Genomic DNA, 144,179 nt, shown 5'->3' with positions numbered 1-144,179 from the left:
CACCTGACTTCTTCGTTGACCATCCACAAACAGGATGTGAGACACATCTTCAAACAAAAAAAGAGCAACAAAAGCAGCGGCCCCACACCTTGTGTCCCCATCGTGCCTCAAAGTCTGCACGGACCAGCTTGCTCCAGTCTTCACACAGATCTTCAATAGATCTTTGTGAAGTACCATCCTGTTTCAAACGCTCCACCATCATCCCAGTCCCCAAGAAACCTGCAATCTCGGGTATGAATGACTACAGGCCTGTCACCTTGACATCTGTGGTCACGATGTCCTTTGAACGCCTCGTGCTGGACCACCTCAAGAGCATCACAGGTCCTCTGCTGGACCCCCTGCAGTTTGCCTACCGACCAAACAGGTCTGCGGATGAAGCAGTCAACATGGGACTGCACTTCGTCTTAGAAAACCTCGATGGCGTGGGGACCTATGCAAGGAACCTGTTCGTGGACTTCAGCTCTGCGTTCAACACCATCATCTCCGAACTCCTCTCTTCCAAGCTTCTCCAGCTCAGCGTCTCTCATGCCATCTGCCAGTGGATTTACAGCTTCCTGACAGGCAGGACATAGCAGGTGAGGCTGGCGGACACCACCTCATCTACACGCACCAGCAGCACCGGGGCGCCCCAAGGTTGTGTCCTCTCTCCACTGTTCTTCTCTCTCTACACGAACGACTGCACCTCAACGCACCCGGCGTTCAAACTCCTGCAGTTTGCAGACGACACCACAGTCATCAGCGGCTGGAGCTGTGGTGCGGCCGACACAACCTGGAGCTGAACACGCTCAAGACTGTAGAGATGATTGTGGACTTCAGGAGGCATCCTTCGCCACAGCTGCCCCTCAAGCTGTCCAACTGCCCTCCAGACTGCTGCCATCAGACAGCACAACCACAGACGAAGAGGGCCGCCCCACTCACCCCCGCAGCACCGAAGCCGGGACACCCTCACCATTCCAGCCAGCACCCACTTCCCGCACCCGACTGTGGGAGGTGGACCCCTCCTCCCAAACCAGGCAGGGACGAAAACCCCACAGCAGCAGGCCGTGCCCATCACTAATGTCTCAGGAGGCACATGTCTGGAAAGAATGTGTCCCATTCCTGGAACAATGAGTCCCAGCAACTTATCATTACGGAGTACAGATGCAATAATCCTCCGCTATATGACAGTTGTTGCTTCACGGTCTAGCTGTTTTGCAAATTTTTATCTGTTTATTTGTACAGTATTTTTGTGTCATCCATTGGTCTTGGGGTGAAGCTCCACTACCCGTTCCCAAGTTTTCATTGTATGGCTCATCAACTAAATTAAACTGTAATAACTTTTGGACCCATCCACCCACCCACCCACCCCCCACACACACACACACACACACACACTATCCCCCATCTTTAATTAAAAAAAAATGTGACCACCACCCAGTTCTGCCAATCCAAGGGGCACTGTCCACGATGCTCACGTGATGTTACAGAGGCAGACAAGATGGCCCCACAACATCCAGAGCCTTTAGGAATTCCAAGCAGGATTCATCCCACCCCAGGGCCCTGCAACCAAGGAGCTCAACACTGGAGGTAGGACAGTCAACCTCAGGGTCCCCAGACACTGCTTCCTCATTCAAAGGCATGTTGGGGGAACTGAGTTCTTTGTATTTTCTAAGTCAGTGGTTCTCAACTGTTGTCACCCAGGAAGCTGCATTTTCCTACTGTCATTAAGTTGTGACCCACTTTTCTAGAGGTAAAGAACAGTATTGTTGAAAAGCGGCCTTTGAAGACACATTTTTAACCATTACTACACATCCTTACATGTTCAAAGTGCCTTTCAGAGCACCTTATTAGAAACTGAGCGTGAACTTGACAACTGCATTTACAATATACTGTATGTATAGAATATCTTGGCACTGATCTCTTTTTAGGAAATGAATGATACAGATCAAACCGGAACAGTATTAACAGTCCGAATTATGCTTTTGAAAACACCAATGACATTCTGTAAATGTTTAAATATCCAAAGCAATTTCATTTTTAACGCATGTTAAATGTATTATTTTCCAAATAACAGGCATGTCTGAAATGAGATGTATGTTAAATATTTCACTTCCTGCAGAGACCTCACCTGAATTTGTCAAAGCCTAGTCTTTCACTTACCAATGCTAACATTGTACTAACGCCATCATTTCAGTAAATATTTGTATGTTAGGCTAGTGACTCATGTCGAAGCGACGGAAAACAAAAATCACAGAAAAAATCTAATCTATTTTTTTTTTTTTCAAATCTCCTGTTAGCATGTGATCCAAACTGATGTAAGACCCTTTCCAGTCATTGTCATTGCATTATTTACCTGTTTTTACAACACTTTATTTATAGGTCACTCTCACAATACTGCTTTATTGATAAGGGCTCTCCTTGCTCTCCAACTAACAAGATCATGGATAACTCTTTACCCTCTACACTTTACAAAGCTTGCATTTTAAGAAAAAAAAAGTGGCTTCATCAAAATTTTACACATTATACATGCAATATTACGCATTGTAGCAGAAGTTCATTCTATCTGTGAGTGCATCATTATGTCACACACTGAAATTTTCAGCTGCCATGAGGTTCAGCTTTCGAGGAACAAATATGCGCACACAATGCACACACATGGTGAAAACCTGCAGGGCGCCGGTGGAAATTCAGCTACTGTGGTTCGAAGACAAAGGCGAGGTGGAAAGCGTCTCATGAGCTATCTGCCTGCATAAAAGCCTGCCAGATGCTGGAAACGTTCCACGTTATTAACGTCCCACCGTGCTACACCGGCCTTGCACGTTGTCGTAAGCTACGCTTAATTTATATTATTCTGACGCCCATGTTCTTTCTCGTCCTCAGTGCTCCTTCCACCATGCCGCCAAGCCCTCCACCTGCTCACGCCACCGGCTGCCACACGTTCCCCGTCTCGACAACCCGCCATTACGCCTCAGAGATCCCATTCACACTTCCTTTTCAATAAATTATTCGCCACAAACTTCTCAGCTTCCACTTGCTACTGGGTCCAGTAAAAAATGGATACCCTCGTATCGTGACAAAGCGGGTTCTTAGGCAGAAAGAAAAGAGGAAAGCACAGAGCCTAGAATTGAATGTGGGGACTTTGAATGTTGGGACTATGACAGGAAAATCTCGGGAGTTGGTTGACATGATGATGAGGAGAAAGGTTGATATATTGTGTGTCCAGGAGAGCAGGTGGAAAGGCAGTAAGGCTAGAAGTCTAGGGGCAGGGTTTAAATTATTTTACAATGGTGTAAATGGGAAGAGAAATGGAGTAGGGGTTATTTTAAAGGAAGCGTTAGCTAAGCATGTCTTGGAGGTGAAAAGAGTATCAGATCGAGTGATGAGGCTGAAACTTGAAATTGAGGGTGTTATGTGTAATGTGATTAGCGGCTATGCCCCACAGGTAGGATGTGACCTAGAGGTGAAAGAGAAATTCTGGAACGAGGTAGACAAAGTAGTTCTGAGGATCTCAGACAGAGAGAAAGTTGTGCTTGGTGCAGATTGTAATGGACATGTTGGTGAAGGAAACAGGGGTGATGAAGAAGTAATGGATAAGTACGGCATCCAGGAAAGGAACTTGGAGGGACAGATGGTGGGAGACTTTGCAAAAAAGATGTAAATGGCTGTAGTGAACACTTTTTTTTTCAGAAGAGGCAAAAACATAGGGTGACCTACAAGAGCGCAGGTAGATGCACGCAGGTGGATTGCATCTTGTGGAGACGATGTAATCTGAAGGAGGTTACCGACTGTAAGGTAGTGGTAGGGTAGAGTGTGGCTAGACAGCATAGGATGGTGGCTAATTTCTAGGTTTATTCCTTCCTTCAATTCCTCTCAAATGCTGCTCTTGTATGTTTTTTCTACTTTGTTGGTTCTTCCTTTCCTTTCCACTCTGGAGTTGCCCACGGTGAGAGGCGCCGAGCACGTGTGGGTATACTTATTGCTCCCCGGCTTGGCGCCTGTACGTTGAGGTTCACCCAGGTGGAAGACAGGGTAGCCTCCCTCCGCCTTCGGGCGGGGGGATTGGTCCTGACTGTTGTTTGTGCCTATGCACCGAAGAGCGCATGTCTCGTTTTTCCATTTGTCCCTCCTGGCTCATCTGTTGTTCTCTTAGACGTGTGTGTCTATGATTCTCCTCGATCTTTGAGGGGAACACAGTAAAGGTAACAAGTTACTATCCATCTCTGTTCCCCTCTAAAGCCTTGCTAGTAAATGAGCTGTTCAGAGACCATAATCTTGATATAATGGGTCTCTGTACACGCTTAAGAAGTGAAGGGTCGAGGGCTCGCGCTCATCTCTGAATTCTGGTCCTACCCTCAGTTTTAGATGTAACAATGACTTCAAATCATTTGAGGTTCTCGTGATGCAAACAGTAGCACCACTGTTGATTTACATTGCAGTTATCTACCGGTCCCCTGGCCCCTACTCTGTCTTTTTAGATGAATTCTCTGACTTTATTACTGACTAGGTGACCTGCGCAGGTAATATATTAATCATGGGTAACTTTAATATTCATTCATAAGAACTCCCTATCGGAAACTCTTAGCAGGGCGTTATCGACAATAATTATGTCTTCAGGCAGCTAATACATAAACTGACTCATTATAATGGAAATACTTTAGATTTGGTACTAACCCCCCGGCATTGCAACCTTTAATGCTTTCCCCGTATTCCACTTCTATGTCCGTTTACTACTTCGTAAAATTTTAGGTCTTGGCCCGCTGCCGTCATGCTGGCAATGACCAAATCTATAGTATTTTTTTTTTTTGGTCCTGTTCAGCTGGTTGTGTCATGGGTGTGTATTCAGGTTGTTGTCTTCCCCCTGTCTCGTACACACCTGCTCCTGAGAACATCTTCCCCACCTGTGCCTCGTTTACCCTAATTACCCCATGCATTTAACCTTGTGTCTCATTCTTTCTGGTCGCCAGTTTGTTGTACCTTGTTGTCACGTTCCACCATTCCTTGTTTCCAAGTCACCGACTCATAATAAGCCTAGACCCTGTTCTGATTATTGACCTTGCCTATTTGCCTCACGTTTTTTGGATACTGTTGCCTTTGCGGATTGCCTGCCTGTGTACCGACCTCTGCCCGTTTATTAAACCTCTCTTTTTGAAACTGTCCATTTGTAGTGGAGTCATGCATTTTTGGGTCCTATCCTCTGTTCCATTCATGACAGAATGAACTGCCCATTACATAGACCCAGCAAACTCAGACCCGGTGCGCAAAGCCCTTCAAGTGCAGGGTCAACACATCTCGAAGCAGGATGAGCAGCTTCCTGCCCTCCACCTTCATCTAAGGGGACTGTCAGAGCATCAGGACACTATGATGAGACAGGTGGCCTCACAGTTTGAAGTTCTAATGAATATGGTTCAGAAGATGGAACCAGTTGGCACAACACCCGATGCTGCCACTGTACCACCGTTTCCATGTGAAACAGTCACCATGCAGCTACCTGCCACATCCGCTGCTGTCTGCCCACAGCTCTCTCGACTGGAGAGGTTCTCTGGAGATTCTGGGAATATTAAGCCGTTCACCACTCAGTGCAAACTCCACTTTGAGCTGCAGGCAGCTGTCTTCCCCACCGAGCGGGCAAATATCGCTTTTGTCATTTCCCACCTGACTGGTCGTGCGGAGGCGTGGGCTACTGCTGAATGGAGCTGCAATTCTGCCGCGTGTCATTCTTGGGCTTCTTTTGTAAAGACTATGGAAGAAGTTTTTCAGTATTCCACACCAGATTGTGAGGCAGCAAGTTGGGTCATTCCATGAGCAACTGTCACGTCAAAGTTGCTGGTAATAAGAGCACGGGAGCCGTGAGTCTAAATATCTAGGAAGACCCAACCCAGGTTCTTCCTAAAGTAACACTATGCTCTCCAGATCAAGAGATACATCTGTATTTATTGACTCTGATCCTGACATGTCTCAAGTGCCCACCTGTTACCATGACATTTAAAGAGGTTTTTTCCAAGTCCAAAGCCAAATCCCTTCCACCCCACAGATCTTATGACTGTGCAGTTGACTTGCTGCCTGAAACCACACTTCCATGGGGGAGGTTGTTCTCTCTTTCAGGGCCGGAACACAAGGCCGTGTAGGAGTGTGTGGAAGAATCACTGGCAGCCGGGATCATTCGCTCATCTTCATCCCCTGTGGGAGAAGGATTTTTCTTTGTGGACAAGAAGGACAACACCCTGCGACCCTGTATCGATTACCGGGGTCTCAATGAAATAACTGTGAAAAACAGATACCCTCTTCCTCTCATCTCCACCGCCTTTGAGTTCCTTGAGGGAGCCAATGTTTTCACCAAACTAGACTTGAGAAATGAGTATCATCTAGTCAGGATAAGGGAGGGGGATGAATGGAAAACAGCCTTCAACACACCAATGGGACATTATGAGTATTTGGTACTGCCTTTTGGACTAACTAAAGCTTCAGCTGTTTTCCAGAACTTTGTCAATGATGTCTTGCGTGACATGTTGAATGTGTACGTTTGTGAAATGTGAGTTCCACAAGGCTTCGGTTTCTTTTCTGGGTTTTGTGCTGGCTCCAGGTGAAATCAAAATGCACCCTTGCACAGTTGATGGCGTGACTAATTGGCCCACTCCCACGTCATGCAAGGACATACAAAGGTTCTTAGGGTTTGCAAATTTCTCCAGAAAGTTCATTAGAAATTTCAGTTCAATAGCCTCGCCACACAGACCCTTTGTATGGAATCTGCTTTGTCAGTCAACCTTTCAGAAACTAAACTCGAGTTTTACCTCCGCTCCCATCCTCACTTTGCCAGATCCCAAACAGCAGTTTGTTGTGGAAGTTAATGCGTCTGATGCCAGAATAGGAGCAGTGCTCTCCGAGAAATGTCTCAAGGATGGTAATTTACATTCTTGTGCTTATCTCTCGAAAAAACTGACTCCACCCGAGAGAAATTACAACATAGGTGACCGTAAACTGCTGGCTGTCAAGGTGGCTTTGCTGAAGTGGAGGCACTGGCGAGAAGGGGTTCAGACCCCGTTTTTAGTATGGACGGATCACAAGAACCTTGAGTATCTCAAGTCCGCTAAAAGATTTAATTTCACGTTATCCTACCGACCTGGTTCTAAAAATGGTAAGCCAGATGCTTTATTGCGTATTTTCTGTGTAGAGAATTCTTTCTCTGACCCTAAAACCATTTTGCCCAAGTCATGTTTCATTTCTGCTTTTGTTTGGGACATTGAAACTGCGGTAAAAGAGGCTCTGAAGAACACTCTTAGCCCTGAAGATTGCCCTGAAAACAGGCTTTATGTGGTCCCGACCTTAAGAGGAAGAGTTATTCACTGGGCTCACACTAACAGGACTGTATGTCACCCAGGCATTGCCAAAACTCAATCTGTGGTCGAACAGCGCTTTTGGTGGCCTAATGTTAGACGAGATGTTATAAATTACGTCAATGCTTGCCAGGTATGCGCTCCTAACAAGCCCTCTCGTCAACATCCTTCTGGGGAATTGCGACCCCTGCCAATACCACAACGTCCTTGGTCAGATATTTCCATAGACTTTGTGACACGATTACAGGCCTTTCAAGGAAATACCACCATTCTCACAGTTGTTGACAGGTTCTCTAAGATGGCACACTTCATTGCAGTGCCGAAATTCCCCTCAGCTAAAGAAACTGCAGAGTTGATGATAAACCAGGTATTCAAGTTTTATGGTTTTCCCAAGAATGTGGTATTGTATAGAGGGCCCCAATTTGTTTCATGATTTTGGAAGGAGTTTTGCAAATTAATAGGTGGTACCGTCAGTCTGTCTTCTGGGTTTCATCCTGAAACCAACGGACAAACTGAGAGGCTGAACCAGGACCTGGAGACTCTGGGCTCCAATGTCTCGTTTCACAGGAGCCACAATCCTGGACTCAGAAGCTGGTTTGGGTTGAGTTCGCTCACAATTCTCTCCCCTCTGCATCCACTGGTCTATCGCCTTTTCATATTGTGCATAGTTACCAACCATCTCTGTTTCCTGCCATAGCCCCAGAATGCATGGTTCCATCTGCATTGACCTTGGTGAGACGCTGCAGGAGGACCTGGGAGCAAGTCCGCCAAATGCTGCTACGCCAAGGACGGTCCTACAAGACCGCAGCTGACCGTAGGAGGACACCGGCCCCGAACTACAAAGTGGGTCAGCGAGTTTGGCTCTCCACCAAGCATATTCCACACCGGGCGGAATCCCGGAAGCTCGCTCCCAGGTTCGTTGGGCCCTTCCCCACCACGAAGGTCATCAATCCTGTCACCATGAAGTTTAGGCTCACAAGGTCGATGCGGGTTCACCCTGCATTTCACGTCAGCCTGCTCAAGCCCGGCCGGGATTCCCCTCTGGTCCCGCCTTCCAGGCCCCCTCTTCCCCTCCATTTCGTGGACAGGGCCCCTGTCTTCACGGTGAGGCGGCTGTTGTCGTCTCATCGGAGGGGGAGGGGTTTCAATATCTGGTGGAATGGGAGGGCTACGGGCCTGAGGAACGTTCATGGGTGCCGTCTGGGTTTATCGTGGATGACTCACTCATTCGGAACTTCCACATTGCGCATCCTGGGGCTCCGGGGCCGTCTGGGGCCGGCCGTCAAGGGGGTGGGGGGTGGGGGGGGGTACTTTCATGGGTGTGTGTTCTGGTTGTTGTCTTCCCCTTGTCTCGTCCACACCTGCTGCTGAGAGCATCTTCCCCACCTGTGCCTCGTTTGCCCTTATTACCCCGTGCATTTAACCTCGTCTCTCATTCTTTCTGGTCGCAGTTCGTTGCACCTTGTTGTCACGTTCCAGCATTCCTTGTTTCCATGTCACCGACTCATAGTAAGACTCGACCTTGTTCTGATTATTGACCTTGCCTTTTTGCCTCACGTTTTTTGGATACTGTTGCCTTTGCGGATTGCCTGCCTGGGTACCGACCTCTGCCCGTTTATGAAACCTCTCTTTTTGAAACTGTCCATTTGAATTGGAGTCGTGCCTTTTGGGTCCTGTTCTTTGTTCCTTTCATGACAGATAGGTAAACCATAAAGGAGGATCTGTATCCCGTTTATGCCGGAACAGTTTTACAGTACCACATGGGAGTTTTTAAGAGGCCACTGTGGTTCTTTGTATTCTGATGGAATTTATTGAAAATTCATTCGGACAGAACAAAGTTTTAAAGGGGCATGACGGAAACAAAATAAGGTAGCGACAGTGAAAAGATAGCTAAATATAGGAACAGAAGATGACAAAAGACAGGACATTAGCTTTAAGAAAGATGAGGAAAGTAAATTATTATATGCCTCTTATATGACATTGTCCTCACTTTTGGTGAGTTGTATAATCAGAATACACAGATTCGAGTGTTGCATGGGACAGTATTGCTACACCCTGTGAAGGAAGGATGTCTATAGAAATAGTGTAGCAAGTGAGGGGATACTCAGGAAGTTCACATAGTGATAAAGTATTTATCATAATGGGTGAGAGGTCACCCACCAAGCGAATAAGTCCCAGTGGTGAGGATCTGCGGACTCAAAAAAGTGAATTGACACTGTCTCGCGTGCACAATAACCTTGAGAAGGGACCTGTACTTCCTGCGCCTGCACCACACATTGTCAGATGCATTCTACCCAGGCAGAGGAATCAAAGATCTAGGTTCAGCATTTTGAAGAAAGGTGACCAGCTATCTGTATAATTATGTAATACATTTTTTTTCGTTCTGCAGATATTTTTTCTAATGCAATATATTCTATGATGAGATTTTACCAGTGATTCATATTGATCGATTGTTTATTTTTCGAGTTCAGTAAAATTCTTTTCTTAACGATAGCTAACGCTAATTGATTGTAAATATTTATTTGGGAGGTCGCTTATGCTTAAGTCACCAAGTATGCACAGGGTGCCCACAGGGTGGGGGGTATCATTGGGTCCCTGCAGCTTCCTGCAGATGGCCGGTTTTCGGGGCACCTCGGTGAATCCCTCGGTGCGGGAGGTGTCCCATCCACCGGGCCGCTCTTGGGTGGACTCCTGAGCCTGACCCTGCCTCTCGATTGGGTGGGGTGAGGTACTAAGCCCCCGTGGTGCAGGCACAGGAATTACAGCACATTTCTGATGGTTATTGTGTATGCGAAATGGTGTCAATTCATTGTCTGTAGACACACACCCCTGGGACTTATTCCCTGGGTGTGGGGCCAGTCATTCATCACAACAAATAACATAATTATGTGAATTTCTTGGGTATCCCCTCACTTACAATCTGGTCCTCCAGCTATTTATAATTTACACCACACTACAATTGTACAGCCGGGTCCACAACCCCTGTCCTGTATGCTTTCCCTCCTGTCTTGTCCAGTCCTGTCCTATATTGTCCTGTCCTTCCCTCACAGGGTGTAGCACTACTGACCCATACAGCACTCCAATCCAATGAGTCATTGTACTAGTTACTGTATATAATGCTTTACTTGCCTCATCTTGTTTACGGATAGTGCTTTGTCTTTTGTTGTCTTCTTTCCCTATATTATTTTGTTACCTTTTCAATCTCTGTCCTTGTTTTTTTTCTGTCACTCCCCTTTAAAACTTTGTTCTGTTCGACTGAACAACTGTAATTCTCAATAACTAGCCATCGGAATACAAAGAAACCAAAAACCCAAAAGGTCCACTGTAACACAGTAAAACCTCTTCTGGCATAAAAGGGATACAGATCTTCCTTTCTGCTTGACCTCACAGCCGAACAGGACAAAAAAAAAAAAAAAAAAAAGTATTGAGTTGGTGTGCATTCCCATACAGCATGAAAATAGATGTTTGTGGTATTTTTAGTGCATTGCATGCATATATTAGATGAAGAGAAGCCCATTTTATGCATAATGTATTGGGTGGGGCTGCATGGTGAGGGACTGTCTGCCTCACAGTTCTGAAGACCGGGATTGAATCCCCGGCCCCGCCTTGTGTGGAGTTTGCATGTTCTCCCCGTGCCTTCGTGGGTTTTCTCCGGGCACTCCGGTTTCCTTTCACATCCCAAAAACATGCATGGTAGGTTGATTGAGGACTCTAAATTGCCCGTAGGTGTGAATGTTAGTGCGAATGGTTGTTTGTTTCTATGTGCCCTGCGATTGGCTGGCGACCGGTTCAGGGTGTACCCCGCCTCCCGCCCAAAGATAGCTGGAATAGGCTCCAGCAGCCCGCGACCCTAGTGAGGAGAAGCCTTAAAGAAAATAGCTGTTTTTTCTTATTTGAAATTCTTGGAACATTTCATTGTGTTATAAAAAATATTGGAAAATAGGTGTTGCAGGTGAGCAATTCCACACTGTTCCCATAAAGGGATATGTTGTGAATTTAGAAATCTGGTTTATGCCAGATTGGGGAGAGCAAATTGAGATTCTGTAGCTTCTAGACTTTTCCACCAAGCCGTTAAGGTGGATGCGATGATTGCGTTCTTGAAACAGTTATGGCATTTGAGACTTGTAGAAATAAATGGGATGTTGAGAGTGTGATGTTATTGCAGTCCATCTGTTCCAATTCTAGCCAAGAATGATGCTCCTCATTGTGGTGCATCCATTTGATGAGGTATTGTAATCCATCCATCCATCCATTTTCTTCCGCTTAGCAAAGGTCGGGTCGGGGGGGCAGTAGCTTTAGCAGGGACGCCCAGACTTCCCTCTCCCCAGCCACTTCATCCAGCTCTTCCAGGGGGATCCCTGGGCCGCCCCCGGGGTTTCCTCCTGGTGGGACGTGCCCAAAACACCTCACCAGGGAGGCGTCCGGGAGGCATCCGAATCAGATGCCCCAGCCACCTCATCTGCCTCCTCTCAATGTGGAGGAGCAGCGGCTCTACTCAGAGCTCCTCCCGGATGACCGAGCTTCTCACACTCTCTCTAAGCGAGAGCCCGGACACCTTGCGGAGGAAACTCATTTCGGCCGCTTGTATCCGGGATCTTGTTCTTTCGGTCATGTCCCACAGCCAGTGACCATAGGTGACGGTAGGAAGGTAGATCGACCGGTAAATCGAGAGCTTCGCCTTTCATCACTGCAGACGCTGCACCGATCTGCCTGTCGATCTCCTGTACCCATTCTTCCTTCACTCGTGAACAAGACCCTAAGACACTTGAACTCCTCCACTTGGGGCAGAATCTCATCCCCGACCTGGAGAGGGCACGCTACCCTTTTTCGACTGAGGACCATGGTCTCAGATTTAGATTTAGAACTTTGCTCATGTTCCGGGAGAGGCGGGGGACATTGAGTCAGAGTGGACCATGTTCTGCCCCTCCATTGCTGAGGCGGCCGACCAGCGCTGTGGTCGTAAAGTGGTCGGTGCTTGTCGTGGTGTTAATCCCTGAACCCATTGGTGGACACCAACAGTGACGGATGCTGTCAAACTGAAGGAAGAGTCCTATCGGGCATTTTTGGACTGTGGGACTCCTGAGGCAGCTGATGGGTAAGCGGAATGCAGTTTTGGTGGTCGCTTAAGCAAAAACTCGGCCGTGGGAGGAGTTCGGTGAGGCCATGGAGAAAGACTTCTGGATGGCTTCAAGGAAACTCTGGAGTGTGGAGCGGTGCACCATCAACATTGTGTATCGTGGGGATGGGGCGCTGCTGACCTTGACTCAGGACGTTGTGAGTTGGTGGGGAGAATACTTGGAAGACCTCTTCAATTCCACCGACACGCCTTCCCATGAGGAAGCAGAGTCTGGGTTCTCTGAGGCGGGCTCTCCAATCTCTGGGGTTGAGGTCACCGAAGTGGTTAAAAAGCTCCTCGGTGGCAAGGTCCCGGGGGTGGATGAGATTCGCTCGGAGTTCTGAAAGGCTCTGGATGTTGTGGGGCTGTCCTGGTTGACACGCCTCTGCAACATCGCATGGACATCGGGGACAGTGCCTTTGGATTGGCAAACTGGGGTGGTGGTCCTCCTTTTTAAGAATGGGGACCTGAGGTGTGTGTTCCAACTACAGGGGGATCACACTCCTCAGCCTCCCTGGTAAGGTCTATTCAGGGAGGCTGACGAGGAGGGTCCGTCGGGAAGTCGAATCTCAGATTCAAGAGGAGCAGCGTGGTTTTCTTCCTGGCCGTGGAACGGAGGACCAGCTCTACACCCTCGGCAGGCTCCTCGAGGGTGCATGGGAGTTCACCCAACAGGCCGAGGATCATCAGGCCTCACTGGTGTGGAATGCAGCATGCCACCAGTGGCAGAAAACCTGTAATTACATTTTATATTTATTGGCTCCTTTATAAAGGGAGATAAACAGAGGAAATTGACTGATACATTTCTACTGTACCTTTTGCTCAAAATGGCAATTTGTGAGATATAATCATACTCTATCTTTTTCAACCTTTAATGTGAGAAGGGTTTCTATACCTTTAATTAGACAAGACACAATGTGGGAGGAGAGACCTCCTCCCAACATTCCAAATTTTATAGGCTGGGACACACAAACAGTATGGGCTCAAGGACATATCTGAAACAGAAAAAAAAAATGTTGAAAAAGAAAATCACAAAATAACAGAATATTTTTCATGACAAGTTCTGATGCACCCACTAAACTACAGAAGCAGTTCCCCAAGACCTGATATGAATCTCGAATGGTTCAGTGGGTTGGCATGTTCGAATTTTACTGTTCAGAGCACCTCGAGTTCGTTTCTGCCAGGTAATAGGGTTGGGTGGCAGCTGCTGGACGAGCGCCGCCGGAGCGAGGTCGGGTGGTGGCCGCTGGACGAGCGCTGCCGGAGCGAGGTCGGGAGACGGCCGCTGGACGAGCGCCGCCGGAGCGGGTTCAGGTGCCGGCCGCTGGACGAGCGCCACCTGAGCTGGGACGGATGGCGACCGCTGGCCGCTGGACGAGCGCTGTTTTCCTTCGCCACAGCTGCCCCTCATACTGTCCAGGTGCCTCGTGTCAACCGTCGAGACCTTGAAGTTCCTGGAAATTACAGTCTCTCAGGACCTGAAGTGGGCGATCAACATCAACTCTGTCCTCAAAAAGGCCCAGCAGAGGATGTACTTCCTGCGGCTTCTGAGAAAGCACGGCCTGCCACGGGGGCTGCTGAGGCAGTACTACATAGCGGTCATCGAATCAGTCCTGTGTTCTTCCATCACAGTCTGGTTTGGTGCTGCTACAAAAAAGGACAAACTCCGACTGCAACGGACAATCAAAACTGCTGAAAGGATTGTCGGTACCCCCCTACCCACCCTTGAGGACTTGCACGCTGCCAGAACTAAGACAAGAGCGTGCAAAATCTTCTCGGACCCTAACCACATCCCGGTCACCAGCTCTTCCGGCTCCTTCCTTCAGGTAGGCACTAAAGATCAATGCAAACTAGAACTAGCAGACATTCCAACAGCTTCTTCCCTCTTGCGATCAACTTCTTAAACAGCTAACCTCCAATTCCATTGCAACATGCTGGCAATTTCTTGACTTGAGTTCGTTGTCACATTTCTGTGGGGCCAATTATGCATTGCTCGTGCACTCACTGAAGTAGTCTCGCCATGCTGCACTATTTGCATATAGTGGCCACTCATGCCAGAGTAGCATCTGCTCCATTTGCACACTGACTGAGGAGTATCTGCAACATTTGCACAATCGACATTGTCCCAGATTATCGCGCTACTCGTCACTTTCAACCGCATACACTCCTTGAAGTCTCAGCGCCCTTTGCACAATGGTCATTGCACCGGACTATTGCGAGATTAGTCATTCGAACTCCTCTAAGTGCTAGAAGACCCTGCATCTTTTTGCACAATCGTCAATTGTTGTGAAGCGGAGAACAGCGGTGTGTGGCCGAAACAGGCGGAAAAACTGACGCGGAGGGCTTCACCCTGTCGCTGCGATTATGGGTAATGCAACTCTCACATGTGGCTGACTGATTACCCCACAAGGTTAATACCATGTATTTTAATAACTCACAAATGTGTTCATACAGTATCCTACACTCAGCCCTATGAGATAAAGGTTCTTGCGTAAATGTATGTATGCTATTTGTAATAAATCTTTTCAATTCAAACCTCAGCATATCAAAGAGGATATCAAATACTTTGACTGCAGTTTTATTTTAATACACAGGAGAGGACACCCTTCCATCCATCCATTTTCTGTACCGATTTATCCTCACAAGGGTGGCGGTCTTGCCGGAGCCTATCCCAGCAAACTTCGGGCGACAGGCAGGGTACACCCTGAACTGGTCGCCAGCCAATCGCAGAGGAGAGGACACGCGCACTGAAAAAACGAGTCCTTTGAATTTACTTAATTTGAACATGTACATTGGTTGCAGGAGAAGAGGGGTAAATGACATCATTTTAACACATTTTAATCATGCGCACCCAATGTACAACTACGGGAAACAAAGGAAAAAATCCTCTGAAATCCAACCCATCGTCTCTCCCAATGGCTGCTATTTCTATTCCCACTTTACAGTAAAAGCACTCTGTGCACAAAAAAAACTTTCAATATATTTATCATTGAACGCAGTCAAGTCAAAAGACAGAAAGGGGTTTTCCATGTGAAACAATGCTCTATCTCTTGCCGAGGTAATTGCAGCCAAAGTGGGCACGCTTCCTTTGAGTGCAGCGCCTGAGCTCCCCAATAAATGATTTAGAAATACGAAGCCCACTAGCCTCTGTGATTACAGTGCAATGAACAAAAGCAGAGAAGTGAAGATGGAGAAGCACACCTTTCTGGTTCTTCTCTCAGCAATATTTCTCAAACGGAGTAAGATGGACATGTTTAGTGCTTCGTCTTGACAGGGCTGAACATAGGGCTGTAAATGTACAAGGGCAGGCTGCACTGCAGAGATTTTAACGGTGATGGACTAAGTGCGTTCTGTACTTGAAGATAATGCTTTCATCTTTTGACAAACAAAGTTATTTTTCACCTTTTCACTATTAAGTGCTGCTATTTTGATCATGTTCTAACTTGGCCTTTTTCCCAAATACGATGACATTGTGTCAGCAATGAATACTCTATTTGCTCCACATAAATTGTAAAAAACCATAAATCATTCAAAATCCACCGAACCTTTTCTGGATCAGGTATGAAAAGCCTTTAGCAAGCCTATATTAAAAGGAACATGTAATAGAAAATGTACTTTTTCATTGTGTGCACACAAAGAGGCGGGTCTCTGGAGTACCTGCCCACCAAATCAAGTGTGAATTTATACAACCAAGATTTTTTGTAAGCTGCCTATTATGGGCCAGTAGGAAGTGAATTACAATCACTTATACTTGAATTTGAATTGCGAAACTTCCATCCATCTGTTTTCCGTACCGCTTCTCCTCACAAGGGTCACGGGCGTGCTGGAGCCTCTCCCACCTATCTTCAGGCGGGAGGCGGGGTACACCCTGAACTGGTCGCCAGCCAATCACAGGGCAAATCAAAACAAATGACCATTCACACTCATATTCACACCTATGGGCAATTTAGTCTTCAATCAACCTACCATGCCTGTTTTTGGGTTGTGGGAGGAAACCGGAGTGCCCAGAGAAAACCCACGCAGGCACGGGGAGGACATGCAAACTCCACACAGGCGAGGTCGGGATTTGTGCTGTTTAACAAGAAGAAACAATATAGTATATTTCTTGGAGCTTTTACAGAGATTTTATTTAAGGAAGAATTAGTTTATTATATTTTAGATTAGGCGGCATGGTGGATGACTGGTTAGCACATCTGCCCCACAGTTCTGAGGACTTGGGATCAAGTCCAGCCTCGTCTGTGTGGAGTTGCATGTTCTCCCCTTGCCTGGGTGGGTTTTCTCTGGGTACTCCTGATTCCTCCCACATTCCACAAACATGCAGGCCCATGTCCCTAGTGAAGATAAGCGGTCTGGAAAATGGATGGATGGATGGATGTTTTAGATGAAGTGATATTGTTCAGCAATATCTGCATTTACACATTCATATTTTATTTTGTTATTTTTATTTTATTTGACATTCATGCTCTGATTTAAAAAAAAAACAATAAATAAGTTACTCTACTTTCCCCACAGTTACTCTTACTCAAGAAATGATTTTGGGGGCTACATTTTACTTTAACTTGAGTCATATTATTCTAAAGTAACAGTACTTACTTGTACAATATTTGGCTACTCTAACCGCCTGTGATTGCATAACATAATCATGGAAACTGCATTAGCACACCATTCTCAGTGATGGGAAGCACGCATGGTTAGCCTAGCTGAAATGGCCGAACCAAAGAGATGCATCAAGTGACAGATAAAGCTTGTGCTTTCGATTTTTACTCAATCGCATGTGATGAGACACTGAACATTTTTTTTGAGGGGGAGTCGATGACAATTTTTGCATCATGGTGGAACTGTGAATTGAAGATGCAGCGTGGTGATACGCTGAAGAATCATCATTAGCTTCTCTCCCCATTTGACTTCTACTGGAGCTCGGGAAAAGGCCAGGTTTCCTTTGATGAGACACCACGCGAAACGAATGATGAGTCTGTTCGGCGCAACATACAACTGTGAGCAGACATTCTCACTGGTAATGTTGAATAAAAGAGTTTATATTTTTATGTTCCATAAAATAGATCTGTGAGGACAGAAGTTGTGGGAGTAGCACATTTTTTTATTAAATTATGACACCCCTTCAGCTGTGGTTAAGATTACTCTACCCAATATCAAAAGATCCCTTTGAAGGGTCTCCCAAAAACGAACATTAAACTCGACAGAAATTCCAACCATGCCTTGAGCGTTGTTCCTTTTGATTGAGTGGACTACTTCTGAGGTCTCAATTTTTTTAAATGGATTCTTTGCAGCATTGTTTAAAATGTTCTGAGATAGTGGCAGTTAAATCATTAATTGACTTCATAAATGACTTTGAATCACTTTTACTACATTCGAATTGATAACTACTGTAAAACAAAAATACCTTGAGATATATCTAACAAGTCCGAAACTAGAATTTTTTTGTTTTTTTTCGGGAAGTAATATTGTTTCTTTTGTTATTTTGCTTTCGTAGGGGCAAAAAATAACTGGATTTTTTTTGTCTTCTCAACTCTAACCATTTGGCTCTTGACCTTACAAAGGCTCCTTTGGCTAAATCAAAATATAAGTTATCTCTATCCTCGTGTCTTCTTCTTCTTTTCCTTTCGCCTTGTCCTGTTAGGAGTCACCACAGCGTGTCATCCTTTTCCATGTCTCCTGCAGCCTCCTCTCTAACACCAGCTACCTCATGTCTTCCCTCACAACATCCATCAACTTTCTCTTTGGTCTTCCTTTAGGTCTCTTGCCCGGCAGCTCCATCCTCATCACCCTCCGACCAATATACTCACTATCTCTCCTCTGGACGTGTCCAACCATCGAAGTCTGCTCTCTCTAACTTTGTCTCCAAAACATCGAACCTTGGCTGTCCCTCTGATGAGCTCATTTCTAATTTTAGCCAACCTGGTCACTCCTAGAGCGAACCTCAACATCTTCATTTCCGCCACCTGCAGCTCTGCTTCCTGTTGTCTCTTCAGTGCCACCGTCTCTAATCCGTACATCATGGCTGGCCTCACCACTGTTTTATAAACTTTGCCCTTCATCCTAGCAGAGACACTCTGTCACATAACACACCTGGGTCCCTCGGTATGGGACATGTCCCGGCCGCCGGGCTGCTCTCGGGTGGACCCCGGGGCCTGATCCCGCCCCTCGATTGATTGGGTGGGGTCCTCAGCCGCCGCGGTGCGGCCTCAGCAATTACAGGACACTTCTGTCAGTCTTTGTGCGTGTAAAACGGTATCATTTTACTTGCATGTATCCAAAGGGACACACCCCTAGGACTCTTTCACTGGGTGTGGGGTCATGCACTTACTGCAACAAATAACTCATGAATATGCAAATCGCTTGTGTATTAATGCCACCACACTTCCGTTGTACAGCCAGGTTCACGACCCTTGTCTTGCATGCTTCTTCTCCTGTCCTTGTCCTGTTCTATCTTGTCCTGTCCTTCCCTCACAGGGTGTAGCACTACAGCCCCATGCAACACTCATATTTAATATTTCATTGTTGTCGATAATTTACTTCTCTCATCCTGTTTACAATCAGTGCTTTGTCTTTTGTCTTTGTTTCTCTCACTCTTCTAGAAACTTTATTCTGTTTGACTTATCAAGTCTGATTCTCAATAAACCTCAATTATAATACCACAGCGGAAGCTTAAAAACTCCACTGTGACACAGTAAAACTGTTCCGGCATAAAAGGGATACAGATTTTCCATTCTGCTTGACCTAACAGCCGAACAGGACAAAAAAAAAAAAAAAAAAAAACATAACACACCTGACACCTTCCTCCACCCGTTCCAACCTCCTTGGACCCGTTTCTTCACTTCTTTACCACACTCACCATTGCTCTGGACTGTTGACCCCAAGTATTTGTAGTCTCTACCCTTGCTATCTCTTCTCCCTGTAGCCTCACTCTTTCCAGTGGATGCCTCCATGGTTGGACTCAACACGGCTCTACGGGGGAGAAAGAAAAGGTCGCGAGCTCCAACTTGGCATGTACGGGGCACAGCGGTCAGGTGTAGAACCTGACAAATCAATCAAGGAGAGGGAAGGTGCCAACTAGAGGTTCTAATCTTGGGAAGAGCTGAATTCTAGTCTAGATTCAAAAGGGGGTAGAGCGGTCCGGGGGCAATTTAGGTCAAGGAGGACCTCCTCCCCTGTCTGTATGGGGTTAGACTCAGGTTCTGTCATTCTTTTCCTATCGAGCACCAGAGCACTGGTTCAGAAAACCAGTAGAGCAGGTAGGCGATGCCGAAGGTCATGCAGTAACCGAGACTGACCATGGCAATTAAGATGTTATCTGCTGCGGACCAGGAATGCATGAGCGGGAGCTCGGATGTTCTGTCTTCAGTGCTGATAGCACGTAAGGTGTTGTCAATGTGTGTGATGTCAATCACCTGAGTTCCTTCAAAGTGAATCTGTGTAAGCGTCTTCCACTTCCAATTTGTACTGTCTGAAAACGTTAGAAATCTCGATTTCGCTCTCATAATTTTCGGTTGGCAGGTGGTAGAGCGTGATGTCCTTAATATGCAAAATGGCATCTCTGGGGGCGTCGAGCCACATGGTTTGATTTGGCAGGGTGAGTCTCATCATGGTGTCGTGGTGGTCATAACTCAGCGTTGCGCTTTGGGCTGGTTTGTTGACGAGCTACACGGACCCAACAATTTCCGCGTGAGTAGTAGTAACCTGGAAGAGAGGTGTAGCTTCTGCTCTACACCGCGACTCATCCTTCATGGGCTTCAGGCCACAAATCCCATCCGCTACATCTCGGATGAAGGGCTTACTGGGACACAGGTAATGGATGTCATTGGTGAGGATGCACATGTGCAAATTTGGCGCCAGATACAGATCAGGGTTACTATCGTGATAGGCGACTGATAGGCAGTACTGATTCGGACATATGTGTCGCTTTGCCAGGTGCCAACATTAATTACGTCTTTTAGGTGATAGATTTTGCGGGAGTCGATAATTGGAAGAGTAACAAGGAAGGCCACTTCTCAGAGTTGACATCCAGGACAGTGGAACTCCCGAGAGAAAAAGCCAAGTGGGCTTGGACAGGGCTAATGGGGCTTGCCAGAGCTTTAGACAGGATGCTTTCAATCAAGCTCAGGGGAACCAATTACGGAGGGATTCTACCCATTGGTAAGTGGTCTATGGACGAAGAGATTTCACGTATTTCATGTCATTCATCAATGTGGTAACAATCTGTGTGTGAGCATAATCTGTTTGGACCACCGACAGTAGTTTACTTATACTCTGTCTAGTTTGGTTCAGGATGACACTGTAAGTGTTGAGGACAAGGATAGTGCCCTTGAGTGTCTCGCCTAACGATTGGAGGTTAGCGGTTTGTCTCTCCATGTTGCATCGGATGTTAGGAATTTCGGTTTGGAGTTCACCAATTTGTTTCTTAACTGTGTTTAAGCTGATGGCGTTAACCGTGGAGGTTCCTATTCTAAACAATGTGCCGAGGGAGGCGGCAGCCCTGAGTAGGCCCCCTACAAAACGCTTTGAACGTCTGGGGATTCCGGACTGGGCTTCCCGAGGTTGTGTCTTGATGGTACTAAGGCTACACGCGTCACCGGTGGGGGCGCTGTGGATACCTGTTTTTTGTTTCCGGCGGAGCAGCGCGTTCGGCTTCACCAGTGTCTCAGTCGGGCGTCTGCGTTGGCGGACATGGTGCAGTCCTTGTCGTGGCAAGGATGCTGTGACGGAGGTTGGACCAGGTTGACCGGTCAGGTCTCAGTGTGTGGACCAGCCTCCGTTTTGTGCATGGTGTATTGTGGGCGGAGTCTTGTGTGACCCCCGTTTCGCACCGTGAGGCCACGAATGGCGGAGGAAGGAAGAAGAGAAGGCGCGCCGGTTACGGCGAGCCACAGAAAGATCAAAAGAAAGGCAGGCAACTTCGCCATCACAAAAAATGTGGAACAGAAGAGGAAGGCTGGGAACCAGCACAGAAGGAGGCTCACATCACCAGTGGATGCTGCAGGTGAACGAGAAGAGCCGGGGCCCAGACGTGGCCTGAGGGAGAAGTGGGTGGGTAGGGTGGGTAAAACGGCATGGAGGTGCACTTTGCAAGTTCCAGAGAAGAGGTGTACGGGGAGTCTGAGGTCTCTAAGGAGAGACAAAAGCCACATGTCCTGTGCTGTTGAAGTCAAGGAAGAAGCAAGATAACTTAGCGGCCCTCGACGGAGCTGGCCAGCTCTGTAGAGAAGTCGCAATGAAGCTCAGTGTGATGTCTGAAAATGCAGTCCATTGTTTAGGGGCAGAGTCCACAAATTGCTTTTCTAAGGGCGCAATTTTTGTATTTATTAGGGGGTCGAGTGGGCTCAAAAGGTCGAGAGCAATTCCAGTGTCACAGGACCGACCCCTGGGGGGCCTGCTTGGTATCGCAGGTGCAGTCCCCCCTTTTGTAAGATTGTCAACCGGTTGCGGTTGTATTCAATGGGTCAGAGTGCGGCCCAGGTGCAATTCTGTTAGGCTGCAGTCTAGTGAGTCTTTAGCGAATGACACGGCGTGTTTGATTAGCACTGTTTGATTAGTCGTTTGTCCTTAGGGTGTCAGCATTTGCTAGGATCTGCTGCAGGTAAGTTTCAACATCGGCATAAGGGAGTAGGCAACTATCACACGGTGTTACCGGTGCAGGCGAGTTGGTTCGCGATGAGTTTGGGTGAAGTGGGTGAAGTCGCGGGAGACGCCCTTTCGGGTGCAGCTGGAATTGTACTGAGCACATGGATCACCAGGTGTTGGTCTGTAGCCAGGTCCACTCTGATGATGTCATCACCCTCTGTAGGTCCCACTGGAACGAGAGCAATGTGTCACGAATGAACAGTGAGTTGGACTCCACCAGAGCTCGGCGATGGGAAGAGGTCAAGTGGAAGGTGACCAATCAGGGGGACCGCGAGAATGAAGTCGTGGAAGACGGAGCAGATTAAGAGGCCAAGCCTAGTGGATCTGGGGATGTGGATGTCGTTCCGTGTGTGGTTATGAATCAGCAGCATGATTGTTCGGGGAGCGTCTTGGAGGGGTGTGGCATGCAGCGACAAACCCAGGTCATTAAACTCCGGTGAAGGCTGAAAGAACGCATGTGGACCGGTTACGGCTTGGTTAGCGCGCGCGACCAGTCGAATAGGGAAGTTGATAGTTGACGCTTTTACTATAACTTCGTCTTTGCTCAAAACTTCGCAACCGTCGGGGATGGTTTGTCCCGACTTAAGGTTTAACGGTTGGACAACGCGGTTGGGGGAGCCGCCACTAGCGTACGACCACAAAACATTGTTCATAGTGTCAACTTGAACTGGCCAGTCGGACAAGTACATCCGCGCCAACATAAGTTTTATGAGGCAAATTGGGGACTAGTTGGAAGCAGTGAGTTAACGAGCGATGGTTCCATTGGCCAGGTTTAGGGCGCATACGCCCACTGCATTGACGGCAGACGGTGGCAGTGTGTTAACGGGAAAGCGAAGCGTTTCCAGCGTCAATTGAAGGTCAGGATGCTTAAGTCGTAGGATGTCAAACAGTGCCTGAGAGATTGCCCATTTGTCAGCCCACAAGGCCAGGATGTTAGGGAGTCATGCAAATGAATTTCACCAGCAACATTGGGGCCGTATCGCTCTTCGTGCGGTGGTTGGACAAGATGGCACAGGAAAAAAAAAAAAGATCTTGAAAAATAAAAAACCAAAATAAAACAGGCGGGAGAAGATAAACGGCTGGTCATCACGCCTTCTTGGGAGAACCGGACATCTCTCTTCATGCCTCTTTTTGTGGCTCGCTGGCAATTTCAGAGCGATCCCGCTTGGCTGGGAGCGTACTCGGTACCTTCGTAGTAGCGGCTCTGATCGCTTAGCGAAGGACCACGGTTAGGCTGGAAACCCATGTCGGTTCTATCCTGGCTCGCGGTTACCAAGCCGTGTGCCCGCACAAAAGAAGGGGTCAACGGGGGAGGGGTGGCCGATGGCCAGCCAGGCTGGCGAGCTGCCAACAAGGTAAGAGGAGATGGGGGGAAAAAAACACAAGACAAGCGGGAGAAGGTGTGAGTTGAGAGTTGAAAACCCCAGAGGCGGGGCATGGGCGAGAGGGATTGCCGAGCACACCCATCAGCCTGAATCTTGTGTACAAATTTGATCAACTGGGTTTAAAATCTTATTAATCTAAAACACTCCCAACTTTGTACTCTCACGCATAGAATCATTCTTTAAACTTTGGTCATGGCAGATGGGTTGCTTGTTGTTCAAGACAACATTTCGTACTGTTTGATTTCAAATCACGAGGAAGAGCTTTCAAAATCTTGCAGAGGACCTGTAAAACTGACAATAGTGACACAGACACCAAGGCATACATTTGGAATATTTCGACAGAGTTTGTAAGATATCAAGACGGACATTTTATCTTCCGTTAACAAACATTAAAGGAGAGTCCACGGGTTGGAGCTTCCAGTTCCTCTCAACGCCTGTGGGTGGCGCCTCACAGCAAGGCAGTGTGGAGTGGGGTTATCAAGGTGTTTTTCTTAATAAATCAGCAAAAATTTCAACAATTATGTTTGGTTTTTTTTTCCTGTCAATATGGGGTGCGCGGAATGGTGGACGACTGGTTAGAGCGTCTGCCTCACAGTTCTGAGGACCCGGGTTCAATCCCCGGCCCCGCCTGTGTGGAGTTTGCATGTTATCCCCGTGCCTGCGTGGCTTTTCTCCGGGCAAAATACCTGTTTGGCCTCTCTGGCACTAATTCTTAGCCTGCCTCACCAACAGAACTTTTATGGTAAGTCTGTACATACCCTTGCTGGAGTACCTCAGGGCCACAAAGAAAATTCACGTTTTTAAGAACAGGTTCAAGACCCACCTCTTTAACATAGCTTTCAACTCATATTTAATTGACCTTTTAAAGTACATTACAACTGTTTTGAATTTCCTTTTACCTTTGATTTTATTTTAAAAGTTTGTAATGTCGTATTTTTTTGATTTGATCTATTTATAGGCTTTATTGAACATTAGGTTTATATATGTTTTTTTAAGTATGTTCATGATTATTTTCTTATCTTTCACCGTTTCCACAGAGGGAGCCCTCTGGACTGAGAGCTGTGGTTGACCGTGGCCATGGTCCTAATGGGGTCCTCTGTCGCCATATGGGGCTCCCCCTGCAGCTCTGTACTCCATACAGTTTGACTGATTGATTGATAGTTTTATTACTACTTTAGTTGAGCTGCAAGGTCGAGTGTGGCGCTCAAAACATTTGTTACACACAATGGGATTGTGCGACGTACCTTGGCACCGACGTTTATACCCTTCGTTCTCGTCCTTGCTGTTTGTTTTATTGTTGCTGTGGTCATGGGCAGGCGATAGAATTGGCAATCGGCATATCAAGCCTGTGCAGAATGAGTTGGTAGTTTGCAGGATAGCTGACTGGAAAGTCTGCCGCTAGCACTGTCTGCTATTCAGCTACTTTGGGCTGTTCTGCGTGTTTTCAGGCTAAATTATGTTTGTTTTGTTCCAAACTAAGCGTGTGCCCACACTGTTGCATTTAGTGACGACATAGTGCTGCTGTGCTGCTCCTTGCCCCACCAACATCGGAGCACCTCAGAGGTGTGTGCTGTCACCATTTCTCCACTCACTACACACCAATGACTGCACTTCCACCAATAAGTCCGGCAAGATGGCTGTGTGGTGCGCCGAAAATAATCTGGAACTCGACTCCAAAAAGACAGTGGAAATGCTGATGGACTTCAGCCGAGCCTCCTCCTCTCTACTACCCCGAACCATTAATAGCTCTGTTGTCCAGGTTGTGGAGTCAATCAAATTCCTAGGCACCCCAATAGCATGCAACCTCAAATAGGAGGTAAATACCTCCTCCATGATCAAGAGGGCACACAGTGGAATGTTTTTCCTGAGGCAGCTAAGGACAGTGTCGCCACAGTTACGGTGAACAAATAACTTAGTTACTTTGCTGATTACTTGATTTCAAAAGTAACTCAGTTAGGAAAAAAGTCAGAATCAGAATCATCTTTATTTGCCAAGTATGTCCAAAAAAACACACAAGGAATTTGTCTCGGGTAGTCGGAGCGGCTCTAGTACGACAACAGACAGTCAATTGACAGAGAACACGTTGGAGACAGAAAGACATTGAGAAAAACAGTCACTGAGCAATAAAGGTTTGCTAGTTATCTGGTAATGCCGGTACATTTTTTTTTTTGGACAATTGTGCAAAAAGATGCAGACTTCTCTAGCACTTAGAGCAGTTGGAATGACGAATATTGCAATAGTCCAGGTGCAGTGAGCATTGTGCAAACGGCGCCGAGACTTCAAGGAGTGTATGCGGTTTAAAGTGACGAGTAGCGCGATCATCTGGGACAATGTCGATTGTGCAAATGTTGCAGATACTCCTCAGTCAGTGTGCAAATGGAGCAGATGCTACTCAGGCACATGAGTGGCCAGTATTGGTCAACAACAGATCTGCAAATAGTGCAGCGTGGCGTGACGGCTACAGTGAGTGACAACGAACTCAAGTCAAAAAATTGCCAGCATGTTGTAATGTAACTTTATAGTTACTTTCAGCATGTGCCAAGTGGCAGGAATATCACGTATCCAAAGTACCAAAAAAAGTACACACACACACACACACACCCCATTGCTCCCACCACAGTCATTTTAATGCGAAAAGAGAGAAAACTTTTTTTTCTTACCGCGCGACGTCAGCCGCGCAACGCGTTCCACCAGCTCACAGTCCAGTCTCCAGACCAAGTTGAAAGTTTTCACTTTTCATGGGTAAATATTATTTAAGATAAGTATTGTAAGTCCTTTAGTGAGTCAGTCCTTACCCTCCGTGACCGATTTATGACCGCGCACATCGGTATGAATAAATAACCCACAATGCCTTGCGTGTTTAACACGCCAGTAAAACTGTCAATCAATGGCCTGTATGGGGGCCAAGGTCAGAAAGAGGGCGGGTAAGATCGCTGCTGATGAATCTCAGCAGCTTTCAGCTGCTCCCTTCTGGTAGCCGGTACCGTGCTCTCTCTCTCTCTGTGTGTCCTGAACATTTGAATGATCTTCAATGAATCATGAAAAATGAAATTAGAGGCGGCGGCACGGTGGACGACCGGTTAGCACATCCGCCTCGCAGTTGTGACGCTCTAACCGGTCGGCCACCGTGCCGCCGCCTCTAATTTCATTTTTCATGATTCATTGAAGATCATTCAAATGTTCAGGACACACAGAGAGTTAGAACCTATATGATAAAATGTGTTTTCCCCCTTTTAAAATGTGCTGCCGTATCCAATGTCTTAGTAGGATTACAATGCGTTTGTTTTATACATCCAATTTACAAAATTTGATGTGGCTTAACATTTAAATAAGCGTTTTCAGATTGGATGCTTTAGTCGCACTTTTCTCTCTTTCACGAATCAAACGGCTTTGAAATGTACAAATGTCTCGTCAAACTATCCGCACTCCTCAACCTCCGATCCTAGAATCACCCGTCCGAAATTCATTCATTCATATGTTTTGCAAACGTATGAGACTATCATGGTTATTCTACGTTTGTGTTTACGTCTCTGCCTGCCCCGCCCACCCGCGCCCACGCACACGCACGTGTTTCTGACGCACAACGTGTGACAACTCGTCTGCGGCAATCAGGCGATGTTTTCAACCTTGTGTGGCAACGCTTGGCATGCGCCATTTGACTTGATGTGTGCCAACCCTCTCCTTCCCTCAAGGGGAGGGACGTTTTGACCATCTGAGACCCTGGTGCTATCTACGCACGCCGCTGCGACGCTAGACGGCGTTGTTACTCGGTACAATCTGCATGTGGCGACCTCACCATGCAGTGCGGGTTTAGTGTCATCACGACGTACGTGAAAATGTAAGCGTCACGTCCTCGATGGCGCCCTCACGTTGTTCGCCGCCGCCGATGCCGATGCTGATGCTGATGCTGATGCAGTAGGTGTGCGCCGTAGTGAAGAAGACGAAGAGGAGCCTGCCAGTCACCGCAGCAGCAGCAGCAGCAGCAGACTCTCGCGCGTCGACGATGGGTTATTATTCGGTTAAAGGCAACGCAGAAGACCGCAAGGGCTCCGAGACATTCAAGAAATATCCATTTTACCGATAGAAGCGTCGTCAGCCTGGACAACCAAGATGAAATTTCCGAGTGAGAATCCAAGAAAACCCGGGAGCAGCCCGTCACCAGGTTCGACTGTCAATTCATCGTTCTGTTTATCCGTGCGCTGACACAAAGTCCCCCAAAGTGATTTTGCTGGTTTTGCTTCAAGTTGATCTTAACTTACTTCCACTGAATGCTGCATTGTGAAGTTCTGCCTCATTGCCTTATTGCATGCAATCTTGATAGCCTCCCTCCTATCAGCATTTGTATTTATGGATTTATTTTTTGTATTTTTCTTGAACCGGGAATCCAGGAGGTTTGCTCATGAAAAATGCAGCATTTCATTTGTGGGGAAGCGGTTGCTCTTGGAAAACCTGTAGCTTAAGCGTGGCGCAGTGGCGGGATTTCCACTGTTGTTGTGTTTTTCGCATTACCTCATTCGCTCTGGGCAGATCCTCCTCAAATCTTGCATGCGTGTCACGTCCCATCACAGCATCGACCACATGTGTACTCAGTGGCAGGCTCTGATAATATAGCTATACTATAACATGACTAATATCTGTCCGGGAAAGGTGAAACTGGTTTGATTCATTTCTACCTGTTTTCTCTCAATATGATTCGAAACCGGCAGTCTGTTTGGGAAAGATGTGAACGTTGCGGCTCACGCGCGCCGTACTCGGTCGGTGCATTGTAACGGACTGCTTACGTAACTTGGAGTCATCGAACAACAGCGGTCGGTGTCGCTGATGTGGCAGAGTGGTCAGAATTCTCCATATCATTAGCGCAATAGGAAAGACGGAAAGTAGATAGACCGCTATCGTTTCGGGATCACGGGCGCAATCAACACTTTACGCTGCAGTTCTGACACAGTCAACAGGCCGGTGTGGTCTCGGTGTGATATTCAGCAACATGCTGCCTATACTACTGCATTTTAATGAGGTTACCAAATGAAGGAAACCCAATTAGTAGGAGAACTGATGATTCATTGAATTTCTTTTTAAGGGATAGATTGTTAGCTGGGCAGGTATCTCCGGATTCGTATTATGATCCTGTAGAGGTGGTAGTGAGTCACTCTCGCTTAAAAAAAAAAAAAGGTCCAACCATGAAAAAGCCTGGCCCTATCCATTTTTTCGGGAGCTCTTCGCCTGGTGTGTGTAACGCTCGGCGACCAAAAGGCAGGATAAGCTCAGGACGGTCAAGTGATCTGAAAGGGAACGCATTTTGTGTCAGTGATCCTAGGGTTAGGGTTAGGATCCAAAGCGACAGCGATTCGGGTGGTCTGTCTGCGGGAGTATTTTTTCTTTTGCATTTTGATTTGATTAGATTTTTTTTTTTTAGGTAAAATGCTACCCCCCTATTGAGTTGAAGTGTGAAATATAAAGCACTTGCTTGCATGTTTTTAGACAATTTCCTTGGTGTGAGAACAAATATATTGTATCATAGGACAGTTACTGTATGGATTTGTTTTAAGGCAGGTAAAGGGTGGTATTGTTTTGTGGAAGTTCTTATAAATAAGACATAAAGAGTTGACTTTTCATAGTCTTGATGCAGCAGTCAGGTTTACAGCAGCTAGCAAAACATCTGCAGTCCGCTTGACATCCTTGCAGTGCCACCGGCAAACTAGCAAATTTAACAAACTTGGTGGAGTTTGCATGTTCTCCCCGTGCCTACTTGGGTTTTCTCCGGGTACTCCGCTTTCCTCCCACATCCCAAAAGCACGCACGGTCGGTTAATTGAAGACTCTAAATTTCCCGTGAGTGTAAATGATTGTTTGTTTATATGTGCCCTGCGATTGGCTGGTGACCAGTTCAGGGTGTATCCCGCCTCTCGCCCAGAGTCAGCTGGGATCTCTGAAAATGTTTGACTTGTGATTTGTTTTGATTCATCAGTTGGGTTGCCACATTCATAGCTGAATCAGGGTCACATCGATAGAGGCCAAAGCAATTCTTGTTCCAGGGACTGGTGCAACCATATCATATATCGAGTTGTTTGGCACATCTTCTGTCCATCCATTGACATACATGAAATGTAAAATTAAGCCCACGTGGATCATGTCGGAAAGTTTAAAATATTTGTTTTCTTTTTTTCTTTCAGTGGCTGTTCAGACTAACCTGGTCCCACCCAAAATGATGCAGCCAGGTATGCTTCAATCCAGCCTTGTGCACGCCAGCGTGGCTACCATGCAAAACCCGATGGGCTGCTCTTTGCCCCGACTGTCAATCTCCCGGCCCACGAGCATGGTGGCCAGCATGGAGGCAGTAGTTGATGGCTCAGCTCCTTTTACCATGATGAAACTGAAGACGGTGCTGGCAGTTTTCGTGGTGGTAGTGGCCTACTTGGTGGCAGGAGGACTAGTGTTCCAAGCACTAGAGCAGCCATTTGAAAACAACCAGAAGATCACTATCACAGCAGAGAAGGCAGCGTTCCTGCAAAAACACCCCTGTGTGTCCCCAGAGGAGCTGGAGGCTCTCATCAAAGTAAGACCAGACGCTGATCGGTACTCCAGTTTTACCTCAGCACTGGATGGGGTCCCAAGAGTAAATTAAAGCAACTGAAAGCAGAGCTTCCTATCGATCTGATATCCCATTCTCTGTAACGCATCATGGTGTCACCCTGTAATTAGATAAAACCACAATTGACTTTCTAGTAAATAAAAAAAAAAGTCTATTTTTTCAGGGATGAAACTACAACCCCAATTTCAATGAAGTTGGGACGTTGTGTTAAACATAAATCAAAACAGAATACAATGATTTGCAAATCATGTTCAACCTATATTTCATTGAAGACACGACAAAGACAAGATATTTAATGTTCAAACTGATAAACTCGATTGTTTTTAGCAAATAATCATTAACTTAGAATTTGATGGCTGCAACACATTCCCAAAAAGCTGGGACAGGTGGCAAAAAAGACGGAGAAAGTGGAGGAATGCTCATCCAACACCTGTTTGGAACATCCCACAGGTGAACAGGCTCATTGGGAACAGGTGGGTGACACGATTGCTTCCCTGAATTGCTCAGTCATTCACAAGCAAAGATGGGGCGAGGTTCACCTCTTTGTCAACAAGTGTGTGAGAAAATAGTCCAACAGTTTAAGGACAATGTTCCTCAACGTACAATTGCAAGGAATTTAGGGATTTCATCATCCATCCATTTTCTGAGCCGCTTCTCCTCACTAGGGTCGCGGGCGTGCTGGAGCCTAGGAGGCGGGGTACACCCTGAACTGGTTGCCAGCCAATCGCAGGGCACATAGAAACAAACAACCATTCGCACTCACAGTCATGCCTACGGGCAATTTAGAGCTTCCAATTAATGCATGTTTTTGGGATGTGGGAGGAAACCGGAGACGGCACGGGGAGAACATGCAAATACCACACAGGCGGGGCCGGGGATTGAACCGGGGTCCTCAGAACTGTGAGGCCGACGCTCTAACCAGTCGCCCACCGGATTTCATCATCTACGGTCCTTAATATCATCAAAAGGTTCAGATAATCTCAAGAAATCACTGCATGTAAGCAGCAAGGCCGAAAACCATCATTGAATGCTCGTGACATCAATGTGTAATGGATATCACCACATGGGCTCAGGAACACTTCAGAAATGTTCGGCGCTACATCCGTAAGTGTAAATTGAAACTCTACTATGCAAAGCAAAAGCCATTTATCAACAACACCCAGAAACGCCGCCGGCTTCTCTGGGCCCGAGCTCATCTAAGATGGACCGATGCGAAGTGGAAAAGTGGTCTGTGGTCTGACGACTCCACATTTCAAATTGTTTTTGGAAATTGTGGACGTCGTGTCCTCCGGGCCAAAGAGGAAAAGAACCATCCGGACTGTTATGGATGCAAAGTTCAAAAGTCCTAACCCTACCATCTGTGATGGTATGGGGCCAATGGCATGGGTAACTTACACATCTGTGAAGGCACCATTAATGCTGAACGGTACATACAGGTTTTGGAGAAACAAATGCTGCCATCCAAGCAATGTCTTTTTCATGGACGCCCCTGCTTATTTCAGCAAGACAATGCCAAACCACATACTGCACCTGTTACAACAGCATGCCTTCGGAGTAAGAGAGTGTGGGTACTAGACTGGCCTGCTTGCAGTCCAGACCTGTCTCCCATTGAAAATGTGTGGCGCATTATGAAGCGTAAAATACGACAACGGAGACCCCAGACTGTTGAACAGCCGAAGCTGTACATGAAGCAAGAATGGGAAAGAATTCCACCGACAAAGCTTCAACAATTAGTGTCCTCAGTTCCCAAACGTTTATTGAATGTTGTTAAAAGAAAAGGTGATGTAACGCAGTGGAAAACATGACCCTGTCCCAGTTTTTTGGCACGTGTTGCAGCCATAAAATTCCAAGTTAATGATTATTTGCTAAAAACAATAAAGTTGATCAGTTTGAACATTAAATAGCTTGTCTCTGTAGAGTATTCAATTAAATATAGGTCGAACATGATTTGCAAATGATTGTATTCTGTTATTATTTATGTTTAACACAACGTCCCAACTTCATTGGAATTGGGCTTGTACCTGAAGTCAATATTAAGCTTTATTTTATGCCCCTATATGCACTCTACTTCAGAATTCAGCAAAACAGGTCTAAACACTTCCTCCAGGTTCGCGTGAATAGTTAAGGGCTGTGGGAAAGCAACTGTAAGAACGTCATACATCTACAATGTCTTTATTTTTTATTTTAACACAAGATGTCACCACAGACTCACCAAAGATTACAGTATCTGATGTTTAGGCTTCATTCATGTTTACATATATCCTCCATCCATCCATCCATTTTCTACCGCTTATCCGAGGTCGGGTCGCGGGGGCAGTAGCTCCAGCAGGGATGCCCAGACTTCCCTCTCCCCAGCCACCTCATCCAGCCCTTCCGGGGGGATCCCGAGGCGCTCCCAGGCCAGCCGAAAGACGCAGTCCCTCCAACCTGTCCTGGGTCGTCCCCGGGGTCTCCTCCCGATGGGATGTGCCGGGAACACCTCACCTGGGAGGCGTCCGGGAGGCATCCGAATCAGATGCCCCAGCCACCTCATCTGGCTCCTCTCGATGTGGAGGAGCAGCGGCTCTACTCTGAGTTCCTCCCGGATGAGATCACCAGAGAGGTGACATTCCACGTCCCTAGAGCCAGCTTCTGTCGCCGGGGATTGGATCGCCAAGGTCCCTGCCTTCGGCCACCGCCCAGCTTGCACTTCTCCCGACCCCTATGGCCCCTCCCACAGGTGGTGAGCCCATGGGAAGGGGGACCCACGTCACCCTTTCGGGCTGTGCCCGGCCACCAGGCGCTCGGCTTCGAGCCCCACCTCCAGGCCTGGCCCCAGAGGGGGACCCCGGTGACCCGCGTCCGGGCAAGGGAAACCTGAGTCCATTGTTTGTCGTCATCATAAGGGGTCTTTGAGCCGTGCTTTGTCTGGTCCCTCACCTAGGACCTGTTTGCCATGGGTGACCCTGTCAGGGCCATAAAGCCCCAGACAACTTAGTTCCTCGGATCATTGGGACACACAAACCCCTCCACCACGATAAGGTGACGACTCAAGGAGGAGTTATATGACAACAAACTTAAATTTTGCTTAAACACTGAATCTGCAATAAACAAAATGTAATATTACACGAGAAATCTAATTTGCAACAGAAGACATCAGTGGTATTTGTTTGTTGTTTTGTATTGAAATAGATAACATTAATTCTTCTGTCTCTCCATTCTGTCACATGTGGAGAGTAGCTGAACCCAAGAGCAGCTGGAGGCAGATGTGAAATGATGAACAGTTTATTGAGGAAAGGTTAGGGAGGTGGTCCTGGATGCGTTGGCAGGCCGCGGCGTGGACAGGGTGGCAGGCAGTGGACAGAACAGGCGGCTGGCTTGGTGGCATGTATGACGTGGGTCAGGAACACAGGGGAGCACTGGGAACGAGGAGACACAAGAGTTAACAAGGGAAGCGAGGAACAGTATAGCTTACTTGACATAAGGTGGGCTGTGGTGCCGCTAGTAGAGGCTGCAATACTTTGGCGAAGATTTCCGGGAACAGGCCGGCTTATAAACACCGGTGGTGGTGAGGCTGATTGAAGACAGGTGCTGAAAACAGAGAGGGGAGGGGGGAGAGAGACGACACAAAGCGCCCTCCTGGCTCCAATAATGGAACTGCAGGGCAGTATATGACATCTTCTATTTATCTATCTCCAACTACCTTTCTTTTTGATGTAAATCTTTTTCAAAGGCCAACAACAAAACAACCCCAAAAAATAAGAATCCAAACCCCAAACTATTAACAGTCCCTGCCTAGGAGTTAATAAAGGGCATTAACAAAAACATGAATTTAATTATGTTGTATTCTTTGTCTTTTACTTTAGTGAACAGACAATCTGCCTCCCACCTGTCTTGGAAGTGAACTGTTTTCCATCTTTCGTTTGGCCATTTTTGGGAAGGGGAAGTGTCAATTTGCTCGAGGAGACCGGTAGCATAGTTGCTAACGACTGCAACAGAAAGGGAAGGGGAACTCGCCGGTCTAGACTGATGGGCCAACACACTAGCAAAGCATTCTGGCATTTGTAATATTAGTGGCACATGTGTTAGATACTGGCGGGCCAGCGCTAATATCTCACATTTGATATGGTCTTGCGGGCCAAATATAATTATATCGTGGGCCAAATTTGTCCCCCGGGCCTGAGTTTGACATATATGCACTAGACTGTTCTTTGTACGAATCACCAGCCATAAATTAGAACTTGGCGAGAAATGTAGATGACTAAAAAGGAACTATTGTTGTTACAAGGAAGTAACTGGAGTCTGACTACTTTCCCGGTAACGCGTCACTTTGCTCGTTACTCAAAATGGCAGCATTTTGGAGTAACGCGTTATCTGCATCACTGCTAGTGAAGTAGATAGGCTCGAGAAATTCGAGTAACCTGATTTTAGGCCTCTCGGCAGAAAAATGCATGGATTATTTTCATTAATATTTCATATGTTTACTGAGGCACCAGAGAGACAATATCCATCTATCCATTTTCTCACTAGGGTCGCGGGCATGCTGGAGCCTATCCCAGCTAACTGCGGGCAGGAGGCGGGGTACACCCTCAACTGGTCGCCAGCCAATCGCAGGACACATAGAAAAAAACAACCATTCGCACTCACACCTACGGGGAATTTAGAGTCTTCAATTCACCTACTATGCATGTTTTTGGGATGTGGGAGGAAACCAGAGTACCCGGAGAAAACCCACGCAGGCACAGGGAGAACATGCAAACTCCACACAGGCGAGGCTGGGATTTGAACCCCGGTCCTCAGAACTGTGAGGCAGATGTGCTAAGCAGTCGGTCACCGTGCCACCCAGAGAGACAATATTACATCCCAAATTGAAAAAAGTTGGTTTGGCAAAATATGCCCCCTTTAAAAGTAAAACGTCTTAGTTTCTCTTTTGTATGTATAATTACTGTACTAATTACTTTAACCAAGCAAAAATATACTTGACCCAAATATTCAATTTTTGGATGGAATTTTCAGTAGGATACTCAAGTGCTAAAATATTCAATAGCTGGAGCCCTACATTCAACCCGCCCATTTTATTGTCCTATTTTTTTGGTTTTTGTTTAAGAAAACCCTTCCGTCAGGTCCCAAGTGCAATACGATATACATAGCCAAGCCTGCCAACTGAGTTCAGTGAACCAGCTAGAATCAAGAACATCTTCGCAGAGCACAGTGAGATTTCTAATGCCACTGGCTTTAACACCGGAATCGCCAGCATTGTCAGGAATGTATGTGCAACAGATTTGGTTCAAGAGGGTGTAAACAGAAGCCAAAAACAGATCAAGTGTCATGCGGTTTTGGAGGGCCACATTACGAACACCGGTAATTCTTTTTTGCTTTAACCACTTCACACTTCCAGTACTTGTTAGAAGCACTTCTCTTTTTTACAATAGTCGAACCTCTTCGAAATTGTCGGGGAATCAAGCTCCTAATTGTCAGGGACTCGAACCGGGGAGCTTTAATCTAGGACTTTAACCTAGACTTTATAAACTGGACTTTCTGGACTCGAACCTTACCAATGGAGAGCAAGTACCAATACCACTTAATACAAAGACAAAATTGTTTCAACCAAAATACACTACCATGTAAAATCAGAAATGATCAAATTTTTACCGTAATTCTTTGTTCTGGTCCATTTGGAATCCAGAGGTGATGGCGAATCCAGGAGGGCGGCCGGGCAGTTCCCTGTCCTAATGTTTGGGTAGAGGCAGGACTGGCGCGTTCGTCCCGGATGTTCAGTCACTGGTCCGGAGAGCCCCTGGATCGGCGATCAAGCCTGGAATCCCACTTCTGACGTCAAGTTTGTTTTGGAATTAAATCAGGAAACAATCTTGTTTCCCCTTTTGTCATTTGAATGAAATCTTTGCAACGAGAGAGACAGTCAAGAGTTTACACTTGCTTCGCGCTTCTCCCCATCTCTAAAGAACACGGAAGAGCAACGCACAGTTAAACTAAAATGGGAGGGAGACGAGGAAAGAAGAAAGAAAGACCGATTCACACAGTTATCTTGCCCTTGAGAGAAAACGGAGGCTGGTAGAGCCGCTGAGAAGGGAGGAAAAAACAATTAAGCTACTAGTGACATTAGAAAAAGTCACAGAAGAACTAAGAACTATTGAAGTAATAAAAGTCACACAGAAACTTTGGAATAATATAAGTATATCGATATAGACTATAGTTTGTGACTTCAATCCCGCAAATTACCTTTTGGATAAACGAAAAACTCCTAAAAAGACTTCTGTATGAATGGAAGCAATTCACAGACCACAGACCCAAGATTATAGAGCGGCTGAAATAGCCACTTATTTCACCCGCTGTTTACTCAAATTCACTGCCCCAATACTTTTTGCCCCAACGGTTCATAGAGTCCAAAATTATTCGACAATAGTTCTTCAGTTTTGAGTTTGTATAGGCCATAATTCCCATGAAAAGGCTGTTTTGTTGAAAATTCGAGTATCCTTGAAAATAGGTCTGTGAGTCACTATAGTAATAAATGTTGCACCATATTACACCATTTCCCACAAGACAAATTAATGAAGTCCATGAGTATTAATCAAGGTTTTATTCTCCTGGGACATACCTCAAAGACAAGCCTTTTATAACTATGAGCAAGCATTTTTATTAAATTTGCTGATGTATTGCAACCTCATGATCCTCCTGCTGACTATCCAGCCATCGATTTTCTATAACACATCCTGTTTCGGGTTGCAGCAAGCTGGGACATAGTTCCAGCTGACTTTGGGCGAAAGGCAAACTACACCCTGGACTTGTCGCCAGTCAATCACAGGGCACATATAGAGACAGACAACAATTAAATACTCACATTCACACTGTCACTGAGCTCACTGAACTCACAATATCGACACAGAAGCCAGGCGAGTGAACTACTACACCATCAATAACCTCATGCTAACTACTTCCAGTTAATTTGATACGATTGCAAAGCATTTAGTACACAGCAACAAAGTGCTTGTAAACAAAAACAAACAACACAATTCCAAATACAGGGGGCTCATACTTCTCCCTAGTAAGGTCTATTTAGGGGTTCTGGAGAGGAGGGTCCTTTGGGAAGTCGAATCACAGATTCAGGAGTAGCAGTGTAGTTTTTCTTGCGGCAGCAGAACAGTGGACCAGCTCAACACTCTCAGCAGGGTCCCAGAGGGTGCATGGGAGTTCGCCCATCTAGTCTACATGTACTTTGTAGACATGGAGAAGGGCTTCGACCGTGTCCCTCAGGGGGCCCTGCGGGAGTTGCTTAGGGAGTATGGGGTACCGGATCCCTGTTTGTTCCCCATAGGACTGCTGTCAGAGTTTGGTCCGTATTTCCAGCAGAAAATCAATAAATTTTTGATGAGGGTTGGAGTCTGCCAGGGCTGCCCTTTGTCACAGATTCTGTTCTTAACTTTTATGGACAGAATTTCTAAGCACTCTGAGGCATTAAGGGGTTTTGGTTTGAGGTGAGAGTTGTGGCAGGACAACTGCTGGCTGCTTCACCATGACAACGAGCCTGCTCACAATGCTCTGAGCTTCTGACATCACAAAAAAAAGACATCAGCCTATCCTGCATCCCGTTGCTTGATTGATATACATATATAATCGATGATATCTGAATTTTTCTGACACTTATGTCAGGCACATGCGCAAACAACGCTGCTAAAAGGTAACTGCAGATGCGCAAACAACGGCGCCAAGTGTGTCACAACTAACAAGCTAGTCAGTGAGTTACCTCCAATTTTATCTCTCGGTCTTTTCTCTTAAACTTAAGAAATGGTATACAAATGAGTGGGGGAGCTGGACCAAGTAAGAAGACAGGAAGTTACCACTTTCATACGGAATGGGACGAGGAGTATTTTTTCACGAAGACATTTCCGAAATGCGTATGCCTCATCTGCCAGTCTGCCATCGCATTACCAAAGAACGGAAATGTGGCGCGGCATTTTAGGACTGTGCATGGAAAATACGACACTGACTACGCATCCCTGGCTGATTCACTTCAGTTCACTTAGGTCATCGGAGTAAATGACAAAAAAAATGTCATTGTTAATTATGTTGTGTTGTGTAAGATCTGCTCATGCGGTGATGCAAGGTACATCAACATACATTGGTGCTGAGCTGTGTCGGCGGCCCAGAATTTTAGCTCACTGGTAGCGCTCTGCGCTCTCAAAGCGGAGACATGGTCGCGGCCCCCACCCCCTCAAAAAAAGGTAGATCGCGTGAGGTTGGCTGCTTGAAAAGTAGATCTTGGGGCAAAAAAAGTTTGGGCACCCCTGATCTAGAGAGACCACCAGGAGAGGGTGAGGTGTTTCGATTTTTTAATGAGAGAGAAACAATGAACAAAATTGACCACCTTGCGGTGATAAAAGCCAATGAGGATTATTGATTTTTCTGCTGTGTGCTGAAGATTAAGAACATACTCATGGAAGCAAAAGAAAAGGTATGAAGAAAATCAAATGACAGAACTGTTGAATGTCAGAATACCAAAGTTTGTCTGACGGCTTCCATTTTCCAGTTATCAGTGGAGACTTGAAACAGCAAAAACATGGTGGTCATAAACATTTAAAACTCCCATAGGCTTAAACACCCATCCATCCATTTTCCTTTCCGCTTATACTCACTCGGGTCACGGGCGAGCCTATCCCAGCTATCTTCAGGCAAGAGGCGGGGTACACCCTGAACTGGTTGCTAGCCAATCGCAGGGCACATGTACTGTAAACAAACAATCCTTCGCACTCACATTCACAGCTACGGGCAATTCAGAGTCGTCAATTAACCTATCATGCATGTTTTTGGAGGGGGAGGAAACCGGAGTACCTGGAGAAAACCCACGGGGGCACAGGGAAAACATGCAAACTCCACAGGGCGAGGCCGGATTGGAACCCCGGTCCCCAGAACTGTGAGGCAGATGTGCTAACCGGTTGGCACCGTGCTGCCTAGGCTTAACAACCTAATTTCTGAGGCATTTTATAGGGAGTGAGTCTGTGTCATTGCCATGGCAAACCTGGATGCTATTCTCAGAGGGTGGCATTCAGACAGGGTGACGTGAGACGCCAGACGCGAGAGGATGCTGTGACAATGGGAGATATGCGAGCATGGCGGCGCCTCCTACATAGACCTGGAAAAAGCAGCTACTATGAGACAAATTGTCTCTTTTCACAGTCTTTTCCCTTTTTCAGTGGCAGTTTTTTGCTTCGTTCTTTTCTCTTCTCCTGCACCAGCTTCGCTAACAGCGGTAACTTGCAGAGAGCCATTTGAGATTCTCATAGCTACGTCAACGCCAACTCATCTGTCACGGAGAATCCCAGCTTCCGCACTGAGCAGCCCCTGAAGAGGAAAAAGGCAGATTCGTCGTTCATAAAAGACTACTTTTTACAATAAATAGTACAGTAGTGGATCCAGAAAGGCTATACATAATTATCCAGGCTGCAAAATTGAACAAACTATACACAATTGTCAATGTATACGCTCCTAATAAAGATGATCCGGCCTTTTTTCACACGCTATTTTCACACTTATCATGGGAGGCGACTTTCCATGTTGCTAAAACCCCTTATAGATCGCTCAAATCTCAAAAATAGCAATCAGCCAGAATGGGCCAATATATTAGAGCAGGATATGGATGACTTTGGACTTGTTGACATAGGGAGGCTAAAAAAAAATAAAAAAAATACAAAAAGAGAATGCACATTTTTCTCGGCGGTTCACCGCTCTTTCTCAAGAATAGATTTTTTTTCTCTCAAAGAATTCGGCAGCTCAAAGAATTACCTCCAAAATGCATCCAGTCGTCATCAGTGACCACGCACCAATTTCTCTCAGCCTAAAAATATGACGCTTTAACATGTAACATGCTTTAGCAGGGACGCCCAGACTTCCCTCTCCCCAGCCACTTCATCCAGCTCTTCCGGGGGGGATCTCGAGGCGTTCCTATGCCAGCCGAAGGACGTAGTCTCTCCAGCGTGTCCTGGGTCGTCCTCGGGGTCTCCTTCCGGTGGGACGTGCCCGGAACACCTCACCGGAGAGGCGTCTGGGAGGCATCCGAATCAGATGCCCCAGCCACCTCCTCTGGCTCCTCTCAATGTGGAGGGGCAGCGGCTCTACTCTGAGCCCCTCCCGCATGACCGAGCTTCAACCCTATCTCTATGAGAGACCCCGGATACCCTGCGGAGGAAACTCATTTCGTCCGCTTGTATCCGGGATCTTGTTCTTTCGGTCACGACCCACAGCTTGTGACCATAGGTGGGGGTAGGAACGTAGATCGACCGGTAAAATGAGAGCTTCGCTACTCCCGAAGCAACCCCCACAGGACTCCACAGTGACAACGCCTTCTCCAAGTCCACAAAACACATGAAGACTGGTTCGGCGAACTCCCATGGCCCCTCGAGGACCCTGCTGAGGGTGTAGAGCTGGTCCACTGTTCCACGGCCAGGACGAAAACCACACTGCTCCTCCTGAATCTGAGATTCGACTTCCAGATGAACCCTCCTCTCCAGCACCCCCGAATAGCTCATACCAGGGAAGCTGAGGAGTGTGAACCCCCTGTACTTGGAACACACCCTCTGTTCCCCTAAAAAGGGGGACCACCACCCCAGTCTGCCAATCCAGGCACAGAGGCACTGTCCTCGATGTCCACGCGATGTTGCAGAGGCGTGTCGACCAGGACAGCCCCACAACATCCAGAGCCTTTAGGAACTCAGGGCGAATCTCATCCACCCCCGGGTAGTTGTCCTTTTGCAAAGACGTAGCCGTGGAAATGTACTGAGGATAGGTGGAATTCACATTTTTCTGGAGGAGTTGTGCCATAATGAATTGGACCATTTTGCTGCTTTGCTGCAGAGGAGGTTAGTGACATATGCTACTTTGGAACGTTCGGTGGGATAATTGTACGGTTGGAGATTAAATACGAGTGAGCAATGAAGAATAAACTGGCTACATACACCTAGGTTCCCGGAGTAGGGCTCGGGCGAAGGGACATAAGGTTCTTTGTACGGGAAGCGGGGTGGCTCGGAGGCTGCGGGCTCGGGAGGAGTACTGACAGGGGGTTGAATGGATTGCATCTGTTGGGAAAGGAGGGAGACCTGTTGCGAAAGGGAGTGCAGCATTTCGGTGATTTCTTTCAGGTTTTTGTCCTGTCGTCCAATGTGGGCGACTCGGAGGGTTAGTGGGTTCTTCCGAGCGTCCGGAGTTGCTGGGTCCATAGTGGCCAAAGTATTCTGTCACGTGTGGGGAGTAGCTGGACCCAAGAGCAGGCGGAGGCAGATGTAAAATGATGAACAGTTTATTGAGGAAAGGTTATGGAGGTGGTCCTGGATGTGATGGCAGGCGGTGGCGTGGACAGGTGGCAGGCAGTGGACAGAACAGGCGGCTGGCAGGAATGACGTGGGTCAGGAACACTGAGAACGAGGAGACACACGAGTTAACAAGGGAACGAAGAGTTGAGTGGCTTACTTGAGTACGGTGGGGCGTGGTACTGCTAGGAGAGGCTGCAATACTTTGGCGAGGATTTCCTGGAACAGGCGGGCTTAAATACCGGTGGTGATGAGGCTGATTGGAGACAGGTGCTGAAAACAGAGATGGGTTGGGGGAGAGAGAGAGGACGCAAAGAGCCCTAAAGGCTACTATAATGGAACTGCAGGGCAGTATATGACAGCGACTTGATTACCACTGTTAGGTCTAAAGACTCCTTAGGGTCTGCGAAATGATTTGTAATGTATTAATAAAAGGGACACATCAAGACAACTTAATGAAAAACTCCATTTGGAGAAAACTGCATCGACATAAGCCATCTGCAGTGCATAGCTCTCATTTACAGAATATTAACTTTGGCCGTTTTAGGTAAATACTCCATAGCAGCATTTCCGGGGAAGTGGTCCACCTCTGATCTTTTCCCAGCCAGTCGGGTAGGAATCCATACAACAACCACCTCAGATTTTGTCATCATCACCTAGCCCCCCTCTCCAAGCCGGAGAGGAGGGGGGTTCAGCGGCAGTAGAACCGGCTTACATGTAGTTTAACTACAAGTTGTAAATGCCAATTGATATACGTATGAATCCCTCAACAGCAAAAACCAAACCAGCGAAACTCGAAAATATGATATTTATTGCGACTTTGATCTGTCTGTGGCTGTGGCACTCAGGGAGGTGACCAACTGAAACGTTAGTGACATCATATCCCCGAAGTAAATGTGTTATCATGGAAATATTTGATCATTACACCATTTCGTAGTCTCACATCAAGACCAGATGTGAACGATAGGCATCGAGTCAAGATGCATGGATAATCTGATAACCCGTTGAGTAAAATCGTAGCCCTCTGAATCGAATTACCTAGTTGACACTATACACACACAGCCACTCAAAGCTGTGCAGCTGTGATATACACACAGTGACAAGAGCAACAGACTGCACATTCTCAACATGAATGAGATATTTGATCTGATGTGCCTTTCTCTTGGCTTCTCTTCCCAGCACTCTGTTGATGCTGTGAACGCTGGTGTGAATCCTGTTGGCGATACCTCTTATAACTCTAGCCACTGGGATCTGGGTAGTGCCTTCTTCTTTGCCGGAACAGTTATCACGACCATAGGTACACTGACATTTTCCAAAGTGTCTTTACTTGACATGTATAACAACGAATATAGTACAAAAATGTATCTTGACCTTATCTTCCCTATTTTTGTAGGGTATGGTAACATTGCTCCAAGCACTGAGGGAGGGAAGGTTTTCTGCATTCTATATGCAATATTTGGCATCCCACTTTTTGGATTCCTCTTAGCAGGGGTTGGTGACCAGCTAGGGACCATATTTGTCAAAAGTATTGCCAAAGTAGAGAAGATGTTCCGGGTGAGTCACATGTATACAGTACATGGGATATAGAAAATCTACACACCCCTGTTCAAATAATGCCAAGTTTTCATGATATAAAAAAAAAAAAAAAAAAAAAGGAGACCCTTATCTCAGTTGTGTAATTTTACTTACCCTCTTGAAAAAGATATTTTTTTTTTTTCCAATTGAGTCGTACCGGTTATACCTCACATTAATGATGGAAAAAGTTTTGAAATTATTGTCATTTTAGGATTAACTTACGCAAAGTATTCACATTACGTGCTTTCTGGAATACACCCCCGTCCTTTATTGCATAAAGTGACTGGGGGGGTTATCAGTGTGACAATGACGAGGCAGATGATGGCAAAGAAGCGGAAATTACTTCCTTTGTACAAACGTGAAGACAGTCATGTAGTGCTGGCTGTATTTGTGTTTGTGTGTCTTTCTGTATGCGAGTTAGAAGGCTACTTTTGACCGGAGGTCAGCAAGAATTCTGTAAACCGATGTAGGATTACAATGTAGAATTAAGCAAACTAATGTCTGGATTCTTGGGCAGAGGGGGAAATTTCATTGCAATGCTCATGGCCCAAAAAATAATAGCATATCTTTTTCTTCATTTTTAGATATTCACACACGTTATGGTATATAAGAATAGCATGCTTACTAGTAGCTATTGTCAAGTGAGTGTTCAGTAACCAAAGTGAAGGTAAAGCCAGAGAATAGTAGCACCCCAGTGACAGGTTCAAAAGTCTTCTGTCAAAAATGATTGGTGAACTGATAAAATCCATACTTTGTTGAATATAAATCACTTACTACGTACTGTATGTGTATGTATTTAACTTTCTCCTTTGTGTGCCTGTGTGCTTGTGTGTGAACGTGCCTAAATGTGCCTGAATCACTTCTCTGGAACAGAATAAACACAACCAGATCAGTCAGACAAAAATCAGAATAGCGTCCACCCTCCTCTTCATCCTGGCTGGCTGCATCCTGTTTGTGACCATGCCAGCTGTGATCTTCAAACACATCGAAGGTTGGACAGCTCTGGAGTCAACATATTTTGTCGTCATCACATTGACAACTGTTGGAATAGGAGACTATGTGGCAGGTGAAACATTTTCTTCTGTTGTCACTAAAAGCAACCTAAATGAATGGCTATACTTATGTGTCTTAAATATTGTTGTGGCGTGGGCAGCACAGTGGCCTAGAGGTTAGCACACCTGCCTCAAAATTCTAAAATTCTAGGTTCGAATATTGGCTCCCACCTTCTGAAGTAGAGTTCTACAGGTACAGTATGTTCTCCCCATCATAGTGTCGGTTATACTCCTACATCCCGAAAACATGAGTGGTTTTTTTTTAATTGAATACTCGAAATCTTGTAGCACTGTGATTTCATTGAAATATGAAGTGCATGACAAATAAAATGTATCATTATTATTTAATCAGGGACCACATTCACTCCAATTTGATCTCAAGGGGGCTAGACCAGTATATTTTTGGCCTCATAAAGCTGTAACTAAAACAACAATTCCAAACTTTTCCCATGTTTTGGATGTAAATAATTACAAATACATTTGGAAAATATTCACAGTTATTGATTGTTGTCTTGTTGCAAATATTTTCAAATCATATGAGTAATCAGAAACAAAAACTAGTGCAATTTCAACAATATTATGAATCAGTGTTTTCATACACACTTGTACAATTTACAGATCACAGTGGATCTATAAACTGTGTGTACCTTTTCTAAAACAATTTGTTATGGTCTAGAAATCATAAATTTTGCACAAATGGATGACTAGTTAGCACATTCACGTCACAGCTCAGAGGTCTTTGGTTCAAACTTGGCCTCCGGCCTTCCTGTGTGGAGTTTGCATTGTCTCCCTGTGCCTGCGTGGGCTTTCTCCAGGTACTCCAGTTTCCTCCGACATTCCAAAAATATGCACGGTAGGTTAATTGAAGACTCTAAATTGTCTGTAGGTGTGAATAGTTGTTTGTCTATACGTGCCCTGTGATTGGCTGGTGACCACTTCAGGGTATACGCCGCCTCTCGCCCAAAGTCAGATAGGATAGGCTCCAGCACACCCGCGCCCTTAGTGATGATAAGCAGTAGAGAGAATGGATGGATGGATGGATATTAAATCAATCAATTCATTTTTAAGAAGGTCATGATTATTACATGTGCTCATGGACATAAGCACTTGTCAGTCTAGGTCTTACCCCGCCTCTCACACAAAGTCAGTCTGGGATGGGCTCCAGTTACAAGCGAACCCAATGAGGACAGGTAGTTTTGGAAATGGGTGGATGAGACTTTAATTTATTTATTGCATTTTTCCTCTCAGGCGGAAATCGGAGGATTGAGTACCGCAAGTGGTACAGACCATTGGTTTGGTTCTGGATCCTTGGTGGGCTGGCCTATTTTGCTGCAGTGCTAAACATGATTGGCGACTGGTTGAGGGTGCTATCCAAAAAGACCAAAGAAGAGGTATTCACTCACATCTTTTACATCATTCAATACCATTTTGAATTGGTTAAGAACAAATGATTTTGCAAATATGGAATGTATAGGGATATGCCTCAGCTACATTTGACTGCTTTATTGTCCTCTGTAACAGTCGGAGAGTGGTTATGCTAATATTAAAGAGCTCACCACCTGTGGGAGGGGGGCAAAGGGTGCAGTGTGAAACGGTTGGTGGCCGAAGGCAGGACCCTCGTGGTCCAATCTTCTGTTGCAGAAACTTGCACTAGGGACCTTGCTGGTAGGGGAGGAGCCCTAGCCAGCGTGCGAAGCTGAGAAGTTCTAACTAGATATAGTTGGGTTTGCTTCAACGTACAGCTTGGGCTCCAGAAGAACTCCTTTTGAGAGGGGTTGGAGGGTGTGGTCACCCCCAGTGAGAGGTAAGTAGGCATGTGCATACTAAGTGCCTCCCGACTTGATAACTGTATGTTGGCGTTCACCCAAGAACAAGAAGGTAGCCTTCCTCCACCTTCCTGTGGAAGGATGGGTTATTTTGTGCTGATTCTGGACTACTTGGAGGGGGTGGTGGAGAGCACTCCCACTGGGGATTACTTTGTTCTTCAAAGCTCGTGCGCAATGACAGTGGGACCTGTTTGGGAGAATGCCCCCCTAAACTGGCCTCCACACCCGTGACTCACGTCCCCCCTTCCAGCGCACCACACCCGCTCCCCACCTCACCCCACACCACTCCCTCGATCTAACGTTTTGCTTGGTTACATAACAAACAACATCTTCAAGCATAAGGGTGTCCATATAGGCACTTGGCGCCGCAGGTCAATGAACGACTTTGTGGTCATGTCAACAGCCAACTTCAGCAGAGCCTTGACCATCTCACGGTGGAGGCCATATGGCACATGATCTGCATCCATTGATGAGGCAGCTGACCAGAGCTGTAGCTGTAACGTGGTTCGTGCATGTTGTAGCTGTAATCCCCGAACCCATTGGTAGACACTGGTGGTGAAGGATGCAGTCAAGCTGTAGAAATAGGCCTAGCTGGCCTTTTTGGCCTGTGAGCCTCCAGAGGCAGCTGTTGTGTACGGCAAGCCAGGAGGAATGTATATTTAGGAAAAACTCAGGCGTTCAGGCGGGAAGAGTTTGATGCGGTCATGGAGTGTGACTTCTGGACTGACTCGAAGTAATTCTGATCCCGTTGGGCGACTCAAGTGGGGGAAGCAGTGCACCAACAACACTTTGTATAGCGGGCATGCAAGCTGCTGACCTCAACTAAGGAAGAAGAAGAGGAAGAAGAAGAAGAAGAAGACTTTTTTTTTTACTTTTTCAAGAAACTTTATTTAGCACACCTTTTGACAAAAAAAGATCCCAACATGCATTTACTTTAAAAACATGAAAAAGATATTACCAGAAACATAATTAAACAAAAACAGATGAAAATTTACACAAAATAAATAAAAGAAAAATAAAAAATTCAACACCAGTGATCCATATTCATCTACTGAACACAAAACATTCCCAATAGCCCACCGATCCACAAAATCCTCCAGATTATTGGTAACCTTATAAAAGGTGTGCTCCACCCTTAAACGGGCTGCCACCAACCCTCTCAAACAGTAAAGCGGATCAGTCCAACTAGCTCCAACAATCTTGTTTTTCCTACTTTTCCATATAGCCAATTTAGCACTTGCAAACATAAAATTCATTAACACCACAGTTTTCTTTCTTTTTCTGGAATAAGTTGGTCCAAAAATAAAAAGATGGAAAGAGAAAACCTCTCCCAACCCCTCCACCCACTCCTTTAACATTTTAAAGAAAACATCCAACCGGGGACATAGAAGCACTAAGTGGTCCAATGTCTCTGGGTGTAAACAAAATGGACAACCTTCCCCAGTGCTAGGGTCAAAGTGAGCTCTGTATCTGTTCGTAGCTATTATTCCATGTATAATCCTCCATTGGACGTCACCCATCCGTTTTTCAACAGGTTTATAGAGGACCCACCAGCTTCCTTTTGGGGAAAATTCGGAACCAAACACCTCTGTCCACCTCGACTCTCTGACTCCATTGAGCGATCCATTGTTCAGCACCTTTGCACAACTCTCATACAGCCGCTTTCCACTACAAGAGCTGAAGTTCCCAAGTTTTGGAGTTTTTAGGGACAGTACGATTCCACATTTCTCCCTCCATTCCCCACCAGCAGGAATCACGCCAAGAGGAGGAAAAACGTACTCAGACCCCTCACTCCACTGGTGAGCTAAATCACTGTTCCGTATAAAGTCCTGGTGTTTTTCTGACCAGCAGATTGAGTCTTTGTACAACAGCCTCTGTGCCGTCTATAAACGAAAACAGGCCATCCTGGAGGCAATGTCAATAAGGCCCTGCCCCCCTTCCGTCACAGGGAGATACAGGACTGACGCTCTCATCCAGTGATGACCAGACCAGAAAAAGTCCACCAGCATCTTCTGTAACTGTTTAATCAGTCCTGGTGGGGGTGCTAACACCTGAAGTCTGTGCCACAAAAGAGAGGCGACGAGATTGTTTACAATCAGAGTTCTTCCCCTGCAGGACAGCTGAGGTAGCAACCATTTCCATCTAGACAACTTAGCTTGCACTTTTCCCAGCACTCCCTCCCAATTTTTAGCAACCATCTTGTCGTCACCCAAATAAATCCCCAGAATTCTCAACCCACTATTTCCCCATGTAAGGCCACCAGGGAGACCATACGCAGTCGCCTGTGTTGGATTACCAACCCAGCATGCCTCACTCTTTTCCCAATTTACCTTAGCTGAGGAAGCCTTTTCATACAGCGTTAGACTTTCTCTCAGTGCCTCTATGTCCCCATGTCCCTGGACCATTACAGTAATGTCATCAGCATAGGCTGACACGACTATGGGAAGGCTATAAGTCATCTCTGGCAGACATAGACCTTTCAAAGTTTTTCTAAGTCTCAATAGGAGAGGCTCGATAGCAAAACTATACAATAGTCCCGAAATAGGACAGCCTTGTCTAATCCCTCTCCCGACCACGACTGGTCTGCTCAGTCCTCCCCCAACCTTAACTACACAACATGCACTCTCATACAGGAGTCTCACCCATGATACAAAATGCTCCCCAACTCCAAATGCGCGCAATGTGGAAAATAAGAAAGAAAGATCCACCCGATCAAATGCTTTTTCCTGATCAATAGAAATAATGCCTACATCAATACCGTATGCCTTGCACACATCAAAAATATCTCTCATTAAAAATAAATTGTCCAACAAAGATCTGCCAGGGATGCAGTACGACTGGTCTTCACCAATTACAATGTCCATATAAACCTTTAGTCTATTTGCCAAAACGCCATGCCTCAGAGACATATTAGAAACATCATGAAACACAACAAAAGCTACATTTACATGCCAAAAACTAATACCAACCTTGTTCCCTCGTCAACCAGGTGCTAAGAGACCAGAATAATCGAAGAATTACATCTTAAAATTAACTTACCGTATTTTCACAACCACAAGGCGCACTTAAAAGTCTTAAATTGTCTCCAAAATGGACGGGGCGCCTTATAATGCGGCCCGCCTTATGTGTGCACCGAGTTCCAAAATCTGTAAATGTTGTTGTGCCACTTTGTTGAGCGCTCCGGTTGAGTGACTGGGAGCATTTCCTGCCCACACGCTGCTTATATAGAGGAAAGGCGGACGTGACTGAGGACAGCATGCGGACGTGAAAGAGGACGCTAAAGGCAAATGTACATGTGGGAAATGACGAAAGCGATCTTTGCCCGCTCAGTGGGGAAGGCAGCTGCCTGCAGCTCAAAGTGGAGTTTGCACTGAGTGATGAATGGATTAATATTCCCTAGAATCTCCAGAGAACCTCTCCGGTCGAGAGAGCTGTGGGCAGACAGCAGTGGAGGTGGCAGGTGGCTGCATGGTAACTGCTTCACATTGAAACTTTGGTACCCTGGCGGTATCGGGTGTTGTGGCAACTAGTTCCTTCTTCTGAATTTTCATAAGAACTTCAAACTGTGAGGCCACCTGTCTCATCATTTTGTCCTGATGCTCTGACAGTCCCTCTAGATGAAGGTGGAGGGCAGCAAGCTGCTCATCCTGCTTCGAGAGGCGTTGACCCTGCGCTTGAAGGGCTTTGCGCACCGGGTCTGAGTCTGCTGGGTCCATGTTATGGCCAGTTCGTTCTGTCATGAACGGAACAGAGGATAGGACCCAAAAATGCACAACTCCAAAACAAATGGACAGTTTCAAAAAGAGCTTTAATATACGGGCAGAGGTCGGTACACAGGCAGGCAATCCAAAAAAGGCAACAGTATCCAAAAACATAAGGCAAAAAGGCGAGGATTTTCACCAAACTAGACTTAAGAAATGCTTATCATCTAGTCAGGATAAGGGAGGCGGATGAATGGAAAACAGCATTCAACACACCAATGGGACATTATGAGTACTTGGTGATGCCTTTTGGACTAACTAACGCTCCAGCTGTGTTCCATAACTTTGTCAATGATGTCCTGCGTGACATGTTGAATGTGTATGTTTTTGTATATTTAGACGATATTTTGATATTCTCCCCGGATGAGGAGACTCACATCATTCATGTCCGCTCTGTGTTGCAGCAGTTACTGCCGAATGAACTATATGTCAAGGCTGAGAAATGTGAGTTCCACAAGGCGTCCGTTTCTTTACTGGGGTTCGTGTTGACTCCCGGTGAAATCAAGATGGACCCTTGCTAAGTTGATGCTGTGACTAATTGGCCCACTCCCACGTCATGCAAAGATGTACAAAGGTTCTTGGGGTTTGCTAATTTCTACAGAAAGTTCATTAGAAATTTCAGTTCTATAGCCTCGCCTTTGCATGATCTTACCTCGCCACAAAGACCCGCTTTGTCAGACAGCTTTTCAGAAACTTAAATCGAGCTTTACCTCTGCTCCCATCCTTACTTTGCCAGATCTCAAACAGCAGTTTGTGGTATAAGTCGATGCGTCTGACGCCGGTATAGGAGCAGTCCTTTTCACGTTGTGCATTACCAACCATCTCTATTTCCTGCCATAGCCCCAGAGTCCACAGTTCCAGCGGCATTGACCTTGGTGAGACGCTGCAGGAGAACCTGGGAGCGAGCCCGCCAGATGCTGCTGCGCCAGGGACGGTCCTACAAAACCGCTGCTGACCGTCAGAGTACACCGGCCCCGAACTACAAAGTGGGTCAGCGAGTTTGGCTCTCTACCAAACATATTCCACTCCGGGTGGAGTCCAAGAAGCTCGCTCCCGGGTTCGTTGGGCCCTTACCCATCACAAAGATCATCAACCCTGTCACCGTGAAGCTTAGGCTCCCAAGGTCGATGCGGGTCCACCCTGCTTTTCACGTCAGCCTACTCAAGCCAGCCCGGGAGTCCCCTCTGGTCCCGCCTTCCAGGCCCCCACCTCCCATTTGGTTTGTGGCTGGGGGCCCTGTCTTCTCTGTGAAGCGGCTGTTGTCGTCTTGTCGGAGGGGGAGGGGGTTTCAATATCTGGTGGACTGGGAGTGCTACGGGCCTAAGGAACGTTCATGGGTGCCGTCTGCGTTTATCGTGGATGACTCGCTCATTCGGGACTTCCACGTTGCGCATCCAGGGGCTCCGGGTCCGTCTGGGGCCGGCTGTTAATGGGGGGTACTGTCATGGGTGTGTGTTCTGGTTGTTGTCTTCCCCCTGTTTCATACACACCTGCTCCTGAGAGCATCTTCACCACCTGTGCCTCGTTCACCCTAATTACTAATTAGCAATGTCATTCTTCGTCATCTGAAAACCTTATACCTATGGAAAGCTAGGTTCAGTCATCAGTGAAAAGGGAATCTCTGAGCAAATTCCATGAAGGGGCCCCAGGTCTGCATAAATGTCCTGTTTTTTGCTCAGCTTGTATCAAAGCTTTTCTCGAGGCAGGAAGAAAAGCACCTCCTTCAACCATTGCAAGAAAGACGGGGCTTCGTTTGACTTCCAATTAAATCGGACAAGTCTGTGGACCACCAATGAGCCAAACGCCATACCCTTTGCCTACAAATTAGTAAGGTTGTCATGGGTGTGTGTTCCGGTTTTTGTCTTCCCCCTGTCTCGTACACACCTGCTCCTGAGAGCATCTTCCCCACCTGTGCCTCGTTCACCCTAATTACCCCTTGCAATTAACCTCGTGTCTCATTCTTTCTCGTCGCCAGTTCGCTGTACCTTGTCGTCGCGTTCCAGCATTCCTCGTTTCCACGTCACAGAGTCACAGTAAGACTAGACCCTGTTCCGATGATCGACCTCGCCTTTTTGCCTTATGTTTTTGGATACTGTTGCCTTTTTTGGATTGCCTGCCTGTATATTAAACCTCTCTTTTTTTAAACTGTCCATTTGTTTTGGAGTCGTGCATTTTTGGGTCCTATCCTCTGCCTTGCCTGTGTGGAATTTGCATGTTCTCCCCGTCCGTGCCTGCGTGCGTTTTCTCTGGGCACTCCGGTTTCCTTCCCACATTCCAAAAACATGCACGGTAGGTTAATTGACAACTCTAAATTGCCCTTAGGTGTGAATGTGAGCGCGAATGGTTGCTTGGGTGCCCTGCGAGCGGCTGGCGACCAGTTCAGGGTGTACCCCGCCTCTCGCCCGAAGATAGCTGGGATGGGCTCCAGCACTCTCACGACCCTAGTGAGGAAAAGTGGGACAGAGAATGGAAGGATGGATGGAGGAATTTGTATTGAATGAATTGCTATCTTTAAACAGGGATTGACACATCAAAGTCTCATAAGTCTTCAAATAAACGAAGATTGTTCCCTGTTTGTTTTGACCACAACCTGTGAGTCTCAGTCCACTCATTCCTGCAGCGGATATAAAACGGAGAATTATTTCTGAAGTCTAGGTATTGCTGACTTCAGCCCTCAAGTAAGAGACATGGAAGGGTCTGGAAACTTGAAGGGATTGAGTTGACAAAAAGTCCTTTAAAGGCTTCAATAAAGTGTAGTCAATTTCAATTTAGGGGTTCAAGCATTGTGAATATTGCTAGCTCAAAATGCAGCTTGGCTTAATATGATTAGTCACTTATTATATACTATACTATACTATACTATTATATACGCATTAATAACAGAGCCTCTAATTAAATAGATTATTGAGCAATTAATATAATCTCACCACTTTTGAATACACAGTGTCATCTTAAACCCTTTTTAAGTACATTTGGGGGTGTCAGAAGTCAAAGAAATACATAGATTTGCTGATTTTATATCTTTTGAATTGAAAATAATGTGTGGCAATGTTTTCAGTGCATGCATCCGGGATTTTTGTTTGTTTGTTTGTTTACTTTATTTCTTTTCGCAATATTGTGATATACAGGTACTATCGTGATCATTTTGGACATGATAAGCGTTTCATCTCTAGTCAGAACACATGGGCTGATCTTTAATGTTCAATGTGTAATACTTTGTGTATTTTGCTAAGGTTGGGGAATCAAGGCCCATGCAGCAGAGTGGAAAGCAAACGTGCGAGCGGAGCTGAGAGAGACAAGGCGGCGTATGAGTGTCGAGGTCAGTGACAAACTTCAGCGAGCTGCCACCATCCGCAGCATGGAAAGACGACAGCTCGGCCTGGATCAGCGTGCGGTGTCCATGGATATGCTTTCTCCAGAGCGCCGAGCCATCTTCAACAGCCTGGACACCAGCAGCTACAAAACCTCCTCTCAGGAGAGTATTGACACGAAGTTGAACAATCTTCGACTAAGGGGCGGTGAGCAGTGCGACCGTGAGTCCAACCATCAAACCACATCTGAGGACAACATTTTTAACCGCCTTGGTTCGGTCACCAAGCTGGCAAAACGCAACAGGAATCGGGACTTGAAGACGAACATCACAGAAGAAGCTCGCCGTCCTCGTAGTGAAGCCTATGGTTGGATCACGGCCACATTTGATTGTAGCACACCTGTTGTGGATGAAGTGACAAGGAAGGATGAGGAACACGAAGAGACGGAAGACAAAGAGTGCAATACCAGCTTGTCTGAATTCCCGTTGTTTGTGGAAGCTTACAAATCACATAATGGGGTTAATATTGAGCAAACCAAAGAGAACAAGAATGATGAAACACTTGAAATGAAAGAGCTGCATATTGACATGGGCACATAGCAGTATGTATGTCAAAGCAATGTTTTACAATGCCACCATTTGTGCCTTAGGTTTTCTCTTTTGCAGGAATAATGCCTGCCTCTTTGTGCTACAGTGTATAAGGGTTCCTCTATGTTTACTGACCCCAAGGTGTCCCAGGTTCTTACCGCTTCTTAAAAATACCTTTGTTAATGTAGCATTAAATTATGGTCATACTTTATACAGTCCACACCACACCCAAAAAAAAAGCAGGCTGCAACACAGCTTTGAAATGTTTTCTTCATAAAATATCATTCAGTGATGTGTCCCACCACAATATTTTTGAGAATTAGGGTCTTGGATAAACCTTTCAGTAACTGAATAGGCAGAATTTTACCAGGAAATTGGGTTCTTCAAACAACCACTAATCAACAGGTGCGATATAATGCTGCCACATTGAATAGTGTCCAAGATATACTTCAGGAGCAGTCTGTCCCTGATAAACCTTCCACTCGATGACACTGACATGACATTTGCTGTCCATACTGTACTCATCATTAGAAAACATCTTTTGAACATACAACCCCAATTCCAATGAAGTTGGGACGTTGTGTTAAACAGAAATAAAAACAGAATACAATCATTTGCAAATCATGTTCGACCTATATTTCATTGAATACTCTACAGAGACAAGCTATTTAATGTTCAAACTGATCAACTTTATTGTTTCATTAACTTAGAATTTGATGGCTGCAACACGTTCCCAAAAAGCTGGGACAGGGTCATGTTTTCCACTGTGTTACATCACCTTTTCTTTGAACAACATTCAATAAACGTTTGGGAACTGAGGACACGAATTGTTGAAGCTTCGTACGTGGAATTCTTTCCCATTCTTGCTTGATGTACAGCTTCAGCTGTTCAACAGTCCGGGGTCTCCATTGTTGTATTTTACGCTTCATAATGCGCCACACATTCTCAATGGGAGACAGGTCTGGACTGCAGGCAGGCCAGTCTAGTGCCCGCACTCTTTTAGTACGAAGCCACACTTTTGTAACACGTGCAGAATGTGGTTTGGCATTGTCTTGCTGAAATAAGCAGCGCCGTCCATGAATAAAGACGTTGCTTGGATGGCAGCATATGTTTCTCCAAAACCTGTATGTACCTTTCAGCATGAATGGTTCCTTCACAAATGTGTAAGTTACCCATGCCATTGGCATTAACACAGCGCCGTACCATCAAAGATGCTGGCTTTTGAACTTTGCGTCCATAACAGTCCGGATGGTTCTTTTCCTCTTTGGCCCGGAGGACACGACGTCCACAATTTCCAAAAACAATTTGAAATGTGGACTCGTCGGACCACAGAACACTTTTCCACTTTGCATCAGTCCATCTTAGATGAGCTCGGGCCCAGAGAAGCCGGCGGCGTTTCTTGGTGTTGTTGATTAATGGCTTTTGCTTTACATAGTAGAGTTTCAAGTTGCACTTACAGATGTTGCGCCAAACTGTATTTACTGACATTGGTTTTCTGAAGTGTTCCTGAGCCCATGTGGTGATATCCTTTACACATTGATGTCGGTTTTTGATGCAGTGCCGCCTGAGGGATCGAAGGTCACGGGCATTCAATGTTGGTTTTCGGCCTTGCCGCTTACATGCAGTGATTTCTCCAGATTATCTGAACCTTTTGATGATATTATGAACCGTAGATGATGAAGTCCCTAAATTCCTTGCAATTGTACTTTGAGGAACATTGTACTTAAACTGTTCAACTATTGTCTCACGCACTTGTTCATAAAGAGCTGAACCTCGCCCCATCTTTGCTTGTGAATGACTGAGCAATTCAGGGAAGCTCCTTTTCTACCCAATCATGGCACCCACCTGTTCCCAATTAGCCTGTTCACCTGTGGGATATTTTAAACAGGTGTTTGATGAGCATTCCTCAACTTTCTCCGTCTTTTTTGCCACCTGTCCCAGCTTTTTTGGAACGTGTTGCAGCCATAAAATTTCAAGTTAATGATCATTTGCTAAAAACAATAAAGTTGATCAGTTTGAACATTAACTATCTTGTCTTTGTCGTAATATAGGTTGAACATCATTTGCAAATCATCGTATTCTGTTTTTATTTATGTTTAAAACAACATCCCAACTTCATTGGAATTGGGGTTGTAGATTAAATGATCTGGGTCATTTAAAGAACTATTTATATTGCATCAGCTGTACTGCAAATAGAGAATTTCAGTCCCAGTTAAATGGTACTTAAAACATCAATATTTTTTATGTTATCATATTACATTTTTAAAAGCTACCTTTTTATCTGTCATGATATTGAGTGATAATCTCAGATTTTCAGAATTCTGTGCCATTTTATTAGTTTTTATTTTAATGGTTCTAAAAATGTATGGTCGAAGAAATCAGATCTGCTTGCAATTGTATTGTAATGCAGAGGGTCCAAATAACTTTAAAAATCAAACTTTGCAATTGTATTGCACTTATTATTTTTTTCTCAATCGGCCACTAAAAATATAGAAACCCTCATATACTGTTCTGTTAACATGCAGTATTCAGCGTGCCCTATGAATATGAGATACACATTATATTGGCTTCATTATGATCCAGTGTAATAATGCAAAATACCTTCATAGATTGTGCAATTCTATGCCAATTGATGGGCAACAGGAAAAAAATGTGTTCCTCCAACAAGTGCTAAACTAGAACAACTTTGGTCATATTTTTGTAGCTACATCGTGTTCTTGATAAGATAATATAAAAAAATGATTTTGTGTAGGTGTGTGATATATGTAAACATAATGTATGTTTGTAAATGTACGGCTAATTACATTTTGCTTCCTCCCACCTCCTCAAGTCTCTGTCAAGATTGACATTGAAGATCCTCTACGATGTTGCGAGAAAGTATGGCAAGTAAAAGGACTCCAGGCTTGTTCGACAAGAATTTACTATTCCTCAGAAATGGAAAGATGCTTTTTCCAATTGACATTCCAAATATATTCGATTAATCAAGGACTATAGATCACAGCATACTGAACAATCTCCACACAATGCAAATATGCCATCTTGCGGATTGGAAGCATGACATCAGAGAAATGTGACTGAACACTCTGTTTGTCCTTTGAGGCAATAGCATGACATTTTGTTGACAGCTTTGACATTCAAGGGGAAACTCTAATCAGAGTCTGAAATTATCAGAAATTTCCTGATTCATATTGATACTGAGGAAAGAACCGTCTATCCACCCCTGAACAACCCACACATTTTTGTTCAATGATTAGGAATCTTTAAGTCAGGTTCTACTGGCACTCAGCATTCCCAAAATGATGGCCAGGTTTACAAATTACCTGTACAATTCTCACTGGCAGATGAAACAAATAGCTTGTTTTTTTTTTTTACGATGAAGAGTTTATTGATGTCATCGCTTAGAAAAAAAAGAAAAGAAATAGAGAATTCATGGAGAAAGACTTCCTGACGGCTTCAAGGATATTCTGGTCTACCATCCGCCGTCTTAGGAGCGGTAAGCAGTGCACCATCAACACTGTGTGTAGTGGGGATGGGGCGCTGCTCACCTCGACTCGAGACGTTCTGAGTAGGTGAGGGGAATACTTTGAAGACTTCCTCAATTCCACCGACACGCTTCCTATGAGGAAGCAGAATCTGGGATCTCTGAGGCCAGCTCTCCTATCTTTGGGGTTGAGGTCACCGAGGTGGTTAAAAAGCTCCTCGGTGGCAAGGCCCCGGGGGTGGATGTGCACACTCCGCAGCCTGATTCTGATTCATCAAGCCGTGATCTCCAACTCTCACTGGAGTGTGAAGCAGCTGGGATGAGAATCAGCACCTCCAAATCAGCACCTCCAAATCTGAGACCATGGTCCTCAGTCGGATAAGGGTGGAGTGCCCTCTCCAGGTCGGGGATGAGATCCTGCCCCAAGTGGAGGAGTTCAAGTTTCTTGGGGTCTTGTTCACGAGTGAGGGAAGAATGGAACGGGAGATTGACAGGCGGATCGGTGCAGCATCTGCAGTGATGGGGACTTTGTATCAGTCCATTGTGTTGAAGAAAGAGCGAAGCCGAAAGGCGAAGCTCTCAATTTACCGGTCGATCTACGTTCCTACCCTCACCTATGGTCACAAGCTGAGGGTCAAGATCCTGGATACAAGCGGCCGAAATGAGTTTCCTCCGCAGGGTGTCCGGGCTCTCCCTTAGAGAACGGATGAGAAGCTCGTCATCTGGGAGGGGCTCAGAGTAGAGAGGAGCCAGATGAGGTGGCTCGGGCATCTGAGTAGGATGCCTCCTGGTGAGGTGTTCCGGGCACGTCCCACTGGGAGGAGACCCCGGGGACAACCCAGGACACACTGGAGGGACTACGTCTTTCGGTAGACCTGGGAACGCCACGGGATCCCCCCGGAAGAGCTGGATGTATTGGCTGGGGAGAGGGGAGTCTGGGCGTCCCTGCTAAAGCTACTGCCCCCGCGACCCGACCTCGGATAAGCGGAAGAAAATGGATGGATGGATGGCAACAAATCTTATGTCTTTTCCAAGCGAATAGCAGGGGAGACTTTTCTAACACACATTGATGCTACAAGGCCTTTCTTTGTTTTTAACACAAATGCATTTTGCGCATACTGCATTTGTAAATTGCAGTAACACTGACATTTATGCGCACACCCCTTTATGTGTGGGTATAAATATATATATATATATCCATCCATCCATTTTCTGAGCCGCTTCTCCTCACTAGGGTCGCGGGCGTGCTGGAGCCTATCCCAGCAATCATCGGGCAGGAGGCTGGGACCCAAGGGTCGTCAAGCCGGCTCTACAACTGAAGTTTAGTGGGATTGACTATGTAAATTATAAAAGTCTATAGTACGAGAGTGTAAGTGAGGGGACACCCAAGCAATTTGCATATTCATGAGTTATTTGTCGCAATAAGTGAGTGGCCCCAGACCCAGTGAAAGAGTCCAAGGGGTGTGTGCCTGCGGACACATGCAAGTGAATTGACACAGTTTCGCATGCACAAAGTGTCCTGTACTTGGGGCGCAGGGGCCCACCCAAGAGCAGCATGGTGGACGGGACACGTCCCACACCGAGGGACCCAGTGCGGTCCGCCGGCCCCACCGAGGCACCCCGACAACTGGCCACCCGGAGGAGGCCATAGGGACCCAATGCAACCCCCCCCCCCCAGCCAACCATATATATATACATACAGTGCCGTGGAAAAGTATTTTTAACCAAAGTGAACTTAAAATGCAGTTTTTAAATGGTGATTTCATATCCTGAGGGGGAAAAAAATCATCAAAAAAAAACATCATCGTTTTTTTTCTGCAATGCTGTGCTACATTTACGCCAGATGCAACGAGAGACATACCTTCCAAAAAGTTCAACTTTAATCTCGTCAGTACATATATTTATTTAGATGTTTATGTAAACATATACTATTCTATTTTAAACACTGTTGAATAGTGGTGAAAACTAATGGAAAATATTAGAGTCGAGATTTGAACCCCGGTCCTCAGAACTGTGAGGCGGATGTGCTAACCAGTCGCCCGCCGTGCCGCCTCAGGAGAGTGTTGGCTAACAAATTATATTGTAAGAGATGGTGGAATGTACTCACTAAAATGGGGACGCCTAAAGTGAAGATGAAAAGAGGAAGTGAAACTCGGAGGGAAAGGCCTTAAAATAGCTTGGATGACATTCCTATACAAGTTGCCTCCAATTGAGGGGAGGGGGACTGCGCGTCCCTCCGCTCCTCACACCGCCTGCTTCCGCCGTGCAAGCGCCGACAGCAGAGATGAGTTGCGGGACAGGAATGGTCGAAATCAATGGTGATCCAACTGTAGGTGGCGGGCCGTACTGGTTGTTTCAGACACCCTTTGTGTGTGGCAGTGTGATTGTTTGCATGACTGGTCCGGGATCAGTTATCGAGGTGGCAGATGGTGAGGAGGAAGCGGATGAGTGTCCTGAGGGGACTCTCCAGTTGGAGGAGAAGAGGTCTGGTAAGAGATAAACAGGAAATTCTTGGGGCCCTTCCTGCCTTGTTATGTTCATACACAGCAACGTATGTATATTCCTTTCAATATGTCTTACCGCACATGCTTAAGTGAAAAGCTTCCTCCCCCTATAGGGGGCGGTGCAGTTTTTGAAGTGCCACAGAGGGGGAGGTGTTTATTTATCGGCGATTTCAGGGCCCCACCCAGGTCTCTCGCTCTCTCCAACTGTGTTTTTTGGATGGTGGAGAGGACACAGGCCTTGCTTATTTGTCACGCACGCGCCGAGATTGGACCGAAGCCTCAGGTGGTGATCCGTTGGATAGTCCAGTGATGACTCAGCTTTATAGAGATGTGGTGCTCAGAGGAGCACGCCACCCAGTGGTCGATGCTATGAGAAACAATCCGGCTATGACAACAGCGACACCGGCTGATTGGAGAAAACACTTTTTGCATTACTTAACGAGACAAAAGAAAAGGCTAATACAGAAAGATGCTGTACTGAAAAAAAACCAACTAGATTTATAGGTGCTGGAGGCTTAAAGAGAGTAAATTCTCAGTCCATTAGAAAGACTGGTGCAGCAAGAGTTCATGCCTGCCGCTCCACCTGCTCTGGGTCGGAGTCCCCCTGAGGCACAGCTTTACCAATCGGAACCACCACGCCAGACCAGCCAGCGGGGTCGTTGAGCGAGAGGCAGCGGGGGTGGAGTGAGACCGGGGGTGCCAGGTGGGTCGTGTTTTAACTGTGGGGATTGGGGGCACTGGGCAAAGAGCTGTCCTACTCCAGGGTGGGCCCAGCCTGGGTACAACTATTACTATGTGACACCACTACAGCAGTGTCAGGGGGCAGCGCAACCTCCTGAGGCCCCCATTCATGTGGGACAGTTACAGCCGCAGTGGTCGGGGCCACCACAAGGTCCACCTTTCCGACCGCAACAACCACCACCGCCGCACATGCGAATGCCGACCTGGCGCCGCCACCTCCGGGGCAGTACCCTACTCGTCAATACGGGTGACCAGGAAGCCTCGACGTGCAGGGTTTGGCAGACCACTGCATTTCGGTGACTGCGGATGGACATCATCTTTCCACGATGGTTGTCATCACACGTCATGCTTTTTACGACCCCCGCGGCAGATCAAGATCAATATGCTGACATCGATTGAGCGGCTCCGACCACTGAGTCTCCCTCCTCCCGCGGTTTGCTCACCCCCTATCAACTCTGGTCTCCATGGCTTACTAGCCTGCCCCCTTACACTCCGCCAATTGTACATTTTATTATAAGTAACATGATTTAGTTTATTAGGACCATTTCTCAGCTCAAAATTGAAGGTCATCGGTGTCCGCTTTTTTCGGACTATTTGTATGTCACATCAACTGGCATTGCCTCACATGCGCGTCTCACGCAGGAGGAGAGTGAGTGGTATGAGATGGGCGCGACAGCTGTGCCATACATCACATTGGTTGTCGAGGAGGGCATCCGGGACACCATCGTAGGTTTGAAGGGGTCGGGGGACTTTGGATTTGCAAGGTACGCCCTACTCTGATGTTGCGATGGATTGATACACATATGGTTGTTGTTTCGGGGATTTGGAGAGGGGCCTTCATGCAACAGATGCAGCGGTGCAGCACGAGGACAGTGGTCGAGTCGAGGTGAAGGACACAGAGAAGGCGGAAGGGAAGCAATCGGCGGAACTGGCAGAATTGAGAGCGGTGCTAAGGGTTTTGGAGTTGGCAGAGGGAAAAAGTGTGAACATTTATACAGACTCAACATATTCTTGTGGTGTAGTGTACGTAGAATTGTCACAGTGGTTGAGAGCAGGTTTAATGATTACGGGAACGCTGATAACGGATCAGGATGAGGTAATCCGGCTTCAGGAGGCTTTAACGAAGCCCCCAAAGGTAGCTATCGTAGAATGCAAGGGACATAGCAAGGACGATGACTTGGTAGAACAGGGAAATGAGGCGGCGCTCCAGCTATCCATCAGTTTGGGGGTCCTCAGCCTGGAAATTGTTGAAGGCCATTGATATAATAAACCATTCAAAAAAATGTATCGGTCATCGGTATCGACTTGGAGAAGCAGCAAGTTATCGGTGGGAAAAAAGTTATCGTGCATCCCTCAAAAAAGGTTTGTAAAAGAATCTAAAAAGCTGGACAGTGAAGACACACGCTATGAAATGAAGACAATAGACTGTTGGAAATGAATTCATATATACTATTATATGTAATATATTTAGGATTAAATATTATCATTCATTTTGTATTATATATATAATACAAATAATTATTATGAATCACAATAATTGAATGAGCTTGTATATGTAGGTCAGTGCCGATAGTGTGAAGGCTGAAGAGGGCCTTCACTGCACACCGCTGCACCTTCTACTCATCCAGTCACTATGACTGACATACATAGCTATATACTTTATTGGAACATCCTAATTTGTTCTAATTTCATTGGATTATCATTTGATATACGTCCTTTGATAAACTTGGAGTAATCCTTATACACAGTGCGTCTCCCTTTTTGATCTGCCTTTGAGCCAAGTTGATAACAAAGGGCAACAAAGATGATGAAAGTATGGTATATTAGAGATGCCAAGCATTTCTAATGTACCAAACGTACACCAAGGCCCAATAGATGATATAGCGTTGAGTATTTGTTTTGGTTTTTATTATTATTGCCCGTTATTTCCACGTTTGTTGTTTTCTTGAATTTTGGTTTGCTGATTTTCAATAAATGTGCACTGATATCGGAAATGAATCACTTCAAAATAAGACCCTATAATACAGTACAATGTAAGAATCCGATACTGAAACCTGCAATGGAATATTTGTATTATTTGTTTTAATCACATTTAAGAAAAACTAACTGGTTTTGCCATTTATATAATACAGGAGACATACACATACATTTGATTATCAACAAATGGACCATTATTAGTATGACAAATGTATACTTTCAGTATTTCAGTTTGAATAATGGCATTAGTTTTTAGTTTTAACAAAATGCATACACCATACAAAGAGTAAATAAAAGAGTGATTGACTTGAATGGTTATAATTTTCTCGTTATTAATGAGGCATTGGGAGAAGTTGGCATTTTGACTTTGTTATTACACAGTTGGACAGGATCCTACGCTGACAGCTCCACTGACCATAGCTGCGTCACTGAAGCTCACGCCGCCGTTGTTGATCATCAAGTTCCTCATGCAACCTACGTAAGGTTCGTTGGTTACATGACTGCCTGTAAGCGAGAGATCTGAGAGGGCAACAAATGTTTAGAAACTAATGACTTGAAAAGGGAAAACAAATACCAACTCTCGGGGGAGAACTAACCTGGATCTCCACCTATGAAAATCTTCCTGGTCCTTGTAGAGTGAAGATTCAGAGATCCATCCACACTGTGCACCTCATGGTCTACTTGCAACTTGAGAACGTCCATCTCTCTCATTACTAGGATGAGGCAGGACAGAACAGATCAATGTAGTTCTTAGGTTCTTCAGAGCACGAAAGAGTGAATGAAAGGTTCCCGTCCCAAAATACATTTTGTCGACCGATTTTCTATTTGAATGTGCAGTTTCACGTAAAATGTATTGCACTATATATGATTCAACTATCGTTTGTTGAAAAAAGAAGAAACAAATTATATATGCAGCCTCTGCCCTAATACAGTAAATACCTAGTTCTCTTTAGAGTTGATTGAATGCCCATGGCCACTATATGAGTAACTAAGGTATTTAGAATGAAATTGAATGAAACTATGCTGTATTGCCAAATTCTTTGATGGATCCCCTTACAAAATACCTATTCTTTGGGAGTTCTTCATTGCTCCTAAGATATTTGTACATTTTGACCACAATAACATGATACTCACCTGCAATTCTATGCCAGTGGCCAGCACACAGAGCCTGTCTTGGAGAAACTGTTGCCAATAATACATGTGTCCCATCAGTCAAAACAACCAGCACCTGGAAAAAAAACATATTATTTTCAATTCAACAACATACCTAAGCTTTTGAACAGTCATATATTTGAGGTTTTCTTTCTCTAAAAATGTAATATGTATTGTCAGAGGTGGGACCAAGTCATTGCTTTGCAAGTCACAAGTAAGTCTCAAGTCTTTGCCCTTAAGTCCCAAGTCAACTCCCAGGTTGAGACAGGCAAGTCCCGAGTCAAGTCCCAAGTCGAGACAGGCAAGTCCAGAGTCAAGTCCCAAGTCCTAGACTTTGAAACTGAAAGTCAAGTCGCAAGACCTAGACTTTGAAAGAGGACTTGCGACTTGACTCGGGACTTGCCTGTCTCGACTTGGGACTTGACTGAAATTGAGAGCAAAGTCTTGAGACTGACATGTGACTTGCAAAGCAATGACTTGGTCCCACCTGTGTGTATTGGACAGTCATGGTGTGATCTGTGACAAATACGTACCGCTCCTTTATGGATGTAAATAGAGAAATAGCCCTCTGCTATGGGCGCATGCAGAAGTACACCAGATGTCACACGGGGCCGCACCTCCATCTCTACTTCAAATCTAGGTCCCAACTCAAGTGTGTCTAAAAGAGGGAAAGTAGGTAAGGTTCACATAAAGATAATCTGCCTGAGTCCCCAAGTTTTACAGAGCGTATTTCAGCGTTTTACCGTTATGTAATTTGCATCTTTGCGTATTAAATGAAAATAAATGTACAGTGGGTACAGAAAGTCTTCAGACCCCCTTAAATTTTTCACTCTTTGTTATATTGCAGCCATTTGTTAAAATCATTTTTTCCTCATTAATGTACACACAGCACCCCATATTGACAGAAAAAAAAACGTAATTGTTGAAATGTCTGCTGATTTATTAAAAAAAGAAACACTGAAATATCACACAGTATTCAGACCCTTTGCTGTGACACTCATATATTTAACTCGGGTGCTGTCCATTTCTTCTGATCATCCTTGAGATGGTTCTACATGGTTCATTGGAGTCCAGCTGTGTTGGATTATACTGATTGGACTTGATTAGGAAAGCCACACACCTGTCTATAGAAGACCTTACAGCTCACAGTGCACGTCAGAGCAAATGAGAATCATAAGGTCAAAGGAACTGCCTGAAGAGCTCGGAGACAAAATTGTGGCAAGGCACAGATCTGGCCAAGGCCCCAACCAATTGGGGCAGGAGAGCCTTGGTGAGAGAGGTAAAGAAGAACCCAAAGATCACTATGGCTGAGCTCCAGAGATGCAGTCAGGAGATGGGAGAAAGTTCTAGAAAGTCAACCATCACTGCAGCCCTTTACGGCAGAGTGGCCCGACGGAAGCCTCTCCTCAGTGCGAGACACATGAAAGCCCGCATGGAGTTTGCTAAAAAACACCTGAAGGACTCCAAGATGGTGAGAAATACGATTCTCTGGTCTGATGAGACCAAGATAGAAATTGTTGGCCTTAATTCTAAGTGGCATGTGTGGAGAAAACCAGGCACTCCTCATCACCTGTCCAATACAGTCCCAACAGTGAAGCATGGTGGTGGCAGCATCATGCTGTGGGAGTGTTTTTCAGCTGCAGGGACAGGGAGACTGGTTGCAATCGAAGAAAAGATGAATGTGGCCAAGTACCTCGATATCCTGGACGAAAACCTTCTCCAGAGTGCTCAGATATCTCAATAGGATTCAGGTCAGGACTTTCACTCGGCCACTTCAAAGTGTTCATTTTGTATTTCTTCAGCCATTTCGATTTGGACTTACTGGTGTGTTTCGGATCATTGTCCTGCTGTAGAACCCAAGTTCGTTTTAGCTTGAGGTCACGAACAGATGGCCGGACATTCTCCTTCAGGATTTTTAGTAGGACCATCACACTAGCGCCACCATATTTTACTATTGATATGATGTTCTTTTTCTGAAATGCAGTGTTACTTTTATGCCAGATGTAATGGGACACACACGTTTCAAACTGCAACTTTTGTCTCATCAGTATTTTCCCAAAAATATTGGGGATCATCAAGATGTCTTCTAGCAAAATTAAGATGAGCCTTAATACATTTTTTGCGCAGCATTAGTTTTTGTCTTGAAACTCTGCCATGGAAGGCCATTTTTACCCAGTCTCATTCTTATGGTGGAGTCATGAACACTGACCCGAACTGAGGCAAGTGAAGCCTGCAGTTCTTTGAATGTTGTTGTGGGGTCTTTTGTGACTTCTTGGATGAGTCTTTGCTGCGCTCTTGGGGTAATTTTGGTCGGGCGGCCACTCCTGGGAAGGTTCACCACTGTTCTATGTTTTCACCATTTGTGGATAATGGCTCTCACTGTGGTTTGCTGGAGCCCCAAAGCTTTTGAACTGGCTTTATAATCTTTTCCACACTGATAGATTTCACTTACTTCTCATTTGTTCCTGAATTTCTTAAACTCTCTGCATGATGTCTAGCTTTTGAGGATCTTTCGGGTCTACTTCCCTTTGTCAGGCAGGTCCTATTTAAGTGGTTTATTGATTGAGAACAGGTGTGGCAGTATCAGACCTGGATGTGGCTAGAGAAATTGAAATCAGGTATGATAAACCACAGTTATGTTTGAACATGGGGGCAATCACTTTTTCACACAGGACCATGTACAGTAGGTTTGGATTTCTTTTCTCCCTTAACTCATTGAGTGCCAAAGACGTATTACTATGCTTTCACAAATCCATCTATTTAGTGCCAAAGACGTAAGAGTAGATTTTTTTTTTTTTTTTTTTTTTTAATTATAATTGAGGGTTTGGCACAGCTACACAATATGAATCAAAGGCTTGGAAAGGATTTTAGTATGATAAATCGACAGTAGATGGCAGCAGTGGCTTTGATCAGAGCTCTGTCAGCACGATCAGAGGAAGACGACCTCCGTTGAGGGACCATGTGGGCGTGGTGGGGAGTTATAGGAGCGTGGTTGAGAGGGAGAGAGAGATGGTGATCGACAAGTTAAGAGTTACTCTAAAACAGTGTTTTGCTAACGACAAAAGTCATCCTTTTCCCAAAAAAGAAAGGGATGACGCGCTAACAATGCTGTCGTAACGCTGGTCACATTGAGCGTTCAAAGTCCCGTGGTGAGATCGCAACCATATCATGGTCCACTTCCCCCCAAAAGTGGACTGCCAACGGACATTCGGACTCAGATTGCAATGAGACTGATCCCGATGCATCCTTATCTGGGAGCAGCAGGGCGTTCTCCCCTGAGCCTCCAGAAAGTCACGGAAGAGCTACGAACTTGCTAACTTCAAAGCTAACGTTCATAGCCTCAGCGATTACTCCGTTTTACCATTTTTATCATGCTACGTGTACAAAAAAACACAACAGTTTGTCCTACGATACTACACTTTTACAAATCATGCATCCTGTAGACACAAACGTGGATCATCGATAGCTAGATGAATTGGATAGATTTTGGATAGTCTTTCTTTCATTTATAGACAGTTGGGCACAAAAATATAATTTTTAGACAATGTGGTGTGAAGAAATTTTCTTTTTTACCTTTCCTCATCGCACTGTAGCAACAATAAATATTTTGTGGTAATTATACAGGCGGCACGGTGATCGACTGGTTAGAGCGTCTGCCACACAGTTCTGAGGACCGGGGTTCAATCCCCGGCCCCGCCTGTGTGGAGTTTGCATGTTCTCCCCGTGCCTGCGTGGGTTTTCTCCGGGCACTCCGGTTTCCTCCCACATCCCAAAAACATGCGTGGTTAATTGACGACTCTAAATTGCCCGTAGGTGTGAATGTGAGTGTGAATGGTTGTTTGTTTGTATGTGCCCTGCGATTGGCTGGCAACCATTTCAGGGTGTACCCCGCCTCCTGCCCGATGTTAGCTAGAATAGGCTCCAGCACGCCCGCGACCCTCGTGAGGAGAAGCGGCTCAGAAAATGGATGGATAGATGGATGGTAATTGTACATATTTCTATAAATATAATAATAATATAATATAAAACCAGCAGCAGATGCACTCCCACACCTATTGGCAAGAAAGGTGCAAAAAATATTTTTCTCCACGTCACACTGCAGCAATAATGTTGGATTTTTATGCTAATTGTTTATTTATTTTTATCATTTACAGGAGGTGCATCAAGCAGTGGTGGGGCTGTTCCTGGCTGGTCGTCTGCTGATTGAGAACCCACAAAAGTCCCACACCCACACACCTGCACACACACGCGCGCTCTCACGCACGCACGCACACACACACACACACACACACACAGACACAGCTATACACATTTCAAAGTGACAGGTCGGTGCCTGTCGTGGCGGTAATCCCCGAACCTATTGGTGGACACCAGGGGTGAGGGATGCCGTCAAGCTGGAGATGGCGTGTTATCGGGCCTTTTTGGCCGGTGGGATACCTGAGGCATCTGATGGGTACGGGCTGGCCAAGCGGAATCCAGCTTTGGTGGTCATTGAGGCAAAAACTCGGGCATGGGAGGAGTTCGGTGAGGCCATGGAGAACTACTTCCGGACGGAGGAAATTCTGGTTCACCACCGGCATCTCAGGAGGGGGAAGCAGTGCACCATCAACACTGTGTATTGCGAGGATGGGGCACTGCTGACCTTGACTCGGGACGTTGTGAGCCGGTGGGGAGAATACTGCGAAGACCTCCTCAATTCCACCGACACGCCTTCCCATGAGGAAGCAGAGTCTGGGGTCTCTGAACCGGGGTCTCCTATCTCTGGGGTTGAGGTCACCGAGGTGGTTAAAAAGCTCCTCGGTGGCAAGGGGAAGATGAGATTCGCCCGGAGTTCCTAAAGGCTTTGGATGTTGTGGGGCTGTCCTGGTTGACAAGCCTCTGCAACATCACGTGGACATCGGGCACAGTGCCTCTGGATTGGCAGACTGGGGTGGTGGTCCCCCTTTTTAAGAAGGGGGACCGGAGGCTGTGTTCCAACTACAAGGGGATCACACTCCTCAGCCTCCCTGGTAAGGTCTATTCGGGGGTGCTGGAGACGAGGTTCCGTCGGGAAGTCGAATCTCAGATTCAGGAGGAGGTTTTCGTCCTGGCCGTGCAACAGTGGACCAGCTCTACACCCTCGACAGGGTCCTCGAAAGTGCATGGGAGGTCGCCCAACTAGTCTACATGTGTTTTGTGGCCTTGGAGAAGGCATTCGACCGTGTCCCTCGAGGAGTCCTGTGGGAGGTGCTTTGGGAGTATGGAGGACGGAACCCCCTGATACAGGCTGTTCGGTCCCTATTCAACCAGTGTAAAAGTTTGGTCCACATTGCTGGCAGTAAGTCAGATTCATTTCCGGTGAGGGTTGGACTGCCCTTTGTCATCGATTATATTCATAACTTTTATGGACAGAATTTCTAGGCACAGCCGATGCATAGAGGGGTCTGGTTTGGTGGCCTCAGTATTGCATCTCTGCTTTTTGCAGATGATGTGGTTCTGCTGGCTTCATCAAGCCGTGATCCCCAACTCTCACTGGAGTTCAAAGATCTTGGGCTCTTGTTCACGAGTGAGGGAAGAATGGAACAGGAGAGCGATAGGCTTATTGGTGCAGCGTCTGCAGTGATGCCGACTTTGTATACCGATACCGTTGTGGTGAAGAAGGAACTAAGCCGAAAGGCAAAGCGTTCTATTTACTGGTCGATCTACGTTCCTACCCTCACCGAGAGCTGTGGCTGGTGACCAAAGGAACAAGATCCCGGATAGTATCGGCTGAAATGAGTTTCCTCCGCAGTGTTGTCCTGGCTCCCCCTTAAGAGATAGGGTGAGAAGCTCGGTCATCCGGGAGGGGCTCAAAGTAGAGGAGCCAGCTGAGGTGGCTCAGACATCTGATTAGGGTGCATCCTGGATGCTTCCTTGGTAAGGTGTTCCGGGCATATCCCACCAGGAGGAGACCCCGGGGACGACCCAGGACACGCTGGAGAGACGACGTCTCTCGCCTGGCCTGGGAACGCCTCGGGATCCCCCCAGAAGAGCTGGATGAAGTGACTGGGGAGAGGGAAGTCTGGACTTCCAGCAGGTTTACCCCGCTGTTTACTGGACAATACTTCCTCTGGTAAACAAAATAGGATTGCCATTGTAACATCAAAGATACGTCGATCACCATTTGGTACGGGGGAGTCTTAAACCTAGTCTTTCTGGCACCACATGAACCCGCAGGGATACGGTTAATTTATGGACAAGAGAGCTACCTTGTGGACAGAAGTGATCTCAGCCATAGGTAAAGGAGGAGCCTCATCATTCAAACCAACCCAGTTAACCAATCAAGCCTAAGGGCGGTCTTTGAGAGCACGCCCACAGACCCGAGACTTTATAAGATTGTGACTGAATTTCTGGCGGGCTCTTTTCTAATCTGACTCTGAAAACAGCTGTTATGACACATAGGCATCCCCGGAACCGTCGTTAATCCGGAAGAACGAGGCAACACAGACACCTGGAAATCCACCACAATACTGTACATGCAATTTAACTGTTGCACGCTCAAGTAACACAATAACAATAGTCCATGAATGATGCCTTCACTTCCAAGTCAGAAACTTCAATATTAGACAATAGAATGTGGTGTGTCTGTGAACAAGTAGCAATTTAGTAAGAACTCATTTTATGAACAGTACAACTACAATAATTCCTGAACAGACATGTCTCTCATACAACTCCCAAGTCCACTCCACAATTAATATGACGACTATACAGTATCCCACTTTACTTCATACAGCCATGTAGGATTTAATGGGGCCCATAAATTCACAAGTTAATGCCTTAATAAAAACATTTTTAACTAATTTATTGAGTTGTAATTTGAATTACTATAATTTCTCGTGTATAATGCGCATTTCACCCCCCCCCCCCCCCAAAAAAACAAACTGTCAAGTCAATAGTGCTATTATACACACATATAGGGGAAAATGAAAAAAAACTTTCACATTTTATAAATGTATGCTGCCATCTACAGGTTATGAAAAACCTGTACACTTCCATTCCAATAGGCCACCGCCACCTAGAGGTTATGAGAAAGGTGTACACTTTGATTCTAATATGCCATCGCCACCTAGAGGTTATGAAAAAGGTGTAGCCTACCCTGTCAGAATTTTTAAAATATTGTTGTTTTTTTTTAAATACAACTGAAGAACAACCATCATTAATTTCTTTTCGGTTATTTTCTGTTTAATAATAATGATTTTTTGAAATACTTGATAGTTTAATTTGAATACCATTAAAATAAAATAAAATTAAATGTGATTCTCCTGGGCCGTCATGTTTTCTTTAAAGAATTGTACCCATCTTACAAATTCTGCCTGGGTAATCATATATATGACCACAACTGTGTGTTTTCTCATTTACTAAATAATAGTAGGGCAGTGAATTTCAAAATAAGACCATGTAAATGAAAAGAAAGTATTACATGCTCAAATAAAGTGCTTATCTTCAGACTTATTTGAAGAAACTAGCAAAATACAGATGATACTTCATGTTTTGATCAAATGGGTAGAAGCAAAATCATGCATTGTATAAATGCATTATACTTAGTTAGAAGGGTTTTCCAGAATTTTGAGGTCAACTTTGGGGGTGCGTATTATACATGGGTGCGCATTATACATGAGAAATTACGCTATTGCATATTTTGAAAGCTCCTACATTCATTCACTCATCTTCCGTTCCGCTTATTCTTACATAAAATCTTGTTTAGTCCCTTGTATTAAGTCAAATAACCTGGTGCATGTTTGGATTATTTGAAGAAAAAAAAATAGTAAACTTTTCACTTTTTAATGTTTGCTTCAGTATTTAATTGTGAGCGGTTTGCAAATGGAACCAAATGGAACTTTTCAATAACTAGTAAGGAAGACTATTTTTTTTCATCCTGTTTAAATCATCCATCCATCTATCCATCCTCTTTACTGCTTATCCTCACTAGGGTCGGTCGGGGGTGTGCACCCTGAACTGGTCGCCAGCCAATCACACTACACATATAAAAATAAACAACCATTCAAACCTACAGGCAGTATAGAGTCTTCAATGAATCTACCCTGCATATTTTTGGAATGTGGGAGGAAACCGGAGTACCTTTAATCATATTAAACATACTTATCCAACAACAAAATTGCAGCTTGTAAAAGTGGCTAGTGACTCTGGGAAACCACTCGACTCAGTAGCTGATGAGCAAAAATGTTAATACTGAGCCCTGCATGGGGGTGAGAACAGTGGGATAGATTAATAAGTGAAGTAAGTGAAAGATTGCCTTGTCATCACCTAGGGAAAATATTTTCTTTTAGATTAAAACAAACGTACATACTCAAGAAAAACATGTCAGAGGTTTAAATACGGGAAAATAAGAAAGTTAAATTACCCAAAAGTACATAGCCTCCGTCCTCTGCAAAGAATGTTCCTGCCTCAGTGAGTCCCTCAAAACATGGAGTGACCCCGAATGTTTCGTCCGCAGATGACAACCAGTGTCCATTGAGCTGAATATTCTTCAAACAGCCAGAAAAGCTGTCTGTTGAATTTGTCTGAAGAAAATAAGTAAGATCTAAATTATACATCCGCCACAACTCCTAGTTAAGGCAAATACAAACCTTAGGACCCAGGTGTCAAACTGGCCCGGGGGCCAGATCCGGCCCGCCGCCTCATTTCATGTGGCAAATCATATGCGTCGATTCACGTCTCTTGCTAAAATACCAAAACTGCAGATTGAGATATTGCAAGCATTTATTTATTTTTTTTAAAAAATTTTTACTAATCTCCTTTAAAATAAATTGAAAAAAAGTATTACTGAAAATGTATAAAATATTTTTTACTGACTTCTGATTTCAAAATTAGTTCTGTTAATTTGTTGTAACTATACAATAATATTTGGGGATCATACATTTATATGGGTTCATAGTAAGGATGTTCAATACCACTTGTTTTCACTCCTCAAGTATTCACTCCTAAGTACTCACCGATACATCATACATTATATGACTCGTACTTTTGATATATAAAATTTGAATTCACACAATGACAGATAATTGTGAACAATGATCTTTCTTTCTGACCCACATAATGATTCACCGATGTGTCAAAGGTCACAGTGTAGTGCCAACTACTGCCGAGTAGGACTTTATGTCAGATTTAGTTTTTATTTTTTTGTCTTAAATATCTGTGGCTGGTATCGGCAGCCTTCGCAAGTACCCTCTACCTTGAAATGAGGCCGGTATCGGCCCGATGCCGACACGTGGTATCGGTACTCGCCCATCCCTACAATTAGATTTCATGCAAGTCTATTATTTTTAGGAAGTGGGGAAACAAATATTATTTTTCTAGTGTCCAAGGTAGTTTAAATTATTCTTTCAATCTTAAAATTGTATTTATAAAATATGCCATCAGATCAATATATACGGGAGACTTTGACAAATTAAAAATATATATTTTACTGTTAATTTTATCATGCATGTATACATTTTATTTCCTGGGGACACAAATGGCACAGTTTCGGTGGAAATATATCACTGTTAGAAATACAATGATACAGATATCAGCGTAATGGGTCTGTGGAGTTAATAATAACAAAAACAAATTTCAATACATACCTGAATATTTCTTTGCGCTCGCTTTGGAGGCACACCTCCAAAATAGAGGGGACTGCTGACATGCAAGGACACAACTTTGCCATTAACTTTGTCCTCCAGCACTGTGAGCCCATCGATGATCAATTTCCCCATATTTCCATCACGGATAAAAATTACCTTTAGAGAGAGAGAGAGAGAGAGAGAGAGAGAGAGAGAGACCACCAGTTCTTGTCACTATACAGCTTATCGACGCATAAATAATTTTAAAAAATGTGCAATGTATTCTCACAAGCATTTCATAGCATTTACAGTAATAATCAAATTAGATTTGTTTAATTTTTTGTTTTGCCGAATGCGGAAGTAGGTGGATTACCCTGTTGGGCTACAATAAATATCTGCTATATCCAAAATGTGAAACTTGCTCAAATGTAGTTTTCTTTATGGGTGTTGTTTTCAGACAAAAGTTAAATCCATGTATATCATTTATTTATAGAAATATGATATAATAGACGTAAACACGAATGAAAACTAAACACCGGCTATCGTCATCTTTGGCACAGTAGCTCTGTGGTGACATATTGTGTTAAACAAAAGACGTAGATGTTTGAAGTTCCAACATGTGCTTTGTCATTCAGTCGAGCCGGGAGGAAGTGCTTTGACCTGTTTTGCCGAATGCGGAAATAGGTTGTGCATGTACCCCATTAAACCTGTTCAAATGCACAACATGCTTATAAAAATTGTCCTAAAAAATAATCAAGTAATATTTTTTGTTTTTTCTGGATTATCAAAATGATGAAGCTGCAAAACCTGAAGACACTAAATTACAAAACAAAGGCATATTTTTACTACTAAGCATGTACAGTGGAATCTCAATAAAACGGACCCTGATATAACAGATATCGGATAAAACGGACCGTCGCGACTGAACAATGTGTCGAAAAATATTTTCCGTTTGTCACTTAAAATGCCGTTGACAAAGTCTGTTAGTAGCAGAATTTTAAAATTTACTCTAAAGCTGACTGGGAGCCTGTGTAAAGACTTTAGAATTGGAGTAATATGCTCTGAACTCTTTGTTCTGGCCAAAACCCAGCTGCAGCATTCTGAATGAGCTGCAACTGTTTAATGCTCTTTTTGGGGAGTCAAGTCAGAAGACCATTACAATAGTCAAGTCTACTTGAGATAAAAGTATGGATGAGCTTCTCCTGGTCTGCTTGGCATATGCAAGCCTTCACTCTGGATATGTTCTTCAGATGGTAGAAGGCAGTTTTAGTAATTGATTTGATATGACTTTTGAAAGAACACCAAGGTTTCGGACTTGGTCTTTGGTTTTAAAAGAGAGTGACTCCAGGTATTTACTAACAGCAATCCTCTTTTCTTTATTGCCCAAAGCAATTATCTGTTTTGTTGTGGTTTAATTGAAGAACATTTTGGCTCATCCAGTTATTTATCTGTTTTAAACAGTGACACAACACCTCAATTGAACTGTCGTCATCTGGAGACACTGCTAGATATAACTGTGTCATCTGCATAGCTATCCATCCATCATTCCATCTTCTACCACTTATCCGAGGTCGGGTCGCGGGGGCAGTAGCTTTAGCAGGGACGCCCAGACTTCCCTCTCCCCAGCCACTTTCTCCTGCTCTTCCGAGGGGATCCCGAGGCGTTCCCAGGCCAGCTGAGAGATGTAGTCTCTCCAGCGTGTCCTGGGTCATCCCCGGGGTCTCCTCCCGGTGGGACGTGCCCGGAACACCTCACTAGGGAGGTGTCCGGGAGGCATCCGAATCAGATGCCCCAGCCACCTCATCTGTCTCCTCTCGATGTGGAGGAGCAGCGGCTCTACTCTGAGATCCTCCCGGATGACCGAGCTTCTCACCCTATCTCTAAGGGAGAGCCCAGAAACCGCTTCACACTCTGCTGCAAACCGCTCCAGTGAGAGTTTGAGATTACGGCTTGATGAAGCCAACAGAACCACATCATCTGCAAAAAGCAGACATGCAATTCTGAGGCCACCAAACCGGACCCCCTCTACGCCTCGGCTGCACCTAGAAATTCTGTCCATAAAAGTTATGAACAGAATCGGTGACAAAGGGCAGCCTTAGCGGAGTTCAACCTTCACCGGAAACGAGTCCGACTTACTGCTGGCAATGCGGACCAAGCTCTAACACCGGTCGTACAGGGACCGAACAGCCCGTATCAGGGGGTTCGGTACCCCATACTCCCGAAGCACCACCCACAGGACTCCCCGAGGGACACGGTCGAACGCCTTCTCCAAGTCCACAAAACACATGTAGACTGGTTGGGTGAACTCCCATGCACCCTCGAGGACTCTGCCGAGGGTGTAGAGCTGGTCCACTGTTCCACGGCCAGGACAAAAACCACACTGCTCCTCCTGAATCTGAGATTCGACTTCCTGACGGACCCTCCTCTCCAGCACCCCTGAATAGACCTTACCAGGGAGGTTGAGGAGTGTGACCCCCCTGTAGTTGGAACACACCCTTCTGAAAAATGGGAACCACCACCCCAGTCTGCCAATCCAGAGGCACTGTCCCTGATGTCCACGCGATGTTGCAGAGGCGTGCCAACCAGGACAGCCCCACAACATCCAGAAACTTTAGGAACTCCGGGCGAATCTCATCCACGCCCGGTGCCTTGCCACCGAGGAGCTTTTTAACCACCTCGGTGACCTCAACCCCAGAGATAGGAGAGTCCGCCTCCCCCGATACGTGGGTGAAGTTCTGCCGGAGGTGGGAGTTGAAACTCCTTCTCACAGGGGATTCTGCCGGACGTGCCCAGCAGACCCTCACAATACATTTGGGCCTGCCAGGTCGGACCGGCATCTTCCCCCACCATCTGAGCCAACTCACCACCAGGTGGTGATCAGTTGACAGCGCCGCCCCTCTCTTCACCCGTGTGTCCAAGACATTCGGCCGCAAGTCCTATGACACGACCACAAACTCGATCATCGAACTGCGATCTAGGGTGTCCTGGTGCCAAGTGTACGTGTGGACACTCGCCTGACTGAAGTAAGCAATTCATTATTTGCTGCAAATCAGCTCGGACAGACTTCGCAGTAGCTTTGAAAAAGTCAGATGTTATTGAGTCAAGACAGTTCATTGGTGGTTTCAGCTTCGGAACCATTCTCTCTACAATTTTTTTGGGGTCAACTGCATCAAATTGTGACATAGAGTAATAGTAATAGAGTAATAGAGTTTTTCCTGGGTGGCTTCAGATGTAGTATCATTTTATCATTTTGCTGATTTGTGCTGATATTTAACCTGATGGATTGTATTTTTTCACTAAAATAACAAGCAAATTCATTGCATTGATTTGCTTTTAGGTTGCGGCACGGTGACCAACTGGTTAGAGCGTCTGCCTCACAGTTCTGAGGACTGGGGCTCAATCCCCGGCCCCGCCTGTGTGGAGTTTGCATGTTCGCCCCGTGTCTGCATGGGTTTTCTCCGGGCCCTCCGGTTTCCTCCCGCATCCCAAAAACATGCATTAATTGGAGACTCTAAATTGCCCGTAGGTGTGACTGTGAGTGCGACTGGGTGTTTGTTTGTATGTGCCCTGCAATTGGCTGGCAACCAGTTCAGGGTATACCCCGCCTCCTGCCCAATGACAGCTGGGATAGGCTCCAGCACGCCCGCGACCCTAGTGAGGAGAAGCGTCTCAGAAAATGGATGGATGGATGGATGTCTATAGAGGTCATAGTCAATTTGGAGTTTAGTTTTTCTCCACTTACGTTTTGCTTTCCTACACTTTTGATTTAGAGGTCTTTACCCTCATTGTGCTCCTCCACGGTGTTCTAGGTCGCCTCAACATTGTCTTAGTTTTAATAGGAGCGACAGCATTCATGATATTTGAGATTTTATCCAAAAGTTCATCAACTGTCCCAGCTTTCACAGTTTGTGGCACAGCTATGGTCACCATAAACGTAGTGGTGGTACTCTCATTTATGTACCTTTTAATAATAGACAGAGGTTTTCTGAACTTTTGGAAGAATCTTTAATTTGAAGAATACACAAAAATGGTCAGAAATAGCCATATCCTTAATGTCAACTGATAACATTTCAACATCCTTAGAGATGACCAGGTCTAAGAGGTGACCTTGTGTGTGGGTTGGACTCTTAATATGTTGAGAGAGGTCAAATATGTCTAGTATAGCGGAGATTTTTTCCCCCATCTTATTGTCAACATGAATGTTTAAAAGTCTCCCATTATGACAAAATAGTACAAATGACTGACAGCAGTTCTGAAAAATCCTTCATAAATTTTCTATTGTATCTTGGAGGTCTATAAATTATTAAAACAATAACCTTTGGGTCACCTATGACTAAAAACAGAGCTATTCAAAAGAGCTAAAATCTCCAAGTCTGAAATAATGACCTAAAAATAATAGCAAATACCACTGCCTTTTCCCCCTATTCGACACTTGTTCATAAAATTGAAATTTGCTGTTGTTGCCTCATTTAAAATGGTATTACAGCTACTTTCTGTTAGCCACGTTTTAGTAGCATTTAGTAGCAAAAAAGTCCAGATCATAGTTTGTAATGATGTCATTAATCAACACTGATTTGTGACCTGATATTGAAAAAAGCTAGTTTCGCAGTGATAACTGGAGACAATGGTTTGATAGATTTATATTTTATCCTCACTAAGTTTGTAGTTCTGGTATTTTTGTGCCATACTTCTCTGACCAACTTTCTGTCACTTGTAATTGTAGGGATGAAAAATGCCTGATCTCCATAGGGGTCTGACCTATTCTGGGAAAGACCCCGGAGATATCAGTCAGACTTGCAGATAAGATTCTTCATGGGTGGAGGAGGGGCCCTTCGCATCTTAGTGGACGGTGGTTTCAGGCGAGGGGGGATGGGAGGAAGATCTTGGTGTGGTGTGCGCTGGATTCCAATATTGAAATAGCCTTCATTCTATCCGTCACACCTAACAGGGCATTTAGGCTAGTCGAGAGTGAGTTTTGCATTGGGCTTTGCTCCAATGGTGCAGGGAGGGGTGTGGGAGAGTCAAAGTGCTGGCTCTTCTCATTCCTCATTCGTTCATCCGATTGTTTGGATGACGCTGAAGAATCCATCTGCGCCTCATGTCGCCTTATCTCTTGTTCCTCCGATTGTTTGGGAAAAACTGCATCTTTTTGTCCTTCAGCCGTGTCAACAAGGCCAATGTTTTCCTTTGGGCAGCTGAATGACGTACACAGTCAAAATGTTGGCAGCCAACCCTTGTCTTAACCCCTTGTCTATTTAGACAGGAACCGTCTGCCTTGTAAAGATGTCTGTGCTCCCAAAAAACAGCAATTGTCAATGAAACTCACGGGTAGTCCAGTACACACCCTTGTCACAGTAAATGTACACATCGCTGCGGCGATGTTATCAAGCTCATTATCTTCAGTGAGACAACACAACACACAACAACTGCTATTCATTAATGCATGTGACATGCACATGGAAGAGTTTTGTGTATCCTAACCTCAGCCTTTGTAATGACAGGTGGAACATCATGATAAACTTACATTATGCCATACTCCATCATTGTAACTTTCCTTGCTCCAGATTTCGACTCGCTGTTCACCTACATTGAAGGTGTAAACAAGCCTACCATTGGTCAGGAAGAGAGTCATAAAGTTTTTCTCTTTGAAGTCAGAGACATAAAAGATTAGGCCAAATGATGTCTTGGTCTTTAGGGATAATGAAAAGTTGGACCTGGAAGGGAAAACATTGATAGACTATTTATTTAGCTTTTAAAAATACTTTGTAAAGAATTCTCCACGAAGACTTACCTCTGAGAAAGGGATTCTGGGAGCTCTCTATAGTGCTGCCTACTGTTTGCAAAGTTGCTGTATTGGTAGGCATGTTGTGTTGCTTGATGACTTGAGGAGAGATGGCAGGGAGCAACGTTCACTTCACTGTCACTTCTTAACTCCATTACATTCTGGATGGGTTCATCCCTGCTAACCTGTGACAGCATACATTAAATGCTGTGGCTAAATTTTAAATTAACAATGCAAATATACTTTTTTTTTACCTGACGTGATTGCCTCTGTTTGGCTTGATATTTGTCATCCCTGGGCCTTGATGAAAGAGCAGCAGGAGGCTTTTGCACTGGACAGTCCTGCAGGAAAGTCCGGACATTCTCACTGTAGTGCTGAAAGTCCTCAGGCTCAATGTCTCGATCATGTCTCCATAAATAAATGAGGGGAGTGACAAGGAAAATTAATATAATGAAAGTCTGGTGTTTGGAACCAAGTCAAAGCAGCAATTTGAGTATTTTAGGCAATATATATTCTAGCACCCCAATGTATACAGTCCATTTTATCTGGATGTATTCATGTGTCTATTGTGCCATGTTTGGAGTACATAAACATGCCACTTTTCCTGCATTTACGCTGTTTCCAGCAGCACCAACGACAAAACGGGATGATGGTGAGACAATGCGGCGGGACGCGATGGGCAAACATGAGAGGCCATGATCGGCGTGGATGCCTGACGAGATACTTAAATTATCAAAACATTTGGTATGGCAGTACAATTGAGTTGCCTAAACAAACAAACATACAAAAAAAACTGATGCATGAAAATTAACCGGACAGTATGTAATAGGGCGTATCATTCGTAGTAAAACCCAACCAATAAATCGGCGGGCCGATTATAGTGTTATATAGGATGTAACGATAAATCGACATTGGTCAATATGTAACCAATGTATGTAAATGCAATGTAAAGAAAAACAATAGAGAAACAAGAAAGGAAATTGCAATAATAACAATAACAATACTGATTTAAAAGCAACAAAAAAAATAAAATAATCATAATAATAATAATGGCGGCACGGTGAATGACTGGTAAGCACATCTGCCTCACAGTTCTAAGGACCCGGGTTCAAATCCGGCCTCATCTGTGTGGAGTTTGCATGCTCTCCCCGTGCCTGCATGGGTTTTCTCCGGGTACTGCGGTTTCCTCCCACATCCCAAAAAACATGGTAGGTTAATTGACAACTCAAACTTGCCTGTAGGTGTGAATGCGCGTGTGAATGATTGGTTGTTTATATGTGACCTGCGATTGGCTGGCTGGGCTCCAGCACGTCCGCGATCCTAGTGAGGATAATCGGTACGGAAAATGGATGGATGGATTAAAAAAAATAATGACGGGCCTTATTTATCATGACTTTTAATGCGTTTTGTTTTTTTCCTCCGGGCACTCCGGTTTCCTCCCACATCCCAAAAACATGCATCAATTGGAGACTCTTAATTGCCCGTAGGTGTGACTGTGTGTGCGAATGGTTGTTTGTTTGTATGTGCCCTGCGATTGGCTGGCAACCAGTACCCCGCCTCCTGCCCGATGACAGCCGGGATAGGCTCCAGCATGCGCGCGACCCTAGTGAGTAGAAGCGGCACAGAAAATGGGTGGATGGATGGATGAGGTTAGCGTGTTGGCGTGGCCCCATTCTCACATGGACCCTTTAAAAAATGAATCGTTCATCATCGTTCATGAATCGAAAGTGTACTTTCGATGGTGACTGTGATCTCTGTGCATTTGTGCATTGAGTCGGCCTCCACTGTTTTCATCGATCGCCATGAATGATAAAACTGGAGAATGTGCTTTTCAGTCTTTTTCCAAGAATGGTTAAAAATAGAAAGCACTTCATCCTTCTGCAACCTGGATGACTAAGCGCTCTCTCCTATGAACCACCATCACAAATGTTCATCGCTGAGAATCTACCTGTTTATGTAGGCATAGGTAATGCAGCCTGTAAAGTTCCTGAAGCTGCTGCTTGGTGATCCCCCAAAGTAGAAGTTCTTTACTGTAGAAACGGAGGAGGGTCTTGTGATTAATTGTGGACGTTTCTTCTCCTGCTTGTCTTTATCGTCCAACAATAACAAATACCTTGGTTGAAAAGAGAAACACAGTAAATGAATGACACTCATGGACCTTTTCTAATGCACTAGAGTGACATAAAGAAAGTACAAGAAGTTAAAAGTGGGAAACAGTATTGGCGAATATCACTGAAATAAATAATCTGTCATTGTCTGTGTTTTGGTTTGGGTTGTGTTTTGTTTCATGTTTTCCTGTGTCCCATGTTTTTCATGCCTTGTGTTATCATTTAGTTATTGTGTCCACCTGTTCTCGTCTACCTTGTGTCGACCAATCAGCTCCCTCCAGCCACTCGTGTATTGTCCAGGTTTGGCTTGTTGTCTCGTCAATTTGTGTGTATTTAGTTCCCTGGTTTCTTTTAGTCCTTGTCGGTTCATTGTCATCGTCACTGTCAGTGTCACATCGAAGTCGTCAACTATATCACTAGTCTTGTCGTTTCCTGTTTTCTTTGTTCCCGAGTGTTTCTTTGTTTCTTTTTATTTAGATGTTTGGACTTTTGTTGATTTAGCGTAACCTCCTTGATTTTTCTTTGAGTTTTTGGGAACTTAAAACATTTTGATATTACTGCACTCCTGCCTTGTCTCCCTGCTTCCCTGCACTTAGGTCCTCCATGTTTTGCCTTGCCTTCCTTGCCCTCAAAAAAAACTGACGATACAAGGACCCAGCGGGAAGCACACGGTGTCACCCTGCACACCACCAGTCTGCCTCCCAGCGCCCTCAGTCTGCCCACCATACCTACCCTCCTCCAGTAAGCCCTATCGTTCCTTCTTCTTCGTCCCCAACTAGTCCTAGTTATTCGCCATGCCCTACCATTTTACCTCCACATTGTTTTTTAGATTCAGATTTTTCCGATTGTGAAGATGGCCCTGATTTAGTTAATCTTTCTGATTCTGACTCTAACACCGATTTAGATTTTTCCAGGTCCTTCACTAGTTTTCCTCATCCTAGTAAATTTATGTCACGTTTTCCCTTTTCCGACCCCTGCAAGTCCAAGCGCAAGTCATTTCCCTCTGACCTGTACTTGGGCACCCGTTTGGCCATCTATCCGGGACCTCCGTGTGGTGGCCAATGGAGGCCCCCAAGTAAAGGTCAGATTTCATCCTCCTGTTTTTTTGCATCTGTTCCACATTCACTTAAGTTTTCACCAGTTTCCACTTCTTGTTCCACGCCTAAGTCACGTCCATCCAAACCTGCCCCCAAGTCACCTCTTTCCGTGCCTTTTCTTCAACCACCCGTTTTTCCTAGTTCACCTTGCTCACGTGGGCAATGACAGTGAGACCTGGAAGGGCGTGATTGGGAGGAAATGCCCCCCCGATCAGAACCCGAGCGGTGTTCTGTTATTGGACTTCTGTGCTCGTCACGGATTGTCCATAACGAACACTATGTTCAAGCTTAAGGGTGTCCACATGTCCACTTGGACACCCTAGGTTGGGCACCAGGACACCCTAGGTCGCAGTTCGATGATCAACTTTGTGGTCGTGTCATCTGACTTGCGGCCGCATGTCTTGGACACTCGGGTAAAGAGAGGGGCGGAGCTGTCAACTGATCACCACCTAGTGGTGAGTTGGCTCCGATGGAGGGGGAAGATGCCGGTCCGACGTGGCAGGCCCAAACGTATTGTGAGGGTCTGCTGGGAATGTCTGGCGGAATCCCGTCAGAAGGAGTTTCAACTTTGCTCATGTTACGGGGGAGGCGGGGGACATCGAGTCCGAGTGGACCATGTTTCGCGCCTCCATTGGTCGGTGCCTGTCGTGCCATCAAGCTGAAGAAGGAGTCCTATCGGGCCTTTTTGGCCTGTGGGCAGCTGATGGGTACCGGCTGGCCAAGCGGAATGCAGCTTTGGTGGTCGCTGAAGCAAAAACTCGGGCATGGGGAGGAGTTCGGTGAGGCCATGGAGAAAGACTTCCGGATGGCTTCGAGGAAATTCTGGTCCACCATCCGACGTCACAGGAGGGGAAAGCAGTGCACCATCAACACTGTGTATAGTGGGGATGGGGCGCTGCTGACCTCGACTCGGGACGTTGGGAGTCGGTGGGGAGAATACCTTCGAAGACCTCCTCAATTCCACCGACACGCCTTCGCATGAGGGAGCAGAGTCTGGGTTCTCTGAGGCGGGCTCTCCTATCTCTGGGGTTGAGGTCACTGAGGTGGTTAAAAAGCTCCTCGGTGGAAAGGCCCCAGGGGTGGATGAGATTCGCCCGGAGTTCCTCAAGGCTCTGGATGTTGTAGGCCTGTCCTGGTTGACACGCCTCTGCAACATCGCGTGGACATTGGGGACAGTGCCTCTGGATTGGCAAACTGTGGTGGTGGTCCCCCTTTTTAAGAAGGGGGACCGGAGGGTGTGTTCCAACTACAGGGGGATCACACTGCTCAGCCTCCCTCGTAAGGTCTATTCAGGGGTGTTGGAGAGGAGGGTCCGTCGGGAAGTTGAATCCCAGATTCAGCAGCAGTGTGGTTTCGTCCTGGCTGTGGAACAGTGGACCAGCTCTACACCCTTGGCAGGGTCCTCGAGGGTGCATGGGAGTTCGCCCAACCAGTCTACATGTGTTTTGTGGACTTGGAGAAGGCGTTCGACCGTGTCCCTCGGGTGGTCCTGTGGGGGGTGCTTCGGGAGTATGGGGTACCAAACCCCCTGATACGGGCTGTTCGGTCCCTGTACGAGTTTGGTCCGCATATCCGGCAGTAAGTCGGACTCGTTTCCGGTGAGGATTGGACTCCGCCAAGGCTGCCCTTTGTCACCGATTCTGTTCATAACCTTTATGGACAGAATTTCTAGGCGCAGCCGAGGCATAGAGGGGGTCCGGTTTGGTGGCCTCAGAATTGCATCTCTGCTTTTTGCAGATGATGTGGTTCTGTTGGCTTCATCAAGCCATGACCTCCAACTCTCATTAGAGCAGTTCGCAGCCGAGTGTGAAGCGGCTGGGATGAGAATCAGCACCTCCAAATCCGAGACCATGGTCCACAGTCGGAAAAGTGTGGTGTGCCCTCTCCAGGTCGGGGATAAGATCCTGCCCCAAGTGGAGGAGTTCAAGTATCTTGGGGTCTTGCTCACAAGTGAGGGAAGAATGGAACCGGAGATCGACAGGCGGATCGGTGCAGCGTCTGCAGTGATGCGGACTTTGTATCGATCCGTTGTGGTAAAGAAGGCGCTCAGCCGAAAGGCGAAGCTCTCGATTTACCGGTCGATCGACGTTCCTACCCTCACCTACGGTCACGAGCTGTGGGTCGTGACCAAAAGAACGAGATCCCGGATACAAGCGGCCGAAATGAGTTTCCTCCGCAGGGTGTCCGGGCTCTCCCTTAGAGATAGGGTGAGAAGCTCAGAGTAGAGTCGCTGCTCCTCCACATTGAGAGGAGCCAGATGAGGTGGCTGGGGCATCTGATTCGGATGACTCCCGGACGCCTCCCTGGTGAGGTGTTGCGGGCACGTCCCACCGGGAGGACACGCTGGAGAGACTACATCCTTCGGCTGGCCTGGGAACGCCTCGGGATCCCCCCGGAAGAGATGGATGAAGTGGCTGGGGAAAGGGAAGTCTGGGCGTCCCTGCTAAAGCTACTGCCCCCGCGACCCGACCTCGGATACATGTAAAACGTATGAACAGAATTTTTTTGTGAATGCTTCAAACGCTAAAATATCAAATCCTTTCTTTTCTTCCTTTCTGTGTCCTAGTAGGAGTTATAATGTTCAATGGCATCCATCCATTCAGTTAGCTTGGCAGTAGAACACTGGCTTTAACATTAACACATGCAACTGACACACCAGCTAGCTTCTCTCATTCCAATTCAAACAGAGGACAGTAGCCGGCTTTCCATTGAAGATCTCTGGTCAGCTGTTTACATGTGACGTGATATATTTTGATTGGAACAGCCGTGTGGCATACGCACATCATCGTGAACGTCACATCATTTATAAAGATAGAGGTCCATCGTCTATTCAGCACAGTCGTAAAGATTGTTTTTATACATTTAAAAAAGCGCTTGATAAAAACAAGATCTCATGCTCACGCATAGACCTCCAAGCTGTGTCAACTGACATTAATGACAGCAAGATAGTGCTAGTTGACCACACCCATTAAAATAATGGGTAAAATAATAATTTTACATTCTTAGAAAGAAAGCTTGATAGTAATGTAAATGACAAAAGGAGAATTTGCATCAAATCCAAAAAGGTTTCATCAAAGTAAAAGTAAATGCTTACTTCTGATTATTCACTGAGGCCAATAAGAAGTGTGTCCTTCCATCATTATAGTGTTTCTTATGTGTTTTAACTCTCGTTCCTTGTGTGTTCATCACCACCGCTCCGTTCTCAAGGGAGATGCTGAATTCGTCAGGCTGAAGTGGTAAAAATGCAGGTTCGATTTAGTGCATTGGTTACCCTTAAACATGAAGAATATGCTGATTGAACTTTTTCAAAAGCCAATTATTACTGAACTGGTTGAAAGGCACCAAGAACCAAACTAAGACATGCTAATTAAATGCATTTGACATCGTGTTTGAATGATTTCCTCAAATGGTCAGTTTCACGAGTGTTTTCATACCCCTTCATTATGGTAGAATAGTAGTCCACTGGCTTGTGATGTTCTAAAGTTGAGGCCTCCTTCAAACTTGTCAAATGGTGAAATCTTTGCTGAGGATCCCAAGTAGCTCTCACCCATGAAATAGGCTTTATGTGATGCCTGTAATATAAATGAACAATGTTATACAGTATGTCACACAATCTGTTACTGAAAGGGGACAAAGTGGGGCACTTACAAAAGACTCCTCAGGGCAGCCACTACTGATGCCGATGGTGCCAGGCTCTTCTAAGAGGTTAAAGTCTTTTTTTTGGAACAGAAAGCCTTTGACACAACCCTTGAGACCAACCACGGCAGACAGCTCAGACCTGTGGTCAAAGATAGGTTGTCCTGTGACATTCAACCTCAATCTTGAAGTTTCATCGTCAAATATACAATTAACCAAACACCAAAAGCATGTCATGGACATTATAACACTCAACAAAATCCACAACAGCAAAAATATAAGGCAAGGCAAGGCAATGCAGCTTTATTCATATAGCACATTTCATACAAAAGGTAACTCACTCTGCTTTATTAAAAATCTATTCCAAGTTACCTGGCCCTGTCTGAAAAAGCAATGGCCCCCTAAACCTAATAACTGTTTGGGCCATCCTCAGCAGCAACAACGGAAATCAAGCGTTTTCTATAACTGGCACTGAGTCTTTCACATCTCTGTGGAGATATTTTGGCCCCCTTTTGGCAAAAGTGGAGTCGGGGGAAAGGGGGACTAGACCCTGAACTGCCCGCCAGTCAGTCGCAGGGCACATATAGACACGGACAACCATTCGCACTCACATTCACACCGTCACTGAGTGGGAACTGAACCCACGCTGCCCGTACCAAAGTCAGGCGAGTGTACCACAACACCATCAGTGACGTTCTCAAAGTCAAAAATGCGATTGCACAGCAAGTGTTCTTGGCGGCAGGAATGTTACCTCGATTGGAGAATGTGTGAGGGAGCCCCGCCTATGTAGATATCTGAGAATGGCAGAGTAGTTTTCGGATTCTCCATAGATTTAACATGGCTCTTGTCCACCAGAAGGATAACCTTCTTTGACTGATGGTAGATTACTGATATCTGTTTCATGACCCAAACACACACAGGATATTGTTTAGAACAAAAGATATATACATTAGGACATGTTATTAAACTTGGAGAAATAAAAGAAAAACCTACCTCGTGATATCTTGCATCATTTATTTTTAGCTTTGGTATGTTATCATCCAAACGTTTTGGCCCATCAGTGAAGCCAAAGTCATACTTTAGATGCAAGAATCCATTTTTTATCTCTAAAAGAAAGAATTTATCCTGGGGAAAATGGAAGAATGAAAACCAAAATTAGACAAGCATTTATCCAGTGTGTGTAGGTACTACTGTCGATGTGACAGCACAGGCAGGTAACATTTCCATGAGCGTGAGTTAATATAATATAATAAATATTATAAAATAAATAACAACAAACAGTAACAACAGTAAACATTCATTTTTTTTCACTGTTAACTATTTGGCCTGACCTAGTCTTAGTTATTGGAGTTTGACTTACGGCATTGACCATGATGAAAAGCACACCATCACTTGCAACTGTTCGCACTGAAATATCAAATCTTGTGACATAACCAAATTTTCCCCTCCTCTCTATTTTATTGATCAGTGCATAGCCCTTTCCATCAAACAAATAGCTTGCAATACGACTCTGTGAAAAAGCCAATTTGTACCTGCAATTACAAGGGGAAACTCCATTAGGTCAGTATCGGATACATTCAGGTCCCACAGTATACAATATGAACAAAAGACTGACTAACTACCAGCCCGGAAAGCCTGATGTTTACCCTTAAATTTGTTACAGCATTTATGAAAATTAGCAGGCCACCTACTAATTTGATTACACTTTCTATGATGACCTGCAGTTGTCTAGTCGGTACAGTAATTCTGGTGATTTAATAACAAGTTGACATTTCTAATGATCAGTAATTGTTTATAATGTATAACCACATTTGATACTCAATTCATTCTTCAAAAAGCACAAGTTGCTGGTGCGTTCACAATAACAAGGATACTTACTGTACTTCATAGTGGTGCTCCCAACAATCACTAAGAATGTTTATAATGGAAAAATACCTGGAACATGGTGTTGATGCAACCACATCCATTTTGTGAGTGTTTTTGAAATTATATAGACTGATCACATCATTGTTCAGCGAGGCCAACTCGATGCAGCCCACAAATGGAGCAAGAGCCAAAGGTGGTGGGAGCTGCATTGGAACAATTCAATATAGTAAAATTCAGGTAAAAATGGAAATTATTCAATAGAGATTAATTTGTTCATAATTACGAATAAAATACACTGGCATCTGGTGGGACACCCCCAACAAAGAACACCATGTCTTTCGGATCAACGTCAAAAAGTGAATCAGTTCCTGGAGATTCGCCTTTCTGAATGAACTTCTGTTCGTCTGTGGATCTCTGGCTTGGTATGATTAGATAGATTTTTCCATGTCTACCCAACCTAACGAGAAAGAAAACATGAAATAATTTTACGACGGTGTTCTTTGAATGAAATATGTATGACAGTATTGAAGCACTCATGATAGTACCTCTCTACTTTTATGTAGTTGAAGACAGCAGGCCATTGACTGACAGGTTTTGAACTCAGCGGGATTTCAACATATTCACCACCAAGATTATACACGTACACTAAGTTGTCGTTCTTGATGGCAAGTCCCATGTAGTCTTTCCTACCCTAAAGGCATAATAGGGAGCAAGGACAAATATTTTAACATGACAGAAATATTACGAGTCATAGTAAGAAATCCTTGTATCTCATTTAGTGGGATACAATTCCATGTGGCCCGGTCAGGCACACCCTGAAGAGACAACGTGGGTCCATCATCCCATGGGCTCTCTACCTGTGGGAGGGGCCAAGGGCAGTGTTATATCTGAATGAGTTCAGTGAACAAAAGTTCATGAAGTGGTTCATATTTTGTGCCGTGAACTGAACTTTGTTCATTTCTGCCTGATGAACGTAATCAAAAATGCGCTCCTTCTGGTGTCAAAGAACGGTTTTCGAACTTAAGTTCATTTTCATTTAATGGTGCCAGGTTTTGTTAAGAGACGTCCAGGACAAAACCGTCTGAACACACTACATAAGAGCCTTCATATGTCGGCGGATAAAAGCTGTATTTGGCAACTGATTCAGTGCGACCACGGCCGCCATTCATGCAGGCACGTCGCAGCTGCTTGAGAACGTGAGGTGCGTTCAGGGACACTGCGTAAATGGGAGGGAATGTGCTCGTCGGTGGTTCTTTTGTACTGCAGTACATGCAGTAATTGCAAAAATGGATTTATATTTTGCCTGATGGCACCTTGACCCCCAAACTCCAGACCAAGCGGCATCGCTGTCGTCGTTCCTCCGCCAAGGGAGACAACCACGGGGATGCCAGATTTCACTTCGCACACAGACGCTAAATGAATTACAAGCCAGTAGCATCAAAGCCGAGACACAGACAGCTGTTTTCGCACCCGGATATTAAATTAATTAACTTCCAGCCTGAAGAGCCTCAACAACAAATACTCCTCTTTCCCGCTGTCTTTAGAGACATTTGCCCATCCGGGCTGGGACAATGGACAGCGCACTAGACACACCCACAGGTAGTGGAAAGCCACTGCAACGCCGGATTAATTAATTACAATCGTCACTGACCTTGAATGTGATATAATATTTTAAGAACTTCGCATGAACGCCACTTGTGATTGTATTTCTTTCATTCATTATTATTAACTCACAATAGTATAATAATATCCTTACGTTTCTGTCTCCCAAATATAAAATGAAACGGTCCTCTATCGGATCCTTGTCTGGGTCAACTCTCATAAATAAGCTGATGGATGTCACTGCCTTCAGGTCTTCTAGGTTTGTGTCAGCATGAATCTCCACTGAAGACTGACCGTTGAACTTCATGGACACTTGAACCTAGGGCAGAAAATATGTCATTGCTAAATTTGAACTTCTGGTTTAGTAGCCTTTTTGTGCTGTTTAGCATTAGGGTGATGTTTGGAAGATGATTTATTTCTGTATAAAATTTTAATATATTGCATTAGCTTGTGTAAGGTCAACAATAGACTATATCTGGATACTATAAATCCAGGTAGTCTTTTAAAACTAGCTTAAGTTAGTGTTATTATTACTAATAATTTCGAGTGTGAACACAGTACAAAACCATGACTACAATACAGTCAATGTTACTGATGTCACTAAATTCACATTCACAATTCAATTCAATCAGAACAATTTGAAAATGTATCATGGGCTACTTTGTCTGGAATGACATTTGTGATATTTGGGTTGTAGCTGAAGCTTATGTGAATACATTGCGTGGGAACTAACCTTCTTTGCCACACTTCTTGCCTGGGCTATGAGTTCTCTGATTCTCATGACATTGGCGGTTATGTTATTGACAGGCTTCTTCTGCTCAACCACCTTAAGCTTACCCAAGAGCTCAGGAACAAGAAAATGGAGGTGATCCACTGCAAAGAACATTGAGCAAAAAACTGAGTAGGAAAGAAGTGTTTTACAAAAGAATGCACATTTGTTTATTATAAATTGAATATAGTTTTGGAAAGTAGATCAATTATCAGGGACTGGAAGGTACTTGGACAATCCTTTATTAGGTCACGGTCGACAGATGACTACTGACACAAAACATTCTACAAAAGAATTTCTGAAGGACAGTGAATGTTTTTACAAGACAAAGTACAAGACTTCATCACAATCCAATAGTACTGGACATATTTTTTCCTACCGCTACTTATATTTGCTTCGGTTTTTGAAGACTCACCAACAAGCAACAACAGAATGTGTCTGCACTGAAAAATGTGGTCGCATTTTAGAGATGTTTCCTTTAACAGTTCATGAGATAGCTTACCTGATTCCTTTGCAGAGACTATAGCTTGCTCATAGGCAGCTGTCGAGTATTTGTTCTTGCTCAGATTATTGGCCCATTCCTCTACTTTGTTACTGATAGGCGTAATGGTGTCAAGCACTACCGCTGACCGGTTAAGAGTTCCCTCAGCCACCTTGAGTGTGTACTCCAGTCGCTGATTAGTTCTGGCTAGAAAAGGTTAGACAAAATCTGGTGAACTAATGTGTAGCAGGTTTAGATCATAAAGTTAGAAACAGATTAAAAATAATAATAATTTTTTTTAAAAAGATACATTTGAAAAATTAAAGTAAGAGTCTGGATATTACTCGTAATAATACATTTAAAAGCTGCTAATATAGTGTGTGGGCTTCTGTATTTTTCATTTTATGAGCATATGTACTGGGGGGGAAAAACACAACAATAACACTAGAAATTAATTTCAAAAAAATGGTCATTTAGTACCTCATCTTACAGGTGTGTGACATCTGCTAATTGGTGGAATGTGGGTCATGTTTAAATTAAATGTTCACAAAAAAAAGTCTAACAGCTGATGTATACTCTGATAGCAATATCAAATGAAGACCATTTCAACATAGCGAGGCAAACATTGGACTGTCTTATACCTGTCTGAATTTCATTAATATTCTGAACCATTTCTTCAAGTTTTTGGGTGTTTTTATCCAAGGTCTCTTTTGTCTCTTCAATGTATTTGAGCTTGTCAACCACCTCAGCTTCTACCTCTGGAATCAGAATGATGTCAACGTGTGAAAATCATTTTACACAGAAATGTAGGGATGACCAACGTTTGAGGGTGACCTACCTATTTGTTCAGAATGCAATGAAACAGACTCCTTAAAAACACTCTCACATTTTATCACAAGATCATTAAGCTGCATGTTGATCCCAGTGACAGACTGAAGCATGGAACACAAAAGGACAAAGCAACTTAACGTAACGAGAATACAGAATATATTTACCGTGTATTCTGTGAACTTACATCATCTGCTGTGTGGGATAAGTTCACATTGGTAAGTGATGTGATATTGGCGTCATTGATGTATTTCACTATGTTGGTGTAGACATTGGCAGCGCTTATGGCCTTCTGCACGAAGCCATTGGCATCACTCTCTCGCAGGTCCCTGCAGCAAATAATATATGTTATTACCCACTCAAGACGACACCCCACACCCAGGGATACAGGTTGTTCTGCCAACCCCACCGAAGCACACAGACAGTCCCCCAGGAAGAGGAAGGGAGCCCACCACAGCTATCTGACCAGAAGAGGCCAGACCCCAGGAGTCACGCCCCCCCCCCCCCCCCCTCTCATATTTTCTTTTAAATATAAAAAAGTTCATAACACTGAATTATAAACCAATTACATTCAGGCAACAACATACAATAATTAGAATCAAGGTAACAGAGAACAAAATAACAAAAATCGTGCATTGCACCAATCAATAAAATCTCAAGAGAACGTCATTGGTCATTGGTCATGTGTTTGGATGGTTGGTGGTGGTCGGAGAGTCCGTAAGTGCAGAACGGCAGCCACGCTTCCATCAGACTGCACCAGGGCAGCTGTGGTGACACTAGTAGCTTACCACCACCAGGGTGTGACTGTGGAGTGAATGAATATTGTCTGCAATTCTAAAGAATTTTTAACTATCATGAAAAACGCTATATACTGTAAGTGTAAGGCATTATTATTATTATTATTATTATTATTATTATTATTATTATCCCCTCCCTAAGCCGTAACCTGATCGTGGTGGAGGGGTTTGGGAGTCCCAATGATCCTAGGAGCGAAGTTCTCTGGGGCTTTACGCCCCTGGTAGGGTCACCCATGGCAAACAGGTCCGAGGCGAGGGACCAGAAAAAGCATGGTTCAAATGACCCCTTATGATGATTCACATAAATGGACCTCAGTTTCCCTTGCACGGATGCAGATCACCAGGACCCCCCCTCTGGAGCCCGGCCTAGAGGTGGGACGCGAAGGCAAGCGCCCGGTGGCCAGGCCTACACCCATGGGCTGGGCACAGAGAGGCAACGTGGGTCCTCCTTCCCATGCGCTCACCACCTGTGAGAGGGGCCAAGGGGGTTGGGTGCGTAGTGAGCTGGGTGGCAGCCGAAGGCGGGGATTTTGGTGGTCTGATCCCTGGCTTCAGAAGCTAGACGTGGATTGTTACCCCTCTGGCAGGACAGTGCCCGAGCTGATCTGCGAGGTTGAGAAGTTCCGTCAAGATCTAGTCAAGCTCACCTCCACAGAGCTTGGGCTCCGGTACCAGTCCTCTCAAGAGGTGTTAGACTCTTTTCCACTCTGGGGTTGCCCACGGTGAGAGGCGCCGAGCAGGTGTGGGCATACTTATTGCCCCCCGACTCGGTGCCTGTTTGTTGGGGTTTACCACGGTGGACGAGAGGGTAAACTCCCTCCGCCTTTGGGTGGGGGAACTGGTCCTGACTGTTGTTTGTGCCTAGGCACCAATCAGTAGTTCAGACTTCCCACCCTTTTTGGAGTGGAGAGCGCTCCCACTGGGGACTCCCTCATTCCGCTGGGGGAATTCAATGCTCACGTGGGCAATGAAAAGTGAGACCTGGAAGGGTGTGATTGGGAGGGACGCCAAGCCCCACCTCCCCCCCCCTCACCCACCCTCCCGACCAGAACCTGAGTGGTGTTCTGTTATTAGACTTCTGCGCTCATCACGGATTGTCCATAACGAGCACCATGTTCAGACATAACAGTGTAGACATATGCACTTGGCACCAAGCCCGCAGTTGGATGATTGACTTTGTGGTCGTGTCATCGTACTTGCGGCCGTATGTCTTGGACACTCAGCTGAAGAGAGGGGTGGAGCTGTCAACCGATCACCACCTGGTGGTGAGCTGGCTCCGATGATGGGGAAAGAGGCCGGTCAGACATGGCAGACGCAAACGTATTGTGAGGGTCTGTTGGTAACATCTGGCAGAGTACCCTGTCAGAAGGAGTTTCAACTCCCACCTCCGACAGAACTTTGTTGTTCCAGGGGATGTGGGGTACATTGATTCGGAGTGGACCATGTTCCATGCCACCATTGTTGAGGCGGCCGACCGGAGCTGTAGCCATAAGGTTGTCGGTGTCTGTCGTGGCAGCAATCCGAGAAGCCGTTGGTGGACACCAGCGGTAAGGGATGCCGTCAAGTTAATAAGGAGTCCTATCGGGCCTTATTGTCTTGTGGGACTCCGGAGGCAGTTGATGGGTACCGGCTGGCCAAGCAGAACTCAGCTTTGGTGGTCGCAAAAACTCGGGCGTGGGAGGAGTTCGGTGAGGCCATGGAGAATGACTCCCCGTTGACACGCCTCTACAACATCGCATGGACATCGGAGACAGTGACTCTGGATTGGCAGACCGGGGTGGTGGTCCCCCTTTTTAAGTAGGGGGACCGGAGGGTGTGTTCTAACTACAGGGGGTCACACTCCTTAGCCTCTCCGGTAAGGTCCATTCAGGGTTTCTGGAAAAGAGGTTCGGTCATGAAGTCGAATCTCAGATTCAGGAGGAGCAGTGTGGTTTTCGTCCTGGCCGTGGAACAGTGGACAACTCTACACCCTCAGCAGGGTCCTCGATGGTGCATGGAAGTTTGCCCAACCAGTCTACATTTGTTTTGTGGCCTTAGAGGCCACAAAACAAGTGTCTAGCCACCTGCTAGACACTAAAAAAGAATCCCACCACACCACTCGTCAGTAGCACTGCCTTGCTCATTTCCCCACATCCTGTCCTGCCCTCTTCTGTCTTCTCTTATCTTGTTCTCTTGGTTAGTTATTGCATGTCCTCACCGGGTGTCCCCCCCCACCCCCCACCCCTCCACCCCATCTCCAAATGACTGTTGTAATGTTACTTGTGTTCAAATATCTAGAATGTCTCACTATTGTTCTGCTGTGGTTCTCACCCCTATTCCCCTTGTCCACTCTATCCCTCTGTCTGTCCCCTAAAACCCTTTTCTGTCTGGCGGCATTTTCAATAAACATCATAATAATAATAAATAATAAATAAGCAGAGGGAGTATTTCAAACTCCCATGCTGCACAGCAAAACTGTTTCAGCACAAAGGCCTCCAGAGCCAGTATTCGGCAAGGCCATGCAGCTGAACAGGACAGGACGCCTGAGGTGCTCCTGGCACGTCCCACTGGGAGGACGCCCCGGGGACAACTCAGGACACGCTGGAGAGACTATGTCTCTAGGCTGGCCTGGGAACGCCTCGGGATCCCCCCAGAAGAGTTTCACAAAGTGGCTGGGAAGAGGGAAGTCTGGGCTTCCCTGCTTAAGCAGCTTGCCCCTACGACCCAAACTTGGATAAGCGGAGGAAAATGGATGGATGTATGGTGATAGTTTCAGAGGTGCCAAATGTTACGGAACGTCTGTATTTTGTTATGGAAATCACTGAACACTAACTCGTTATGGCCGTAACACCGATTGTTCAAGATGTTGGGGGAAAAAAAATCCAGAGTCCTTCATTAGTGGCCGGTACAGCGCTGTGATAAAACTTTCATAAATGAATTTGAGGAAAGACTCTAAATTGCCCATAAGTGTGAATGCGAGTACGAATGATTGTTTGTTTACAAGTGCCCTACGATTGGCTGGCGACCAGTTCAGGGTGTACCACGCCTCTCGCCCAAAGATAGCTGGAATAGGCTCCAGCACACCCGCGACACTAGTGAGGATAAGTGGTATGGAAAATGAATGAATGAATGAATGAATTTGATAAAATAAACACTATTCAACTAAGGTTGAAAACAGAATTGGTAAAGGCCAATTAAGCCATAGACAGATATTTTTGACGGTGGCACGTCAAAATCTCATATACTTTGATTCAGGCTGCAACTGCGTCCGCCATTACAAGGTTGATGCAATAAAAACATTAACATAAGTATTGAAACCATAATTTATTCACAATTACGATTATAGAGTAATGATTATGTTGTGCTTAAACCAAATGCAGAATTATTTTTATCCTCTTACATAATATAGTCCAATAATTGTTTTGTGGTAGTGTTATTGACAAAATTTTGAAAATCTGGAAACTCAAGACAAATTTGGACAAATTGTTCCGGAAGTGAATTTCTATAGGCTGGCAGCTCTGTAGTTTTTGGGATAATATAACCATCCATCCATTCATTTTCTGTACCGCTTCTCTTCACTAGGTCATCAAAAATAAATTAAAAGTTATTATTGTGACAGGCCTCAGTAGTTGAATGTGTTTTAAGTACTTGCTGCTGTCATTTTGTTTGTACCTTGAGTAAGGTTAGTATTCTGTTTAGTGACCACCTTGTTTGTTTGCGATAAGTGATGGCGATAGGAATAATAGCATGTGTGATTACCTGGAATGTCTGGAAACAGGATGTGAAAACTATCCCCTGATATATTTGATTCTGGATCTGCTTCAGTCCTACTATTCACATCCCTTTTGTCACACCGTGGTGAGGTTTGTCCTGTCTGGGTTTTTTTTGTCTGGTCATTTCCTGTTTTAATTTGAAAGACTAACTGTGTTCTTGTTTCAGAGCACTTGCCCTTCCTCGTGTGTCGGCCCTGATTCCTGATCCACATGTGTCCCGTTACCCTCGTGTGCGTAAATAGTCTTTGTCTGGTGCCAGAGTATCTTTGTTCGCTGCTCGATTCATCCGAGCCTGTCTTTAGCCCATGATCCTTGTCTCACAGCCATTATTTAATTTACACAGCTTAGTTGGTTCCTTTTACTAACACAACCTTTGGTTTTTCCTCCTTCGGGAGTGATTTTTTTTTGTTGTTCTATTATTTTTCATGCGATGACAGATCCCTTTCCTTGGTGATCCCGGTCCTCCTTCTGGACCTCTAGATTACTTTCATAGCCGATTGTTTCGTCAGCTTGTTAAGAGGTCATCGGTGTGTATCATAAAACCTGCGCTCTCTAAGTGATCTCTGCGTCTGAGTCCTGTGTGTAGTCCCGGCTTGACCCCTTTTATACGTGCTGAAACAAAAGTCACCTTGCATCTCTTCTAACACTTTTACAGACTAGAGAGTGCAGCCTCCACAACGGGTCGAACATTCCACATTCAAAGGACAATGTTAAACAGGTCAATCCTTTAACCAGTACAAAGTCATATGAGGTAGCCAATTTTTTTCAGCACCAAAGCCTGACTGACCTCATATAAGGTCGACCCCGTAAGATGAATGTGTGTTAGCGATATCAGAGGCTGCATTTTGCTTTATTCCAAATATTTTCTTACTCCTCCAGTTTCGTCGCCTGTCGTTCAAGCTCTTGAGCATGCTCATCTGCCCTTTGCATCAAGTCTGTGTCAGCGGATGAGAGCTTTTCCATCTTCTCCATCAGCTTTTGGCTGGCACCATCAATTGCAGCATGGTATTGTGTTATATTCTGTTCACAAAAGCAAAAAAGACACACAGTACATAAACATACAAGCACTCATTATTATGGCGGTACATACAGATGCAGCCCTACCGTAACTATTCATGAACCTAGAGTAAATCATGCAGAGTTAAGGCTTTCAATATACTGTATATTTGTGTTTGAAATTGCCTCACTAGAAATGTTTGTCGACAAGAAAATGCAGTTTCCTGCTATATTACACAATGTGAATTTAAGAAAAATAATGTTGACTCTCTAAAACAGGAAACCAATTGGGCATTCATTATTAAGTGAAATGTTTTCATTTACTCTTTCTCTCTATTCATAACTACTCATAACAAGCAAAAATATATTTTATCCTTATAGTTGGTTATTCCGATAGAATTGTCAATAGAATACTCAATTACAAATTGCAGCGCTACTGGATGTAATTTCTTATTTGTGACAGGTTTAATGTCACTTCAGAAATCCATCCATCCATCCATCCATTTTCTGTCGCGCTTCTCCTCACTAGAGCCTATCCCAGCTGTCATCGGGCAGGAGGCGGGGTACACCCTCAACTGGTTGCCAGCCAATCGCAGGGCACATAGAAACAAACAACCATTCGCACTCACAGTCATGCCTACGGGTAATTTAGAGACTTTGGACAATTCCAATTTAGCAATAGCCTATTAATAAGGACTGACGTAGTTTTTGCACACAAAAAAAAAATAATAATAATAATAAATTGAAAAAAATAAAAAAAGTAAAAAATGAAAAAAAGTGATCATACCTCAACCAACGAATCCACTTCAGCCACGTTCTCTTCTGATACGTTAATTATGTCTTTGGCTTTTTCCGTACTGTTATGAATAGCTGCAAACTCTGTTGCCATCCTCTGCTTTGTTGCCTGACAGAGAAACACAAACAAAATACATGGAAATATTTAAACGTCAAGAAATAGAAATTGCTTTCTCGGTCGATGATGAAAAAGACAGACCTCAAAAGCTTCCCTTTGCTTCATGTCTGTTGCATTACAATACTTTTTGAAACAAACCTTTGTCATGTGACGGGACAAATAAGGAAAATGTCATCTCGATTCAGACTGGTAAAACAGGCTAAAGAGTTTAAAGTGAAGTGAATTCCCACTCACCTCAAACAGGTTTGGAGAAGATCAAGTTCAGTATATGCAGAACGTCAGTAACCAAACCCAGACAACAGGTCAGCAGACTTCCTGTGCATGCTGTGCTAATGAGCATGACTACGGTTTGCTGACATGATAGTTTGAAGTCGAGCTTGCTATAATTTTGTTTTGTTTAAAAGTTAAATACTGTACATGTATATCATTTATGTATTCAAATATTATATGATATACGTAAACACGAATTGAAGCCTAAACTACTTTGGCCCTGAAGCGCAAAACACAACAGCAAATAATTCAACACAACGGCAAATTCAAATATACAACACCAAATAACTAATAACAGAACTTGATTAAAGGGGAAGATATAACCATGTAAAAGACCAGTTCAAAGATAACATCTCTTTTGCAATGGTGACATGGCTGTCATGAGCCATCCTGCAGTACTACGGTTGGAGCCTGGGTGGTGCCCTCTCTCCCCCCTCCCCTCTCTCTTTTTCCAGTACCTTCCTCGGCCACGCACCTGTCACCAATCAGCCCTCGTTACCACCTGCATTTAAGCCTGCCTTTTTCTGCTTCTTCTTTTCCTTTCGGGCTTGTCCCGTTAGGGGTCGCCACAGCGCGTCATCCTTTTCCATGAGAGCCTATCTCCTGCATCCTCCTCTCTCACACCAACTGCCCTCATGTCTTCCCTCACGACATCCATCAACCTTCTCTTTGGTCTTCCTCTTGCTCTCTTGCCTGGGAGCTCCACCCTCATCATCCTTCTACCAATATACTCACTCTCTCTCCTCTGGATGTGTCCAAACCATTGAAGTCTGCTCTCTCTAACTTTGTCTCCAAAACATCGAACCTTGGCCGTTCCCCTGATGAGCTCATTTCTAATTTTATCCGACTTGGTCACTCCTAGAGCGAACCTCAACATCTTCATTTCCGCCACCTCCAACTCTGCTTCCTGTTGTCTCTTCAGTGCCACTGTCTCTAATCCGTACATCATGGCTGGCCTCACCACTGTTTTATAAACTTTGCCCTTCATCCTAGCAGAGACTCTTCTGTCACATAACACACCTGACACCTTCCTCCACCCGTTCCAACCTACTTGGACCCATTTCTTCACTTCCTTACCACACTCATCACTGCTCTGGACGGTTGACCCCAAGTATTTCACGTCCTCCACCCTTGCTATCTCTTCTCCCTGAAGCCTCACTCTCCCCCCACCCCCCTCTCATTCATGCACATATATTCTGTTTTACTTCGACTGTTCCTCCAGCTGCTCCCTGCTTTCACTGCAGATCACAATGTCATCTGCAAACATCACGGTCCACGGCGATTCCAGTCTAACCTCATCTGTCAGCCTATCCATCACCACTGCAAACAGGAAAGGGCTCAGCATTGTTCCCTGATGCAGTCCCACCTCCACCTTAAACTCCTCTGTCACACCTACAGCACACCTAACCGCTGTTCTGCTGCCCTTGTACATGTCCTGTATTATTCCAACATACTTCTTTGTCATACCAGACCTCCGCATGCAGTACCACAGTTCCTCTCTGGGTACTCTGTCATAAGCTTTCTCTAGATCCACAAAGACACAATGTAGCTCCTTCTGACCTTCTCTGTACTTCTCCATCAACACCCTCAAGGCAAATAATGCCTCTGTGGTACTCTTTCTAGGAATGAAACCATACTGTTGCTCGCAAATACTCACTTTGCCCTACGTCACATCTCAATGTATTCCTTTCTTCACTCGTCGGTCCCCTGTGTCCCACTTCTTATGAGGTTTCCTTGTATGATTTCCTGTACTTTGAGGTTCCACCACCAAGTATCCTTCTCTCCTTTCCTGCCAGAAGATACACCAAGTAGTTTCCTGCCTGTCTCTCTGATCACCTTGGCTGTAGTGGTCCAGTCTTCTGGAAGCTCCTCCTGTCCACCGAGAGCCTGTTTCAGCTCTTCCCGAAAGGCCGCACAACACTCTTCCTTTCTCAGGTTCCACCACATGGTTCTCTGCTCTGCCTTTATCTTCCTCCCCACCATTACGTTCACTCAGGGCGCTTGTTCTGTAGCTGCATACGCCATCAAATTTAGGATACTTGTGGGTGAATGCGGGTGGGATGACGCTTCACTGAAAGGAATTTTTCTTAACGGTCTTTCCGAGCAACTCAAAGATGAGCTCGCTGCACGGGACGAGCCCTCCTCACTCGAAGATCTCGTCACACTCACCATCCATCTTGATAACAGACTCCGAGGGAGAGCACGAGAGCGGGGGTTCCGAGTGCGTAAGAACACTCCCACGTTGTTCACACTGATCAACAATATTCTTTCCAACAATTGGGAAGTAAAACAAATTACCACTCTTATGGATATCAAACCAGTTACTATCCTTGGTAAGCATGTGAATGTTCTCCTTCTAAAAAGATGATTGTCACTACTCTGTTTGTTGCTCTTGCCACTGAAAAGATACTGTGTGGGTATGAAGGCATGTACAGTGCCTCTCTCAGCTGTGCTGTGTGCTGTCGCCCAGCACTGTCTTGCAGATAGAACACCGCCGTTCCTCTGCATTGTGCTATTGCGTTGCATTTGGTCCAATCAGCCAACTCCACTGACTGGGATTCAGGCCTGAATGAGTCATCGAAGCTTTTGAACTTCTCTGTCATTCACGATGTGGGATGTCGCACCCCCGTCCACCACAATGCCTTTTTGTTTATGTTGTCAGTTGATCTCTCCATCTTTGTGTGCCTGGCCTTGAGGAACAGGTCTTGGTCACTTGTCTCTTCCTCTGGGACTCGTCTCGCTCCATCTCGAGTCCCCTTTTTCCCTGCATATGGACTCATGGTGTGTATTGCTCTTGCAGTGACCACACCACACCTTTCTGGAGCATCCTTTTGACTTGTGTCCTTTTGTTCCGCATCTATAGCAAGTTAGGTCAGCAGCATATTCATCTTTCCTCTTTATTCGTGGGCTTCTTGTTGAAACCTCGGCCTGCCTTCACACAGGTTTTCATTACGTTATCTGAATGCTCTGCGAGCTTCATCTTCTCCGCTTCTTCATAAATCCTTAGCCTTCTCTTGAAGTCTGTGAACAGAATATCATCTTCGTTCTGTGTTACATGTACACCTAGTGGTTTGAAGGAATCTGGTAAGCCATTTAACATCATGGCTATGGTCAGTCCATCATTCATGGCCTCACCCACATCTCTCCAATCAGTAATGAGGTTATCATATAGTCAGTCACAGTTTCATTAGCTGTCATGCTTAGTTTGATCAATGATGTGTACAGGCTTATTATTCTTGGCTTGCTTTTTCCTGAATAATGTTCTCTCAGAATTTCCAGGGCTTTCCTGCCATCATTAGCGATAGGCTCTTATCATCCAACAGTCTTATTAACTCCGCATAAAAATCACCATTTTTAGCGCCATCTTGAACAAGCTGATCTGCGTTGGCGCCGCTTTCGGGCTCATTCAGAATTGTCCCTTTTAGCTTACGAATGTGCAAGTGACCTAGAAATCTTGTTTACCAATATATAAATATTATAAGTTCATACTTAACTTCAGAACCGTCAAATAAAAGCTGTGCTGTGATGATACCTGCTATTGCACTTGCCATTGTTGCTTACACGCGCTGGTTTCACTCGAGGCCTATACAACACTTTCATTTGCTAAGCTAAACCATTAGCTTCTTTAGCTTTCGTGTTATACCTCACGACACCCGTTTTCACTTCTTCCGACAAGCTAAATGCGTCCACTTATCCCCAAGCTAGTACACTTAGCTTTTCTGTTAGCCTAGTACGAGTCCCACGTCTATTCTTCACGGTAACCTTTTCCGGTAATGTCGTCCAATGCCGGTCAACCTACTTTTAGCTTGTGTCTAAACTTCTCTCTAGGCCCATAACCTGTTAATTTCAAGTTCATTCACTACCGTAACACATGGAGTAAGGCCGCACCCATATATTAGTACTTAACACGTTCTCCTCATTGTCATTTCATGAAGACAGCAAAGACAAAGATGACTTCACGTCATTGACATGTGTCACAAATCAATCGTCCCCGTGTCTGAATTATTACTATCAAAACACGTCCACTTTATGTTTCAAGTGGAATTTAAAAACAAAAAAAGTTAATTATGCTCTTCATAGCTTCAATCGTGAGTGGGCTTTTCCACCCTCTCACCACCCACACATCCCTCGCTCGCAGGATATATTTGCAGTGACTTTTAAATAGCTATAGTGTTGATATGTTGCCTACTGAATGTACAACATGAATTGCATAAACTTTGTGAAACCATTCAAACTTTTTAAAACATTTTCTGATGTGCCTAAATGCATTTGACAGAATTACATCCTAATTACTAGACTTTTATTGCGTAAGTAGTAAGCATGTGTCATTTAGTAATTTCAGTACTGCCCAAAATAAAACAGACTCAACAAAATATGTACCGTAATTTCTCATGTATAATGCGCATTTCCCTCCCAAAATAAATTGTCAAAAGTCACGAGTGCGCATTATACATAGGTATAGGGGCAAATGGATTTTTTTTTTATAAATGTATGCCACCATCTAGTGGTTATGAAAAAGCTGTACACTTCATTCCAAAATGCCACCGCCACCTAGAGGTTATGAGAAAGGTGTACACTTTCATTCTAATATTTAAATGTACCGGCATTAAGCAACCCTTTATTGCCCAGTGACTGTTTTTCTCAATGTCTTTATGTCCCAAAAGTGTTCTCTCTCAAAGTGTTCTCTCTCAAAGTGTCTGTTGTCGTACTCGAGCGGCTCCAATTACCGGAGACAAATTCCTTGTGTGTTTTTTGGACATACTTGGCAAATAAAGATGATTCTGATTCTGATATGCCACCGCCATCTAGTGTAGCCTAGACTTTCATTCCAATATGACAGGGGTACGTATCATTGCATATATGTACAGTTGTGCTCATAAGTTTACATACCCTGGCAGAATTTGTAAAATATCAAATATATAAATATATATCATAATATAAAAGTTACTCACCAGTACTTGAGTTGTTTTTTTTTCATGTTGTATTTATTTACTCTTACTTGAGAAATTATTTGGAGGTCTACGTTTTACTTTTTCTTAGGTCATATTTTTCTAAAGTAACAATACTCTTTCTTGAGTACAATTTTTGGCTACTCTACCCACCTCTGGTCCCACAACTTTTGTAGTGTGGCTCCAGCTATAGATAATTTGACAGTCAGATTGTTCTCATAAGACGTTTCATAAATAATAATGTGGAAGATAAAGAATGCCATTCTGAAAACTTCAACATCTGCTTTATCATATTAGTCAAAGAGGTATCTATTGGAAATTGTACCTGACAGAATTAAAACAAAACATGAGAAAAATGCAGAAAACAATCCTATTTTTATTTTTTCATTTTTTTACCTCAGCGACTCCTTATAATTCCCCCCAAAAGTTCTAATTTAAGTACAGGGCCAGAATCCCTGAAAGTTTTGTTTTTTCTTCTTCAGAATCGTGATCCTTGAGAACTGAGACACCTTGGTTCACTCCCCAAAAATGTTTCGGACTGTTCGGTGAATTGATAGTGAGGATATAAAATATGTCTTCTTGTAATATATTACGGTCTCAAAAACAGATGTTTTTTTTTTTTTTTCTTTTGCATTCCAGCAAATAAATGTAAAGCATACTCGCAATACAATCCACAACTGGATCTCTCTCCATGTCCGTTGGGAGGTACAGAATCTCTGCAATGTGGACTAAGGGACATGCTCATCTCCAGTTGAAACCAGATGTTTGTATCCACTATATATATATATATATATATATATATATAAAGACACTTTTCTGTCACTGTTTCACATGAAATCAGATGAAACCTTTCCTGTTTAATTAGATTACCAAAATTATTTCCATTTCCTAAATAGCGGAATAATGAGAGGATTTTTGAAAAATATTTTTTCATGACTTTCTTAAAAGTCAGAAGTTTACATATATTCAATTAGTATTTGCTACCATTGCTTTTAAACTGTATGACTCGGTCAAACGTTTTGGATATCCTTCCACAAGCTTCTCACAAAAGTTAGCAGGAATTTTGGCCCATTCCTCCTCACAGAATTGGTGCAACTGAGTCAAGTTGGTAGGCCACTTTGCTTGCAGATGCCTTTTAGGGTCTGCCCATAAATTCTTAATAGAATTGAGATCAGGGCTTTGCGATGGCCAATCCAAAACACTGACTTTGTTAACCTTAAGCCACTTTGTAACCAGTCTGGCAGTATGCTTCTGGTCTGGACCCATTTGCGCTCTTTAACTTCCTGGCTGATGTCTCGAGATGTTGCTTCAGTATTTCCACATAAAAGTTCTTTCCTCATGATGCAATCTATTTTGTGAAGAGCACCACCAGTCCCTCCTGAAGCAAAAAACCCCACAACTTGATGCTGCCACCCCCGTATCTTAAAGTTGGGCTTGTGTTCTCAGGCTTGCAAGCTTCCCCCTTTTTCCTCCAATGGCTTCTTCCTGGCAGAAGTGGCCTTTCAGCCCATGTCGGTATAGTACATGTTTCACTGTGGATGATGACACACAACTTACCAGCCAGCATGTTCACAAGGTCTTTTGCTTTTGTTCTTTGGTTGATGTGAACATTTCGGACCAAAGCACGTTCATCCCTGGGTTACAGAACCTGTCTCCTTTCTAAGCGGGACGATGGCTGGACATTTTCATGTTGTTTATACTTGTGTATAATTGCTGGAACAGATGAACGTGGCACCTTCAGCCATCTGGAAATTGCACCCAAGGATGAACCGGACTTGTGCAAGTCCACAATTCTCTTCCTGATATCGTGGCTGAATTCTGTTGACTTTCCCATGATGTTACACAAAGAAGCAGTGTGTTTCAGGTGTGCCTTCAAATATACATCCACAGGTGTGTCTGAAACCTTTCCTAACAAATCCCTATGTAATTATTCTGGCATTTAACAAGTAGAAATAAGTTTGGTAATCCTAACTAGCGTAAAACATTAAAGTTTAGACTGATTTCTTGTCAGACAATGAGAAAAAATATATACTTTTTACATAAACATCTGGTTTCAACTGTATCTTGTTTTTTGGTATACATGAAAATTGTTCATAACTTTCTGATCTTAAGAGGGTATGCTGGCACAAGGTAGGGCCAAAGTGTGGACTACTTGCATGTACCAAGTGTATAAGTAAGATTATGAAATGAAATACTCAGTGAGCAGAAAATGCTGGAAGAGATGAAGGGAAAATCACCTCATTCCTCTGGAATTTGAGGACATTGCCTCGATTCCGATCCTGTGTCTCCTCAATTGTACTGGTTGCATTCTGGAGGAAGGATTGGGAGTCAGACAGCTTGGTAGTGAAGCGGGACAAAGCCAACTTGAGTGGGGTGAGATGCCCGTGTGTAATCAATGACTTCTTCTCCAACTGACGAATGCGCCTTAGCACTGTAAATACAGCCAGGGTGAGGAACTTACTGTATTACACTGTTCATATTCCGTTGGTGCAATGTAAATCCATGTACAAATTATACTTTCGGTGTAATTTATTGATAGCTCTATAATTGTTAATTGCACAGTGTGAGTTTATGGATTTCTTGCGGCTGTACAATATATGCAATCTCATATTTGTCTCTTTACTATAATGATTAGGAACACCTTTGGATTTACCTGAATACAATATTGAGTGTGTACATTTCTGCTTAGTTTTGTTTGTTTCTTAACTAAATCTCCTTACGGTCATGCGCTTCTGTTGATTCTTCAATGGTGATAGGCCCTTGTGTGGACAAATCGAGATTCCTCATGTTGCTCACAATACTTAAGGCTTCCTCCGTGTTTCTCCTGAGCACCTCGGGGTCCGCTTCATCGTCAGCACTATACAACTCCCATTCATGGATAATTTCTGCAGACAATAACAAAAATATCTGAGGTTTACAGTGTGAAGCGTCACAGAGTTAGCCTAAGCCTTAGCGAAGAAAAACAAGATGTTTCGGGTTCAGCGATGTAGCATACAGATTACAAAACATTTTAAAATCGCAAAGACTGAATCAAGGCAACTGGACTGTACTTGTTTGTTGAGGACATTCGACCTTTAATCCAAAAGGCTTCTTCAGTTCTAAAGTTCCGGTGTGGAGTCGCTCTATTTATGCCTCGGTGGCTTTTGTTCCCTAGGGGTGCTCAACAATAGGGTGATGTTGTTGTTGCCAAGTGTGGTTACTTTAAGGCCCTTCCTGCATACCAATCAGCCGTTCGCTCGTCTTATGGAAAAACTGCTTGTTAGGGCCACACTCTTCGGACCACAAAGTCAAGTGAATGACTGATTGGCGTGTAGGAAGGTCGTTTCACTAACCACACTGGGCAACAACCAGGGTCGAGTCGAGGTCGAGAACTTTGAGTGGGTTTAGCCCATGACCTAATTTTGGAAAGGACCCTTCTGATTTTTTTTTAGACCTTTGAAAAAGACCCAAAATAGGCCTCGCCACTAATAGATAATAATAATAATGTATTATTTGTTTTTAGTTCTTATGATAATTATTATTCTTGTTGTTATTAATAATATTATTATTATTATTATAATTATCTATTTATACAATACATTATAAAAGTGGTTTATTGTCAGAAAAGTAACAGTATAAATACAATATGAGTATTTTAGGAAAAGAATATTAATATTCAAATTGATTTTCAATGTAAACTGTACATTGAGATGTGTCGGAATTGAATTAGTTTTGACGAGAAATAAAATAAAACACCATGTATGAGCACGACCTATCTTGGCATAAGATACATGACGGAGACGTTTCATATCGTATCAGATACACTGTGCAAAAAGTCTTTGCTTTTCCATGAGCTAGCGATAGCGCCACGTGCTTAATTAGCATACTAGCTAATAGCTACGCAGTACACACCATTGCAAGCCCCTGCCGAGTCAGTGCCGGCACATAATTCAAGAGGAGGCGTTGAAGCTTTGTTGTGTGGTCATTTAAATAGATTGTGTCAGGGTTGTAAGTCCAGCATTACCTGGAAATGTGTCTAGCGGTTCTGAGCATAGATATGAAGACTATACACCTACGGGCGGCTGTGGATCAATAGGTAGAGCAGGTCGTCCATTGACCGAAGGGTAACTGGTTCGAATCCCGGCTACGACCATACGCACGTCACGCACGTTTCCTGAACCCTAATTTGCTCCCAGTGGGCCTGCCAGCGTCTTGCATGGCAGCTGTCGCCCATTGGTGTGTGAGTGGGTGAATGTGAGGCTTTGTAAAGCGCTTTGGGCACTGTGATGGTGTAGCTAAAGCACTATACTATACTATAAGTGCAGTCCGTTTACCATTTACCCCCTATGTGGCGGCCATGTTGAGAAAGTCGATTTTCCCTTAAAAGGTAGCGCATGGACATTGACATTTTTTCTCAACAGATTTTCACAAAGTTTACATTTTTGTCAATGCAATTTTCTAAAAACAAAAATGAAGAAAATGAAAATGTATATTTTTTTCAAATCCATTTGAGGACAAATGCATAAGACAAGTTCTGGGTGGATTTGAGCCCATCCAAAATAGGGCTGGCCTCACCACTGGCAACAACAAAAACACCCTATTGTTGACCACCCCAGGGGCCGCAGCCACTGAGGCATTCATAGACGGACGGACTCCACACCGGAAATTTACAGAAGCCTTTTGGATCAGAGGAGAAATCTCTTCGACAAACACAAACGCTCGAGTTCCCATGATTCAACCTTTGCGGGTTGCCATGACCTGGATGAACGAGAACCTACACAGAAAAGTCAATCAAAAAACTATCATCACCAATAAGTGTTCACTTGTTATAACACATTACATTACACAATATCATTTTACAATACTTGGGTTGTTCCCAACATCGGAAATCTTCACCTTTTGAAAATATATTTTGTGAGAAAAATGGTGACGTACAGGACTAATACATAGGCCTATGTACTATGTATTTGTTGCACTTTGGTCAAGAGGTGTGGTACCTTCAATCCGCATGTTGAGGTCAGTGAGGTTTTTGCTGAAGTTTTCAGCTAGCATGAAAGTTTGTAGTGTCTCCTCATCAACCTGGCTCCCCAGACGCTTCACTGTGCTTTCCTATGAATTTAAACACATTTTTGAATGTGGAATCAATTCGATGTCAAACACCTCACAGTCCATGCAGTCCTCCAACCTTCAAGACTTAGTTTATAGCGTGAATTTAGATGAAGCATAATGCACAAATAATCCAATTAGGCAATGTGCACAACTAAACTTTAACTTGAAAATTTGAGGATTATATTGAAATCTAACTTTTCTGACCGATTCGCTAAGGTTTCTGATCAAGGATACCACATCCTGTGTGGAGTCTTCTATCCCCCCAGTCTCTGTTTTTACCAGAGACAGTTTGTTTCTCCAGCCTTGAAATTGATTCTGAAACCAAAATGTAAAAAAAAAACTCAGTCCCAGTGTAATATTTCTTACTTGAACTATTTTTGTCCGTTGTATGTACCTGCAGGTGGTGAACAGTGTAATTATAGTATTTGACTCTGTCATTAACAGCAGCCCCAGTAGAGATGTTCAACACTCCAACCTTCAAATGGTCCAGTGTTTTGTTGGACAGTCGTAGGTCGCCGATAACATGCCAGATACATTCATCACAACCTGCAAAGAATTTAGATATGTTTGATCACGATCCGAACTGCTTGTGGCGTGATTTGTCTGACCTTTGCTAACTCATCTTACTGATATTGCACAGATTAACTGTTGCAGGCTCTGGGAGACACTCTCCTGTTTGCATATCACAGTGATTGCTCTCACAGTCACATCCTGTAAAACAATGTAAACACACATTCCATATATATATATATATATATATATATATCTAAAACTTCACATCTTTGGAAATTGTATACAGTATATTCAATGTGTCTGGGTCTACTTGGGATTTGAGAATATTCCGAGGAAACACATTTCATGTGATGGACTGGAAGCAGATGTTTAGAGACCATTTCGTCAAGAGAACTTGAGAACAATTGCTTGCTATATGATCCATGGACTACTTACTCTTGCAGCCAGCGGGGCTATAGTCCCAATAGCCTGGGAGGCACCTCTCACAGTAACGACCTCCGGCACCCGGGCGGCACAGACAGCTGTGAGTGAGAGAATGGCAGGTGGGACGAAGAGAAGCTGGCCTACATTCACATCTCTGACAGCCTTGGCAGCTGGAGAAACCCGAGTAACCATCCTAGATTACAAGTACAAAAAAAAAAACAATGTTAGGGCCCAGTGACTTACTAGGGGTTCTGAACCTTTTTCACCCTGGGATCCAACATTTCCTCCACAAAGTGGCGCAGGGCCCATTCAAATATTTCCACGGAATTGGTTTGATTGATATAACTCTGGTTTGTTGAGTATTCTATAACTAAATTAAATCAATTTTCAGTTTAACAAGCTAAAACCTATTGGTCGATCGATCCCCATGTGGGTCTATTATTTTACAAATGATTGACTAATCTGTAGTGTTCAAAATAAAAATAAAAAACTGCAGCTGTTTCTTTTTTTACATTCAACGTTTGGCATGCAGCAAACGCAAGTGAGGTTGTGCACGCTGTGTTCACGAGACTCCCTCAGTGGAGACTCCCATCATGTTCCTCTCTCTCGTCGAAGAACAACTTCACACAACATGTAGACTGCGCAACGAGAGGGAATAAAACACTGGACCTCCTGTATGCCAAATTCCAATGTAAAAGTTGCCTCCAGGTGGCTGTGGATAAGGAGAGGAGAACTGTGGGTGGGGTAGCACTATCTGGGCACAAGATGGGGCCTGATCAATCCCAGCTGGGTTGGCTGAAGACCAGAAACGCCCTATGTAATATCACTAATGAAGTGTACAGGTCGCATGGTCAATGCATGTTATAAATACATTTGGGTTTCTTCCGTGGTCAAATGACTTTCAAGTTTTGGATTGAACTTGATGCACAAAATAACTGCTTGTTCTGGTTTGTCTTACCTCACAGCGGTCACAGAGTCGCCCGGTGACGCCTGGTTTACAGTGACACACTCCTGTCCTGTCATCACATGACGATGTCCCACATTTACTGCATTCACACTCTGTGACAGACACATGACACAGAGCATTTTGTTCGAGGGGAAATGATATTATCACCTGCATTGTTGAAAAGTCTCAAAGAGAAACTCCACTTCGTTAAAACCTTCTGTTGGTGGCATATTTATGTCACTGATATGAAACTCTCGACAACAAAAGGAGAAATGATCTGACAAGTCCTTAATCTACTCATAGGTCAGCTCCAATATAATGTAACAATACTTCTTATCATCGTGTGCTAAAAGAATACTGAACAGCTTTTAACCGGGAGCAACTGTGTCAATCCATTAAAACTCCCAAACAGTTCTACCTTCACAGCTTCTACCTTCGTCCTTCTAAATCACTGTGTTAACATTCACATCTGCCCCCGCACCTCTGCAGTCCTTGGCACCGATGGCATCGCCGTAGAAACCCTGCGCACACCTTTCACAATTTGGACCGCCAGTGTTGCCCCAGCAGTGCTGGCAGTGTCCTGTCACATTGTGGCACCAATTAAAGATCAGGTTTGGGTCAGAGTTGTCATTACAGTCACATCGCTTGCAGGAACCACCAATTGTCATTGGCATGCCGTAGTAACCAGGGGCGCACCTGGACAGAGAAAAATGAAGCAAAAAGTAACTTTTTGGTTTAGATTCAGTTGTCTGTTGTTGTTGTTGTTGTTGTTGTTTGGCTCTGTTATTGTTTTAAATAATAATTTTGTTCCCCATTGGATTTATACATCTTTAATAATGAACAAATACATGAAAAAAAACACTTATGCTACTTGTAACAAACTGTGTGTATGACATGTACAGTGCCATGAAAATGCATTTTCTTCTCCAATTTTTGTGTTTCCAGACTTTGTTTAAGATCATCCAACAAATGTAAATATCAAACAATGATAACTCATGTAAACAAAAAATGCAGTTTTGAAATGGTGGTTTGATTTAGTAAGGGGAAAAAACATATTCAACGCTACCTGGCCCTGTGTGAAAAAGTATAGTAGTTGTAAACCTACTAAGTGGTCGACAACAACCGCAATCAAGTGTTTTCTGGAACTGGCAATGAGTCTTTCGCATCTCTATGGAGATAGTTTGGCCCTCTCTTCCTTGCAGAATCCCTTTAATTCAGCAACACGAGGGTTTTCGAGCATGATCGGCCTTTTTAAGGTCATGCATCTGCATCGGATTCAAGTCCAGACGTTGACTGGACCACCCAAAACTTTCATTTTGGGTTTTTTTTTTTAAGCCATTCTGAGGTTGACTCTGTTTTGTATCGTTGTCCTGCTGCAGAACCCAAGTGAGCTTCAGATTGAGGTCTCAACCTGATTGCCAAACATTGTCCCTCAGGATTTTCTGGTAAAGAGCAGAGTTTATGGTTCCATTAATCACAGCAAGTCGTCCAGGTCCTGAAAACGCAAGCAGCCCCAGACCATCACACTACCACCACCAAGTTTTGAATGCTGGTATTATTGTCATGGTCTGTGCCCTGCAATTACTTTTTGGAACTTGGGTGGCGCTATGTGCCTCGCTTTTCCCGCTCTCTCTCTCTCTCTCTCTCTCTCTCTCTCTCTCTCTCTCTCTCTCTCTCTCTAGCAATTATCACTTCCTCGCCCGGGCACCTGTTCTCAATAAGCACTCATCACCGCATGCATATGAGCCTGCTAAATCCAGGAATCCAGCGCCAGACTATTAACGCTCCCCCGTGGTACGAAGGCCGACTCTCGTGAGTCCTCTTGTGTTCGATTGATTATTTGAATACCTGCATGTGTACCGATCCTCTTATGTTCTCTTTCACCTCCAGTGTTCCTTCCGGATTGCCCACTTCGCTGCCCGCTCCAGTAACGCCGTCCAGCCATTCCACCTGCCCACGCTCCCGTTGCCTGCACGTTCCTTGTTCCGATGGACCACCGTCACGCTCCGGATAGACTACCCCTGAGCTACCCTCAAATAAACCATTCTCATCTACTCCGTCTGCTTTTGGGTCCAGTCCAATATCATACAATTACTCATCGTGACAGAATACTCTGGCCAACATGGAACCAGCAACTCAGAAGGGTTGAGGGAAGCACTCACCCACCAAGGCGCCCACATAGACAGACAGGACAAAGCTCCCCGTGAGATCATAGACTCATTAAACACCCTCACACAACAAGTATCTCTCCTGTCCTCCCAGATGCACTCCGGCAACCCCCACCTCAGCAACCCTCCCGTGAGTATTTCTTCTGAGCCCGCAGCCTCCGACCAACCCCTCCTCCTGTACAGAGAGCCTCACGTTCCTCCTCCCGAACCTTACGCTGGGGACGTAGTTTCATGTGGTCAATTCATCTTAAACTGTTCACTTGAATTCGATCTGCAACCGCTGAGTTATCCCACTGACAAACCCTGAATCGGCTTCATCATTAACCACCTGTGCGGAAGAGCTGCTAAATGGGCAACCGCGGTGTGGCATTAGTCTTCACCTGTACTTGCGTCATTCGACTCATTTTGGGCGGAACCTAAGGTCTTAAGGTCAGTAACCTTAGCCTTCCAGCCAGCTTAACTGAGGCAAGGGAGGCCTGCAGTTCTTTAGATGTTGTCCTAGGTTGCTTTGTGATCTTCTGGATGAGTCGTTACTCTTGGGATAATTTCTGTAGGCCGGCCACTCCTGGGAAGGTTCACTGTTGTTCCAAGTTTTCTCCATTTGTGGATAATGGCTCTTACCATGGTTTGCTGGAGTCCTAAAGCTTTAAGAATGGCTTTGTAACCCTTTCCAGACTGATACTTATTAATAATTACTTCGGTTTTCATCTGTTCTTGAATGTCTTTGGATCGTGACATTTTGTTGCAGCTTTTTGTGATATTTTGGCCAACTTTGTCAGACAGGTTCTATTTAAGTGATTTCTTGATCGAACAGGTCTGGAGGTAATCGGGCCTGGGTGTGGTCAGTGAAAATAAACTCAGTTTTCCCCACAATGTAATTCTTACAATTAAAGCACATCCATGCGCATAGCAGCACAATTGTGCCCATACAGCAGCCTTTCTCTCTCTTGGCATCCTCCCATCTTACCATTTTTCCAGATATTAAGAGGAATTCAGCTCAATTTCAGGAGCATGAGGTTCATACCAATGTCATGCATCATCAGAAAATCAAACAATGTAAAAGCAGCTACTGTATAAGTCATGTGGCAAAAATATATGCAGTACATTGTCACTGTCAATCTCTTTTATGCATAGCTGCCTGTTGACCTCACTCAGTGACTTACTTGCTTGCTTTGGCAATGTAAGCCTACCCAGCACTCACCTCTCACAGATATGCCCAGCATAACCCTCTTTGCACTTGCACCGTTGAATGTCACCTTGCCTGTCACAGTGGACTGCAAAACTGGCCGGAGAAACACAGAGCAAATTATTTCAAATTGTACACACCGCTTGACAACACTGAACTTTCTGGCTGAGGGATAAGAACAGACAGGCTTACTTATTTGAAGGGACAGAGAGAGGGCAAGCGCAGGGTCGGCAGCTATGGCGTCCAACCTTGCTTGGTGCCAGCATGTAGCCATCTTCACACATTTCACAGAAATCCCCCATACTGTGATCGCTGCAATTCTGAAAGAGGCCAAGTGCAACAGATTAGCCTTACTTACTAACGTGTGATCTCATCACAAGTAAGAAGTATCCAAAGATCTTGCAATTCTCTGGACGTGGCTTAATTTCATAGACATAAATAAATCAACTTTGTGTAAACTTACAATGCAAATGCCTGTGATGTCCTCACAGTGATCTGCATGGCCTTTGCAGTTACAGGGCAAACATTTGTTTTGCTCACTAAGGAAAAATCCCTGAGCGCAAACCTGAGGAGTGGACAAGAATATCCGTTTTTTAAAAAACAATATCATTTAATTTCCTTTGTTTAACCAAGTAAGACCATTGAGAACAGTTTTTCATTTACAATGTCAACCTGGAGAAAATGTAGGGTTGAGTGCTTTTGCCCAAAGACACTTTGACGGGATTTCAACCACCTACCCTTCGGTCAGTAGATAGCCTGCTCTAAAAACAAATGATATTTTGTAATGGAATAAAAAAAAAGACAACACCTTTGGGCTTTTTTATTTTTCTATTTACCCTCAAACAAAAATATGTGGACAACCATGATGTGGTGCAAATCCAGCCTAACTGTATGCATTGAATTAACAGTGTCAATTTGCTACTTTCCTACTTAAATGAATGACATACTCAAATACTTTTGTCATGTCTTTGGGGGCTTAATAACGGTATTCCTAGCCCACAACGACGGTGTGAGCGGCTTCCCTGTTTGACATCACTCCCATGACATTCGAAGGCCTCGTGACGGTAGCCATGTACGGAGTTGACACAGGACACAAGCACATTGGCAAGCTAGTTAATGGCAAGATTAACAGGGAGTTACTTAATGGCTCATATTTTCAGCCTTTTTCCATGTTCATTTTTCTCTTACGATGTCCTCCTGCTGCTTTTTATTATGATTTGGTCAGAATGATTTGTTTGTGTAACAATTTCCACAGAGGAGCAAGACCAGATCACTCGCAAAATGAATGCGAGTTGATGTAATTAGTATGTTCCCGCTTGTGTCAATGGATGCGCAGTAAACAGGCAGAATCACGGACAAATACAGTTCTATCGGGAGCTGTAAGGGTGTCGTGGTGGTGTCATGCCGTCTCCGGAGTTATTAAGTGACAAGTAGTTCTTTCTAAGAAGACAGAGCTTTTTTTTTTTTCAATAAATGGAATGATTATGTGGATCGGATATTTGCAGGTAAATGATTTCAGTTGGAGGAAGCTTTCGTCTTGGCATTTCTTTGCAATTGCCAGCTGTAGGTGGGAAAAAAAGCTGCATTGAATGTCTGAGATGATAACGCGTAAGAACTGTTTATAATATAAAGGGTCATTCAAGTGAATACATTGTTAATTAAGTGTCACCATTGCACCTGTCTTCTTACAAATTAGTCATGAATGCATTTGCTTAGTTATAGCTACAAATGGTTTCATTGTTGAGATTGCGGAGGTTTGAATGTAAATTGCAAACATGCCCGATCTTTGCCCCGTCTAAACATGCGATTGATTGAATAGTTCTTTTCCAAAATTGGACTTGAAATAATCCCGTTTGAGAATGAGTATCTGTGATTTACATTTTGTAACGTCACCTAAAGTGTTTGGCGCCGGCTCAGACCTCGGCTCTTTGACCACAGCGTGACGTGTCAAGACAGCTGCAGTGCTTACACAGTAGAGAATGCATGGGAACGGGCTTGAAGTCCTTATAAGAAATGCAGCAGATGGTCAAGGAGGGGAGCTCTCCTCCAACCTGATCTCATTTCAGGGTTTGAGTTACGTGGGAGCAAAAGTGTTCAATGGAAATATTAGAGAATTTTCCACATAGAAAAAAAAGGGCTATTCATGTTAATGAGTCATGAAGTCACTTCGTCACCACGCCACAAATTACAAACTGTTTGCAAACTGCGCTCGTAGTGTGTATACTAGTTAACAAATACAGTATCCACAACCCTGACAGAGAATGAGTTTGTTTTTAAGAAAGAAAGAGAAAAAAAGTCTCCGCTCTGCTTTAGCTTTAGGTAGATTTTTCAAGATTGACAATTGAGTAAAGAGTAAATCAATTCCACATCATTTTTCAAGGTAAGAATCCCTGAATGTTCTGATGCCACTGTTGCATCGAGCACAACACATCATGCTGCCTGTCCGAGTCGACATAGCGGAGGTCTTTGTGGATGCAGTTCGACATCCTGCTGTGTTTGGCATGCGGTTAGCGGATTTTGGCCAACTTGCGTCACATTGTTTCCCTTAATTGTCTGTTTTTCGTTCAAGCTGCGTCTGTCTTCATTTCGGAGTAACGATTCGATTCTGACTTGGAAGTCATTCACAGTCAGCACTGTCAACATAACGATCAGGATTTAGCGAGCGGTTCCGAGCCTAAGGAACAGTAGTTGAAAATGTTCATGCAGTTTTATATACATAGGCTACATAAAACATTCACCATCATTCTTCATGTGACATCACTGGAAAGGAAACATTTGGCATCAAAAGTGATCATAGCCAGTAACTATTTAACATCTGAGTGTCCCTCCCACTATTGGATAACAAAGATGACATTCAGCAAGTCACAGTAATTCAATTGTTCAAACTCCTTTTACAGCCTGTGTGTCGCCACGATTCGGCTTTGGTATTTCCTGAAGCTGTGCGCGTGTGTGTGAGGCAGAGCCGAAAGCGTATCGAACACAAAAACGTGTCTTGTCCGCTCCTCCGAGTCAACACCCTCGCCGGTCTTTTCAGCCCATGCTCTCTCTTTCGAAATGATTTAGGCATTGCTTAGGTTGAGTGCATGTATGTCAATCGACCAAATGTCTCTGTCTCCATCTCGCTAGAGATTTTTCTTTAGAGTTAAATCATTGTGTTGATTTAATGATAAGAGCTTGATTATTAAATCGCATTTCGCATTGACTCCTTTGACCTTCGGAGGGGGGGCTTAAATGTCGGACTTATTCATGCTAACTCCCCTGGAAGGTCCTTAAAATGGAAAGAAATGTGGGGTCATGAGAATGTCATCCCAGCGTCTGTGGGAGTAAGTGAGCGGTCTACTCAGAAGACATATGGACAGTGAAGACTTTTTCATCGGCCGCGCTGTGAGGATTTTTTTTTCCCTGTTTGGAAACAAAACGTCTCTAAAAATCCCATTGAACTAACGCCCAATCCTGACATTAAAAGTTAGACCGACAAAATGGAGCATTATGCGGGGGGGGGGGGGGGGGGGGGCATGGACACATACTGCAAGTAAACGTACTGTAAATTAAGAACTTGGACATTAAATTCACGGTTAGACATTGTTCGATTAGGCAGACGATGAGGATTTCGCAAACTGAAACAGCCGAATGCTCCCAATCTGCTAGTCGAGAGGGTTTAGATCAGGGGATGTCGCCGATCTTTGGCAACGCCTTTGAGACTCCTTTGTGATTATGGGCTATGCAAATAAACCATTGTCACGTGAAGTTGGATTCACATTCGTTGACGACAAAATCTAAAAGAACTACAATGACTACAAATTACAAAGCGCATTGGTCCAAATGCGTATAATGCGAAACAACGGTCAATAATCAGTAGAGCATGTAAATAATCTGAAATGCTTTTTGGATTTTCAATTTTCAATACTGTTGAACAAAATAGAATAATTCTCTCGTACAATATTTAAATACAGTGTTCCTTTGAAGTCTCTGTCAGTACAAAGGAATTTCCTATCAAATGGGTGCGAACAGAAATATAGGAATGCAATACAGGGTAACATTTTATGACAACATAGAGGAAAAAATGTAAATACTGTATTTTGCTTTCCTTAGTCAGGGTGGGGCCAAAGGGACATGGCAATAGTGAAAGCACAAACTAGTAAGTATTGAGGCTCCCCTAATGACATGCTCACAGTTGAACCCTAAGAGAATCTCCAAGCACACACAGCAACCCGATTCAAAATAGAACCGTTCTTGCATTTACCGACATCCATCCTGCATAAGCTGCATACATAGTGAATACTATTGCACTGGTTTCCAAAGTCAGAAAGCCAGTGCTGGCAAGCACGGTTTCGAAAACACATCATGTCAAATGTCTTACTTTCAACGATGTCTCTGGCTCTGTTCCGAGCCTGACAACAGAAGATGAAAAGGCAATCCCAAAGAGAATACCGAAAAGGCAGAGGCAGCGCATTGATTTAGGAGCCATATTCTGTTTTTGCTTGGTGGACTTCTTCCTATCTGCCTCTGTCAGTACAGTCAAGACAGTGGGAGAGTCTCCGTGCTCCGCTTTGCCGCTGCTCCAATGTCTTGATTTGTCGCCGCGCCGAGTTCTCTCCCAGACTGAGGAGAATAAACAAAGTTGTGTGAACTTCCTCCCTTTCGCCCCCTTATTTCCAGCGCTGAATCTTCTCACTTGGTGAAACTGCCCTCCCCCACTGCCTGAGCCAGTGTGTCTAAATCACATACAGATGGAAAGGGAGGAAAAGAAGATAAATACATAGTTTATGAAAGCAATGTTATCTAAAACCAGCCTTTTTTCTCCATATACTGTGTATATCTATATCTATATATATATATATGTGTGATATATATATCACATATATATATATCTATATATATGTGTGTGTGTGTGTGTGTACAGCGACTGAAATAAGCGTGACCATTTTTCTGACTAAATATATTTCCAAAGGTGCTATTGTCATGAAAATGTCACCAGATGTTGGGAACAACCCAAGTAATCCAAACATACAAAGAAAGTAGAACAAATAAGATCAGAAATTAAGTTGTGTGTAATAGTGTGAAATGACACAGGGAAAAAGTATTGAACACGCCAACTGGTATTTATTGAATACTTTGAACAAAAGCCTTTGTTTGCAATGACAGCTTCGAGACGCCTGCTGTATGGAGAAACTAGTTGCATGCGTTGCTCTGGTGTGATTTTGGCCCGTTCCTCCACACAAGCGGTCTTCAAATCTTGAAGGTTCCGTGGGCTTCTTTTATGGACCTTGAGTTTCAGTTCTTTCCATAGATTTTCCATTGAATTCAAGCCAGGTGATTGGCTGGGACATTCCAGCGGCTTTATTTGTTTTCTTTGAATTCAATTGCATTCAATCCGTCTCATTTTCATCACCCTCGTAGATGGCAGCAGATTTTTGTCAAGAATGTCTTGGTAGAGTTGCCCATTCATCCTTCTTTCAATAATGTGAAGTACCATTTGCTGAAAAGCAGCCCCACACCATCATGTTCCCACCTCCGAACTTCACTGTTGGTATGGTGTTTTGAGGGTGACGTGCAGTGCCATTTCTACTCCAAACGTGGTGTGCATGATGGCAACTAAAGAGTTCAATTTTGCTCTTATAACTTTCAATGAGACTTCCGCACCTCTCAGTGTCATGGGTGTGTGTTCCGGTTGTTGTTTCCCCCCCTGTCTCGTACACACCTGCTCCTGAGAGCATCTACCCCACCTGTGCCTCGTTCACCCTAATTACCCCTTGCATTTAACCTCGTGTCTCATTCTTTCTAGTCGCCAGTTCGTCGTACCTTGTCGTCGCGTTCCAGCATTCCTTGTTTCCACGTCACAGACTCACAGTAAGACTAGACCCTGTTCCGATTATCGACCTCGCCTTTTTGCCACACGTTTTTGGATACTGTTGCCTTTTTTGGATCGCCTGCCTGTGTACCGACCTCTGCCCGTATATTAAACCGTATGTGCCCTGCGATTGGCTGGCAACCAGTTCAGCTGGGATAGGCTCCAGCACGCCCGCGACCCTAGTGAGGAGAAGCGGCTCAGAAAATGGATGGATGGATGATTCAGAAGAAGGAACCAGTACCGCCACGGTACCAACGTTTCAATGTGAAGCAGTTACCATGCAGCCACCTGCCACCTCCGCTGCTGTCTGCCCACAGCTCTCTCGAACGGAGAGGTTCTCTAGAGATTCTGGGAATATTAAGCCGTTCATCACTCAGTGCGAACTCGACTTTGAGTTGCAGGCACGGGGGAGGTTGTTCTCTCTTTCAGGGCCGGAACACAAGGCCATGTAGGAGTGTGTGGAAGAATCACTGGCAGCCGGGATCATTCGCCCATCTTCATCCCCTGCGGGAGCAGGATTTTTCTTTGTGGACAAGAAGGACAAGACTCTGCGATCCTTTATCGATTACCGGGGTCTCAACGACATAACTGTGAAAAACAGGTACCCTCTTCCTCTCATCTCCACCGCCTTTGAGTTCCTAGAGGGAGCTAAGATTTTCACCAAACCAGACTGAAGAAATGCTTATCATCTAGTCAGGATAAGGGAGGGGGATGAATGGAAAACAGCATTCATCACACCAACGGAACATTACGAGTACTTGGTGATGCCTTTTGGACTAACTAACGCTCCAGCTGTGTTCCAGAACTTTGTCAATGATGTCTTGCGTGACATGTTGAATGTGTACATTTTTGTATATTTGGACGATATTTTGATATTCTCCCCGGATGAGGAGACTCACATCATTCATGTCCGCTCTGTGTTGCAGCAGTTACTGCCGAATGAACTATATGTCAAGGCTGAGAAATGTGAGTTCCACAAGGCGCCCGTTTCTTTTCTGAAAAAACATGCATGAATTGGAGACTCTAAATTGCCTGTAGGCATGACTCTGAGTGCGAATGGTTGTTTGTTCGTATGTGCCCTGCGATTGGCTGGCAACCAGTTCAGGGCGTACCCTGCCTCCTGCCTCAAAGTCTGCGCGGACCAGCTTGCTCCAGTCTTCACTCAGATCTTCAATAGATCTCTGGAACTGTGCGAAGTACCATCCTGTTTCAAACGCTCCACAATCATTCCAGTCCCCCAGAAACCTGCAATCTTGGGTCTGAATGACTACAGGCCTGTCGCTTTGACATCTGTGGTCATGAAATCCTTTGAATGTCTCGTGCTGGACCACCTCAAGAGTGTCACAGGTCCCCTGCTGGACCCCCTGCAGTTTGCCTACCAGCAGGTCTGCGAATGATGCAGTCAACATGGGACTGCACTTCAACCTAGAACACCTCGACAGTGCAGGGACTCAGCGTTCAACACCATCATCCGTGAACTCCTTTCATCCAAGCTTCTCCAGCTCAGCGTCTCACCTGCCATCTGCCAGTGGATCTACAGCTTTCTGACGGGCAGGACACAGCAGGTCAGGCTGGGGGAGGCCACCTCATCCACACGCAGCATCAGCACTAGGGCGCCCCTAGGTTGTGTCCTCTCTCCACTGCTCTTCTCTCTCTACACGAACGACTGCACCTCAGCGCACCCGACTGTCAAACTCCTGAAGTTTGCAGATGACACCACTGTCATCGGCCTCATAAAGAACGGTGACAAGTCTGCATATCGACAGGAAGTGGAGCGGCTGGAGCTGTGGTGCGGCCGACACAACCTGGAGCTGAAGACTGTACGCTCAAGACTGTAGAGATGATCGTGGCCTTCAGGAGGCATCCTTCGCCACAGCTGCCCCTCACGTTGTCCAGCTGCCTTGTGTCAACCGTCGAGACCTTCAAGTTCCTGGGAATCACAGTCTCTCAGGACCTGAAGTGGGCGACCAACATCAACTCCGTCCTCAAAAAAGCCCAGCACAGGATGTACTTCCTGCGGCTTCTGAGAAAGCACGGCCTGCCACGGGAGCTGCTGAAGCAGTTCGACACAGCGGTCATCGAATCAGTCCTGTGTTCTTCCATCACAGTCTGGTTTGGTGCTGCTACAAAAAAGGACAAACTCCGACTGCAACGGACAATCAAAACTGCTGAAAGGATTGTCGGTACCCCCCTACCCACCCTTGAGGACTTGCACGCTGTCAGAACTAAGACAAGGGTGTGCAAAATCCTCTCAGACCCTCCGCACCCCGCTCACCGTCTCTTCCAGTTCCTTCCTTCAGGTAGGCGCTACCGATCAATGCAAACTAGAACTAGCAGACATTCCAAAAGCTTCTTCCCTCTTGCGATCAACTTCTTAAACAGCTAACCTACAATTCCATTACAACATGCTGGCAATTTTTTTACTTGACTTCGTTGTCACATTTCTGTGGGGCCAATTATGTATTACTCGTGCACTCACTGTAGTTGTCTCGCCACGCTGCACTATTTGCAGATCTGTTGTTGACCAATACTGGCCACTCATGCCAGAGCAGCATCTGCTCCATTTGCACACTGATTGAGGAGTATCTGCAACATTTGCACAACCGACATTGTCCCAGATGATCGCGCTACTCGTCACTGTAAACCGCATCCACTCCTTGAAGTCTCGGCGCCCTTTGCACAATGGTCATTGCACCGGACTATTGCAATATTAGTCATTCCAACTGCTCTAAGTGCTAGAGGACTCTGCATCTTTTGCACAATTGTCAGAAAAAAAAATTCAAAATGTACCGCCATTACCAGATAAAAAAATTTTTTTGTCAATGTCTTTCTGTCTCCAAAGTGTTCTGTAAATTGACTATCTGTTGTCGTACTAGAGCGGCTCCAACTACCGGAGACAAATACCTTGTGTGTTTTTTGGACATACTTGGCAAATAAAGATGATTCTGATTCTGATTCTGATGACAGCTGGGATAGGCTCCAGCACGCCCGCGACCCTAGTGAGGAGAAGCGGCTCAGAAAATGGATGGATGGATGGATGGATTTTTTGGGCGGAGGGATGTGTCGTAACGGGGAGTCAGAATCGTTATTTCCTATCTGTGTGATGTTTTTTCACCTACGACTTTCGACTTTAGATAAACACTCACTAGTACACCATTAAAGAGTCTTACTGTTACAATATGCTTAAATAATTCGGCAGATTGTCACTTCGTGAAGGTGACGGTTGCCCACAGAGGGGCAACTCATGGAACTTCCCGGTGACAGCCGCTGTGGGCGAGGTCGTGGGCTCCGCAAAGCGGAGGTCTCCCGGCAGCCAATCCTGGCCCATGGGTCTGCATTTGCTGGGATGGAGGCCGAACAACAAATCGATTGCAAAGCCACACTAAGACAGGCTGAGTGGCAATGCCATAGCTTCGCGAGGGAAGCGGGCCCCATGTTGCAATGCTTCTGCATCCCTCCCAACGCAGCCTTTCTGTCATGTGGGGCAGTCAGCCAATCAGTGTATTTCTTGTGACGTACACACATGGTCATATGGGTTATGTGTCCAATCTGGTGCGTTTACACTCTAATGAGGAAGTGGAATGCAGTAGCAGCCTGGCTAAGCGCGTGGCTCCGTATGGCTGGTCCAAAACGAAATTTTGAAGCGCAATGTTTTATTTGATACCCAGACAAGACCGCAACGATAGTGAGGCACTTTTAATACTGCAATATTGTGAATATTGTGACATCCCTCGGAAAAAAAGCTTTATTCTGATTGGATCGCTGTTCTCCTTCATTTAAATATGGAAAACAGCTTTGCTCTGATTGGTAGTAGGCTATATCTCGCTCGCTATCGTCGTTATATTACGAGAAGTCCGAAAACAGGGAGAGTTGATAGAAATGACTAGCTGCACGCTTGCCCAACACTTTTGTTTGATACATCCCATTACAGATACACACCCAGATATCCTTATAAACATATAATTGCATTACACTTAGTCGCACGGACACAACAAACAACAACATATCAACATAGAGTGCCTTGGGAAGTTCACTCTGGACGCGCTCTGTGCACCCCGGAACCTTCGGTAACTCTGAGTGTTGTTAGCGTGTGTGTGCCACTCGATACAAGTAAAACTGCCACATTCAATATGGCGGATGTACTGACGTGTCCTTAACAATAGCCCACACTTTCATTGGTGAAGTTGTAGAAAATGAAGCACGCTTGGTCTCTGAGTGCCAAATCTCGGGCGCGGGGTGGGGGGAATGCCTGACTGAATTTCCCAACGCACCCAGACACTAAGCCTTATTTACCCTTGCCTCCTCTGCATTTTTTAAACAGGTACTGTATGTTTTTCCTCGCATCATTGGATATTTAGAAAATTCATATCGTTACGTCGATGTAGAATTCATTTATTTCCTCATTGGTCCTAGCCTTCCCCAACGCACACAAAAGCAATGCAGTGCAACATCAACGTCACCTTAATGGGACGGTTTGCTGTTTTCTTTTTCTTTTTTTCAACCTGTCCTGTCCTGTCCTGTTCAGCTGCATGGTCTTGCAAAACGGTGAACCTTTCCTCTCCTTTCCTGCCGGGTATTGTTTTGCTGAGCCTGCAAGCTTGATTTTAACCGCTGAGCCGTAGCCATCATTTCCTGCGTTGATTGGCTGTTAGCATAATCAGCATGCTTGGTAGAAAGGTGACTGAAATTACTGAAATTGATCGGACTTCACTGAAAAAGTATTTAGTAGTCCATTCTATATTAAACACTCGGCACTCGCTGTGGACTTTTCTTTTCTTTGGCCCGCTCATGGTTGAAGAAGGGTTCAGAGCAGTAGCAGAGTAAAAACAGAACAGCCGAAGTCAAGTCAATGTAACACTGTACCTACTGCGCTACCTGGTGGAACCACTGGGCATTACAGGACAACCTGGTGGAACCACTGGTCATTACAGCACAACCTGGTGGAACCACTCAGCATTACAGGACGAGGTCAAATGAATGCAATCATGATTTTGATATGATTTGGGCGATTCAGTGCCAATCTTTGGCGGACCGGATTGAAATGATCAACGGGCCGCATGTGGCCCGTGGGCCGTAGTTTTCCCACCGCTGAGTCTAGAGAACGCGTACGGCAGAGTACCCAGAGAGGAACTGTGGTACTGCATGCGGAAGTCCGGAGTGACGGAGAAGTATGTTCGAATAATACAGGACATTTATGATGGACATCAGGAGGACATCGGTGAGGTGTGCTGTCGGTGTGACAGAGGAGTTTAAGGTGGACGTGGGACTGCATCAGGGATCAGCCCTGAGCCCCTTCCTGTTTGCAGTGGTGATGGATAGGCCGACAGATGCGGTTCGACCGGAATCCCCGTGGACCGTGATGTTTGCAGATGACGTTGTGATCTGCAGCGAAAGCAGGGAGCCGGTGGAGGAACAGTTAGAAAGGTGGAGGCATGCACTGGAGAGCAGAGGAATGAAGATTAGCCGAAGTAATATTCATGCATATATGCGCATGAATGAGAGGGGTGGTGGGGGAAGCGTGAGGCTACAGGGAGAAGAGATAGCAAGGGTGGAGGACTTGAAATACTTGGGGTCAACCGTCCAGAGCAATGGGGAGTGAAAATGTTCCGATTTACATTTGTACGTGAACGCCACATTGCCGCACGTCAGAGGAACTGGCACGCCCCGCTCGCCAATCTTCGTCAGGTGTTCCACTCGTTTGAGATATTAAGCGTGGACTATGCTGCGCTCCAAAACCTGATTCATCACGTCGGAATATGCGGCGGGCCGCGAGAGAGAGCCCGACTTTGGAAGATGTCATTCCAAATGAATTTCTGTGATTGACGGAGAGCATGGAGGTCAGAAACAGGTTTTCAGCGTGTTGGGAGAGTTTTCGCACTTGTTTGAAGACGTCCAATCCAAGTGTCATTGAGAAAGATCACCAGATAAAAGAACCTGACGTGGTTGTTGAAAACCCAAGCGCCGTGCAAACCAATCAGCCGAAGCCGAGAAGCCCAGCGAACGAGCTCGAGAATCGTTTTGTTGCACTTTACGACTACTCGGCCCGCACCGAGGAGGACTTGAGCTTCAAAGCGGGCGACATTTTGGAAGCGCTGGATAAAGATACCGGAGACTGGTGGTTTGCAAAAGCGCTTAGTGGAGATTCGACGTCCAAACAGGGCTACATCCCCGCAAATTACGTGGCGCCGGTGGCGAGTATCGACGCCGAACCGTGAGTCATGGTGGTGCCGCCCTGCCGGTCCTGTTCTACATGTCAACGCCGAGTTGGCTTGGTTTCTGATCATTCGTAGTATGACCCCGTGCCCACAATATAGTTGAACTACTTTCTCAAAGTTATACAACTAATTCCATTGGATGACATTGTTATCCGTTTTCTTAAATGTCAATGAATGCATCAACAGGACCCTTGGTGGTTTCCGAGAAAAACCATAGACCTTGGTTTTAGAATTAACCAGCTATTTGTTCTCGAGACAATAAACTCGGAACCGAATACGACAACATGTAAACATTAAAAGTGTTTGTTGCACTTTGTGTACAGCACAGGTGTCAAAGTGGTCGCCCGGGGGCCAGATCCGGCCCGCGAAAGCAATAGAAATTGCTCATTGTGTTCTGGTGTGATATCGTTGAGATATTTGCAATTAAAATAATTAATAATTCATTCAAATATAGGTGGTAATCTTTCATTTGTATGGGTTCCCAGTCGTAGCGAGGGAAGTTATAAATGCGAAGCGGCCCGTGACAAAAAAAGAGTTTGATACCCGTGGTGTACAGCCTGTGGAAAACCACCATAAATGTGCACAATTTCAACAATATCGCTTCGTATGACAACACAGCTAAGTTCATGTACCATGAAAATATAAAGACGAATCTGTTCCAAAGTCAATGTTGTTGGACGTCTTCAAAAGTAGAAGTAAGTAAGTATGAGTCCAACCTTTTCAAAATCTCAGTCAAATTAATAGATTCCACCACAAGGTGGTGCTTCAAAGTCATATTTGGAAAAATATGTTGGAGACTACAACAGAATGGCAATCACAAGCGTCGGCTTTAGATGGAGGAAGTGATGTGGAAAAAAAAGTCTGAGCGTTTGGGGCGATTTTTCAAATGTGACTAAAACTGTAAATAATAATTGTATTTAATTGCACGTGTCTCCCCGTTCATCTAATGGATATTTAAGTGACATAATTAGTTATTTTAGAGGTTTAAAAGGTTGCTTACTCCCCAACAGAGAATGTACTGTTACGGTGTTACCTGGCATATTAATTCCAGGCCATGTTTGTTTAAATCCCCCAACCCCCCCTAACACACACACACACACACACACACAATGGCTATAACGTCAGTTGAAAAAGTAGAGATAAAGCTTGAGACAATAAGATATTGGAAGCGATGTGTTTTGCTTGATGATACAGTACACAGGTTTATCCTGTTTTGTTTACGTGTTCAAATAGTTTCGGTCGATGGAGGAATTTGATGTCATGTGTCTTCACCTCTGAGCCAGCCATTGAAGGCAACATTTTTAAACTGAAACTAAAAAGAATTCCCCCCCCCAAAACACGTCACACACCTCACACATTTCTTATTTTGAGTTTCCACCACACTGCGCTTGACAACATTAATCATTATTAAATGTGTTATGAATTGTCAGAGCACTATATACTACCGTGTCCTCTCGTTTTTACTTGACCAATGTGCAAGATACAAAAATCTGGTGAAAGTGAATAAAAATGGACTCATCACAGGTTATCTTGGTTATATATTGATATTTTTGGTGCATATACAGGGTGGGACAGAATGCAGCCCTACGGGGGGCACAAGCCCGGATAAATGCAAAGGGTTGCGTCAGGAAGGGCCTCCGGCTTAAAACTTTTTGCCAAACAAATATAAGCGTTCGTCTAAAGGATTCCATACCGGAACGGTTGTGGCCCCGGGTAAACAACGTCCGCCACCGGCCGGCTCTGTTAACCTATAGGGCGCCGGTAGAAATTCAGCTACTGTGGGTTGAAGACAAAGGAGAGGTGGAAAGTGGGTTCTTAGGCAGAAAGAGAAGGGGAAAGCACAGAGCCTAGAACTGAATGTGAGGACTTTGAATGTTGGGACTATGACAGGAAAATCTCAGGAGTTGGTTGACGGGATGACTAGGGGAAAGATTGATATAGTGTGTGTCCAGGAGACCAGGTGGAAAGGCAGTAAGGCTCGAAGTTTAGGGGCAGGGTTTAAATTATTTTACCATGGTGAAGATGGGGAGAGAAATGGAGTCGGGGTTATTTTAAAGGAAGAGTTAGCTAAGAATGTCTTGGAGGTGAAAAGAGTATCAGATCGAGTGATGAGGCTGAAACTTGAAATGGAGGGTGTTACTTGGAATGTGATTAGTGGCTATGCCCCACAGGTGGGATGTGACCTAGAGGTGAAAGAGAAATTCTGGAAGGTGAAAGACAAAGAAGTTCTGAGCATCCCAGACAGAGAGAGTCGTGATTGGTGCAGATTGTAATGGACATGTTGGTGAAGGTAATAGCGGTGATGAAGAAGTGATGGGTAAGTACGGCATCCAGGAAAGGAACTTGGAGGGACAGATGGTGGTAGACTTTGCAAAAAGGATGCAAATGGCTGTAGTGAACACTTTTTCCAGAAGAGGCAGGAACATAGGGTGACCCACAAGAGCGGAGGTAGAAGCACGCAGGTGGATTACATCTTGTGCAGAAGGAGGTTACCGACTGTAAGGTGTGTGGCTAGACAGCATAGGATGGTGGTGTGTAAGATGACTGGTGGTGGGGAGGAAAATTAGGAAGACAAAGGCAGAGCAGAGAACCATGTGGTGGAAGCTGAGAAAAGAAGAGTGTTGTGAGGCTTTTCGGGAAGAGGTGAGACAGGCTCTCGGTGGACGGAAGGAGCTTCCAGAAGACTGGACCACTACAGCCAAGGTGATCAGAGAGTCAGACAGGAGAGTACTTGGTGTATCTTCTGGTAGGAAAGGAGAGAAGGAGACGAGGTGGTGGAACCTCGCATTACAGGAAATCGTACAGGGAAAGAGGTTAGCTAAGAAGTGGGACACTGAGAGGGCCGAGGAGAGGAGAAAGGAATACATTGAGATGCGATGGAGGGCAAATGTAGAGGTGGCACAGGCCAAACATGTGGCATATGATATGTATCCCAGGTTAGACACTAAAGAAGGGGAAAAGGATCTATACAGGTTGGCCAGGCAGAAGGATAGAGACTGCAAAGATGTGCAGTAGGTTAGGGTGGTTAAGGATAGAGATGGAAATATGGGGACTGGTGCCAGTAGTGTGCTAGATAGATGGAAAGAATACTTTGAGGAGTTGATGAATGAGGAAAATGAGAGAGAAGGAAGAGTAGCAGAGGCAAGTGTGGTGGACCAGGAAGTGGCAATGATGAGTAAGGGGGAAGTTAGAAATGGAAAGGCTGTCGGTCCTGATGACATTCCTGTGGAGGTATGGAAGCACCTCGGAGAGGTGGCTGTGGAGTTTTTGACCAGCTTGTTCAATAGAATTCTAGTGCGTGAGAAGATGCCTGAGGAATGGAGGAAAACTGTGCTGGTGCCCATTTTTAAGAACAAGGGTGATGTGCAGACCTGTGGGAATTATAGAGGAATAAAGTTGATGAGCCACACAATGAAGCTATGGCAAATAGCAGTGGAGGCTAGACTCAAGACAGAAGGGAGTATTTGCGAGCAACATTATGGTTCCATGCCTAGAAAGAGTACCAAAGATGCATTATTTACCTTGAGGATGTTGATGAAAAAGTACAGAGAAGGTCAGAAGGAGCTACACGAAGGAGCTACATTGTGTCTTTGTGGATCTAGAGAAAGCCTATGTCAGAATCCCCAGAGAGGAACTGTGGTACTGCATGCGGAAGTCTGGTGGACCAGGAAGTGGCAATGATTAGTAAGGGGAGAGTGAGTATATTGGTAGAAGGTTGATGAGGATGGAGCTGCCAGGCAAGAGAGCGAGAGGAAGACCAAAGAGACATGGAAAAGGATGACACACAGTGGCGACCCCTAACGGGACAAGCCGAAAGGAAAAGATGATGATGATGATGATGATGATGATGATACAGGGTGGGACAGAGAGGACAGATGTTTTTGTAAAAACTCACAAAATAATACATGGTTGCTGCAAACATTTTATTGACTTCAATGTTTGTATTTGTATTTGACACAAGTGTGGGAAATGACGTTCATGTGGTGTCCGTTTTCATTGATTCATTTCTGAAGGCGTTGATGGAAGTTGGCTTCCACTCTTTTGAGTTGGGTGACTTCCACACGCATAGTTTCCTTCAACTCCTCATACAGTGTATTCTGGGCAGGCCCACCCATAGGGCACCACACCCTCAAGGGGGTGCCATAAATCAAGTACAAATATTTTTATTTACAGCGGCTGACATTAGTATTGAACACGTCACCATTTTTCTCATTAAATATATTTCCAAAGGTGCTATTGACATGAAAATTTCCCCAGTTGTTTGGGAGCAACACAAGTAAATACAAATACATACAAAGTAAGTAGAACAAGTAAGATCAGAAATGAAGTTGTGTAATAATGTGAAGTGACACTTGCGTATATATGCATGTGTATTTATATATATATATGTGTATATATATATGTATATATATATATATGTATGTGTGTGTATATATATATATATGTTTATATATATATGTGTGTATATATACACATCTATGGCTGCAAATAACGTAACTATTATTTTCCATAAAGTGATTTAGTTAATGATTTAGTTCGTAAGATGTCAGAAAATAAGGAACATCTTGGTAATTGTTTTCAAAAATAAAACCAGAAGTTTGCAAACGTCTGCTTTTGGGAAGGATGGCAGAAATCAGAGAATGATGAGAGGATAAAATCTGAGGATTTGGAAACTTTTAAGTTAAACAATGGTTCTAAATGATGAATACATTATCAAAATAGCTGATTAATTTGATCAATTAGTACTACTAATTTTACTAATTACTAATTTTGACACTTAATAGATATACAGTATACTGTATAAATACTGTATAATGGTGGTATTTGTTTAGGTCACTCAAAATACTGTGTGTGTGTCACAGCAGCTCATGTGTGCCACTTGGCGTCAAGATTTATTGAGCCCGGTGGGTAAACCTTGGATAAATCAAAGAAATGTTTCTGGGGGGGGAACGTTGAATGCTTGATGCTACATGAACTTTATTGAAAACAAACATCGCTCATGCCTCACAGATGACAGCGTACAATCGAAAAGGAAGGTGACAAACCTCATGTGCCGATGCAGCGCTGTACTCTGAGGTTTGGAAGCAAAAATTGTATTAACCAGGTAAAATACATATTTCAATTGGCTATTATTTTGCAAATACATATTTGACATATGTTTTATAAGTTGACGGCTGACTGCACAGTCCACACAGGATTAAAATGATGATGGAACGCTGAAGGGGACAGCATTTTAGGTTTGCGTTTTTGGTTCGCTGCAGGTGGATAATTTAAGTTTTGTAAATAAGAGGAGGACTCAAACAATAGATTTCATTTGAAAGTAAGCTTCAATCAAGCCTAATTTTTCAGAGTTCAACATTTTTTTTGTTACATCACGAAAAAAAATGTCTTCTATGCAGCGGTTGATTTTGATAAATGTGCGTTTTTTTCCATGCATAAAAAACAATGTATGCAGTGTTATCCTTCAGATGTCAAAAGGGTTTTGTCGCTTTTTTTTTTTTTTATTTAACATTTTTTTAAAAATTGGGATATGGTCCAAATGGCCGTTTGTTGCCGACCAAGGACTACAGTCATGGCTTCCAACCATTTTCTTCCGCTTATCCGAGGTCGGGTGGCTTCAGCAGGGAAGCCCAGACTTCCCTCTCCACAGCCACTTCCTCCGGCTCTTCCGAAGGGATCCCGAGGCGTTCCCAGGCAAGCCGAGAGACGTAGTCTCTCCAGCGTGTCCTGGGGCGTCCCTGGGGTCTCCTCCCGGTGGGACGTGCCCAGAACGCCTCACCAGGGAGGCGTCCTGGAGACAGTCATGACTTATTAACAAATTTAATGAACCAGTGTTATGCAGCATAGGATAAATTGGGGGAAAAATATACAATATGGTTTTAAATAATTTTCAAACACCAGCATTTAAAGAGATTTAACATTGATGATTGTCAGGAATATACAAAAATACAAATCAGAAAGTTATTGTTACCAAAACAACTGAACAGCTATTAGAAGCGTATGTGTTAAGACAGTTTTGGGGGGCAGTTCATTTGCTTTGCCTGAATAAACATGTCTTCTCAACTTCTATTCTGTGTTCGCCATCTACACTTCAACGTGTAGATGGTATTTTCCGGAGACAAAAAGGTTGGATGCAGAGAAGATGCTTTTAACGGGAAAGAACCAACAAGGATCCTTCCTAATCAGAAACTGTGAAAGTCAGAAAGGGGAGCTGTCCCTCTCAGGTAAGAAACAATTACATTGGTTTCATTTCTTTCCCTCCCCAAATCATGTAATACCTATTCCACATTTATCTACAATTTCTGCTGCTGTAAGATGTGCTTTACAATAAAAGGAAAATAAATATATATATATATATATATATAGAGAGAGAGAGAAATAAAACAAATACATATAAAATATATATATTTGTTGATAAATGGATTCAAATAGACTGACCAAATAAGAATTAGAAAAACACAACAACAAAGCAAGCTAAAACTGGACAACTTCCATCCATCCATTTTCTACCGCATATCCGAGGTCGGGTCACGGGGGCAGTAGCTTTAGCAGGGACGCCCAGACTTCCCTCTCCCCAGCCACTTCATCCAGCTCTTCTGGGGGGGGGATCCCGAGGCGTTCCCAGGCCAGCCGAAGGATGTAGTCTCTCCAGCGTGTCCTGGGTCGTCCCCGGGGATTCCTCCCGGTGGGAAATGCCCGGAACATCTCACTAGGGAGGCGTCCGGGAGGCATCCGAATCAGATGCCCCAGCCACCTCATCTGGCTCCTCTCGATGTGGAGGAGCAGCGACTCTACTCTGAGATCCTCCCGGATGACCGAGCTTCTCCCCCTATCTCTAAGGGAGAGCCCGGAAACCCTTCGGAGAAAACTCATTTCGGCCGCTTGTATCCGGGAGCTTGTTCTTTCGGTCACGACCCACAGCTCGTGACCATAGGTGAGGGTAGGAACGTAGATGGAGAGCTTTACCACAACAGACCGATACAAAGTCCACATCACTGCTGTCGCTGCACCGATCCGCCTGTCGATCTCCCGTTCCATTCTTCCCTCACTCGTGAACAAGACCCCAAGATACTTGAACTCCTCCACTTGGGACAGGAGCTCATCCCCGACCCGGAGAGGGCACGCCACCCTTTTCCGACTGACCATGGTCTCAGCTTTGGAGGTGCTGATTCTCATCCCAGCCGCTTCACACTCGGCTACGAACTGCTCTAGTGAGAGTTGAAGATCACGCCTTGATGAAGCCAACAGAAGGTGTGTCAACCAGGACAGACCCACAACAAGTAGTTGTAGAAGTATTCTCCCCACCGACTCACAATGTCCCGAGTCGAGGTCAGCAGCGCCCCATCCCCACTATACAGAGTGTTGGTGCTGCACTGCTTGCCTCTGCTGAGATGCCGGATGGTGGACCAGAATTTCCTCGAAGCCGTCCGGAAGACTTTCTCCATGGCCTCACCGCACTCCGCCCACACCCGAGTTTTTGCTTCAGCGACCAACAAAGCTGCACTCCGCTTGGCCAGCCGGTACACATCAGCTGCCTCGGGAGTCCCACAGGCCAAAAAGGCCCGATAGGACTCCTTCAGCTTGACGGCATCCCTCAACGTTAGTGTCCACCAACGGGTGCGGGAATTGCCGCCACGACAGGCACTGACCACCTTACGGGCACAGCTCCGGTCGGCCGCCTCAGCAATGGAGGCGCGGAACATGGCCCACTCGGACTCGATGTCCCCCGCTTCCTCCGGAACATGAGCAAATTTCTGTCGGAGGTAGGAGTTGAAACTCCTTCTGACAGGGGATTCTGCCAGACGTTCCCAGCAGACCCTCACAAAACGTTTGGGCTTGCCACGTCGGACCGGCATCTTCCCCCATCGGAGCCAACTCACCAAAAGGTGGTGATCAGTTGACCGCTGCACCCCTCTCTTCACCAGAGTGTCCAAAACATGCGGCCGCAAGTCCGATGACACGACCACAAAGTCGATCATCGAACTGCGACCTATGGTGTCCTGTTGCCAAGTGCATGTGTGAACACCCTTATGCTTGAACATGGTGTTCGTTATGGACAATCCGTAATGAGCAGAGAAGTCTAATAACAGAATACCGCTTGGCTTCTGATCGGGGGGGCCGTTCCTCCCAATCCCGCCCTTCCAGGTCTCACTGTCATTGCCCACATGAGCATTGTCCCCCAGCAGAAAGATGGAGTCCCCAGCAGGAGCGCTCTCCAGCACCCCGTCCAAGGACCCCAAAAAGGGTGGGTACTCTGAACTGCTGTTTGGTGCATAGGCACAAACAACAGCCAGGACCTGTCCCCCCACCCGAAGGCGGAGGGAGGCTACCCTCTCATCTACCAGGGTGAACCCCAACTTACAGGTGCCGAGCCGGGGGGCAATAAGTACACCCACACCTGCTCGGCGGCTCTCAGCGTGGGCAACTCCAGAGTGGAAGAGAGTCCAACCCCTCTCGAGAGGACTGGTAACAGAGCCCAAGCTGTGTGTGGACGCGAGTCCGACTATATCTAGTCTGAACGTCTCGACCTCACACACCAGCTCGGGCTCCTTCCTGCCAGAGAGGTGACATTCCACGTCCCTCGAGCCTGCTTCTGTAGCTGGGGATCGGCTCGCCAAGGTCCCTGCCTTCGTTCACCGCCCAGCTCGCACAGCACCCGACCCCTATGGCCCCTCCCACAAGTGGTGAGCCCATGGGAAGGGGGACCCACGTTACCCTTTCGGGCTGTGCCCGGCTGGACCCCACGAGTGCAGGCCCAGCCACCAGGCGCTTGCCTTCGAGCCCCACCTCCAGGACTGGCTCCAGAGGGGGGGCCCCGGTGACCCGCGTCCGGGCAAGGGAAAACCAAGTCCATCGTTTGTCATCATCATAAGGGGCCTTTGAGCTGTGCTTTGTCTGGTCCCTCACCTAAGACCTGTTTGTCATGGGTGACACTGCCAGGGACATAAAGCCCCAGACAACTTAGCTCCTAGGATCATTGGGACACACAAACCCCTCCACCACGATAAGGTGACGGCTCAAGGAGGGGACTGGACAATTTAAATAAAATAATTAAAACAAAAGATTGACAAACTGCTAAAAGCAGAGCCAACGAAGTGCTAATTGAGAAGGGATTTAAAGTGCTCCAGTGTTGATGTAGATGAGGACGTCATGGTTCTGGCTGAAGCATGGACAGAATACAGCTCTTATTATTATCATTTTATTAATATGGCTATTAAAAATTTGAAAACAATCTTTAACTGGAAAAGCTCAGCGATGATGTGTAGAGGTATGCATAGATGTAAAAATACGCATAAACGTGTTTGAAGCAACTTTACGCACCAGACATCTGACACGTGATTTGGGTGCAGTGTAAGTCCGTGGGAGTGTCAGTAATGAACTTTAATTAGTTGAAACCAACACAATCACCGCTATGTTAAGATGCTTACATGGGAGCCATTTAAAACGGGCGTGTGACACACAACACAAGATTAACTTGTGCCACCCTGCCACTGATTAATCACTAATACTTATTGCACACCGTGCATGTGGCGGGTCGCGGGTTATTGGGTGAAGCGGTCGCACCGATCACTTGCTTTACTTGGTCACATCACGGGTTAGAGTAACACAATTTACATTTTACTTTTCATTTATATTTTTCTTACAATGTTCACAATTCCTTGGAGCAAATTAGGAGTAGTAAACGAGACGTTGTGTTTCACTTGATTTTTGAAAACTTGAACACATACGGTTGGACAATTTCAATGTCCCAGTGTGAGAAATCTGCTGGCAGGAAGAACAAGGTTACTGGTCTAATGTTGCCCCAAAGGCCACAGCTGGAATCAGGAGCCAGTTAATATGGAATCCAGTTGAACCGTATCAAAGGAAAACGGATCACCACGACTGGATTACAACCGTTTCCATGGCATCAACAATGTCTTATGTTGAGAGAAAAAAAATAAAAATAAAATATAATACACGTGGTGTCGTCACTGGGCACCCCGGAGAGGACGTTTGCGCTGTCAATTCTTCAAGGAGAGCTTGAGGTCAGGTTCACATATTTTTAATACCGTTGGCAACAGACAACCTAACATTATTTAGGTTTGCTGGTGCTAATGTTTATATGCAAACATTTCGGCCATTCGCGACAATTTATGTCCAGTCGGCGGCAACAGCAAATAGAGCCAATAACTGGGCTAAAATCATGCAGTCTGACGGCTGACATTTGTGGAACTTCTACCTTTAATGAAACCTGGTCGTAGTGGATTATCGACGGGAGTACCTTTTCAAGTCTCGCTGCGAGGGCTTTCGAGATAATCTTGATATCTACATTAATCAGTGATTAATAATTAGCCGGGAGAGTGGGGTCTTTACCTGGCGTTGGTAATAATTTAATTGAAGCTGTGTTCATATGGCTACTAATTCTACCTTTATAGTTTATCTCCTTGACTGTTCTGAAAAATAGAGGCGCTAGTATTGGCCAGAAATGTTTAATGAATTTGATGGAGATTCCGTCCGGGCCAGGCGCTCGTCCCGGTTGCATATTTTTTTTTAGTGCATTATGAAATGCTGTGTTGGTTAAAGGAGCATCAAGTCTTTAATTTCTGGGTTGTTCAAAGATGCGTATAAGCTGCTATTATAATTTTAAAATATTTCATTTATTTCTAGCGCTGACTGTGTACAGCTGCCGTTTGAATCTTGAATTGCTGTAATTAATGATTTTTCTTTCATGCGCTGAAGTTGGTTCGCAAGAAATTTGCCTGATTTATTATTGTACTCAAAGTTAGTGTATCTTAATGTAGAAAATCTGTTAGTTTTTTTTTTTATGACGTCGAATTGATGTTTTGTCTTTTGATGTTGGTTTCTAAGCGTATGTCGGATGAATTGCATATTCTTCTGTGAGATGTTTAATTTTTTTCCTCCATTTAGTTTTCTAATCTTAGTTCTTGTTTTTTCTTGTACGAAGAGTATATGATATGATTCGACCTCTCATTACGGTTTTCCACACCAGAGATGGGGATATGGTTGGGGAGTCGTTGAATTTAAAAAAAAAAATCGTCCCATTCTTTCCTCACGAAAGTATCAAAGTCAGAGTTCTTGAATAGGCACGTGTTAAGGCGCCATGTTGGTGGGGGTTCCAGATTTGACTCCATTTTTAGGTTTTAGAAATTGGTGCGTGCTCACTGATGATGATTGGATGTATTTTGGAGGTAATTCTTTGACCTGCTGAAGTATTTGAGAGGGAAAAAAATCAATTCTTGAGAAAGAGCGGTGAACCGACGAGGAAAATATGTCTTCTCTTTTTGTGTGGTTTTTCAACCTCCATATGTCAACAAGTCCAAAGTTGTCCATATATAGCTCGAATATATTGGCACATTGTGGCTGATTGCTATTTTTCCGATTTGAGCGATCTATAAGGGTATTTAGTAGAAGGTTAAAGTCGCCTCCCAGGATAATTGTAGAATTGGCTGACAAGTTATGCGAGTTTGAAAAGAACGTGAAAAAAGGCTGGATCATCTTTATTAGGAGCGTATACATTGACAATTGTGTATAGTTTGTTAAATATTCTAGCCTATACAATTATGTGTCAGCCTTCCGGATCTGCTTACTGTGCTATTTATTGTAAAGAGTAGTCTTTTATGAACTAGTTTTGAGCTACTGTTATGAAAGGCCGAGATAGCCTGAGTGAAATTAGTCAGTCATCTTTCTTCTGACTCCATAAGGTGCGCTTCTTGTAACAGGAGGTCTGCTTTCATTTGAGTTCTATAATCCATAATCTGAATTCTCTTTTCCTGCGATCAAATGCCATTGACATTTTATGACACACAAGTGTGACATGTAAGGGTGCGTGTATAGTAATTTTACTTTTCGGGAATTTTTTTTGTATTGTGTTGACAAATGTTATTTAGAGGGTGATAAAGATGATCTATTTAAGTACAGCAAAGGCAGGGTACATAGAAGGGGAGAAAACAAAGATAGAACATAGAAAACAAACATTAGTGATAAGGGGATAATATGGTGTGTGGTAGTTGTTTGTAGTGCACAAGGAGAGTTTTGTGCGATTTGTGTGTTTAGTGTGTGTGGAAACAAGCAGACAGAAAGAGAGGATTGAGAATTCATGCTGGCGGCATGCGTGATTCCGTTCTTTTGTTTGCCTCAGCAAAATGGAAAGAATGAAGCAAAATGCAATGCGCTTTTGACAATTAATAATGACAACAGATCAGAAGTAGTACTTGTGTAGAATTGCCAGGGCATGACGTTGGCATCGACGTATAGCTTGGTGAGAACCAGCCACGCTTGTTTGCCTTTCTCATGGTGAGCTTGCACACAAGCCATGGCGGCAGAGTGCATTACTCTTGTTTTCTTTGTGACAGCAGTACCTGCTAATTCCAGGTCTTGGTACTACCGCCGGTGAATGCTTGGTGCACGCTATTTTATTATCCCGATCCCCCCCCCCCCCCTCCCCAAGGCCCACCACCACGGCTACCGTACCTATGAATGCTACACAAAATTTAGGGAATATTTCGGACCCTGATATGTTTTCCCAGTACTTTGTTGGTTCACAAGCAAGCCTGGGGCATAAATGTCACCTATATTCAAAAGTCTGGATATGTTTTTTTTTTTTTTTTTTTTTTTTTTTTTTTTTTTTTTTTTTTAGACAATAAGGAGTAACAATTGTGAGCTTAGATAAATTTATTTACGCTTGCACCGAAATTTCGGCCCCTTAAATGTTTCGGACAAAAATGGACAAAAATTGTATTTTCGGTTTCAGTCCGAAAGACTTTTGTCACCAAAATAAAATGGCCGATAGAGGATGTTGTTATGCCGCGAGCAAAAATTCTGCCCCGTGTGCGGTTGTGTACACAAAATTGTAAAAAAAAAATAATAATAATAATAAAAATAATAGTAATTGCCGGGAGGGAAACATCGCGTCCACATTGAACAGTCACCCAAACTTATATGAACCATTATGAACCAAAACAACGTTTTTGAACAAACATAACCATTCATTTAAGACTTAATAAATTAAACTATGTCAAATTGTTTGAGAGTTAACGGTTGTGTCAACATTACACAGTTGTGCTCATGTTTACCAGGGCATAATTTGTAATACGTGTACAAGTCTTTATTATGCTCTATCATCATTGTCAGTGGCATAAAAAAAACATCATTACTGTCATTTATCTTGAAACTTTTGGGGAGAGGGAAAATGTTTTTCTAAAAAAAAAAAAAAAAAAATGTGCAGGCCTAAACACATATATTGATAGAGAGCAAGAGCAATGGATAGAACATTAATTGTACAAACAGTGTAAAAGATTAAAGATGAACAACTGTACTAAAAATCTGCAATATAGCAGGACCATGAAGCAAGAACCTCAATGTAGCAGAAGATTACTGTATCTGTATTCCGTGATAAATTGGCTGGCAGTTTCATTTTCTTGAGTAAAACATGCATCAAATCCACTTTTTTGTGGACTATGGACCATGAAGACCCCATACCTGTTGGGTATATGGAAGATGTATGATGATGATTATATGATGTTTTGTCTTTCAGTGTTGGACAATGGAAAGGTGAAGCATTATAAGCTAAAAAAAACAGACCATGGTCTCTTCTATATCTCAAGGAGCAAACCATTTGAAACACTGAAGAAGTTAGTGCATCACTACTCAACACAAGCAGATGGCCTCTGTGTGTGTCTAGGAGAACCATGCAAAAAGGTACGTTTTAGGTTGGACCATGTTTTAGGTACATTTGCACATGTTTTGTTATTCCAAAAAGACTATTTTTTTAAATGATATATAGTGAATGAGAAATCACAACCTCTAATATTTAACCCTGCATTAAAAAAAAAAAGAACCAAATTACTGTTTGTGTTTGTGTAGATTGAGGCTCCACAGACTCCTGGCCTCTCCTATAACACTGTGGACCAATGGGAGATTGACTGCAATTCCATCAAGCTCCTCCATAAACTGGGAGCAGGTCAGTTTGGAGAAGTTTATGAGGGCCTATGGAATGACACCACAGCCGTTGCAGTGAAGACACTCAAACCTGGTAATGCAAATAATGTTAAAAAGCTCCTTCTTTGTGGACAGGGGAAAGTTTTTATGCAATCACTTAGAGCAGGTATGGGTGGGTGGGGGAGGGGTAGACGGGGGGGGGGAAAAGCGTACACACGTACTGAAACTTTAACCCATCCGGGTACGCACGTTTTGGAGACGAGGAAAGGTAGCGCCGCATGAAGTGGCAAATACAGTAGAAGCCATGCCTCTCACACATCCAGTTTCAATATCAAATGTTAATTATTGATTAGATTTTGGACTTTGTGTATGACTTTTTTGTTGTTGTTCTTTTTTTTTTTTTTTTTTAAATAATGATACTCTTCTTCTTTTTCGTTTCGGCTTGTCCCGTTAGGGGTCGCCATAGCGTTTCATCCTTTTCTATGTAAACCTATCTCCTGCATCCTCCTCTCTCACGCCAAAAGCACTCATGTCTGCCCTCACCCTGATTATTCAACCTTGACTTAAAGTCCTCCTCTAGCTCTCTTGCCTGGCAGCGCCATCCTCATCCTTCCACCAATTTACTCACAATCTCTCCTCAGGATGTGTCCAAACCATCGAAGTCTGCTCTCTCTAACTTTGTCCCCAAAAGATCGAACCTTGGCTGTCCCTCTGATGAGCTCATTTCTAATTTTATCCAACCTGGTCACTCCTAGAGAGAGCCTCAACATTTTATTTCCGCCAACTACTTTGTCAAGCTCCCTCTTTCACCTCTAGTTCACATCCTACCTGCGGGGCATAACCACTAATTAGATTAAACATAACACCCTCAATTAGAAGTTTGAGCCTCATCATTCGATCTGACACTCTTTTCACTTCCAAGACATTCTTAATTAACTCGTCCTTTAAACTAACCCCTACTCCATTTCTCTTCCCATCTACACCATGGTAAAATAATTGGAACCCTGCCCCTAAGCTTCTATCTAGCCTTACTGCCTTTCCACCTGCTCTCCTGGACACGTCTACCTTTCTCCTAATCATCATGTCAATCAACTCCCTCGCTTTACCGGTCATAGTCCCAACATTCAAAGTCCCCACATTCAGTTCTTGGCTCTGTGCTTTACTCTGTCTCTCCAAGAACCTGCTTACCACCTCTCCTTCGTCTTCGGCCCACATTAGCTGAATTTCCGCCGGTGTCGGATGTAATTAACCCCAGCTACAACCAATCCGGGATAAAACTCTTTGGATGAACGCTCATATTTGTTTGGCAAACTTTTAAGCTGGATGCCCTTCCTGATGCAACCCTCTGCATTTGTCCAGGCATAGGACTGGCCTACAGTTTGCACTGGCTTGTGCCCCGGGAAGGCTGCATTTTTTTGGTTTTTAATAATGATACTCAAGCCTTTAAATTGACCTTGGAGATAAATAAAGTACATTCATTGATCAATCGATGCAAATGGATGTGAAACCAAATGAAATTGCTGTATGGCGATGGCCGGGTGGAATGACTTTTATTGGCATCTACTTTGTCAAGGCAAATTCCTTACAGGTGTGCCTGTGTGCGTAAGCACGATCTGATAGGATTTTGGTCGTACACCATTTTCAGTTTTTGTGTGTACGTACACTTCGTAAGAATCCTACACACTTTTCGAGAAGTGAGGCGCCAGATGTATGACAGAAATGCTATTTTAAGGACAAAATATGTGCATGTCTTACATAATAATTATCATTCAAATATGACACAACCGCTGAACGGCAAACCAACATTAAGTAACATTAACCCATTTTGTGCATTTTTTTTCACAAAAGTTTAAGGCTGTGTGTGGCATCCAAGCTTGCCTTTCTTTCTGCGCTGGCGCATGTCATGCTGGAACAGATGACCCCTCCCCAAAGTTGGAACCTAAAAGTTGTACACTGATGCCCGACTTTTGCCCTCGTATAAGCTATGTTGACAAATAACTGAATCTTTTATTTTGTCCACTGACTGGTACTTTTTACTTTACCACTTGATACTTAAATAATAATTAATATACAGTATATTAACTCTTTTGGCTTATCTATCACAAGGTACCATGGACACTGAAGACTTTTTGAGAGAGGCTCAAATCATGAAGAGACTGAGGCATCCCAAGCTAATCCAACTTTATGCCGTCTGCACCATGGAAGAGCCCATCTACATTATCACAGAACTGATGAAGAACGGGAGTTTGCTCGAATACCTCCAAAGTACATGCTTCTTTTTATATTTTTTATTTTATATTTGATTCATTCTTATTTCATTATATACATTAATTGTTACAGTGATTGAAGTTCGAGTACTCTAGACTCTAGACATTTGAAAACCTATACGCCCATACAACTTGGGAATTAATTTCATACTACTTTCAGTAAGCTGTTGATGTTTTATCCTTTAGAGAACACGTATAGTAGAATGCTGATGGAGTTTTACTACAGTACCTATATAATTCAACTGGCAGAGCACAAAAAATCCATTGCAGTATATGGATGTCTATGAAACATTGGAACAGTTCTACTCTGCTTTATGTAAAAAAAAAAAAATGTATAAAAGTCTGCCCATACTGTATGTAAAATGGTTGCCTTATTATGATCAAAAACCCTCATGTTTGTGAGTCTTATGCGATGTGAAGACATCAGAAGTAGCTTTGATTAAAATCGGTGGGGGTTTTTTCCTACTCACAGAATTCAACTGATATAACTAAAACCAACTAACGAAAACCATTTTGTTTAGCGCCTGGTGGCCGGGCCTGCAGCCATGGGGCCCGGCCGGGCACAGCCAAAAAGGGTAACATGGGTCACCCTTCCCATGGGCTCACCACCTGTCGGAGGGGCCATAGGGGTCGGATGCAGTGCGAGCTGGGCGGTGGCCGAAGGCACGGACCTTGGCGAGCCGATCCCCGGCTACAGAAGCTTGCTCTAGGGACGTGGAATGTTACCTCCCTGGCAGGGAAGGAGCCCGAGCTGGTGTGTGAGGTCAAGTTCGGGCTCGCCTCCACACACAGCTTGGGCTCTGGCACCAGTCCTCTTGAGAGGGGTTGGACTCTCTCCACTCTGGAGTTGTCCACGGTGAGAGGCGCCAAGCAGGTTTGGGTATACTCACTGCCCCCCCGGCTCGGCGCCTCTACGTTGGGGTTCACCCCGGTGGATGAGAGGGTAGCCTCCCTCTGCCTTTGGGTGGGGGGACGGGTCCTGACTGTTATGTGTGCCTATGCAGCAAACAGCAGTTCAAAGTACCCACCCTTTTTTGAGTCCTTGGAGGTGGTGCTGGAGAGCGCTCCTGCTGGGGACTCCCTCGTTCTGCTGGGGTACTTCAATTCTCAATGACAGTGAGACCTGGAAGGGGGTGATTGGGAGGAACGCCCCCCCCGATCAGAACCCCAGCGGTTCTGTTATTGGACATCTGTCTTCATCACGGATTGTCCATAACGGACACCATGTTGGCAACAGGACACCATAGGTCGCAGTTCGATGATCGACTTTGTGGTCGTGTCATCGGACTTGCGGCCGCATGTCTTGAACACTCTGGTGAAGAGAGGGGCTGTCAACTGATCACCACCTGGTGGTGAGTTGACTCCGATGGTGGGGGAAGATGCTGGTCCGACGTGGCAGGCCCAAACGTATTGTGAGGATCTACTGGGAACGTCTGGCAGAATCCCCTGTCAGAAGGAGTTTCAACACCCACCTCCGACAGAACTTTGCTCATGTTCCGGGGAAGGCGGGGGACATAGAGTCTGAGTGGACCATGTTCTGCGCCTCCATTGCTGAGGCGGCCGACTGGAGCTGCGGCCGTAAGGTGGTCGGTGCCTGTCGTGGCGCCAATCCCCGAACCCCTTGGTGGACACCAATGGTGAGGGATTCCGTCAAACTGAAGGAGTCCTATCGGGCCTTTTTGGCCTGTGGGACTCCTGAGGCCACTGATGGGTACCGGCTAGCCAAGCAGAATGCAGCCTTGGTGGTCGCTAAAGCAAAAACTCGGGTATGGGAGGAGTTCGGTGAGGCCATGGAGAAAGACTTCCGGACGGCTTCGAGGAAATTCTGGTCCACCATCCGGCGTCTCAGGAAGGGTATGCACTGCTTCGCACTCCATCAACACTGTGTATAGTGGGGACGGGGTGCTGCTGTCGGGGTAACTCGGGACGTTGTGAGTCGGTGGGAAGAATACTTCAAAGACCTCCTCAATTCCACCGACACGTCTTCCCATGAGGAAGCAGAGTCTGGGTTGTCTGAGGCGGGCTCTCCTATCTCTGGGGCTGAGGTCAGCGAGGTGGTTAAAAAGCTCCTCAGTGGCAAGGCCCCAGGGGTGGATGAAATTCGCCCGGTTTTCCTAAAGGCTCTGGATGTTGTGGGTCTGTCCTGGTTGACACACCTCTACAACATCGCGTGGACATCGGGGACAGTGCCTCTGGATTGGCAGACTGGGGTGGTGGTCCCCCTTTTTAACTACAGGGGGATCACACTCCTCATCCTCCCTAGTAAGGTCTATTCTGGGATGCTGGAGAGGAGGCTCCGTCGGGAAGTCGAATCTCAGATTCAGGAGGAGCAGTATGGTTTTTGTCCTGGCCGTGGAACATTAGACCAGCTCTACACCCTCGGCAGGGTGCTCGAGGTTGCATGGGAGTTTGCCCAACCAGTCTACATGTGTTTTGTGGACTTGGAGAAGGCGTTCGGCCGCGTCCCTCGGGGAGTCTTGTGGGGGGTGCTTCGGGAGTATGGGGTACCGAACCCCCTGATACGGGCTGTTTGGTCCCTGTACGACCGGAGTCAGAGTTTGGTCCGCATATCCGGCAGTAAGTATGGCTCGTTTGCGGTGAGGGTTGGACTCCGCCAAGGCTGCCCTTCGTCACCAATTCTGTTCATAACTTTTATGGAAAGAATTTCAAGGCGCAGCCGTGGCGTAGAGGGGGTCAGCTTTGGTGGCCTCAGTATTGCATCTCTGCTTTTTGCAGATGATGTGGTTCTGTTGGCTTCATCAAGCCGTGATCTCCATCTCTCACTGGAGCAGTTCGCAGCCGAGTGTGAAGCGGCTGGGATGAGAATCAGCACCTCCAAATCTTAAACCATGGTC

The 144,179-nt window shown here is 44.9% G+C and overlaps 3 protein-coding genes across 5 annotated transcripts in view; 2 read left to right on the top strand and 1 right to left on the bottom strand.

The window, feature by feature from the left end:
* Positions 1 to 27,039: 27,039 nt before the first annotated feature.
* LOC133468660 (potassium channel subfamily K member 10-like) lies at positions 27,040 to 56,194 on the top strand. The gene is made up of 7 exons (XM_061754840.1): positions 27,040 to 27,612; positions 29,620 to 30,002; positions 42,515 to 42,632; positions 42,729 to 42,889; positions 43,784 to 43,976; positions 45,211 to 45,358; positions 52,787 to 56,194. The coding sequence occupies exons 1-7, from the start codon at positions 27,561 to 27,563 to the stop codon at positions 53,457 to 53,459; spliced, it is 1,728 nt and encodes a 575-aa protein (XP_061610824.1). The 5' UTR covers positions 27,040 to 27,560; the 3' UTR covers positions 53,460 to 56,194.
* A 6,039-nt stretch (positions 56,195 to 62,233) lies between these two features.
* On the bottom strand, positions 62,234 to 117,676 carry lama4 (laminin, alpha 4). 3 transcript variants are annotated; one of them, XM_061754835.1, is made up of 40 exons: positions 117,414 to 117,676; positions 113,517 to 113,618; positions 113,246 to 113,373; positions 113,069 to 113,149; positions 110,181 to 110,395; positions 109,712 to 109,812; positions 108,766 to 108,946; positions 108,445 to 108,528; positions 108,212 to 108,363; positions 108,022 to 108,132; positions 107,706 to 107,817; positions 105,450 to 105,614; positions 104,967 to 105,160; positions 97,385 to 97,501; positions 96,473 to 96,621; positions 91,240 to 91,381; positions 91,063 to 91,156; positions 90,866 to 90,982; positions 90,246 to 90,431; positions 89,708 to 89,847; positions 89,129 to 89,293; positions 87,918 to 88,063; positions 87,667 to 87,829; positions 87,442 to 87,575; positions 86,867 to 87,038; positions 86,500 to 86,631; positions 86,258 to 86,400; positions 85,519 to 85,648; positions 85,305 to 85,442; positions 84,965 to 85,098; positions 80,614 to 80,778; positions 78,920 to 79,073; positions 78,675 to 78,850; positions 78,408 to 78,597; positions 72,905 to 73,060; positions 71,683 to 71,842; positions 63,836 to 63,960; positions 63,285 to 63,378; positions 62,747 to 62,863; positions 62,234 to 62,669 (listed from the first exon to the last, which is right to left on the bottom strand). In XM_061754835.1, exons 1-40 carry the CDS (start codon positions 117,519 to 117,521, stop codon positions 62,524 to 62,526), a joined length of 5,619 nt encoding a protein of 1,872 aa, XP_061610819.1. In that variant the 5' UTR covers positions 117,522 to 117,676; the 3' UTR covers positions 62,234 to 62,523. The 3 variants fall into 3 exon arrangements, with proteins under 3 accessions (XP_061610819.1, XP_061610820.1, XP_061610821.1); XM_061754836.1 differs by lacking the exon at positions 108,445 to 108,528; XM_061754837.1 differs by lacking the exon at positions 113,517 to 113,618.
* A 6,907-nt stretch (positions 117,677 to 124,583) lies between these two features.
* frk (fyn-related Src family tyrosine kinase) overlaps positions 124,584 to 144,179 on the top strand; it is a 25,254-nt gene continuing 5,658 nt past the window's right edge. The window contains exons 1-5 of the mRNA XM_061754838.1: positions 124,584 to 125,115; positions 131,222 to 131,343; positions 138,654 to 138,817; positions 138,983 to 139,151; positions 141,164 to 141,322. Of these exons, the coding sequence (XP_061610822.1) occupies positions 124,736 to 125,115; positions 131,222 to 131,343; positions 138,654 to 138,817; positions 138,983 to 139,151; positions 141,164 to 141,322 (994 nt within the window). The 5' untranslated portion in view covers positions 124,584 to 124,735. The remainder of the gene's footprint in view (positions 125,116 to 131,221; positions 131,344 to 138,653; positions 138,818 to 138,982; positions 139,152 to 141,163; positions 141,323 to 144,179) is intronic.

Source organism: Phyllopteryx taeniolatus, chromosome 18 (genome assembly GCF_024500385.1).
Source record: "Phyllopteryx taeniolatus isolate TA_2022b chromosome 18, UOR_Ptae_1.2, whole genome shotgun sequence".
NCBI lineage: Eukaryota > Metazoa > Chordata > Actinopteri > Syngnathiformes > Syngnathidae > Phyllopteryx > Phyllopteryx taeniolatus.
This window is presented reverse-complemented; position numbering and strand designations above follow the sequence as displayed.

What these genes read in the sequence shown, in the direction of transcription:
- LOC133468660 (XM_061754840.1), top strand. Translation starts at nt 27,561, where the DNA reads ATGAAATTTCCGAGTGAGAATCCAAGAAAACCCGGGAGCAGCCCGTCA. An exon ending in AAGTAGAGAAGATGTTCCGG is followed by an intron (nt 42,890 to 43,783) that starts GTGAGTCACATG and finishes TCTCTGGAACAG; the next exon opens with AATAAACACAACCAGATCAG. An exon ending in AAGACCAAAGAAGAGGTATT is followed by an intron (nt 45,359 to 52,786) that starts CACTCACATCTT and finishes TTGCTAAGGTTG; the next exon opens with GGGAATCAAGGCCCATGCAG.
- lama4 (XM_061754835.1), bottom strand. Translation starts at nt 117,521, where the DNA reads ATGGCTCCTAAATCAATGCGCTGCCTCTGCCTTTTCGGTATTCTCTTT. An exon ending in CAGGCGACGAAACTGGAGGA is followed by an intron (nt 91,382 to 96,472) that starts GTAAGAAAATAT and finishes TATTTGCTGCAG; the next exon opens with GGACCTGCGAGAGAGTGATG. An exon ending in TATCCCACACAGCAGATGAT is followed by an intron (nt 91,157 to 91,239) that starts GTAAGTTCACAG and finishes TCCATGCTTCAG; the next exon opens with TCTGTCACTGGGATCAACAT.